Here is a 144,179-nt window from a genome sequence, read left to right as displayed (position 1 = left end):
AATGCTGTTGTTTTTGTTTGCTTCTGTTGGTTATATGATTTGCTGTTGCTTTCTCTTTTTCTCAGTGCATATTGGGGGTTGGCCTTTTTTCCCAATTGGGATCTTTCAGGTTTCTTGCTTTGTGACTGCCAGTAAGCAAACAAATCTCAAGATCATATAATTTATACAGTCTTGGATAATAAATGTTCTTGGAATCTTTGCAATAATCCATATTCATAAATGATAAAAGAATTCTGCACAAAAATTGTAGTTTTCTCTTCAGACTTCACAACAGTGTTGGTGACAGGGGCCACACTCTTTTCCTTGTGCACAAATACAATGAAAAGAATGTTTGAGTCTTAAGACTGTGTGTTTTAGGGCCCAGTTATTTTAGTTATTTTGTTATTTTATTATCAGCTATGACAGTGACTACAAAACTTGAACCTGGAGCAAGAAACGTCCTGTTGGAGAACTCAATGAGTCAAACAGCAGCCACATAGGAGAATGGAATGAGAGACATAGATTCAGATTAACTTATTTGCCATGTGTACACCAAGGCATACAGTGAAATGTGTTGTTTGGATTAACAACCAACACAACCTAACATTGTGACGGGAACAGCTCATAAGTGTCGTACTCATCCCGACGCCAACATAGCATGTTCACAATGCTCAACAGAGCAAAGCATAAGACAACAAGCAATAAAACAACAACAGTAAAACAAGCCCGTTCCTCCCTAACACCCACCTGCCCACACATATACAGAGTCCTCCAAACCCAGGGTAGGCTGTTTTCGGCCTCTAGTGGACTCAGGGATTTGCACTCATTGGGTCTTCCAGAGTTCAGGTCAACAATGGAGCTTCGATATTTTGTATCGACCTCAGGACTTGTCAAGAGCCATGAATGAGGACCCCGAATACTGGGCCTTGATTGCTGGACCCTCCAGTGAAGGAGAGATTGAGTAAAGGGAAAGAAATGTCAGAAACTGTCCACATGAATTTGAGAGAGTGAAAGCTAATAGTGGAAGTGATAAAATTGATGAGTTCTGTGTGGATGCAGAAAACAGCACCAGAGTAGTGATCAAATCTCAAACAAGAGAAAATCTGCCGTTGCTGGAAATCCCGGCAACACACACAAAATGCTGGAGGAGTCCAGTAGGCCAGGCAGCATCTAAGAAAAGAGTATAGTCAATGTTTCAGGCTGAAACCCTTTGGCAGTACTGTAGAAAAAAGCTGAGTAGATTTAAAAGGTGGGGGTTGGAGAGAGAAAAACACAAAGTGATAGGTGAAACCTGGAGGGGGAAGGATGAGGTAAAGAGCTGGAAAGTTGATGATGAAACAGGCAGAAACAGGCCATGGAAGAAAGAAAAGGGGAAGGAGCACCAGACGGAGGCGATGGGCGAGTAAGGAGATAAGGTGAGAGAGTGAGAAAGAGGATGGGAAATGGTGAAGGTGGGGTGGGGACATTACCTTAAGTTTGAGAAATCGATGTTCATGCCATCAGGTTGGAGGCTACACAAATGGAATATAAGGTGTTGCTCATCCAACCTAAGTGGGGCCTCATTACAACAGTGGAGGAGACCATGGATGGACATATCGGAATGGAAATGGGAAGTGGTCCTTAACAGTCCTTCCAGGTGAGGCAACATTTAACCTGCGAGTCTGTTGGGGTTATATACTGTGTTCAGTCCTCATGGTGTGGCCTCCTGTAAATCAGTGAGACCCAATGAAGATTCAAAGACCACTTCGCCGAGCACGTTCGCTGCATCAGCCAGAAAAAGCAGGATCACCCAATGACCACCCATTCTAATTCCACTTCCCATTCTCACTTCTCTTTGACTTCTCTTTCATCAAGTAGGAGACTACAATGCATAAAAACAACAATGGTCAGGATGAGAAGCAGCATCTTCCCACAGACCATTAGACTTCTGAACTCCGGGCTGTATTGTCTTCGAAGTGTCACTGGTTAATCTGTTCCTTGCCGTACAATATTAATGCACTTTAGTTTGTTCTTTATGTGTGATTCATCTGTAGATTTTATCCTTAATTTTATAAGTTATGAGTGTTATGTGTTTTACACCCTGGTTCAAAGAAACGTCTCGTTTTATATATGCTATTAACATGTATATAGTTAAACAACAATAAACGAGCTTTAGTTCAGTTCTGTTCAATCTAGCACAGTGTTGTACATTAACTCAAGATGACTTCACTCAGAATCTCACTGAATTCCCTTGGAGACGGTAGCGCCAGACTGCACAAGTGATTTGAAAATACGCCACCAAAATGTAGTCTACAGACTCTAACTGTAGCAGAATCATACTTGAAAGAAAAAGAAGATGTAAAAAAAACAAAATTATTTGTAATGTGAAACCGTCTGATGTCACCCTCGGTTAGGTTGTTTGCCTTTGTCACTGTTTTCTACTCAGAGATTCATTCTCCTGTGAGCATTCACAGTAGATACAAAGAAGCACAATAGAATCAATGAAAAACTGCAAATTCCAGAGACAGACAAACAACCAATGTGTGAAAGAAAAGAAATAGTGCAAATACAAAAAGAAAACAAAACAATAAGACATAAATAACCAAAAAAAATTGAGAACATGAGATGAAAAGTATAGGGTTGATATATGGGGTCGCTGTAAATTGACCTGTGATTAGACTTGGGGTTACTGGGCAGTACGTCTCGTTGGCCCAGAATAGCCTGTTCTGTGCTATATCTCTAAATAAATAAATAAATGTTTAGCTGGGCTCAGTAAATTATATCAAATAAGTTACTGTTCTGCTGGACATTTGAGTTTTCAATGTTTGCAATGAGCGGTTAACTTACAACGTTCTGCTCTTCCTGGTGAATATGACGATCAGTGCCAAATGAGAAGGAAAGCAGTTTTGTCAGAAAACTACTAAGTAAATGAAAATTAGTTTCCATCTGTCAGACTGACATTTCCGAGGCACACTCGGATAAGTTTGTGCTGGTGTTAAGTTATCCAGTGTTAAGTCATTTTAAATCATTCAAATCAAAGTTACCCCATCTGAAACACTTGATAGCGTACATTGCCAACATTGCTGTTTACTTTAAATCAGATGCACAATCACACCAGACATTAACGTTAAATGTATTGGGGCATACAGGAGTTAGATATATCAGCTAGTTGCGTGGTGTTGCAGTAACAACCTTGTCAGTAAGACCACAGAACTGATTGTGGAATTTGGAAGGGGTAAGATGATGGAGCACACATCGGTCCTCACAGAGGAATCAGAAGTGGAAAACGTGAATAATTTTAAGTTCCTGACGTATTTCTGAGGATCTAATCTGGACCCAAAATATGGATGCAGCTACAAAGAAGACACAACAGTAGCAATATGTTTTTAGGAGTTTGAGGAGATTTAGTATATCTCTAAAAACAATCGAGAATTTCTATAGATGTATCATGGAGAGGATTCTAACTGGTTGCATCACCATCTGATATGGGAGATCTACTGCGCAGGATCATAGTAAGCTGCAGAGAATTGTAAGCTTAGTCAGCTCTATCATGGGCACTAGCATCCTTAGTATTCATGACATCTTCAAGAAGCGATACCTCTAGAAGGATACATCCATCATTAAGGACCCCCATCACCCAGGACATGCCCACTTCTAATTGCTACCATCCGGGGAGGAGGTACAGGAGCTTGAAGACACGCACTCAATTGTTAGGGAACAGTTTCTCCCCCTCTGCCATCCAATTTTTGAACACTACTTCACTACTTTTTAAAATTCAATTTTTGCACTACTTATTTAACTATTAATATGTACTTATGTACTTACAGTAATTCACAGCTTTATGTTCCTTTTTTTTCTATTAATATGCATAGCATTGATTTGCTGCCACAAAGTTAACAAATTTCATGACATGTGCCAATGATAACAAACTTGATTCTGATTCTGATTCTGATTCTGTTTGATCAGGCAGTTGAGCAGACTGTGAGCATATTATGCTCCTTTCTTGCATTCCTTCTTTCTTCCCCCTTTTCCTCATTTCTTTCCTTTGTGCTGTTTTTTTCCTTCTTCCCTTCATACTTTCTTTCCTTTTCCCTTATATTCCTTCAGTCCTTCTTTCCTCTTTCCATTGGTTTGGTCCATTAACTTATTCAGCACAGACACAGGCCCTTTGGCTTAACTCTTCCATAATGACCGAGATGTGGTAGTAAGAGATTGGTGATTATCTTTATTAGTCACATGTACAGTACTGTGTAAAAGTCTTGGGCACATATATATACCTGGAGAGGGATGGGCTCCGCCAGGTTTCAGATGCCCAAGACACACCGTACAATGAGCAATCACCAAAAAGATCGGTGCAAAAAGCTTGTCATGACAGCACCCCGACGACTCCACCGGGGTTAAGGGCACACACACACACACACACACACACACACACACACACACACACACACACACACACACACACACACACACACACACACACACACACACACACACACACACACACCACCACCACCACCACCACTCCCCTTAGATGCATAAGACTTTTGCTCACTACTGTACGTCAAACCATACAGTGAAAGGTATCATATGCAGCACACTCTTAACTTATTAACCTGAACCCCTATGTCTTTTGAAATGTTGGGTGAAACTGGAGCACCGGAAGGAAAGCCACGAATTCAGAGGGAGACTGTGCAAACTCTTTACAGTTGGTGCAGGAATTGAAGCCCAATCTTATAGCTGGCACTGTAAACTGATGCGCTAACTACTACACTACCATGCCGCTGATATTGATATTGGAATTGGTATTGGTTTTGGCTTACTATTTAACATGCAGCAAGTTGCAGTGAAATGCTTGTCTGGCGTGCTGTTCATAAGTTTCAAATCATTACACAGTGCAATGAGGTAGAACAGGCAAAATAATAAAAATGCAGAATAAAATGTGAAAGTGAAAGAGAAAGTGCAGAACAGGTAAATGATAATGTGCAAGATCATAATGTAAGACCAAGAGTCCATTTTATTGTGCAAGAGGTCCACTGAAGAGCCTGATAACCTTGAGCCTGGTAGTATGTTCTTCCAAGCATCTGGGGGTTTGATGTGTGATGTTTTTTCTTTGAACAGGTTGGTTCCTTGGTTCTTCTTTGTTTCATGACTGGCTGTGGGGAAGACAAATTTCAGGGTTGTATACTGTACACATACATCAATAATAAATGTACTTTGTACTTGAACGTTTGAACTTTCATTAGAGACCAGATTTTACGAGGATAGGTTGAGCATGCTAGGGCTTTTCACTTTGGAGCGAAAGGCAATGAAAGATGAATTAATAGAGGTGTTCAAGATGATAAGAGGTATAGATCGCCAGGATTGCCAGAGGCTGGTTCCAGGACTTATATGAGGGAGTGTAATTTTAAGGTGATTGGAGGAGAACATAAGGGGGATGTCAGAGGTAAGTGTTTTTTTCACACAGAGCATATTAGGTGCATGAAATGCATTGCAAGAGTAGTTGCAAGAAACTCCTAAATAAGCATATGGATAATCAAAAAAATGAAGGGTTATGCAGGAGGGAAGGGTTATATTGATCTTAAGAGGCCTGTACTGTGCTGTAATGTTCTATGTTTTATGTCTGTGTCTCACACTTACATCATCCCAGTTCAAGATTGAATCTGGGTCACTGGTGTTCAAAGTTGAAAAAAATTATCAGCATATATCACCCTGAGATTCAATTCTGAGGTAGAAACTCCGTATCTAGGAACTGCCATTGTGCTCCCTGTGTGCAGAGGGATGTAAGAATTCTGAAGTCTTTTTTAAGTGTAGGTAAATTATGGATGTATCAAAGTAATAAACAGAAGGAAAACTACATTATCCTGAAATCTCTCAAATCTACATGTCAGTCAGAAATCCACTGAGCCTACATTGGTTTTCATGCCAGCTTCAAGTCTGATCCTGGCTCAGATATTGATATAAACAATAATAAGAATGAAGAGTATTGGAGTACAAACATACAGGCTTAAATGTTAGGTCTAACAAATCAACTCCTTTCAACCCAGTGTATGTAATTTGTATTTCTGTGAGCTTGTTCCATTTGCTTAATCCCTCCTAGGGCCCCTAGTAATCATGGGTAAATGTCTAAAAGCAGAGAGTTCTGAAGTTTCTCTTTGATCCCTTTAGGTAGAATAAAAGAAGCTCTTAAATATTAATCTTGCAACACAATCTACAACATTTAAACCTTTGCTGCAGAGAGCTGAATCATAAAACAACATTACACCCAACGATCACAAACTCCCAGATCAGTTACCCATGCAAAGTCCTCTTGCGGTACTGCATCAGTGAATCATAAAAAAACCGAGAATTTACCTCCCTCACAAGGGTTTTCACTCTAACTTGGCACGTGACTATAATAAACAAATTTACAAATTTTAATTTTCTGTTGTTGAGATACAGTGCAGAATAGGCCTTTCCAGCCCTTTGAGCCGCACCACCTGACAAAACCCGATTTAACACTAATCGAATCACGGGACAATTTACAATGACCAATTAACCTAACACTCGGTACATCTTTGGACTGTGGGAGGAAACCAGAGCACCCAAAGGAAACATGCATGCTCATGGGAAGAACGTACAAACTCCTTACAGGCAGCTGTGGGGATTGAACCCAGGTCACTGGTACAATAAAGCATTGCGCTAACCACTACACTAGAGTTAGTGTAGTGTAGTGTTAGTGACGGGGAGGTTGGCTATGAGAGCTGGATCGAATATATAACCCTGTTGTTAGAGGAGTGGCCAGGCTCGGATGAGGAGAAGAGACAGCGATTGGTGGGAAGCTTGAGGGGCGTGGCGGCCAAAGTAGTCAGGAAGTAGAAAGTTGAAATACCCGTGGCTTCATTGGAGGAGTATTTAGAAGTTTTGGAGGGAGCGTTTGGGTAGTCAGGGTCCCTGGCTGCTTTTAGCAGAGTTTCAACACATGGAGCAAGAGAGAGGGGAAAAGCTGTCCGAGTACATATTTCGGCTGGAGAGAATGCTTACGGGGTTACGGCGCCAGGGGGTAGTGAAGGCTCACGACTTGGCGAGAGTGAGGATGAGTCAGATATTCAGTGGTTCCCTGGAGGAGGACAAGGTGGCATGGAGTAATCGGCAGTCTTATAAAAAGGGCCCCCCTCCATCATTCGGGCAGCTGATTAGAGAGGTGCGGGAATAAGAGAGAGCGTTGGGCCGGAAAAGGGACTCAGGCCATTGGGAGTGATCCTCAGCGGTACAGGAAGTGGTGGCCGGGTGGAGGACCAAGAAACCCAAGGGGTCCCAGGGGAGTAGGGACCCCTCCGTTTGAGGGGAAGGACAGGGAGAGTATCCCCTCCCGGGGCCGACCCGTGCAGTAGGCTGGGAGTGGCGGGCGTCCCGGGAGAGGAGGGGCGGTGGGTAACGTGTGCTTTAACTGCGGGAAAGAGGGGCATTTCCAGCAGGAATGTGAGTGGCCAAGGGTGTGTTACAGCTGTGGGGAGGAGGGACACTTGCAGGGGGATTGTGAGAGACAAGGCAGTCCCTGGGCGACTAAGAAGGGAGAGGTGTTGGGAAACTTAGGAGAGACTCAGTGAGGGAACGGACTGGAGTCTCTGGAGGAACACATTCCCAGAAATCATCCAGTGGACCACCGAAAGCCCAAGCCTTTATTCTGGATGGGCTGGTAGGACCCCGTTCCAACGTGTGCCTACGGATAGAGAGAGTTTACGCAAAAGCCATTCTCAACACAGGATCGGAGGTTACTTTTTTGTACTGGTTGTTCCACAACAAATATCTAAAGCCCTTGCCAGTAACCCAATTTGACGCACTGGAGATTTGGGGTGTGAGCAAGGGTGATTACCCGTACGATGGGTACCTGTCAGTGAGATTGGAATTCTTGGAGGGCAATGTGGGAGTGTCTGAAGCTATTGAGACGTTGGTGTTGGTGTGTCCGGACCCGGTGGAAACCGGTGGTGCTGCCCTCCTGGTGGGGACTAACTCCCCCCTTGTGCGACGGCTCCTGGGAGACTGTAAGGAAAAGGCGGGGGAGAACTTTCTGGAGACCCTCTCGGTACACCCAGTGTTTTGCGCAGTGTCCCCCAAGGGATGGATCCAGAGTGCAAAGGTGGGATGGTGTGGTGTACGCAGGCGAGGCCTAAGGTGATACGACCAGGGGAGGTGGCACTCGTAGTGGAGACCCCCAGATTCCCTGGAGTGCCAGTGGGCGAAGCCCTGTTAGTAGACGCCCCGGACGATCTTGAAGGGGAGACACGATTTCCGGCGGGGGTGTTGGTGAGGCCTGAAGTGCGGAGGCCAGCGGTGGTACATGCGAGGTAGATAGCCGTGAGTGTCAGGAACACTATGGGGAGAGACATCACCTTTAAGAGAGGGCTGCCGCTGGCACATTTGTTCCCGGTGACGGTAATGTCTAGTGCACCGGTGAGGGCAACTAAAGGGGAAGGATTGGAATACCGAGTAAAGCTGACCGCTGAAGCTTTTAACTTTGGGGATTCTCCTGTGTCGCCGGAGTGGAAACGTAGGCTGGTGGAGAAGATGTTGAAGTTGGAAGATGTCTTTTCTCGTGGCGAGTTTGATGTGGGTTGCTCCAAGAGCACTCACCATACCATCCAAGTGACTGAGGATACCCCATTCATAGTAGTGACCCGGAAGCATGTGCGTGGACTATAGGACTTTGAACTGGTGCACTGTCCCTGACCAGTATACCGCCCCAAGGGTTGAAGATGTGCTGACCTGCCTGACTGGAGTGAAGTGTTTTAATGTGCTGGACTTGAGGAATGGATATTACCAGATCCCGATGAGTGAGGGTGATAAAGAGAAGACAGCCTTTATCTGCCCGCTGGGGTTCTTCCAGTTCGAACAAATACCCCAAGGCTTATCGGGAGCCCCAGTCACCTTCCAGAAGCTCATGGAGAGGATTGTGAGGGATATGAATCTGCTCGAGGTGATAGTGTCTCTGGACGATTTGATAGTGTTTGGATCTACTTTGGAGGAACATGAGGAGATGCTGTTGAAGGTGTTAAGCCAGCTTAAGAGGAAGGGATGAAACTTACCCTGGACAAATGCCAGTTCTGTAAGTCGTTGGCCAGCTATGTTGCCCACATCATTTCGCGAGAGGGAGTGGCTACTGATCCGACTAAGATAGACGCCATGACCACCTGGCCGAGACCCCAGAAGGTGAGTACCCTACGCTCATTTTTGGGGTTCTGTAGGTATTACCGGCGATTCCTGAAAGGATACGCTAAAATGTGTCACCCGTTGACTCAGCTATTGTGTGGCTATCCCCGGGGGCAAGATGCAGGAACCCGGTGGAGCCTTTTGGATCGAGAGGGGATGATCAATGTGAGGAGGCGTTCCAATCTCTGAAAAGGGCACTGACCCAGGCCCCGTTGTTGGCTTTTGCCGATCCCCAGAAGCCATATGTGTCGCACACTGATGCCAGCCGAGATGGTCTAGGGGTTGTCCTGTACCAGGAGCAGGGCAACACATTGAGACCGGTGGCGTTTGTCAGCCGAAGCTTGTCGCCATCTGAGAGAAACTATCCCACTCACAAGTTGGAGTTCCTGGTGCTGAAATGGGTGGTGGTGGCCAAGTTGAGCGGCTACCTATACGGAGCCAAGTTTGAGGTGAGAACGGATAACAATCCTCTGACTTATATCCTGACTTCGGCAAAACTGGATGCCACAGGACATTGGTGGCTGGCAGCTTTGTCGGTATATGATTTCAGCCCGAAGTACCGGCCGGGAAGCAAGAATGTCGATGCGGATGCTTTGTCACGTCGGGAGCCTGGAGAACCAGAGACGGACGAGGAGTGGGAGAGCATTCCTGCCACTGGAGTGAAAACCATGTGTCAGTTTGCTATCACCGTGAAGGCTGAGGGAAGGGGGAGGCCAGAGCGAGCAGTGGACCCCTTGGGGGCTTTTGATGACACCCTGCCCCAAGTTTACTGTGACCTGACTGCACTGAAGACTAAGCAGTTGGCGGAACTAACTCCGGGGGAAGTGGCAACTGCACAGCGAAATGACCCGGGCATTGGCACTGTGTGGAAGGTGGTGGAGAAGGGGGCAGTGGCATGGGCAGAGAAGGCGAAACACACTTCCGTGCCTCTGTTATTCAAGGAATGGCTTCGGTTAAAGTTGAAGGAACAAGTCTTGTACCGGGTCACAGTGTCTCCGGACCAACCCCAGCGTTGGCAGCTGGTCATGCCTGAGGAGTATCGGAAGACTGTACTCCAGGCACTGCATGATGATTCCGGGCACTTGGGGGTGGAAAAGACCTATGGATTGTTCAAGGATTGGTTCTACTGGCCCCGGATGAGGGGGGATGTTGAAGAATACTGTAAGAAGTGCAGTCGTTGCATCAGGAGGAAGACTCTGCCTGAGCCAGCAGCTCCTTTGTCACACTTGCAGAGTGCAGGACCCCTGGACCTGTTGTGTATGGATTTCCTGTTGATTGAGCCAGACACCAGCAACACCGTGAATGTCTTAGTCATCACGGATCACTACAGTCGATATACTGAGGCGTTTCCCACTAAGGATCAGAAAGCGACTACAGTGGCGAAGGTGTAATGGGAGAAGTACTTTGTTCATTATGGCCTTCCCAGGCAGATCCATAGTGATCAGGGACAGGACTTTGAGAGCCGGCTTATCCATGAATTACTGACTGTGCTTGGGGTTGAGAAATTCAGGACCACCCCCTATCACCTGCAGGGGGATCCTCAGCCCGAGAGGTTTAACCAGACTCTGTTGGATATGCTCGGGACTCTGGAGATTGGCCAGAAAAGTAAGTGGAGTCAGCACATTGGGCATTTGGTTCACTGTTACAATTGTACTCATAATGACGCTACAGGGTACTCGCCTTATTATCTGATGTTCAGGCGGGAAGCCAGGTTGCCCATTGACTTGTGTTTTGGGACTGAGGCGGGTGAATTACCTTCGAAGCCATATCTGAAGTATGTGTCCGATATGAGGGGAGAGTTGAAAAGGGCGTATGAGTTGGCCGAGGCGGCAGCCACCAAGCAAAATCAGAGGAATAAGAGGAGGTATGATCAGAAAGTGAAGTTCGCCCGACAATTGCCAGGAGACCGGGTCCTTATATGGAATTTAGAACTACCTGGTAAGTACAAGTTGGGAAATCGATGGGCGAGAGCCAGATGCCGAATCTACCTGTTAACCGGGTGAGGCCCGAGGATGGGAAGGGGCCTGTCAAGGTACTCTATCAGAACCATCTGTTGCCCCTGGGTCAAGAAGTGCAGGTGGATAAGGAGCCAGAGTGGGAGGTTACGCCTAGTACGAGGACTCTGCGAGGGCGCGGGTGGAGGGAAGAGCTCGCTGCGGAAGAGACGGGACCAGTCCTCACCCCTGTTGGGGTTAATTAGTATTGGGGTTAATTTGTGTCGGGGTTAATTCGTGTTGGGGTTAATTCGGGACCGCCATTACAGGTCAGGAGTGGCTCACGTAACGCACATCATGTTAGGAAGCTGGAATGCGAGGGAGGGGGGAGCGAAACTGGGGACCCCGCTACACCGATACTATTAGTGTCACGCGATTCAGTAAACAAAAGAAACAGGTAACTCGTGAGCATATGGCTGCGGGCCAATAAGATGGACACAAGTGCCCGATATTACCTAATATGTAGCGGGGTTGTGCTGGGGGGAAAAGGGGTATAAATAAGAGCAGATTGTAAGGGAAAAACAGAACGCCTTCTCCAGCGACTCCGTGGATTCGCTGTGCCAGTTACGAATTCTGCAATAAAGCCACGTTTTGCTATATTCCGGTGTTAGTTGTCTCTCTTCCTAAAAGAACACAGGGCAGAATTTCAAGCCCAACATTTGGTGACCCCGACGTGGGGAGGGAGAGACAACACAGGCTGGCGGGTCCGACAGCAGACAACTTGCGGCCGCAAGCTCGACTAAGGTCAGGAAGTGCCTGTTATATCTAAGACTTCCACTAGATAGTTAAATCACTGAGTTAGATCTTGTCTGCTGACGGACCCTCACCAACCCCAAATTACCCTGGGAGAGATCATTCCCGGTGCAGAATCGTGACTGGTAAGTACTAACTCTTAATCTGTTTTTAGGAAGATTCTCCGCCCGTGGAAAAGTCTTCTGAGTGAGGGTACCCGCCGCCCACGATGGGCATAAAAGTCTCAGGAGTGAGGAGAAAAGTGTCGCGGTACACCGTAGTACACAGGGATACTGACGGCGCCTACCTTAGACTGGTTGTTAAGAGGAGAAATCTCCCACGCGAAGGTCAGGTTTTGAAAGGCGACCGTCCCACATTTGATCCTCTCTGTGTACTAGGGAGCCATGGAGCACTTCAATTTCGAGTTACCGAAACTCAGACATTTGTGTGTTGAGTAACAGAGTATATGAGAGTTTTTAGAAATATGGTAAAATTGATAACTGTGCGAGTTCAATAAACTAACAGTGAGCAGCCGCAGGGGTCGGACACCATCAAGGTAGGAGTGGAAGTGTTCCTCCGAGGCCCGGGGAAGCTCACCTGGAACGGAAAACGGTGGCATGGTCCATACCCTGTCGCCGAGGTCTCCAACAGGGCATTAAAAGGTAAGAAGTGAGGAGGAGAAAGTGTTCCGTGGTACACCTTAGTGCACGGGGATTTTGACTGCGCCTACCTTAGACCGGTTGTTAAGAGGAGAAATCTCCCACGCGAAGGTCAGGTTTTGAAAGGCGACTGTCCCACATTTTGATCCTCTCTGTGCACTGGGGAGCCATGGAACACTTCAACTTTAAGTGACCAAAACTCAGACACCTGCGTGTTGAACAACCTGGTGTCCCGTGGTGGCGACTGAGCCTAAACCACGGCACTAATCTTACATCGCAGCTATTGTTAGATAATGCCATTATGGACCCCAACAATGTACTTAAGGTACTAGACCAGGCACCCCACCAGAAAGACCACCTTCTAAGTGAGGTTCGACGCACCCTTGTAGACCCCGTTCACATGGCTAAAATTTTGGATAACCTGGCAGCGAATCCCCAAACATCTGCCAGAACAGTGATAAAATTAGGTAATCCGCCCCCTGCCTGGGAGGGAATAAAGCAGGCCCCGCCACACAAATGGAAGACGGAGCTCACAATGAGTCTGACCCCAAAGTGGGAGTCTCGGGATTGGCCTGAGAAGGGATCAATGCAATCAAACTTTCCGCGTGGCATTGGACCTTTAACAACCGTGCCCCTATCGGGCACCGCCCATCCGGCAAGTACAACCGCGGAACTGGGGTTTGTGGCAGTCCATCTCACGTATCCCCCTGATTCAGACTTCACCCAAAAGGAGTCCGCGACTGTGGCCCCCGCCACTGTCGCTGCAAATAGACCACGCACTGGAGAGGTGCTCCAGAGCGTCAGACACTCGATCTCCCATAACAATACAGTAAAGGAAGGTGAAAAGAAATTACACATGTTAGAAAAAAGCCTTCAGGCGTGGAGAGACAAAGGATGGTTCCCAGCTGATGACCAACCATTTCTGATCCTCTCCTTACTGGCTGAATTTCAACTTCGTGTCCTCAATGATATGGAAAACAGACGAGGGGAGGCAAAACGAAAGTTTTTTGGGAAATCCAAGTCCGTAGCCAAATTAGAGGATGAGGATGTGTATCTCAAGGAATTCCTGTCCCGGTTCCAGGCGCATGCGGACAAACCGCCGGGGAACTCCGTGCTCCCGCGCCCCACACCAACGGAGTCAGCCACGTGTCCAGACCCCGAGACTGACCCCGCAGACCCAGAGTGGATCATAGACCACCAGCCTCTTTACCCACCATTTCCCTCCGGATGGTCTAACGCCGCTCATGCCCCGCATCACAATATCCCAGTAACGGCCCCTCCACCATATGCAGAGCCCCCCCAGCCACCCAAAGCAGATCTAGCACCATCAGTCCCGTCAGCCCCACAGGAGAATGTCCAAGCTCCTATGATGGAAATAAAAGGTGGTATTATTGACGTAGAGGACCCCATCCGAGAACATATGCTCACCCTGCTAACGCAGCACAGCCAGCAACTAAACGAACTCACTGCCCTGACAGAGGAGGAGGCGAGGGCACACAAAGCCCATGCCGCCCTCCCGAAGGTAGGGGAGGACTGGCCGGACTGGTGCCTGCCCTCCGAACCTCCCCACTCAGTCATTCCAGCATGCCGCCCTCACGATTCTAGGTGGCAAGAGAGACCCTGAGCTGAGGCGACAGACCGAGCCTCCTGAGGAGGACTCGGTAGTAATCACAGGGTCTGGACTGCGAGCCACACTGGTAAAAGGCAGCCCGTCCATAGGTCAGGCTAACGAACCCGACCCCTTGGAGGACGGGGATAGCACGCCGGGGGATGGTGTCTCCTGGCGGGGTCTACAGGGTCCCCTATTGGCCACACAGGGAGGGGGGGGTGAAGTATGTCCCCTGGGCCCGTACTGATCTGGACACGTTAATAAAAAAGCTGCCGCCACTAGCATTTGGTGACCGAGATCCCACAACCAGCCTCAGCCCAGCTGGCCGAGGTCTACGGCCTCCTGCGCGCCTTAGAGCTTAGTGAGGGTTTGCGAGTCAATATTTACACCGACTCTAACTACGCGTGGGGGGCTGTGCATATAGAGGGAGCAGCTTGGAACCGGCGGGGTTTCCGGACCGCGGCTGGTACCCCGGTGAAGCATGAGAGACCTCTCCGCAGGTTGTTAAGGGCAGTCCGCTTGCCGACTCAGGTCGCAGTGATAAAGGTGGCAGGCCACAGCTCCTCAAACACCCCCGAGGCTAGAGGTAATGATGCAGCCGACAGGGCGGCGAAAGCCGCAATTCAAATGCCCACCCTGAGGTCAGGGAGGGACACCTCAGACTGTGAACCTCCTGGCTCACCCCGCCCGCTGGCCCAGCCGGAATCCCAAGGTTTACAGGTCGCTCCGTTGCTCCAAGCGGATGCTCTGCTCCACCTTGCTGAGTTACAGGGGGCAGCATCGGAAGCAGAGCGTCAGGGGTGGATTAACAAGGGAGCTGCTCGACAACACTTCACTATGGGAGATACGGACCACCATATATGGCGGTCCGAGGGAGGGGAGATAGTAGCACCCAGGGCATTACTACCGTCACTATTTAAGGAGATCCATGGGCCCACCCACATAGGGATAGCCAAGGTAATAAAACATAAAGAATCACTGGTGGGCTCCAAAATTGAAGGAGCACATGGAAAATTTGAGAGCTGAATGTAAAATCTGTAATGAACACAATGCCCGGAAACCACTGCCTCATCCGATGCTCAAATTCCCCAACCCCACGGGACCATGGCAGGAAATTTGTATGGATTTCACGGACATGGGAGCAAGATTAAGGACCCCCAAGAACGACCGATACCTGTTAGTTGTAGTGGACCGATTCTCGAGATGGGTAGAAGCTTTCCCCACGAGGGCGGAGGATGGTGAGACGGTGGTCAACATCCTTACCCAGGAACTGATTCCCCGATACGGTGTCCCCACTAAAGTCTGTACAGACAATGGCACCCACTTTAAAAACGAACACTTGGCCAGAGTAGAGGGTGTTCTAGGGATAACCCATCGGTTCGGCAGTGTCTACCACCCAGAAAGCCAGGGCCTAGTGGAAAGAGCAAATCGAACCATAAAAGACAAAATTGCAAAGGTAATGGCAGGCACCCAGCTCACTTGGGTGGAGTCTCTCCCCCTGGCTCTGATGTCCATGCGGCAAGAAAAGAATGGGGAAACCTTTCTAACACCACACGAGATACTGACCATGCCCATGCTCCATGCCCGGACCGCGCACATCACCACGGTGGGAGGAAAACTGGGAGACAATGAATCAGGACATGACCCAATACATGAGAGTCCTGGGCCAGATGGTGAGGCTCATAGCTAAGCAAGTCAGGAATGCCCACCCTGAGGACGCACCCCCCGAGCTGCCGCTAAAAATAGGAGATGAGGTCTACCTGCGGCAGCCAGGGCGCTCCTCCTGGAGCGAGCAGCGATGGCATGGCCCGTACCCTGTTACAGAAATTTCAAACAATACACTCAAGGTAGGAAGGGAGGGGGACAATAACTGGCACCATTTCTCGCACTGCTCTAGGACAAAGAAAGGAAGACCGATTGATCCCGATTCCGACATAGAGGAGGAGGAAGCCGAGGAAGATGACGCCATGGAAAACCCTGATATGGGTAGGAGTAATGCTCCTAGGTAAGGCGCCGATGGCCGAAGCGGGAAGGGGAGGAGATGCGTGCGGAGCGAATATCATCCTTAATGCGGACCCTCATACGGGTAGGACATTCCAGTTCGACCTGTGCGATGTGATCAACTGTTGGGGCGACAAGAAAGCCTGGACTGGGTATAATGTCTACATGTGTCCATTCACCTTGGGATACCCGAACCCAGGGGTAAAGGAGTGTAGCGCATGGATAAATGTATGGTGGTGGACAGGCCCAGACCAGTCCTGGCTGGATAAGAGGCCAAACAATCGAGGGTCCTCCAAACCCTACTATGAGTTTAAGAGGAAGGTGAGCCTTTACAGGGGCTCTGTTTGGGGAAGAAAGCAGGGAGTGAATCCGTTAATCCTGACACTCAAGGAAGAAATACACAACCCTTTTAGTATGAAGGGATGGTCGTCACAGACCTGCTCCACTCATCGCGGGTCAAAGAACAGGGGGCAGGGGGCGTGCTCTACCTGATCATAAGGGTGGACGTGACAGGCCGAGACCCATGGGGAATTATCCGGATCAATCTGGGAACCCACACAGACCCAGGATTGGGTCCCACAGCCAGCCCTGTTCTGGTAAAGAGTTCGGACACGAATAAGATAACTCCCCGGGAGTATATTGCAATTGAGACAGGGTACGTGGAAGCAAACGCCTGGGTTGACCGAGTGGTCCAATACACCACCCAGGCAGCGATAGGGGACTGCTGGGTATGTGCTACGGGGAAACCCACACTCCTCATGAGTCCCAGCCCCTTCGAGGAAGGAAACGACACCTTCCGTTGTGCCCTCGAACTCATGTCACTAACCAACCCCTCTGCCGGGTGTAAGTCCTGGGAAACCTATTTCCCCATGGCCCCGGCCAATGTGACCCCACCAGCCTTTAGGGTGGACCCGATCAGGAACATCACTTGCGTTACTAATCTGTCCCCGTCGGATCAGCCCTACAGAGTGGGCAACCTACCTGACAGTGCGTGTTCTACCTGGATCAGTCTTACTGGCACCGAAAACGCCACCATGCTGACTGTCAGCAGAGCGGACCTCTGGTGGTACTGTGGGAAACGGGTCCTATATAATTGGCTACCTGTAAACTGGGAGGGGACTACACCCTGATCACTCTAAATGTACCTCTTTTCATTGCGGCAAAGAATCCAGGGGACTACACCCTCAACCCAATCCCTGATGAAATCGGGAGGTGGTATAGGAACAAGAGGGCGCTCACTGAAAGGGGGGAAAGGAACCCCAATGGGATATGGATTGATGCTATCGGTCAGGCTAGAAACATCCCGGACGAATATAAACTGGCAGACGAGGTAGCTGCAGGCTTTGAGAGCTTTCCACTTTTTTCAGCCATATTCCCAATCACCACCAATAAAAATGTCAACCGGATCAACCTGATCCACTATAACGTTCAGAGGCTGGCTAATCTAACCAGGGACATCACGGAAGCCGTCCACGAGCAGCTATCACAGACGTCCCTAATGACCCTGCAGAACAGAATTGCCATAGACATGATCTTAGCAGAGAAGGGCGGAGTGTGCGCCCTGTTTGGTGACATGTGCTGTATGTCCATAGCGAACAATACAGGCCCGGACGGATCACTAACCAAGGGCTTGACTAAATTGCGATCCCTGGCCAATGAGCTAAAGCAACACTCAGGAGTCAATAACCCAGTGCTGAATTGGTTGAACCGTACGTTTGGGAAATGGGGGGTCCTACTTGGACAGTTGGCCCTAGGACTGTCTATTTCAATTGCTATCTTTATCACGTGTGGTTGTTGTTGCATACCCTGCATCAGGACCCTAGTGGTCCGAACTATAGATCGAGCCTTGACTGGAAAGGATGGACCTCCACCGGCGTACCAGGCACCCTTGTTCCCGGTGGAAGGGGCGATCGAGGCCCTCCCGAAAGCAGACACACTATGGGAGAACACGGACTGGAATGGGCCATACCAAGGAGGAAATTGAGAGTTGTTTTTGAATAAGTTTTCTGAAATGTTGCATGCTACTTGTAAAAATTGCGAATGTTTAGGGAACCCCTACCCATATTTTGTGACCCTAGGTCGGACAAATCAGGATGTGCAAATAGGGAGGACACGTCAAAGAGTGCTGGGGGACACTCACCTCCCTGCCTGATCCCGGCAGCCTCGGAAAAGATTGTAAGGGATGTGGGGATGTGGCCTCTGGGAGGCCAAGGGAGGGAGTGTTGGGGTTAATTAGTATTGGGGTTAATTTGTGTCGGGGTTAATTCGTGTTGGGGTTAATTCGGGACCGCCATTACAGGTCAGGAGTGGCTCACGTAACGCACATCATGTTAGGAAGCTGGAATGCGAGGGAGGGGGGAGCGAAACTGGGGACCCCGCTACACCGATACTATTAGTGTCACGCGATTCAGTAAACAAAAGAAACAGGTAACTCGTGAGCATATGGCTGCGGGCCAATAAGATGGACACAAGTGCCCGATATTACCTAATATGTAGCGGGGTTGTGCTGGGGGGAAAAGGGGTATAAATAAGAGCAGATTGTAAGGGAAAAACAGAACGCCTTCTCCAGCGACTCCGTGGATTCGCTGTGCCAGTTACGAATTCTGCAATAAAGCCACGTTTTGCTATATTCCGGTGTTAGTTGTCTCTCTTCCTAAAAGAACACAGGGCAGAATTTCAAGCCCAACACCCCGGAAAGGAAAACTGCTTCGGAAGACGACGATTCAGATGTTTGGCCCCTGTTTCCATTCGCTAATTCCCCAGTACTGGGAGGCTCCTGGCTCTTCCCCCACTGAGTTAGGTGAGAGGAGGGAGGGTGTTGAGGGGCAGACTGAGATACAGCCAGCACTGGGTGGAGAGAGAGTGGAACCCGAACACGAGACAGAGGGTTCTCAGGTGAAGAGGGATCCCAGTGAGGGACAGGGTGACGGTCCGACAGGTCGATCTGGGGTGTCCCCCATGGTGTCTGAGGCGGAAGGGTCGGCAGAGAGGGTACGGAGGTCTCAGAGAAGTAGGCACCCCCTGGAGCGGTTGACATATGCAGTGCCAGGAGAGCCAATTGTGATCTCTACTGCCCTGGGCAGTTATGTCACTGCTTTCTGCACCTGGGTTGTGTTTTGTGTTTTGCTAGAAGCATTGGGGAACTCTGTTAATATCATGAAGGCATGACTTTTGTTGGTGGGGGGAGATTGTACTGCGTATGTTAATCAAAACGGCTTCTTTGTTAGAAGTAAAACTGCTTCTTTGTTATGCTAACTGGTGAGGGAGTGCTTTTCTTGCAGAGCACTCTCGAAGCTTCTTGAAGCTTGTTTGGGTTAAAGTTGCTGATAACAGGGATTGTATTCATTTGTTAACCAATTGGGTTGGATGTTATTTTCTCTTGTGGGTCTGAAAGCTGGGATTGTGCGGTCTTTTTGGGAGTCGGGAAGAAGACGGCGAGGAAGGTGGATGGGTGCAGCACTGCCGGTCGATCATCGAGGGTGGTTCCAGGTACACGGGTCGCGGAGTTTTGAGAAGAGCGAAGAGTGGTCGGAGGGTTCGATGATTGAGCTCCAACGATGTGCACTAATTGACTGAACTCTGATAAGTTTTGGTGCCTTTTCTTTATTTTCTTTTCCTTCATATATATTGTATCATTACTAATCACTTAGTTCTAGTAAGATTTATAAAGTGTATTCTGTAAACGTACCTGATGTGAGCTTGATATTGTGTGTGCGAGTTTGTATTAGCGTGTATTTCACAGCATCCACGTATACGGGAGGCAGGGTTTGGTGGGTGGACAAATTTTCCCCTAGACATACACCAGCCAGTCGCGTAAGCGTTACACTGGAGTATAGAGTATCGGTGGAATTTGTTGCCACAGATGGCTGTGGAGACAAGTCATAGGGTGTACATTGAGTGGCACAGTAGTGGTTAGCACAATGCTTTACAATACCAAAGACCTGGGTTCAATTCCTGCTGCTGTCTGTAACGAGTTTGTACGTTCTCCCCGTGACCACATGGGTTTCCTCTGGGTGGCCCGGTTTCCTCCCACAGTCCAAAGACGTACTGGTTGGTAGATTACTTGGTCATTGTAAATTGTCCCATAATTAGGCTAGGGTTAACTCTGGGGTTGCTGGGTGAAGTGGCTCGAAGGGTCAGAATGGCCTACTCTATGCTGTATCTCAATAAACACAAAAAGATAAAGATTAAAGGGGGAGTTTGATAGGTTCTTGATTAGTCAGTGTGTCAAAGTTTACGGGGAGAAGGCAGGAGAATAAGGTTGAGAGGGATAATAAATTAGCCACACGTACAAACAAGCTGGATAAACTCAGCAGGTCGGGCAGCATCCGTTGAAACGAGCAGTCAACGTTTCAGGGCGAGACCCTTCGTCAGGACTGAAGAAGGAGGGAGCAGGGGCCCTATAAAGAAGGTGGGGGAAGGGGGGAAGGTGCCAGGTGAAAAACCAATCAGAGGAAAGATCAAGGGGTGGGGGAGGGGAAGCAGGGAGAGGATAGGCAGGAGAGGTGAAGAAGGAATGAAAGGGGAAAGCACTATGGGTAGTAGAAGAAGGCAGAATCTGAGAGAGGCGATAGGCAGCTGGAAGAAGAGGCAGAGAGAAAGTGGGATGTGGGAAGGCACCTGGCACCTTCCCCCCTCCCCCCACCTTCTTATAGGTCTCCTGCCCCCTCCTCCTTCAGTCCTGATGAAGGGTCTCAGCCTGAAATGTTGACTGCTCATTTCAATGGATTCTGCTCGACCTGCTGAGTTCCTCCAGCTTGTTTGTACGTGTTGATTTGACCACAGCATCTGCAGTGTACTTTGTGTTTAATAAATTAGCCATGATGGAATAGCAGAGCAAAGCCTCTGAGCTGAATGACCTAATTATGCTCCTACACCTTATGGTCTAAAACTTCACAAGTTCAAAATTACAAAACTTTACCAAACTTTCTGTAGTTTTGTCAGCTCATCCCCAGCCATTTCGTTCATTCTCGAAGGCTAAAGTTGTGCTTTGAAGAAATGAAAAGCCTTGTCCTTCAGGTGAATGTTCAACCCATTCACTGAATGCTAACAAGCTCATCACAAGGCAACTTGAGGTACTTGTCGAGAAGAGCTGATGTAGACAGTTTCTTTGTACTCACCATCTCTTTATGGCTTTACTTTTGGTTATAAATAACAATCAATCATTTATTCATTTAGATACAGTGTGGAATAGGCCCTTCCAGCCCTTCAAACCACGCTGCCCAATAATCCCCCAATTTAACCCTAGCCTAATCATGGGACAATTTACAATGACCAATTAACCAACTAACCTGTATGTTTTTGGACTGTGGGAGGAAAGTGGAGCGGCTGAAGGACTGGTAGGGCATACAGCTCATATGGAGGATGTGAGAATTGAACTCCGAGGTCCTGAGCTGTGATAGTGTTGTGCTGATCACTATGCGACTAGATTCAGGAAGAATCAGAAGAGGGAAGTTCCTTTCATTTTCACCACCCTTACTCTAACTTCACATATCCCTTCCACTTTGGTCCTTACCCCCGTGTGGATACAGGGCTCCTTGAGCTTCAGTATACCACCTGACATCACTTCCTGCTCCTCCCTCAATAAATCTGCACTGGTGGCAATTCTTGCTGAGACTTTCTACAACCTTCCATTGGTTAGACATAGGAATAAACCTCTGTAAACCTTAACTTGGGCTGCACTCTGAGTAAGGTCTGAAGCTTTGATCGCCCCTTTATAGGAAGTGGAGGCTTTGGAGAGGGTGCAGAAGATGTTTAGGAGGATTAAAGAGCATGTCTTATGAAGAAAGGTTGAGCGAGCTATGGCTTTTCTCTTTGGAGTGAAGGAGGATGAGAGGGGGCATGATTGAGGTGCACAAGGTGATAAGAGGCATGGATCAAGTGGATAGCCAAAGACTTTTGCCGAGGGTGGAAGTCGCTAATTGAAAAAAGCATAATGTTAGGGTGATTGGCAGAATTTATAGTGGGAGGATGTCAGAGGTAAGTTTTTCTTTCACACAGAGAGTGGTGGGTGCGTGGAGCATGCTACCAGGGGTGGTTTTAGAGGATGGTACATTAGGAACATTTGAAGGATTTTAAGGCAGGCATAAGGATGGGCACCACAATGGTACAGCAGTTAGCTTTACACTGTTACAGCTCACAGCATTCTGGAGTTCAGAGTTCAATCCCATCACCATTCTGTAAGAAGTCTGTATGTCCTTGCTGTGGTTTTCCCTGAGTGCTCTGGTTTCCTCCCACAGTCCAAAGTCATACCGGGTAGCTTAACTGGTCATTGTAAATTGTCCCGTAATTAGGGTTAGGTTTAATCAGATTTTTTGGGGGTTGCTAGGGTGGCGTGGTTTGAAGGTTTGAAGGGTCAGAAAGGCCTACTCTGCACTGTATCACTAAAAAGTAATGGAGGACTATGTAGGAGAGAAGGGTTGGATTGATTTTAGAGTAGATAAAAGGTTGGCACAGCATCGTTGGCCGAAAAACCTCTACTGTGCAGTAATGTTCTCTAATCTATGTTGTACAAAAGGTCAGACAAACTAGGGTTGTTTTCTCTGGAGACTTTGTGTCCGAGGCACAAGCTTTGCTTTGGTTTCCTGCAAACAGTTGGCAGTTGACCATGAATGGCAGTATCACAGTAACCAGACTGAATCTGCACTCATTCCCCTGATGCTGTTTGCCGTCACAGTGATAAGGTTTGCCCTTCCCTTTTCCTGTGGACGTCTTTGTGTTGGGTACCAGCTCTGAGACCTCGTCGCTGGGTAATCATGCAGATCATATGTCTACTGGACCCCTGTTCCCATGGCCAGCAGAACGCAGTGTTGCAGTTACCATCATTCAATTAAGGATTATCATAAGTCCATTGAGACATTGAAAAATACAGTGAAATGTTTCGCTTGTGTTATTGTTTATGTGATGTTCTGGACAGATGAGGTTCGGCAGCCGTGGTTGGCAATTCATCTAGGAGAAGGAAAATTGATCTTAGACCTCTGCTGTCTTGCGGCTATACCCACTCACAGCGAAGGCTTTTGGAGTAAGCCCCGAGGACAAGGCCATAGCTGGAGTCTCTAAAACAGTCCTACGTTGAGTTTAATGATGACTGGGAACTCCTTCAATGCCGCTGGTGCCAAAATGTATCGGTTTCTGCAGTTCCTTTGGATTTATCAGCCTGCTGTGTGAGCAACAGCTTGCTCTCCATATTGTTCTGCCCTGACTTATACATATGTAGACAGCTTGGGCACAACGTCAATGGTTGGCCCACACCAAGCGAGGCCTCAAATTGTGTGATGTGCTGGGAGCAGCCCACATGTGTTCTCATACTTCCAATGTCAACATAGCAGCCCACAACATACCAATCCCAACCTGTAGAGTATGGGAGGAAACACAATTGAGCCCCATCATTGATCACTGGCACTGTAAATCAATGGCACCAACAACTGTGCTATTGCGCCGCAATAAGATGTATCTGCTTCTAACACCACTCCTGGGAGGGTGTTCCACGTATACTCCTCTCTCTATGTCATTTGTCTAAACATTGCAGGTTTTTCTCTTTGAAACAAAGGAGGATGAGAGGTGAATTTTAGAGGTGTGCAAGTTAATAAGGGATGTAGATTGAGTGGACAACCAGAGACTTTGCTCCAGGGTGGAAATGGCTAATACTGTTTTAAAGTAATTCATGGAAAATATAGGGAGAATGTCTGAGGCAACGCCATCAAAAAGAATGACGGGTGTGTGGAATGCCCTGCCAGAGATGGTAGTAGAGGCATATGCATTAGGGGCATTTAAGAAACTCTTCAATAGGAACATGGATGATAAAAAAATGTAGCAGGGAAGGGTTACATCGGTCTTAAAGGAGGTTAAGGATTGGCACAGCACCATGGGCTGAAAGGACTGTACTGTGCTGTAATGTTCTATATTCTTTGTTCTGTTGCAAAATCTCTAAGTGGTCATACAGTACTGTGCAAATTTGTTAGGTGTGTGTATATGTATATATAGTGTGTCCTGCGGCTATACCCACTCACAGGGAAGGCTTTTGGAGTAAGCCCCGAGGACAAGTATGTACTGTATATATATATACATATACAGTGGCTATAAAAATATTTACCCCCCCTTTGGAAGTTTTCATGTTTTTTTTTACAATACTGAATCAAGGTGGATTTAGTTTGTTTTTATTGACACTGATCAACAGACAAATATTCTTCTGTGTCAAAATGAAAACAGATCTCTGCAGAATTACAGTCAGAGTCCAGACCTCAATCCAAATGAGAATTTGTGGCTGGACTTGAAAACAGCTTTTCACTTATGATCCCCATGCAATCTGACAGAGCTTGAGCAGTTTTGTAAAGAAGAATAGGGAAAAATCACTATGTCCAGATGTACAAAGCTGTCAGAGATCTATCCCCAAGACTGTAATTGCTTCCAAAGGTGCATCTACTAAATACTGACTTGAAGTGCGTGAATACTTACACAATCAATTTTTGTGTTTTATATTTGTAAATAATTTAGATCACTGTGTAGAGATCTGTTGAAAAAGTGTCAAAAATGCCAAGTTAAATCCATTGCGATTCAGTGTTATAAAGCAATAAAACATGGAAACTTCCAAGAGGGGTGAATACTTTTTCTAGTCACTGTATATATAGCTAGGGTGACTAAGACTTTTGCACAGTACTGTATTTGTCAACATGGATTGGAGATGGAATTTGTAAATTTCATGGAAGCAATGGATGTTGGGAATGGTGAGGGACGAATGCTGCAGGGAGGATGTGGGACAGATTGCTGAGAAGGAGTGCTGGGGGCAGGAGGGGCAGGTGCAGGTGCAGACACACCCAGACCTGAGACACCAGGCAAGGTAATTTGATTCCAACTATTAATCATTATGGAATGTCTCTCTGGTGCTTCCTGCTCCCTCCCCTCTCCCTTACCCTTTCCCAACCATGATTCCCCTCTCCTTGCCCCCTTTCCACTCTCAGTCCACAATAGAGACCCAGGTTTATCATCACTTACATATGTCATAAAATGTGTTTTTTTGCAGCAGCACAGTTCAACACATATAATCACTATAGTACTGTGCTAGAGTTTTAGGCACCCTATCTACATATATGCCTGAAACTATTGCACGGTACTGTATGTATGTCTTTATTTATTTATTATATTGTATTTATTTATTCAGAATACAGGCTCTCATGACCCTTTGAGCCACCACTGATTTAACCCTACTCTGATCACGGGACACTTTAAAATGACCAATTAACCTACTAACCTGTACTTCTTTGGAGGAAACCAGAGTACCTGGATGAAACCCACATGTACATGAGAAGTAATGTGCAAGCTTGCTTGCTGAGGATGCCAGAATTGAGCTCCGAACTCCGCCTCTTCGAGCTGTAATAATGTCGCACCTACTGCTACACCACCATTAATGCTTGCATTAGTAAATATCAAAGTGTAGTTTGTGTAACAAGAATGCGAAACGAACTTCAGTGTTCAGGATGGGACCCTATGGCATTGTTTCTGTTGCTGCTAATCAATGATTTTATTTCTCGGTTTTCCTCATTGAAAAATGCCAAATTATACTTCTATCTTCTAGATTTTAAAAGGGATTTTGTGAACTGTGTAATGGACAATGTGTGGCCCATAGCAACCAGCGTCATTTTAGGAGTGGCTGTGGTGCCACCAAATGCAATTGTAACACTGAAAGGAATGGAACACAACTGCTATCACAGGAGCCCTTTGTTCCATTGCAGCCTGGTGATATGACACCACAGGGTTCAGGTGAAAACAGTCAACCTCTAGTGGCTCTGTTGCTGTAAACTCACATAGCTAATTATTCCACAACTTGAGTAACTGAGATAGAACAGCCATACCGAACAATGATGGTACAACCTAGAATGTACTCCAGTGGTTCAGTGGGTGAGTTCAAAGGAAGTGGAAGGGAAATTGGTGATTTTTTTTATTGATAGCCAAATTATTGCATTAGTTCAATCCTGTGAATATAACGTGATTGCTGTTTCAGATCACGCTCCTGTGTTTCTATCTTTAAATTTTCCTGGTCTTCTTCAAACAAATAGATTTTGGTAATTTAATCTAACTTTGTTATCTGATAAAGATTTTTTTTAAGTTTATGGAGAGACAAATTATCTTTTTTTGAAGAGAATACGTTGGAGGAAACTTCTAGTCTTATCAGATGGGATGCCTTTAAGGTGTATATTAGAGGACAAATTATTTCTTATACTGCAAGTATTAAGAGAAAAGCTGATAAAGAGAGAAGTGATTTAGCTTATCAGCTGAAACAGTTAGACCAAGAGTATGTCTTGGCTCCAGAACCTGCTTTATATAAAAGACGTGTTGAAATTAAAACTAAATTTGATCTTCTTTTAACTTATCCAATTGAAACCCAACTCCTAAAAGATTAAAGTCAATTTTATATCCATGGAGATAAAACAGGTAAACTATTGGCTGATTAAATTAAAACCTTTACAGCTAAACAACAGATTAAAGAAATATGCAAAGCTAATTGTGATAGGACAACTGATTATTTAGAAATAAATGGTACTTTCAGAGAATTTTACTCTAAACTTTATAGTTCTGAATCTTCCAAGGATGATACTGCAATGAACAAGTTTTTAGATCAAGTAAATTTTCCTACAATTTCTGCCGACAACAGAAAATTGTTGGAACGACCTATTTCTTTTGAGGAAATTATTGAGGCTGTGCATTCATTACGTTTGAGGAAAGCTCCGGGTGCAGATGGATTTTCTGGAGAATTTTACAAGACCTTTTCCTCAATGCTTATACCTCACTTACATTCAGTTTTTTCAGATTCATTTAAGTCAGGCAGACTTCCTCAATCTTTTTATGAGGCTTCCATTTCACTCATTCATAAAAAGAATAAGGATCTAACTGAATGCTCTTCTTATATACCAATTTCTTTACTTAATGTTGACGTTAAGATCTTATCTAAAGTTTTGGCCCATAGGATTGAAAATATTTTAACATCTTTGATTTCTGATAACCAAACCGGATTTATCAAAAATCGATATTCTCACTTTAATATTCACCAGTTATTAAATGTTATTTATTCTCCTTCTAACATGGTATTGGAATGTGTGGTATCCCTAGATGCTGAGAGAGCTTTCGACAGAGTTGAATGGAATTATTTACTTAAAACTTTAGAAAAATTCAATTTTGGACCTGTTTTCATTCAACAGATTAAATTACTTTATTTAGCCCCTTCACTAATTTTCATAACTCCAAATCATTTAAGCTTCAACGTGGCACCAGACAAGGTTGTCTGTTGAGCCCTTTGCATTTTGATCTGGCCTTAGAACTTTTAGCCATTGCTTTTCAAGAATCTAATAATATCACCGGTATTTTAAGGAGAGACACTATTCATAAAGTCTCGTTGTATGCTGATGATTTGTTGCTGTTTATTTCTAATGTTGAAACTTCATTACCCCATGTGCTTTCTTTACTCTCCTGTTTTAGCCAATTTTCAGGTTATAAATTAAACCTACATAAAAGTGAACTTTTCCCTTTGAACAATTTGATACCAATAAATTTTAACTTTCTTTTTAAAATTGTAAGAAACCAATTCACCTATTTAGGTGTAACAATATCTAAAAATTATAAATGTCTATTTAAAGAAAAATTTCCTACTCTATTTAATCATGTAAAAAGAATACTAACAAATTGGTCGCCTTTTTCGTTATCGTTAACTGGTCAAATTAACTCTATCAAAATAAACATATTACTTAAATTTATATATCTTTTTCAGGCATTGCCGGTTTTCATTCCTAAATCCTTTTTTGATTCTCTTGACTCTATTATATTTTCTTATATATGGAAGAATAAGCATTACAGATTAAATAAAATTTATCTTCAGAAAGATAAAAAGAATGGAGGATTAGCCTTACCAAACTTTTGATTTTATTATTGGGCAGTTAATATAACAAATCTTACATTTTGTTTATATTATATAAATGGTGAGGATTTCCCGATGTGGGTTTTTTTAGAAGCTAATTCTGTTAATAAATTCTCTATTATTTATCTTCTTGGATCCTCACTTCCTTTGTCTTTGAGAAAGTTAATTGATAATCTGGTAGTTAAAAACACTATGAGGATTTGGATACATTTCCGTAAATATTTTGGCGAATTGATATTTTCTCTTTCGAGTCCCATTTCTTCTAATTATTTTTTATACCCTCTATGATTGATGTGGCTTTTAAAGAATGGGATAGATTAGGTATTAAATGCTTTCTTGTTTGTAGAGGGAAGTCTTTTTTGTTTGAACAATTGTCAAATAAGTATACCCAAAATGCATTTTTTTCGATATCTACAAATAAGAGATTTTTTACAGTCTCAAATAAGTACATTTCCTAAAAGTCCTGATATGAATATACTAGATGTAATCTTTAATCTGAAACCTTTTTACTATGGATCTATATCTAATATTAATTATTAGAAGTCCATAGCGGGGGTATTCCCATCTGCCACCGGCATGGGATGGCGAGTCTGTCGGGACACTGGGGACTTATGGAAACTGCGTGGTGATTTCTTATGAACTTATAGTCCTTTAACATCTTTGGACTATTTTTACTGTGCTCATGGTCTGTTTTTTTTTTATCAATTATGCTATTGTTTGCACTGTTGTAACTATGTGGTTTTGTGCACGTCTTGTAGCTTTAGTTTTTGGTCTTGATTTTGTCTGGTGGATTTGGAGCTCCTTTCCGTGGAATGCACTAAGACGGTAGCACGATATTAATATGCAGCAGCCTCTCCGGACTCTGGATTGGGGATTGCCAAACGTTATTTGGATTTCCTGGTGTAGTCTGTTTTGTCAAATGCTTTTGTGATATCATTCTGGAGGAATGTTGTCTCATTTTTTAACTGCATTGCATTTGTGGTTTCTAAATGACAATAAACTGAATCCGAATCTGAATAATATGCTGTTGGAAATGAGAAGTGTTCCTTTAGATAAAATAAAAAATCTTTGGGAACAAGATTTACAGACTTCAATTTCTGAGGAAACTTGGAATCAAATTCTTAAATTGGTCAACACTTCATCGTTATGTGCCCATCACTCTCTACTTCAATTTAAAATGGTCCACAGGGCCCATATGACTAAGGATAAGTTGTCTTGTTTTTATTCCATATTGTGATAAATGTAATAATGGAGAAGGCTCACTCATTCATATGTTTTGGACATGTCTGAGTCTTGGAAAATATTGGAAAGAAGTATTTCAAACCTTTTCAATACTTATTGAAGTAAATTTCAAGCCTAATTCTTTGACTGCTTTATTTGGTATTGTTGGAGGAAAGGATATTATTTTGGAGCCATCTGATTTGCACATTTTGGCTTTTATGTCTCTTATGGCCAGAAGGATGCTTTTGCTTAAATGGAAAGAAGTGGCCCCTCCTATTTACACCCAATGGTTACATGAGGTGATGTCATGTTTAAATTTAGAGAAGATTCGATGTTCAATCTTTGAACCTAATCAAGACTTTCAAACATTGTGGGGACCTTTTCTGAATTATTTTCAAAACCTTTGATTTGCTGTTAAAGCACAGATGATGACTAACAATCTTTTTTTCTTGTTTTTACTAATCAGCTTTGGTTTTGGTAGTGGGTTAGATTTTTTTTATATAATAAAATCAATATTTTTCAATGTTACGAACTAATTGGAGAAAGACAGGACTGGACCTAGAGTTGAGATTTTTGATTGGAGAAAGGCTAACTTTGAGGAGATGCGAAGGGATTTAGAGAGAGTGGATTGGGTCAAGTTGTTTCATGGGAAGGATGTAATAGAGAAATGGAGGTCATTTAAGGGTGAAATTATGAGGGTACAGAATCTTTATGTTCCTGTTAGGTTGAAAGGAAAGGTTAAAGGTTTGAAAGCGCCATGGTTTTCAAGGGATATTAGAAACTTGGTTCGGAAAAAGAGGGATGTCTACAATAGATATAGGCAGCATAGAGTAAAGGAATTGCTCGAGGAATATAAAGAATGTAAAAGGAATCTTAAGAAAGAGATTAGAAAAGCTAAAAGAAGATACGAGTTTGGTTTGGCAAATAAGGTGGAAGTAAATCCGAAAGGTTTCTACAGTTATATTAAAAGCAAGAGGATAGTGAGGGATAAAATTGGTCCCTTAGAGAATCAGGGTGGTCAGTTATGTGTGGAGCCGAGGGAGATGGGAGAGATTTTGAACGATTTCTTCTCTTCGGTATTCACTAAGGAGAAGGATATTGAATTGTGTAAGGTATGGGAAACAAGTAAGGAAGTTATGGAACCTATGACAATTAAAGAGGTGGAAGTACTGGCGCTTTTAAGAAATTTAAAAGTGGATAAATCTCCGGATCCTGACAGGATATTCCCCAGGACCTTGAGGGAAGTTTGTGTAGAGATAGCAGGAGCTCTGACGGAGATCTTTCAGATGTCATTAGAAACGGGGATTGTGCCGGAGGATTGGCGTATTGCTCATGTGGTTCCATTGTTTAAAAAGGGTTCTAGAAGTAAGCCTAGCAATTATAGACCTGTCAGTTTGACATCAGTGGTGGGTAAATTAATGGAAAGTATTCTTAGAGATAGTATTTATAATTATCTGGATAGACAGGATCTGATTAGGAGTAGCCAGCATGGATTTGTGCGTGGAAGGTCATGTTTGACAAACCTTATTGAATTTTTTGAAGAAGTTACGAGGAATGTTGACGAGGGTAAGGTAGTGGATGTAGTCTATATGGACTTCAGCAAGGCCTTTGACAAAGTTCCACATGGAAGGTTAGTTAAGAAGGTTCAGTCGTTAGGTATTAATGCTGGAGTAATAAAATGGATTCAACAGTGGCTAGATGGGAGATGCTAGAGAGTAGTGGTGGATAATTGTTTATCGGGATGGAGGCCGGTGACTAGCGGGGTGCCTCAGGGATCTGTTTTGGGCCCAATGTTGTTTGTAATATACATAAATGATCTGGATGATGAGGTGGTAAATTGGATTAGTAAGTATGCCGATGATACTAAGGTAGGAGGTGTTGTGGATAATGAGGTGGGTTTTCAAAGCTTGCAGGGAGATTTATGTTGGTTAGAAGAATGGGCTGAATGTTGGCAGATGGATTTTAATGCTGAGAAGTGTGAGGTTCTACATTTTGGCAGGAATAATCCAAATAGAACATACAGGGTAAATGGTAGAGCATTGAGGAATGCAGTGGAACAGAGAGATCTAGGAATAACAGTGCATAGTTCCCTGAAGGTGGAGTCTCATGTAGATAGGGTGGTGAAGAAGGCTTTTGGAATGCTGGCCTTTATAAATCAGAGCATTGAGTACAGAAGTTGGGATGTAATGTTAAAATTGTACAAGGCATTGGTAAGGCCAAATTTGGAATATTGTGTACAGTTCTGGTCACCGAATTATAGGAAAGATATCAATAAATTAGAGAGAGTGCAGAGATGATTTACTAGGATGTTACCTGGGTTTCAGCACTTAAGTTACAGAGAAAGGTTGAACAAGTTAGGTCTCTATTCATTGGAGCGTAGAAGGTTGAGGGGGGATTTGATCGAGGTATTTAAAATTTTGAGAGGGATAGATAGAGTTGACGTGAATAGGCTGTTTCCATTGAGAGTAAGGGAGATTCAAACGAGAGGACATGATTTGAGAGTTAGGGGGCAAAAGTTTAAGGGAAACACGAGGGGGTATTTCTTTACTCAGAGAATGATAGCTGTGTGGAATGAGCTTCCTGTAGAAGTAGTAGAGGCCAGTTCAGTTGTGTCATTTAAAGTAAAATTGGATAGGTATATGGACAGGAAAGGAGTGGAGGGTTATGGGCTGAGTGCGGGTAGGTGGGACTAGGTGAGATTAAGAGTTCGGCACGGACTAGGAGGGCCGAGATGGCCTGTTTCCGTGCTGTGATTGTTATATGGTTGTATGGTTATAATTGACTTGTATGAATATAGGGTAAGGAGTCTTTATATGTGACATAGTTTAATGTATTGACATATATATATATATCTTTTTTTGCTGTACTCTGTATTCTTATATACATAAATTAATAAAAATATTGGAAAGATTTTCAATAACAAAGTTTCAATACTTGTGTTTCACAGGTGGCAAAAAAGGCACTTGGAGTCACAATGTTTTTATTCTTCTTTTTCTTTTATTCTTTTTAAAAACTTTTTCACTACCTTTTCTTTTTTGTTTCTTTTTTGCACTATAGTTTTTACAGTCTGTAATGCAATGTACTGCTGCCACAAAACAACAAATTTCACGACATATGCCAATGATATTAAACCTGATCCTGGTTCTGAAACTCAAGAGAACCTGCAGGTTCTGGAAATCTAGAACAACGCATATGAGGTACTGGAGAAACTCAGCAAGCCAGACAGCATTTGCGGAGGGAAATAAACAGATGACATTTCAGGCCGAGACCATTTGTTAAGACTGAAAAGGAAGGGGGCTGAAGCCATAATATGAAGGTTGTTGGAAGGGGAGCAAGGAGACTTGGGGTTATAGCTCCAGCCACAAACTTCCCCACATTCCTGCATCTCAGTATTCCCAAACTTGTCCATGGTTACAGCCATACTAATGGCTCCTTCTGACTGTGGACACAAAAATTGCAAATGCTGGAAATTAGGAACAACACACAGAGGAACTAGGTCCAACACGTACTCCACTGGTTGCAAACTCAGCCAAATCCATCAAAGACACTAACCTACCCAGCATCAAGGATGTCTTCATAAAGTGATGCCTCAAAAAGGAGGAATCCATCATAAAGGACCCCTATCACTCAGGACATGCCCCTTTAGCATTACAGTCATCAAAACAGCACCCTCAAGACACACTCTCAGGAACATCTTCTTCCCCTCTGTCATCAGGTTTCTAAATTAACCCATGAACTCTCCCTCACAATTTTTGCACTACTTACTTTATTTAATTTATCTATAATATATAATTATTTACTTTATATATATATATATATATATATATATATTTAATGTATATAGATATATTCTCATTGTAATTTATAGCTTTTTATTATTATGTATTGTAATGTAGTGCTGCTGCAAAACAACAAATTTCACATCCTATGCCAGTGATATTAAACTTGACTCAGAGTCTGATTCCAGTTCACTGCCCATTTCCTTCCATAGATATTGCCGAATCCACTGAATTACTTCAGTACCTATATGTGTTGCTTCTTTCGTGTAACTGGGATAACCAAACAACTGGGTATCAGGTTGTTCAAATGCATGGACTGTTACGTACCCGTGACACGTGACAGTGGTACCCTTGTCACGTGACTGGGGTTGAAGTTATACTGGACATGAGGTAATGGTCTTGTGATGGTGGAGTGATGTCATTTTCCCGCCAGTAGAGGTCATGTGACAGGTTTTTTCTACAGGGTATAAAAGGGAGACCCACCCTGTCAGGTGGGGCAGTTCGTGGCTGGATTTGCCAAGATGACTTCATATCACTGTGTGATTTAATGTGATGACGCAGTTTAGTTAAAAATGAAGTTTTATATAATGCCTAAAGTTTAAAAGGTCAGAGCCAACGGTTTCTTTGCTAATGGAGAGTGAAGAGAAGAATCGATTTTCGATGGATTGACTTCGACCTTGTGTGATCCTCATTCGGAAGGATTTCGTTTACTATTCTCATGATAGTCTCCGCTGGAAAAAGCGGGAGATTGAGAATATTGTGGAAGGAAGGTCAGTCACTTTAAGCTGTTATATTTAATAAAATTCGACGTGGGAGTTCGACGCTGGGAATCGAAGGACATCGACGTGGAAGAGAATTTACATCGCTTTAAAAAAGTCTCTCCTTTTAAAAGTACCGTGAGGTTTTGAACTGTCGGCATATCGCTTTAAAGAACTCTTTTTTTTTCAATACTGCTTTAAAGACTGTTTGGGACTGCAAAGCTATTAAGGACTGTTTGAGCAGCTGCCAGCAGCTGAGCTCGGATCATTGTTTGGGTTTGTTTACATTTGAAGGGGGTTTGTTATCAGTGTTTAATAAACGTGTTATTTGTTATAAAACCCTTCGTCTAACTCATCTATAATTATTGTTGCCTGAATACGTAACAGGACTCAATGTTCTTACTTCCGTCCTGACTGCTCTTTCTCCACTTAGAGCAACTCACGCCCAAAGGTTTCCAGGAGTCCCTGAGGAGCCAGCTTCGTGCCACTAGATTCTGTACTGGGTTGGAAGCCAGCCCCTGTCGTGAGTGATGCCCTGCAGTTCTCAATGGAAGACAAGATAGATTGCATTCATCTGTGGCTGCAATTGCTTGAAATGAGGAACTGCTACCGCTAGCCCTTGCAGAAATGTGGCTCCAGGACAAGATCCCATGCACCATCAGTCTATAGGCCACAGCATTCAGGGGCTTGAGTACATTATTATTGCTTCTCTTGTGACTGTTTTTCTGCTATCATGGTTATATGTGCTACATTTGCCTTTTGCTGTGTTTTACTGTGGAGGATCACTTGTTTTATTTGACTTTATTCCAGTGTATGGCAGAATGACAATTAAACTTGAACTTCATCTTGATGAATGCAACACTTCATCAACGAGGCTTTGAGAACTTCATATTTCCCAGGACCTAGCTCTGAACAGAGTGACTGTTGATTGCTAAATTGGTAAATTGTTTAATATTGTCACATGAACTAAGATCCAGTGAAAAACTTGACTTGTCCACCACCCATCCAGATCAATTAATTAAATATTAGTTTTATATGTCACATGTACATTGAAACATACATGCTTCCAGCGCCAACATAGCAAGTCCACAACCTACTAACCCTAACCCATACATCTTTGGAACAAGGAAGGAAACTGGAGCACCAGGGAGAACCCCACGTAGTCATGGGGAGAATGCACAAGCTCCTTGCAGACAGCAGAGGGAATCAAACTGGGATCGGTGATTGCCAACCACTACACTATCATGGCACTCTGCTCCACTTTCCCACTAAGCCCCAGTCTCCTGCCTTTCAGAGATGTTTAGATATATACATCATTGTGAGGGAAATAGAAGGATATGGACATTCTGGTTGCAGAGGAAATTAGTTTAGCTAGTCATTTGATTACAGCTTAACTAGTTCAGCACAACATTATGTGCCAAAGGACGTGCTCCTGTGGTCTACTGTTCGATGTTCTATACAGATTTATTACAGATGCAGCACAGTAAACGGCCTTCCAGGCTAACAAGCCACACTGCCCAGCTACACCCATGTGACCAATTAACCTACTAACCTTTTGGGATGTGTGAGGAAGCTGGAACACATGGAGAAAACGTACACAGTTACATGGAGAACGTACAAACCTTTGCACTCAGCAGTGGGAATTGAACGCATGATGCTGGAGCTATAACAGTGTTACACTACCGTGCCGCTGCATGAAAAGTTAAATGTAGGGTATCCAGAAGTGCACACAATTCTCTATGTGCAGTCTCGTCAATAACATATACAGTTGTAACATAATAAGACCAGAGATATAGGAGCAGAATTAGGATATTTGGCCGTCGAGTATGCTCCACCATTCAACCATGGCTGATCCTTTCTTTCTTGTCATCAGCCCCATTCCTCAGCTTTTTCCCCATAACGTTTGATGCCATGTCCAATCAAGAACCTATCCATCTCTGCCTTAAATATATCTAACGGTCTGGCCTCCACAGCTGCCTGTAGTAATAACTTCCACAAATACACCAGATAATGAGATTTCTCCTCATCTCTGTTTAAAATGGGGGCCCCTCTATCCTGAGGCTGTGCCCTCTTGTGTAAACTCCCCTACCATGGGAAATATCCTTTCCATATCTACTCTACATTTAGAAAATAGTCTGCACATTTATTTCTACTGCCAAAGTGCATGACCAGGCATTTTCCAACATTGTATTTCATTTGCCACTCCCTAGCCTATTCTCCTAATCTGTCTAAGACCTTCGGCAGGCTACCTATTTGCTCAACACTACCTGCTCCTCCACCAATTTTCGTATGATCTGCAAACTTGGCAACAAAGCCATCTATTCCATCATCTAAATCATTGATATACAGTATAAAAAAAAGCGGTCCCAACAGCGACCCTTGCAGAACACCACTAGTCACTGGCAGCCAACCAGAAAGGGATTCTTTTAGTCCCACTCGTTGCTTTCTACCAATCCGCCAATGCACTAACCATGCCAGTAACTTCCCAGCAATACCATGGGCTCTTAATATGGTAAGCAGCTTCAGAAGTGGCACCTTGTCAAATGGCCTTGTGAAAGCCCAAATATATAACATCCTCTACATTTCCTTTATCTATCCTACTTGTACTTTCCTCAAAGAATTCCAACAGGTTCATCAGGCAAGATTATCCCTCAACCTCCATAACCTCATCCTTAACAGTTGACTTCAACATCTTCCCAACCACTGAGGTCAGGCTAACTGGTCTATAATTTCTTTTCTGCTGCCTTACTCTTTTCTTAAAGAGTGGAGTAACATTAGCAATGTTGCAGTTCTCTGGCACCATGCCAGAGTCCAATGATTTTTGAAAGATCATTACTAATGCCACCACAATCTCTAACGCAACATCCTTCAGAACCCTGGGGTGCATCTGGTCTGGGTGACTGACAGACAGACAGACATGCTTTATTGATCCCGAGGGAAATTGGGTTTCGTTACAGCCGCGCCAACCAAGAATAGTGTAGAAATATAGCAATATAAAAACCATAAATAATTAAATAATAATAAGTAAATCATGCCAAGTGGAAATAAGTCCAGGACCAGCCTGTTGGCTCAGGGTGTCTGACCCTCCAAGGGAGGAGTTGTAAAGTTTGATGGCCACAGGCAGGAATGACTTCCTATGACGCTCAGTGTTGCATCTCGGTGGAATGAGTCTCTGGCTGAATGTACTCCTGTGCCTAACCAGTACATTATGGTGTGGATGGGAGACATTGTCCAAGATGGCATGCAACTTGGACAGCATCCTCTTTTCAGACACCACCGTCAGAGAGTCCAGTTCCACCCCCACAACATCACTGGCCTTACGAATGAGTTTGTTGATTCTGTTGGTGTCTGCTACCCTCAGCTTGCTGCCCCAGCACACCACAGCAAACATGATAGCACTGGCTACCACAGCCTCATAAAACATCCTCAGCATCGTTCAGCAGATGTTAAAGGACCTCAGTCTCCTCAGGAAATAGAGATGGCTCTGACCCTTCTTGTCGACAGCCTCAGTGTTCTTTGACCAGTCCAATTTATAGTCAATTTGTATCCCCAGGTATATGTAATCCTCCACCATGTCCACACAGACCCCTTGGATGGAAACAGGGGTCACCGGTGCCTTAGCCCTCCTCAAGTCCACCACTAGCTCCTTAGTCTTTTTCACATTAAGCTGCAGATGATTCTGCTCGCACCATGTGACAAAGTTTCCCACCGTAGCCCTGTACTCAGCCTCATCTCCCTTGCTGAAATGGCAGAGTCATCAGAAAACTTCTGAAGATGGCAAGACTCCATGCAGTAGTTGAAGTCCGAGGTGTAGATGGTGAAGAGAAAGAGAAACAGGACAGTCCACTGTGGAGCCCCAGTGCAGCTGACCACTCTGTCTGACACACAGTGTTGCAAGCACACGTACTGTGGTCTGCCAGTCAGGTAATCAATAATCCATGACACCAGGGAAGCATCCACCTGCATCACTGTCAGCTTCTCACCCAGCAGAGCAGGGCAGATGATGTTAAACACACTGGAGAAGTAAAAAATCATGACCCTCACAGTGCTCGCCGGCTTGTCCAGGTGGGCGTAGACACGGTTCAGCAGGTAGATGATGGCATCCTCAGCTCCTAGTCGGGGCTGATAGGTGAACTGGAGGGGGTCTAAGTGTGGCCTAACCGTAGGCCGGAGCTGCTCTAGAACAAGTCTCTCCAGGGTCTTCATGATGTGGGAGGTCAATGCCACCGGTCTGTAGTCATTGGAGCCACTGGGGCACGGCGTCTTTGGTACAGTGACGAGGCAGGATGTCTTCCACAGCACAGGAACCTTCTGGAGACTCCGGCTCAGTTTGAAGACATGGTGAAGTACTCCACATAGCTGGGGGGCACAGGCTTTGAGCACCCTGGGGCTGACACCATCCGGGCCTGCAGCCTTGCTTGGGTGGAGATGTTTCAGCTGCCTTCTCACCTGTTCAGCTGTGAAGCCCACCGAGGTGGTTTCAGGTGTGGGAGGGGTGTAGTCACAAGAGCAGGGTGGGGGGCTGTGAGGAGGGGTAGGAGGGGAGAGTGGAGTATGTGTTGGTTATGTACCTTTAGGTCTTCCAGCATTTTGAGCACTTTCTCCCTTGTAATAGTAACTGCACTCACTTCTCTTCCCTCACAGCCTTCAACATTTGGCGCATGGATAATGTCTTCTACTATAAAGGCTGATGCAAAATGCTCATTTAGTTCATCTGCCATCTCCTCGGCCCTTGTTATTATTTCTCCAGCTTCATTTGCCAGTGGTCCTATATCCAGTTTCACCTCTCTTTAATCTTTTACATACTTGAAAAATCTTTTACTATCCTCTTTGATGGTGTTTGCTAAATTGCCTTTATATTTCAGCTTTTACTTCCAAATGACTATTTTAGTTGCTCTCTGTAGGTACTTAAAAGCTTCCTGATCTTCAGTCTTCCCACTTATTTTTGCTTTGTTGTATGCCCTCTCTTTTGCTTTTACATTGACTTCCCTTGTCAGCCACAGTTGTAATACTTTGTTATTTGAGTATTTCTTCAGTTTTGGAATGTATCTACACTGCATCTTACTCATTTTTCTCAGAAACTTATGCCATTGTTGATCTGCTGACATCCCTGCCAAAGGTTCCTTCCAATTTACTTTGGCCAACACATACTACTGTAATTTCCCTTACTCCACTGAAATACTGCTACATCAGATTTTACTTTCTCCCTATCAAATTTCAAGTTGAACTCAGTCACATTGTGATCACTGCCTCCTCAGGGCTGGGACACGTGGAGGCCAGGGACCAATACATAAACATGACAATGGAAAAATAACACTAATAAATACCTATCAGTTTGTCCCTTCACCAAACAGGCAATTACTTTACCTATGGTTTATATTGCAATTACTTAGCATTGTGACATATTAATAAGCAACTATTTGGAACACAATCATTTTCAGTAAAATTCTTTACAGGGAGGTATCTCTACAATCTTGAATTGTCTGCAGTCTTTAGGTCCTTTGTCAGCTGTTGCTGAAGTGGGTTTTAGATGCCTGCTTTCCAGGATTTAAGATTTAAGATGCATCGAGGTTGAAAGAAAGCCACGATGGCTGCAGGGTCTGTCTTAGATGTTTCCCCTTCCTCAAATGATGGGAAAGCTTTATGACTGTTTGCAGAGGGTGTCGAGGGAGGGAGTTAATATTAAACAGTGTAAGGTGGTAGGTACTCTACGATAGGTTTTCTCGGCCCAGCAGGGAGCGGGGCAGAAACATCCTCACCCTCTGCATCTGACAGAGACTCAAGATCTATGAGGGGTGATTGATAAGTTTGTGGCCTAAGGTAGAAGGAGTCAATTTTAGAAAACCTAGCACATTGATTTTTCAACATAGTCCCCTCCTACATTTAAAAACTGTGGTGAACTACATATACCTGTCTGGACTGCTCCTGTGGCTCCTCCCACAGACCCCTGTATAAAGGTGATTGAGGCCTGATGCCCGGCCTCATTCTACAGGATGTAGTGTTGTTCATTCTTCCAGTCAATAAAAGCCGATACCTCGCTTCTTATGTCTCAGAGTGAATTATTGATGGTGCATCAAAAACTTAGTCCAGCGGTTGTGGAGCATACGGATCTTGGACTTCCAGAAAGTGTCCACAGCAGGGCTAATTGATAGGTTTGTGGCCTAAGGTAGAAGGAGATGAGTTATACAGCTCTCGTTACATGCACATGCAGTTCAGCTCTTTGAGTGATTATGCAGAAAGTTTGAAGTTAATAACTCATCAGGGGTGATTGATAAGTTTGTGTTCTAAGGTAGAAGGAGATGAGTTATTAACTTCAAACTTTCTGCATAATCAGTCAAAGAGTTGAACTGCATGTGAATGTAACCTCTGTCTACCTTAGGCCACAAAATTATCAGTCACCTCTGCTGTGGACACTTTCTGGAGGTCTAAGATCCGTATGCTCCACGACCGCTGGACTAAGTGTGTAAATGTAGGAGGGGCAACACACACAAAATGCTGGTGGAACACAGCAGGCCAGGCAGCATCGTCAGTCCTGACGAAGGGTCTCAGCCCAAAACGTCGACAGTGCTTCTTCCTATAGGTGCTGCCTGGTCTGCTGTGTTCCACCAGCATTTTGTGTGTGTATGTTGCTTGAATTTCCAGTACCTGCAGATTTCCTCATGCTTGAAATGCAGGAGGGGACTATGTTGAAAAATAAATGTGCTAGGTTTTCTAAAATTGACTCCTTTTACCTTAGGCCACGAACTTATCAATCACCCTCGTATACCAAGCCAGTGCTCTTCTGGGACAGGCTCTGAATCTCCATTAGGTAACACTGCCCTCAAAGTAAGTGACAGCAACTTGGTCAGTGCTGGCTACCATCTTCTTGTAACCCAAGTGTGGAGCTAGTAGTGAGACAATATTTTTCTCCTGGTTGCTGGGAAGTTTCCATCTTCTCGACGCCAAGCGCAAAATCATTGAATACCACAGTTTCCGCCTGTATCTCATGCTGGTTCTGCAGCCATCACCCTGATCCTTAAGCACTCACTCTGTCTCTGATCAGAGCCATAATTTGTTAATCTAATCTTAATCCCTAACCATTCCTGATCCATATCTGACCTGTGAAACTAACACATCTCTAACACTAAATCCTGATTCATGCCTCAATGTATAACACTAACCCACATCGCTTATCCAAATCCTATCCCTGATCCAACGCTCAGTCCTGACCCAATCCCTAACCTTAATGGTTGACTTGGATTTTCAGAAGACATTTGACAAGGTGCCACACATGAAGCTGCTAAATAAGTTAAGAGCCCGTGATATTACTAGAAAGATACTAGTGTGGAATGAGAATTGTCTGATTTGCAGGAGGCAAAAAGTGGGAATAAGAGGGGCATACTCCTTATATTTTCCTGCAATAACATTAAAATAATCCTCTCTCATATTAGCCATTTCTGACCTTGGAAAAAGTCATTGGCTGACCACACGATCTGTGCCTTTTATCATTGTGTACACCAATCTCAAATCACTTTTCATCTTCCTTTGCTCTAAAGTCCCAGTTTGCTCAACCTATCCTCATCTTCACCCTGTCTAAGCCCCTTATGATTTGTATAAATCATGGAGGTTTTATAAATCTCAATAAAGTCACCTCTGAGCCACCCATGCTCCAAGGTAAAATGCCCATAACTCTCTAGCATCTCCTTACACTTATTCCTTGCAGTTCCGGTAACATCAGATCAGAGACACAGATGTGGGACATCCGATGACCCCTATGGATTCGCAAATCAGTGAGAAAGTTTGAATCCTAGTGTTTGGGGTTCCGACATCCGTGTGTTCAGAGTCCTGGTCCTTGGTATTGATACAGACGATTGAGACCTGAGGGTCAAATCAGAAGTCCAGAAGTCAAGATCTGCTGCGTAGGGTCCTGAATCTCTGTGAGTCTGCCGGCGAAGTTTATTATGAAGGCAACACACACAAAATGCTGGAGGAACTCAGCAAGTCGGGCAGCTTCAATGGAAAGATCCTGAAGAAGGGTCTTGGCCCGAAGCATCGAGTGTTTACTCTTTTCCATAGCTGCTGCCTGATCTGTGAGTTCCTCTAGCATTTTGCGTGAATTGCTTTGGATTTCCAGCATCTGTAGGCTTTGCAGTTGAAGCCCAATTTCTACAAATCCAAGGCCAAGTCTGCTGGAGGTCGAAGACTGCCTATCATGGGATTAAAGGACTATGTATGTGCATGGGAGGGAGGGAGGAACGGGGTTTAATTTGCTGCTGCTTCTTGTTGTCTTCTGTGTTGTTTTGCTGAGCATTGTGGGCATGCTATGTTGGATCCAGAAAGTGTGGTGACTCTTGTGGGGGGCCCCCCAACATATTGTTTGGGTGTGTTAACACAAAGGATGCATTCACTGCATATTTCAATGCACAAGAGATAAATAAACTTAAACTTTGAATCAGTTATGGTGTTATTGAATGTCAGAGCAGGCCCTTGAGATCACAAAGCTTACATCAGCGCCTATTTCTTAATCTTCTGTTCTTCATATAGTACTTAGCTGATGTAAAGTCCTTTACAAAGCCTTGAAAAATGCAAAATAAATGCAAGTGGGTTCTCTCTTTAAGTGAAAATGTTAATCAAATTTATTTAAATTCATCGAAAAGTAAGCGTCGCAGACAGAGGAGCATCACGCAGAAGCATTAACACACTTCTTACCAAAGTCACAGAAGGCTTGTATTGCTCTTTTCATTTCTCTCCAGAATGTAATAGAATTAAAACATCTTCTGCAGCTACACACATATCTATCATCGTGTGCTGTGCACAGCAGTAACACCTTAGAAAGTAATTTTGTTATGCATCTGTCAAATAACAGAAAATGAGGTTATTTGGAGAATCGCAATATTTGGTACTCCAGAGGGTTATTTTAATGAGCTGCTTCATAATATTTTATGAGTTTCTTTTTAACAGTTGCAGTGAGTGTTATTGAACACTCTTGATAGAGTTAGATAAACCATTTCTCTTTGCAATGGGGTCGTTCTTCCAGTAAAGTGTATCTATGGAGCTCAGATAATCACTCGGGAAATTCCATTTGGAGATATCACTATGGATAGGTCATCTAACCAAAACACATTTGGTCTAGCGAGACTTTGCTGACATTCCGTGAGTACATAAGGATCTATCAGCGTTCTTTTACTGTAAATATTTCTTTGAAATAAACTATCTCACTTTTACTATTAACTCATGATGTAGGATTTATTTTTGCACATAGAACTGTTTCCTAAGTGATCATCTATCTGGTTGATATGGGCATCAGTAATATTTTGATTCATTTTAGTTTGTTGCTGGAGCCAAAGAGTCAATAACATTCTGAGGGTCTGCAATCTCACTTGAATCAGAATCACTTTATTACCAGTATGTGAAAAATACCAGAATTAAATGTGGTTTGGTGCACAGGACAATACCATACAGACAACACGATAGTAGCCAATGATTTACAAGACAATAGTGTAAACAACCATGAGTAATCAACAATTAGCAGAATGGTCACATGTGCAAACGTCAATATTCAAAGTAAAATAAATGTGAGCGTATGCACAGACTCAATAGTTATTAACAGGACAAGGAGATCAGCAAAGACCATTTAACGGATGTTGTGCAGACATTCAGGGTATTACATTTGAATGAGTTTAGGGCAGATCAGGTAAAGAGGAAGTGGGGTTGTATTAGGAGGCACAAATAACCATGCCTTTAACACTCCTGAATATTGAAAGCCGGTGCGGCTCCTTTAATGATGCAGGATTGTCCCGCTAATTAGAATCACGTTTTGGGTTCCAAGAATTGAATATTTAAAGAATTGAATGAAGCCTCAGTACTCCATCATTTGCCCTACTAAAGATATCGTCAAACAGTTCGTTTTAAGCTCAGTTCTCAATCCAGTTTTATTCCATGTCTCGATCCTAGCCTCCGATACTCCAGCATCTGTGTCTAAACCATTCTCCTCAAGGACTCTCGTCACAGGTAGTAGTGAAGGATGGCACCAATTTCCTTCCCTGAAGAGCCTTGGTGTGCCAGACAGATTTACATAGTCACTATGAATGGATTTTTATTTAACACGCACAAAATACCGGAGGAACTCAGTAGGTCAGGCAGCATCTATGAAAATGAATAAGCAGTTGACGTTTTGGGCCAAGCCCCTTCTTCTGGATTTTTATTCATTTATTTAGCAATACAGTGAGGAGTTGGTCCCTCAAGCCTTTCAAACCATGTCACCCCAGCAATCCTGATTGACCTTATCCTAATCATGGGACAATTTACAGTGACCAATAAACCGACCCGGTAAGTCTTTTGACATGGAAGGAAACAGAAGCACTCAAGAAAACCCATGCATTCCACAGGGAGGATGTACAGAAACTCCTTACAGACAGCACCAGAAATGAGCTTCGAACTCCACGCCCCATGCTGTAATAGTGTCCCACTAACTGCTATGCTACCATAGCACCCAAATTGTTCCATGGCTTCTTAAAAATTTTATTACATCATCTCGTCTCATGGCAGAAGACTCTAGAACAGGAGTTCCCAAACTTTTTTATGCCATGGATCCCTACCAGTAATCAAGGGGCCTGTGGACTCCAATTTGGAAACCCTTGCTCTGCATCAGTGGCTCCGGGCTCTGACAGACAGCTTAGTATTGCGACCAACTTACCACCACAGTGGCACCTTGTCCTGGCTCAGCCACATTGACACGATGGCCAAAAAAGCACGTCAACACCTCCACTTTCTCAGAAGGTGAAAGGAAATCTACATGTCTCCACTGAATTTTTCAGATTTTTACAGATGCACCACAGAAAACGTTCCTGTCCCGGGGCTCCACAGCTTGCTAAGGCAACTGTCCCAAGCCACAAAATTTGCAGAGAGTTGTGAATGCAGGCAGTTCATTAATCCTAACCACTCCTCCACATCTCTGGGAAATCAGATAACATAATCAAGGACCCCTCTCACCCCAATTGGTCTTATTTCTACCCGTCCCTCCTGTCAGGCAGAAGATACAAAAGCTTGGAAGCACGTACCACCAGACTTAAGGACAGGTTCTATCCTACTGTTGAATAGATCTCCCACGTACTAAAGCTGAATTTCTGTCTTCCATCTACATTATCGTGCCCTTGCTCTTTATTTGTTATTTGTCTGCACTTTCTCTGCAGTTGCTACACTATATTCTGATGTTTAGAAGAACGAAGGGTGTCTCATTGAAACCTATCAAATATTGAAAGGTCTGGATAGAGTGAGTATGCAGAGAATGTGTCCTGTAGTGGGAGAATCTAGCACCATATGGCACAACTTCAGATTAGGAAGATGTCCATTTAGAACAGAATTGAGGAGGAATTTCTTTAGCTAGAGGTTGGTGAATCTGTGGAATTCATTGCAACAGGCAGCTGTAGAGGCCAAATCACTGAATACATTTACAGTACAGGTTGATAGGCTCTTGATTAGTCAGGGTATCAAAGGTTATGGGAAGAAGGCCGGAAATGGGGTTGAGAGAGGTAATAGATCAGCTATGATAGAATGGTGGAGCAGACTCAATGGGCTAAATGGTTGAACTCTGCTCCTGTGACTTTTGGTCTTGTATTCCTCATTCTGCTTTCTTTTTACTAACTTGATTGGTGGTGTCTATAAGGCACGATCTGTCTGGAGGGAATGCAACAATAAAGTTTTGTACTATATCTCAATCCATGTGAAAATAATAAACCATATAATATTAATAATGAACTTCACTGCATGTAAAATGTTTGTGCATAACTGTACTGTCCATAAGTCTTAGGCTTATGCACAGTTAAGGAGCCTAAGACTTTTGCACAGTACTGTAATAATTTTATATATTGCTCCATACTGGTGCCGCAGAAAAGCAAATTTCATGACATATATGAGTGAGGATAAATCTGATTCTGATATAGGTCTCTGAGAGTGGGAAGGGGGTATCATAGTTGGGAAAGGGGGAAGGGAGCGGGAAGCTCCAGAGAGACATTCTGTAATAATCAATAAACCAATTGTTTGGAATTTAATGACCTTGCTTGGTGTCTCAGAGCTGGGTGTGTCTGCACCCACACCACTAATGCCAGTCCCAACATCCTTTGCTCCTGCAAAGGAGGAAATGGAATGACGAGGGTGGAGCAGTGTAGGAGGAGTGTGGAACATACGGCCCTATGCTGAAGTGGAAGGTGGCAAGGGGCAGTGAGTCTCTCTGATACTTCCCACTTCCTACCTTCTCCCTCACTCACTTAGGTATTTTTTGTTGCGGCAGCAGTACAGTGAAATACATAAAATTATGACAGTACTGTGCAGAAGTCTTAGGTATCCTAGATATATATATACAGTATGTGCACAAGACCTTTGCACGGTACTGTAACTCTGTTTTTGTAGTAAAACTCACCAGATCTCCAAACATGAATGATCCCACCTCCAAGCACATCTTTCCCTCCCCCACACTTTCTGCATTCTGCAGGGATCACTTCCTGTGTGTGACTCCCTTGCCCATTCTTCCCTCCCCACTGATCTCCCTCTTGGCATTTATCCTTGCAAACAGAACAACTGCTACACCTGCCCCTAAACCTCCACCCTCACTACCATTCATGGCCCCAAACAATCCTTCCAGGCGAGGTGAAACTTTACCTATGAGTCTGTTGGGGTCATCCACTGTATCCGGTGCTTTTGGTGTGGCCTCCTGGATGTCCATGAGACCTGACGTAGACTGACCACTTTGCTGAGCACCTATGCTCCATCTGCCAGGAAAAGCAGGAACTCCCAATGGCCACTCATTTTAATTCCACTTCCCATTCCCATTCAGCAATGTCCATCCATGCCCTTCTCCACTGTTGCGATGAGGCCACACTCAGGTTGGAGGAGCAACACCTTAATTCTATCTGGGTAGACTCCAACCTGATGGAATGAGCATTGATTTCTCAAACTTCCAGGAATGGCCCCGCTTCTTCTTTATTCTCCATCCCCCTTTCCCTCTCTCACCTTATCTTTTTGGCTACCTATCACCTCTCTCTGGTGCTTCACCCACTTCTTCTTTCTCCCATGGCCTTCTGTCCTCTCCTCTCAGACTTCCATTTCTCCTGCCCTGCACCTCTTTCACCAGTCAACTTCCCAGCTCTTTACTTCACCCCTCCCCCTCCCAGTTTCACCTATCACCTTGTGTTTCTTCCTCTCCTCCCTCTACCTTCTAATCCTGACCCCGCACCTTTTTCTCTGCAGTCCTGCTGAAGGGTCTCGGCCCAAAGCGTCAACAGTACTCTTTTCCATGGATGCTGCCTGGCCTGCTGAGTTCCTCCAGCATTTTGAGTGTGTTGCTTAGATTTCCAGCACCTGCAGATTTTTTCTTGTTTGTGTTGAGTGAATTTGATAATTAAGGTTAAGGTAATGATTATTTTTATTTACCATGTGTACCTCCAAAAGTACAGTGGAATGTGTTGCTTGCGTAAGTTAATAAAACAGACTGAGGATTGTGCGGGGGGGCAGCCAGCAAGTATCTCCACACTTCCGGCACCAACACAGCATGTCAAGACTTACTAACTCTAACGCATATGTCTTTTCAGAAGTGTGGGAGGAATCCCACATCTCACCAGTGTGAGAGGCTTCTGCATGGACTGTCTGGTGGAGGACATCAGATGCCATGCGTTGGTGGACATAGGGTCAAATATCATCATCATCCGTCTGGGTGTCCTGCCCAACACAGACCAGCCACCTTCACCTGGGCAGACAACAACGGTGGTCCAGCTGGCTATAGTCACTGCGACTGTTGGGCACAGTCAGAACCACCACTGCAGACTCTGCAGCAGTACAATGCAACACCGTGGAAACAGGGGGAAGCAGTGATGGCGGCGCTTCATGTGGAAGTTGGCAGCGAGGTAGACCTCCATATCCTGGACCACCAGCAGGCCTGGGTGAGAATCCCATGCTGAGCGTGGGACAGCGGCTCGTGTGCAGGGAGGTCTCCACGCAAGCTCCAGAATCCAAAGCCCTATACCCTCAGTCGGACACACTGGAGGACAGTGACCGGTTGCTGTTTCAGCGTTGGCAGTTGCCCAATGGTGACAGACGTTTCCTGCAGCTGGTGATGCCTCGGGGGCTCCGCACAACGGTGCTGTGGTTGGTGCTCAGGTTGGTGGGGGCTAGCCACAGCACCATAAAACCATAATATATAGAAGCAGAAATTAGGCCATTTAACCATCGAGTCTGCTCCGCCATTCAATCATGATTGATCTTTTTATTCCTCGTCCTCAACCCCATTCCCTGGACTTCTCCCTATAACCTTTGATGCTATGTCCAATCAAGAACGTATCAATCTCTGCTTTAAATACACCCAACAACCTAGCCTCCACAGCTGCATGTGGCAACAATTTCCACAAATTCACCATCCACTAGCTAAAGAAATTTCTCCACATCTCTAGTTTGAATGACGCCCCTCATTGCTGAGGCTGTGCCCTCTTGTCCTAGACTCCCCCACCATGGGAAATATCCTTTCCTCATCCACTCTGTCTAGGCCTTTCAACATTCAAAAGATTTCAATGAGATCCCCCTCATCCTTCTGTTCCAGTGAGTACAGACCCAGAGCCATCAAACATTCCTCATATGATAAACTTTTCATTCCTGGAATCATTCTTGTGAAACTTGAGATCTGTTATCAACCTGAATTTCCCAATCGAGCTGCATGTTAAAATCTCCCATGACTATCATAACATTGCCCTTTTGACACGCCTTTTCTACTTCCTGTTGTAATCTGTAGTCCACCTCCGAATCTCTGTTGGGAGGCCTGTATGTAACTGCCATTAGGATCCTTTTACCCTTGCAATTTCTCTACTTCCATGTAACTCTGATCAATTATCTGCTCACTCTCCCGTACAAGCTGAAGGTCATCCAGCTGCTGCTCCAGATCCCTAACACAGACTTCAAGGAGATGTAGCCGGATGCATTTTTGGGGTTGCAAAGACATTGGGCAAGCTGAGTGAACGCTTCTATTGGCCTGGGTGTGGTTCTCAGTCATCCAGGTCATTGTATATCAAGCAGTAATAAATGAAGGCAACTGGACTTGCTTTGTTGTCATGAAGACATTTCACCACTCATCCGAGAGGCTTCTTCAGTTCTGATCCATGGTGAGTAGCTTTCTGGTTTATAAACTCTATGAATTGTTTAAAGGTATAGCAATCACATGAGGGGCTTTAAGAGTCATTGAGGTAAAAAGAATGACATTAGCCTTGTCTTTGCATGAACTGTTGTGGAGACCCCACCGGTATAGGGGTGTTAGGACTGCCTTGTAAATTACTGATAGGTGATGTTATATTCCACCCCCTCAGTTCAGGGTTGAGTTTTCCAGTTTGATAAATATGGTTTCTTTAATCACGCTTTCAAACTACCTGTCCTCCCTGTCCAAAAGAGGGGGTGGTTGCCACACCACATATCAGCTACTTACAATGCAGTATCCACTACAGTTCACACCTCCATTCATGCAAAGATAAGACTAATGACTCTCTCATTACCACTACAACTCTCAATGAACCTCATGTAATTACTGTACCTTTAAACAACTCACAGAGTTTATAAACCAGAAAGCTACTCATCATGGATCAGAACCGAAGAAGCCTCTCGGATGAGTGGTGAAATGTCTTCTAGACAACACAGAAAGTACAATTGCTTTTTTAAAATAATTTTTTTAATTGAATTTTCTAATAGGTTACAGAAAGAAAAAAAATTATCAACCCTTCCCCCCTCCCCTTAACCCCTCCCCCCTAACATATCAATATAGAAAAAAAGAGAAGAAAAAAGAAAGAAAGAATGCCTGGATATCGGAAGATCCCCACATGCTCCATGGTGTTCATAATAGCTTTAATATGTGTATTTATTTATTTCCCCAGATAACCAATAATTTTATCTTCGGAGCACCTATATATTTAATCCTATCTTTTGTAAATAAGGGCGCCAAATTTTCAGAATTATTTCATATTTATCTCTTAAATTGTAAGTAATTTTTTCAAGTGGAATGCAGCTAAAAATTTCATTCTTCCAACGATCTATACTTAAGTATGAATCCGATTTCCAAGTAACTACAATAGCCTTTTTGGCTACTGCCAATGCAATTTTTATGAATTCTTTCTGATATTTATTCAATTTGGATTTCGATTTTATCCCTTCAATATTGCCTAGTAAAAATAATGTTGGATTATGTGGAAGTTGTATTCCAATAATTTGTTCCAGCAAAACTCTTAAATTTGTCCAAAAAGGTTGAATTTTAAAACAAGACCAAGTAGAGTGTAAAAAAGTACCAATTTCTTGATTACATCGGAAGCATTGATCAGCTAAATTTGGGTTTAATTTATTTATTTTTTGTGGTGTAATATATAATTGATGTAAAAAGTTATATTGCACTAGTCTTAGCCAGACATTTGTTGTATTTGTCATACTGTCAAGACATAGTCTTGATCAATTTGTTTCTTCAATTTTAATATTCAAATCAGTTTCTCATTTTTGTCTTGACTTATGAATTCCTTGTTTAATTGCCTGCTTTTGAATCAAACTATACATACAAGAAATAATTTTTTTAATTTTTCCTTTTTGAATTAAAATTTCTATTTCATTAGGTTTCGGCAATAACATTGTTTGACCCAGTTTATCTCTTAAATAAGCCCTTAATTGGAAATAACAAAAAAGAGTGTTGCTTGATATTTTATATTTATTCTTTAATTGATCAAATGACATTAATATACCTCCTTCAAAACAATCTCCTATATATCTAATCCCTTTTTGAAACCAGTTGTATAAAAGTTGGTTATCCATTGTAAAAGGAATGTTTATTTTGAATTAAAGGTCCCTTTGCGAATAAAGATTTCTTTATCTCATCATCAACATTTATCTTATTCCATAAATCAATCAGATGTTTTAATATAGGAGATTCTTTCTTTTCCCGTATCCATTTAGATTCCCCCTTATATATAAAATCTTCCGGTATACTTTCTCCTATTTTATCTAGTTCTATTCTAATCCATGCCGGTTTATCTTCATCTAAAAAAGATGCAATAAATCTAAGTTGATTTGATTTATAATAATTTTTAAAGTTTGGAAGTTGTAACCCTCCTAGGTCAAATTTCCATGTCAATTTTTCCAACGATATTCTTGACATCTTACTTTTCCAAAGAAACTTCCTCACACATTTATTTAACTCTTGAAAAAACTTCTGCGGTAATTGTATTGGTAGTGTTTGGAATAAGTATTGTAATCTAGGGAATACATTCATTTTTACAGCATTTACTCTGCCTACTAATGTTATTGGTAACATCATCCATTTATCAAGATCTTCTTGAATTTTTTTCAATAATGGTAAATAATTTAATTTATATAAATTCCTTATATCATTATCAACTCTTATACCTAAATATTCTATACCATTTATCAGCCATCTAAATTGAGTTATTAATTGACATTGACTATAATCTCCTTTAGTAAGGGGTAGAATTTTACTTTTATCCCAATTTATTTTGTAGCCTGATATTTTCCCATATTCTTCCAATCTAGAAGATAATTTACGCAGCGAATACAATGGGTTTGTTAAATAAAGCAAAACATTGTCAGCAAAAAAATTAATCTTATATTTCTCCTGGTTAACTCTGAAGCCCATAATATCTGGGTCTGTTCTAATTAATTCAGCTAATGGTTCTATCACCAACACAAATAAAGCAGGTGATAATGGACAACCTTGTCTAGTTGACCTTGTTAACTGAAATGATGTTGAAATTTGACCATTTGTCATTACTTTAGCTTTGGGATTAGTATTTAAGGTTTTAATCCATTTTATAAAAGATTTTCCTAACCCATACTTTTCCAATACCTTAAATAAAAAATCCCATTCCAATCTATCAAATGTTTTTTCTGCATCTAAAGCAACTGCCACACTCATTTCCTCCCTCTTTTGTGCCAGATGAATTATACTAAGTAACTGAGTTACATTATCTGCCGATTGTCTATTTTTGATAAATCCTGTTTGATCCATATGTATTAATTTTGGTAAGTATTTAGATAATCTATTAGATAAAATTTTTGCTATTATTTTATAGTCGGTGTTCAACAAAGAAATAGGTCTATATGATGTTGGCTTTAAAAGATCTCTATCTTTTTTTGGCAATACTATTAAAATAGCTGTCGAAAAAGATTCTGGAAGTTTATGCGTTCTTTCCGCTTGGTGTATTAACTCCATAAAAGGAGGAATTAGTAAATCTTTAAACTTTTTGTAAAATTTGGGCAGAAGACCATCTTCTCCTGGGGATTTATTACTCTGAAGTGATCCTAGAGCTTCTTCGACCTCTTTTAATGTAAAAGGCATATCTAATCCCTTCTGTTCTTCCAAATGCAATTTTGGAAGAGTTATTTGTGATAAAACCATTCTATCTCAACATTATCATTTTGTGATTCTGATTGATACAGTTCAGAAAATTCTTTAAAATTTCATTAATTTCTAAAGGTTTACAAGTAATTTTATTTACACTTGTTCTAATTGCATTTACCGTTTTGGAAGTCTGGTCTGTTTTTAACTGCCAAGCAAGAATCTTGTGTGATCATTCACCTAGTTCGTAATATCTCTGTTTAGTTCTCATAATTGCTTTTTCTGTTTGGTATGTCTGAAGTGTATTATATTGTAACTTCTTGTTAACAAGTTGTCTTCTTTTTTCTTCTGTCATATATCTTTGAGATTCTTTTTCTAATTTTGTAATCTCTTTCTCCAATTGATCTGTTCCTACCATATATTCCTTCTTAATTTTAGAAGTATAACTTATTATCTGACCTCTCAAATATGCCTTCATTGCTTCCCATACTATAAATTTATCATCAACTGAATGTAAATTTGTATCTAAAAAAACTGAATCTGCTTTTTCATGAAATCATAAAAATCTTGATGTTTTAATAATATTGAATTAAATCTCCATCTGTAAATCAATTCCTCTTTATACATCATTATCATTGTCATTATCAAGGGGGAATGATCAGACAATATTCTTGCTTTATATTCCATATTTTCCACTCTGTCTTGAATATTCGTTGATAATAGAAAACAATCTATCCTTGAATAAGTTTTATGTCTATTCAAATAAAATGAATAATCTCTTTCTTTTGGATTAATTCTTCTCCATATATTAATCAAATTTAAATCTTTCATCAATGATAAAGTTAATTTTGCTACTTTTAATTTTGTAACAACCTTTGTTGATCTATCTAAAACTGGGTCTAAACAAAAATTAAAATCTCCACCTATTAATATTTTGTTATATGCATTAGCCAAATTCAAAAAGGCCTCTTGTATAAATTTTACATCATTTTCATTTGGTGCATAAATATTCATAAGAGTCCATAGTTCTGAAAAAATTTGACGATGTATAATTACATATCTCCCCGCAGAATCAATTAATACATTTCGAATTTTAATTGGTAAAGTTTTATTAACCAAAATTGCAACTCCCCTCGCCTTTGAGTTAAATGAAACTGCGATAACATTTCCGACCCAATCTCTCTTTCATTTCTGATGTTCTATCTCTGTTAAATGTGTTTCTTATAAAAAAAGCTATATCTATTTTCATTTTCTTAATATATGTTAAAATTTGTTTTCTTTTCACTGGTCCATTAAGCCCATTAACATTAAAACTTTAAAAATTCAGTAAATTTGTAATTATTTTTAACAGGGTTACTCTGATCTATAATAATACCTAATCTTTCAACTTTCGTAGTACCTTGGGGGATCTTTTTAAAATTCTTCATGTTGCTATGTGTTTCCCCCCCCCCCCGATTGTCCAGGCAAAGAAAGAAAGATAAAAGAAAAATAGATTATAAAGAAAAAAATAACAAAATACCCCCCTACTAATGTTGTGAATGAAAAAAAAACACAACATTACCCCCCTCTGTTGTACGGGTCATGGCAATCACCATGATTACATACGTGAATCTTGTAGCAATCGATCCGAAGTTCCCCCAGCTCCCCCATAACATAAAAAAGTATATATAAGAGAAGAAAAAAGAATAATATCACTACTCTCCATTAAAATTTCTCAAGTTTTAACCTTTTTCCCCCTGTATCATATAATTAAGAATATATTTAAATATTGTTCTGTCCTTAAACATCCATCAGTTCCATTCACTGTCCCTATCTTCATCTTTAATCCGTTTCACTTTTAAATCTTTGACTGCGATCAGCGAATATTTGGGAGTTCTAGTGCGAATTCTTCTGCATCCCGATAATCAGTAAAAAAAAATCTTCTTTTTCCGTCATCCAAAAAAATTATCAGTGTTGCCGGGTGGCGCAATATAAATTTAAATATAAATTTACCATAAAACTTTTCTCGCTGGGTTAAATTCCTTCTTTCTCTTCAAAAGGTCATAACTTATATCAGGATAGAAAAGAACTGTTTTCCCTTCTATCATCAATGGCCCGTTTCTCTTTCTGGCACGTTGGGCAGCCGCCTCCAGGATCTTTTCTTTATCTTGATATCTTAAGGATTTTATCAAGGTTGATCATGGGTTTTGATCAGCTTGAGGCCTTGGTCTTAAGGCTGTGAGCCCTTTCAATTTCAATTAACTGGGTTCCTTCTTCCATTTCCAAAATTTCCGGGATCCATTTTTGAAAAAAAATTATTGGATCCTCTCCCTCTATACCTTCTTTAAGTCCAACAATCTTAATATTGTTTTGTCTGCTACAATTTTCAAGCACATCCACTTTTTCCAACAACTGTTTTCTTTCTGATGTCCAGGCAGAAATATTATCTTCCATTTTATTCATTCTATCAATGGTGTCTCCCATTGTTTCTTCCAAGTTTTAAATTTTCTTGTCCATTTTGTCCTGTCTTTTCATCATTTTATCAAACATAATCTTCATTTTTTTAATATCTTTTTATTACTTTTAATGCTTTTAATTCATGCATTATTTGCACCAAAATTTTTCTTATGTCTCCATCACCTCCAACCTCTTCCTGTTGCTCTTCTTTGTTTGTCTCTTCATCTTCATCTGATTTATCCAGAGAATCTGATTCCACCTCATCTTCACTTTCACTTTCAGTTCCGATCGTAGCTGGGATTTGTAGTTTGGGTTGCTCGTGTTTGCGCGTGCCCTTTCCTTCACGCATGAGCAATTCTTGTTGCTCTTTTTTTTGGGAAACGGTTGATGTTGCCGCAGTTTCCTGTTCTGTATCGCCAGAGGTAAAATGCAGTTGAGCCTGAGGCTCTTTCATAGTGACCGGCCTTGATTCTTTTCCAACTTGTGTTGTCTTCAAAGTAGTAGTTTTCTTCTGCTCCTGTTTAGGAGGCATATCTTAAGACAATCCTGAATAGTTTATAAGTAGTTTTTTAAAAGTATTTAATAACTTTTCTTCACTTAAACTTTATTTTACTGTTTTTTTACGGGAGAGCTGGATTTCCACATCTCGATCCTACGTCATCACATGATGTCCCCCCCAATTGCCTTGATTTACTGCTGCTTGATATAGTTATCCATTGATGTAAGATTTACCCAGTTAAGTTAACATTGACAGGCTATATTGGAGAGAACTTTCCAGTAAAAGGGGGTTATATAGTGATCTTCAAACATAAGGGGAAGTGCCTAAAGGCTCAATGACTGATTGTAGAAAAGAGACTACAGCCAATATTAGGTGTGACTGCATGAGAAAAGCAACAGACCAAAGCTGACCGCACAATACTCATGAAAGGGTCTGCAAGTGTTTTTGAGAGGCTTGGATGCTTACCTCATGAAACTAAAGAAACTCCTATCAGCATCCATGAGAACTCCAGAGAGGTTATACAAGAGTGACACAAGAACTCCATCTTTCATAGACATCTGTACCAGAGCTACACCAGGATGACAGTCAGGATGCCAGTGCTGAACAGAGTGATCATGATGGAAAAGCCGTCAGTCTTGATTCCACCTCATGCACCTTTGGTTCAGTTAAAGACTGAAAACCAAAAGTATCTCCACAATCCTCTCTGAAGTTGAAAAGGAAAAAAGATAAAAAGGGTGGTGGAGATACCACACTGTCCCTAAGGTCAGGACAACAGCACCAGTCCAACACAAACCAACGGAAAGAGTTGCTATCTATGACATGCAGCCAACAGAGGGAGCTCTGTGAATTGAGACAGAATCAGTTGGAACTTGTGCAAAGACTCACTGATCATATGGATGTAGTCCAGGAGTCCATTATAGAGCATGTGGAGTGAATAATAGTCACATAGCAGAACAAGAACGGAGATGAACTGACAGGATCTTGACAGAAGAATGTGAAAGAAATGAACATGTTGATCAAAGTTCTCAGGAAGACATAAATATGTATGCATCAAATGCAAGCAATACACTTGTGCAAACATATAGCAGACAAAAAAGAATCATTAAACCACCTCAGAGACTGATTGAAAGTAGTTGAGTGGATAGGGACTGCATTGTCTCTTACAATTGAAGTTAATGTAGAAATCTTTTATGGAAAGGATTATTGTTCCTTGCAGGTTTATGAGGACATGGTATTGTGCTTGTTTTTCTTTAAAGAGGGAAAATGTGTTATTATGTGTGTATGTAATAAAGAACTTCAGTTCCCATTGGGTAATACAGGTGGTTCACTGGGAACCAGAAGCTTCAACAGTGACCTGGTTGCATGCACTCAGTGCTGATCAGTGTTGAGTAATAAAATGTATTAGCGTTTATCCATGTCAAGTTTGTCTTTATTAAGAACAGCCATAACAGATCTGGCAGGCAATCAGAATATTTTTCCCAAGCCAGAGATAAATTATTTAATACTTGAGGGCTTAGCTTTAAGGGGAGAAGGGGAAAACTTAAGAAGTGTACAAGGCAAGTTTTTTTCACATGGAAAATGGTAGATGCTTGGAACTGGCTGCCAGAGTGGTAGTTGAAACTGATAGAATAGTGTTGTTCAAAAAGCCATTAGATAGGTCCAGGAATATACGGGGAATGCCGGGGTATGGATGAGTGGATTAGTTGAATTTGGCGTCATGCTTGGCACAGACATCGTGGACCAAAGAGCCTGTTCCTGTATGTACGATTCTATTCTATTTATTTATTTAGCTATACAGTGTGGAATAGGCTTTTCTGGCCCTTTGAGCCACATCATCCCAACAATCCCAATTAACTAACCTAATCATAGTCCCAGCAACGTCCTTGTTAATTTTCTCTTCACTCTTACAATCTTATTTACATCTTTCCTGTTGGTAGGTGACCAGAACTGCACATGGTACTCCAAATTTCAACATAATATCCAAACTTCTGCAATCAATGCTTCGAATTTAAATATACTGATCACAGAAGTTGGGATGTTATGTTGAAGTTGATCAAGACGTTGGTGAAGCCTAATTTGGAGTATTGTGTGCAGTTCTGGTCACTTACTTACAGGTGACCAGGACTGCACAGAATACATGAATTTGCATGAATTTAAATGCAGAGGTGTAATGTAAAACTTCAAAGGCACAAAGAATTTGCATGACTATAATGCGATAATGAACCTCTTGCCTTCTTGTCATGTGCAATGAAATGGCAGAATTAATTTATTTCTCTTTATTTCCTGAAAATCGGATCCAATACATTTAAAGCCTCATTCATCATTTGGACAGGTACATGGAGAGGAAAGGTAAAGAATGATATAGATTATATCTGGGCAAATGGGGATAATTAGACAAAAATATTTATTGTGGGCATGGAAGAATTGCCCAATTTCTTATTGTACATCATGGTAATTTTTTTGTCTTGCACTGTACTGCTGCCACCAAAAATACAAAAAGAAACATATTTCATGACATACTTTTGCAAATTTTATGTGGAAATGTCTTAAGCACACATATTGTACTTAGCTAGAATGGTTAAGACTTTGGTGCGGTACTGTATACTGTACTATGTTGTTCCAATTAACAACTAACACTTAATACAATTGAGCTAGTCCAAAGTTAAGTGTTTTTATTTCTGTTTCTCAGCTTTTTTAACCAACATGCAGTATTGTGCAGAAGTCTTAGGCAACCTAGCAATATAAATGTGTCTCATGCTTTTACACAGTAATGTAGTAATTTTAGGTATTGCACTGTACTGCTGCTGCAGATAAAAAAAGCAATTTTCATGATATATGTGAGTGATGATAAACCTATTTCTAATATGAATACAAGACGTAGGAGAAGAATTAGGCCATCTGGCACATCAAATCTGTTTCATGGCCAATCCCTTTTCCCCTCCTCAAGCCACTTTCACTTGTAACATTTGATGCCGTGGCCAATCAACAACATCAATTTTCTAATCCTCCAGAACCATGCCTGAGTCCAATGATTCTTGAAAGATCATTACTGATGCCTCCACAATCTCTACTACTACTTCTTTCAGAACCCAAGGGTGCAGTTCATCTGGTACGGGTAATTTATGAACCTTTAGGTCTTTCAACGTTTTGAGCACCTTCTCCCTTGTAATAGTACCTGCATTCACTTCTCTTCCCTCACAGTCTTCAACAACTGGCACACTGCTAGTATCTTCTACAGTGAAAACTGATGCAAAATACTCATTTAGTTCATCTGCCATCTTCTTGTCCCCTGTTATTATTTCTCCTGCCTCATTTTCTTGCAGTCCTATATCCACTCTCATTTCTCTTCTATTTTTAACATACTTGAAAAAGCTTTTACTATCCACTTTGATGTTGTTTACTAGCTTGCTTCCATATTTCATCTTTTTCCTCCTAATGATTATTTTAGTTGCTTTCTGTAGGTTTTTAAAAGCTTCCCAATCCTCTGTCTTCCCACCAATTTTTGCTTTGTTGTATGCCCTCTCTTTGGCTTTCATATTGACTTCCCTTGTCAGCCACAGTTGTAATATTTTGCTATTTGCATATTTCTTTGTGTTTGGAATACATCTATCCTGCACCTGCCTCATTTTTCCCAGAAACTCAAGCCATTTCTGCTCCACCAACAGCAAACATAGCTTATGGCAAGGTCTGCACACCATCACAGACTTCAAAGCTAAACATAGTGGAGTTTCCAACATCTCTGCTTATCTCCCAGATGAGCCAAATCTTTTTTGTGCTCGATGTGATGTTGCCAATACTGAGACCCTGAGGAGAGCCACAGAAGAGACCAGTGGCTTGGTCATCTCTGAGGCTGAAGTATGTAGGTGCCTTCCAATGAGCGGACAGTCACAAGGCTGAGGGACTGGACAACATCCCAGGGTGGGTGCTCAGAATGTGCGCCGCACAACTGGCAGGTGTGTTTACTGACATTTTTAATCTCTCCCTCTCCCAGTGTAGAGTGCCCTCCTGCTGCAAAACATTCACCATTGTCCCTGTACCTAAAAAGACCAAGGTAACATGTCTGAATGACTGGCGTCCTGTCGCACTCACCTCAATGATACGCAAATGCTTTGAGAGGCTGGTCAAGGATTACATCTGCGGCATGCTGCCCCCCACACTGGATCCGCTACAATTTGGCTACTGACACAGCCGATCGACAGATGACGTAATAGCCACAGCCCTACACACCACCTTACACATCTGGAGAAGAAGGATACTTATGTGAGAATGCTGTTCTTTGTCTACAGTTCAGCACTCAACACCGTAGTTCCTTCCAGGCTTGACAGAAAGCTCAGAGACCTCAGCTTTTACCCTGCCTTGTGTAGCTGGATCCTGGACTTTCTGGCAGATCACCGGCAGGTGGTAAGAGTGGGCTCCCTCACCTCTGCCCCTCTGACCCTCAATGCAGGAGCCCGTCAAGGCTGTGTACCAAGCCCTCTACTATAATCTCTGTATACCCGTGACTGTGTTGTCACCCACAGCCCCAATCTACTATTTAAATTTGCTGACAGCACTACACTGATTGGTCTAATCTCAAATAATAATGAAGCAGCCTACAGAGAAAGAGTCATCACCCTGACACAGTGATGTCAAGAAAACAACCTCTCCCTCAATGTCACCAAAACAAAGGAGCGGGTTGTAGACCACAGGAGGAATGGAGACCGGATAATCCCGCTAGACATCAGTGGACACAACAGCTCCTCTTTCACCTCAGGCAGTTGAAGAAGTTTGGTATGGGCCCCCAAATTCTAACAACTTTCTACAGAGCACAATTATAAGCTTCCTGACTGGCTGCATCACTGCCTGGTATGGGAACTGTACTTCCGTCAATCGCAGGACTCTGCAGAGAGTGGTGCAGACAGCCCAGTGCATCTGTAGATATGAACTTCCCACTATTCAGGACGTTTACAAGGACAGGTGTTTAAAAAGGGCCCAAAGGATCAATGGGAACCTGAGTCAGCTCAACCACAAACTGTTCCAGTTGCTACTATCCAGGAATTGGTCCCACAAAGGGCTCCGGGACAACTTCTTCCACCAGGCCATCAGACTGCTTAATTCATGTTGACACAACTGTATTTCTATGTTATATTGATTATCCTATTGTACATACTATTTATTATAACTTACTATAAATTGCACATCAGACTGATGAACTCACAGTGACTTGTGTGCACTCTATATTACATTGACTGTCCTATTTATTATAAATTACTATGATTGCACATTGCACATTTAGATGGAGACGTAACATAGAGATTTTTACTCCTCATGTATGTGGAGGATGTAATAAATAGAGTCAATTCAATCCAATTCAATTTAAATGGAGACATAACATAAAGATTTTTACTACTCATGTACCGTATATGAAGGATGTAAGTAACAAAGTCAATCCAATTAAGTTCTCTGCAATCATCATTGCCAGCAACTCCTGTCAATTTACAATCTGTAAAAGTGCAACAAGATCATCCACCTTATTTCATAAACTCCATATATTGAGATGTAACACCTCGAGTTCCGTATTTGCTGCACTTTTTGTTCCGCATCCCTAATGCACTGATACATGCATTGTTGACTGCAATTTTGTCCTGCCATCTGCCTCCTCTTTCTGACTGCACACTATCTTGGCTTTTTTTTTTTAGCCATCCATCCTAACCTGAGTCCCTATTAGTCTGGTTCTCATCACCCCTCCCCAGCAGCCCCAACAAACCTGCCCGCGAGAATATTAGCCCCCTCAGGGTCAGGTCCAACCCATTCCTTTTGTACAGATCATATCTCTGCCAAAAGAGATCCTAATGATCCAAGAACCTGAAGCCCTTCCCCTGACCCCATCTTCTCAAGATCTCTGTTGTGGACTGAGAGTGGGAAGGAGACAGGGAGAGGGAATCATACGTGGGATAAAGGTAGGGAGAATGCGTGGAGTTGAAAGCAGCAGAAAAACATTCTGTAATGTCAATGAACCAATTGTTTGGAATCAAATGACATTGTCTGTTCTCTCAGAGCAAGGTGTGTCTGCACCCATGTCACCCACTCCACGCCCCTGCTACTCCTTCTCTGCTACCTATTCCATATGCCTGCTGCAGTGCTCCACCATCACCATTCTCAACATAATTTCCTCCTCCCAGATAGATAAACTCACCCTCCACTCCATGTTGATAAATACAGTACTGTGCAAAAGTCTTAGGTACGCTAGCTATATCTACTGTATGTGCCTAAGACTTTTTTACTGTGCTCATTTTCAGTGATGAAAATCCTGATTCTGATTCTGACCTGTGAATGGTCAGCTGCTGGATTTTCAGAGATTTACCAAATATGGATTTACTACTCTCTTCCCTATCAACAACATACATTCAGCTGCCAACATACCATGTCCACAAAGCTCATCAGAACAATACAGAACTCATAAAAGTAGAGCACAATAATCAACAAAAGTTAAACATCCCTATTTCCTTTGACTCAACCACCTACACATCCACACAAATAGTCCTCCAAGGACTGGCCTCAGGCCTCCAGTGGACAACGAGCCACTGGCTTCCCCAGTGGACTTCAGAATCATAGGCCTATTGGGCTTTGACATCCAAATTCCTGATTGACCATTAGGCATCAAGCTTTTTTATCAACCCCAGGAATAGCCGATGGAGGGATCCTAAACTCTAGGTCTCGAACGCCAGAATCAGCTGAGCAACTGGAACTGAACGATCTTTTTTTAATAGGACTCAAAAAAAAGTTCAAAAATTCAATTTTGCTCTCAATCATTGTTATCATCTTTTCCTGGATGATCCAAGAATAGATTAAAATAGAAAATCATTTTATACTCTTAATCGCAACGTTGGTCGGAAAAGTATTCCACATACACTAAAGCCAATGGTAATTGTATATGCAGATCACATGCTTTATTATATTATTCAATCTGTGATAACCACTCACTGTCTCCATCCATTACTGTCTGGCTGGCCCATCAAGATAGCAATAAGTAAAATCTCAGTCACACTGATATCTCTCCTATTTGTGGAGTTTTGCTTCATGTCTAACTTGCTCTGGGAGCTTCTGTGCTTCATATCAGAGATTATTTCAGCCAAAGCTCATTTGGATTCCGACAGCAAAAATCACACATGAAGTTTTCTGCAATTGTTTCAATGAAGAAATGGAATTACTGTTGGAAGTGGCTTAATTGTATGAGCAGCTGAAATGACAATGTGCCCTTTAAGGGTTGAAGTGGTTCAAAAGACAAATAGAAAATCCTACAAAAAATAGTGGATATGGCCCAGCTCATCATAGGGAAAGCTCTCTCTCTGCCCCCACCACTTTGAGGACTTCTACACAAAATACTGTCTCAGGGAAACAGCAGCCATCATCAGGGATGCCCACCATTCAGCCCGTGCTCTCTTCTCACTGCTGCCATTGGGAAGGAGGTAAAGGAGCCTCAGAACCCACACCACCAGCTTCAGGAACAGCTATTACCCGTCAGCCATCAAGCTGCTGAACCAGAGGGGATAACTTCACTCAGCTTCACTCACCCCAACATTGAACTGTTCCCACAACCTATGGACTCACTTTCAAGGACACTTCATCTCATGTTCTCGATATTATTTATTTATTTGTTTGTATGTCTATTTATTTATTTATTATTACCTATTTCTTTCTGTGTTTGTACTGCTTGTCTTTTGCATGTTGGTTGTTTGTCCATCTTGTTGTGTGCAGTTTATCATCGATTCTGTTGTGTTTCTTTGTACTTACTGTGAATGCCTGCAAGAAAATTGATCTCAGGGTTGTATGTTGTAACATATATGTGCATTGATAATAACTTTTCTTTGATCTTTGAACTTAAAAGACTTAACCAATGTGTTCAATGAATTTTTGTTTTGAATCACTGAAGGAGGCTGTTCAGCCCATTTTGCCTGTACAAACTCTTGTTTTATAAAAATTTCTATTTGTTCACAGGGTGTGGTCAATGCTAATAATCCCAACATTTCTTGTAGCATGGTAGTGTAGCGGTTAGTGTAATGCTACAACAACACCAGCAACACAGTTCAATTCCCACTGCTCTCCCTGTGGTTGTGTATGTTGTCCCATTTTCCTCCTACATTCCAAAAAATGATGTACAAGTCAGGGTTAGTAAATTGTGGTTCTGCTACGTTGACACTGGAAGCATGATGATACTTACGGGTTGTCCCAGCATATCACAAATGATGTGACAACAGAAATGAGAGTATGCAGTTCAAGGTCTGGAGCTTGGGGTCCCTAGTTGTGGCATGGTGGCATAATGGTCAGCATAATGCTATTACAGTGCCAGTGATCTGCCACTGTCTATAAGAGTTTTTCCGTTCTCTCCATGACAACATTGGTTTCCTCCAAATGCTCCGATTTCCTCCCACTTTCCAAAAACACACAGGTTGGTAGGTTAATTGGTCACATGGATGTAATTGTGTGGCATGAGCACGTTGTGCCAAATAAAATTAAATAAATAAATAATTGCATCAGGACTGAGGAGTTAATTAAGCACCAACCACAATGAGAGGCATGGCAAGTTTTATTGGAACAAAAACAGCCCTAGATGGGCCAAAGGGCCTTGTTTCTGTGCCAGTCTCCTATAGCTCTAAAAGTTTGCAAATGGTGACCATGCATTGATTGTAATATAATTTAAAATCCCCGTGGTTTACCAGGAAAACTCCTTGGACAAGGAAGGTTAACAGATTTGGTGGGAGTGTGGGATTTAGTTCCTGTCCCAGGAGATGGAGATTTAAGATGTTGGATAAAAACCATAATGGAGTTTGTGAGGTGAAAAGAACAGCTGTTTTATGCAGTGTTGTCGTTTAGCATGATGGAAGCAGTCAGTCAAAGCTTTAAGAAGAAAATTAAGCTGTGCCTCGTTAAGTTGTATGGGTGTGCAACCGTACAGTGATTGAAATGCTCCCACGCTTCCAGGTACATAGCATCTATAGTAGTGCAGCTGGAATTTTCTTTTTGGAAAAGTGCCGTACAGTTTTCAGGCCGTGTATGAATTTCCTGCTCAGAGCAATGGTTGGTCTGCACAGCAGAAAAAAGCAGAGCGGGAACATTGAATAAGATTATCATCTTTTTAAGATTTGCATATTTTGTCACATATACACCAAATATACAGCGAATTGCATTGTTTATGTCAAATCAAATCAGTGAGGATTCTGCTGGGCAGCCCACAAGTGCCACTAGGCTTCTACTGCCAGCACAATTCGGTAATCCTAACCCGAACATCTTTGGAATGGAGGAAAAAAGTATTGCACCTGGAGAAAACCCACACAATCATGGGGTGAACATACACATTCCTTAAAGGCAGCTGCTAGAATAGAATCCCAATCGATGAAATCCTCCATTGTAAAGAGAAGCATTAATCACTAAGCTACCGTGTCCTCAAGCACTGCCCCATCACTCAAGGAGGACTTTTGAGGGAAAATAACATTCAGGAGGTAGAACACAATTGTTGAGGTGGCTCCACAAGGGTCTGGGCATTGTCCTATTGCACTGAATGGCCTCGTTCTTTGCGAAGGCTAAAGTGATGCTTTACAACACCGGCAATCGGAAGATCTGGATTCGATTCCTGTCACTGGTGTTTGGAGTATGTCCTCCCCATGACAGCATGGGTTTCCTCTGGGTGTTTTGCAGTTTTATCCCACATTCCAAAGAACGATGGACTGGTCAGATTTAGTGAGTTGTGGGCATGCTCTGTTGGTACTGGAAGCATGGTGACACTTGTGGCCTTCACTCAACACACCGCAATTGATGTGAAAACAGAAATGAGAGTCTGGAGTTTGAAGCCTGGAGAACTGAGTTCCGTCATCAACTGTTCCCATCCTGGGACTAATACCAAAAATCCAAGGTCAGCTATGAATCAGAAGTCCAGAAGTAGATGTCCAAAGACCTGGATCCGTGAGTCTGCGGATCTACTAGAGGCTGGAGGCCAGAGGCTGTCTATCCTGGATTTTGATGTACATGTGATAAACAAAGCTAATCTTTAATCATTCTTTAGTCTTAACAATTATAGAAAAGAAATGGTTGCTGCTTTAAGGAACAACTCGCAAGACATTATGTAAAATCTCTCATGAACTCATTGTACTCACCAACAATTATAAGTTCTTCCAAGTGCAATCCCTGTACTAATACTGGGAACAAATGTTTTGAAATCCTTCAGTTCAAAATATTTTGGTGTAATCAGCAATAATAAATGTAAAACAGTAATTAAACCATAATAATCATTATAATTTGAGCAGAACTATTATACCAAAGGAATGTTTCCCTTTTCTAAATTATAACTTAAAAATAGCCACTGTAATTACATTTTAGCAAATGCAAATTTCAAAACTGTGATATTAAATCCTGCAAATGATGAGCGTTTTATTTTACTGTGATGTGATGCTGTAAAACTCTGTGAAAGCGGAACAAACACTGAAGGCAAAACTTAGTTTTCCCTGATCTGAGTCACCCAGCTCCCCATCAAAGCACAACACCTCAAATAAAAATTAGTACCCTATCAGGTTGCTGAACCAGTGTGGATAATTTCATTCACATCAACTCTGAACTGATGCCACAACATATGGACTCATTTTCAAGGATTCTACACTTATGTTGTCAGTATTATTTATTTAGTTATCTATCTATCAATGTACAGTAATGTGCAAAAGTCTTTGGCACATATCTATAGATAGGGTGCCTTAGACTTTTGGACAGTACTGTAGTAATTTTATGTATTGCACTGTACTGCTGCCACAACAAAAACAAATTTCATGACATATATGATTGATGATAAACTTGATTTTGATGTGGGTCTCTGTTGGGGACCGAGAGTGGGAAGGATGTAAGGAGAGGAGTATCATGGTTGGGAAAAGGGGAAGAGTGAATGGAGGGAGCAGGAAGTACCAGAGAGACATTCTGTGATGACCAATGCACCAATTATTTGGAATCAAATGGCCTTGTCTGAAGACTGTGTGTGTCTGTCCTTGTACCACCCCTAGCCTCAGCACTTCTCTTGCACTTGTCCCACACCTCTCCCACAGGACTCCATCTTGCTATTCCCAACATCCTTTGCTACCACCACATTTACAAACTTGCTCTCCATTCCATGTTGACAAATACAGTACTGTGTAAACTCTTAGGCACCCTAGCTATATAAATAGTATTGCCTAAGATTTTTGCACAGTACTAAATTTATTTATTTATTGATTTAACATCTATCTATTTCTATTAAGGTGGTAGCGCTCTTGGTCACAGTGGGTTCAGCGCTCACTGCGCTCACTGGGTCCAGCAAACACTATTTTTTTTGCGACTGTACGTGCTACGTAACTATATGTGCTGTGTGTGACTGACTATGTGCCATGTTTTGCACCTTGGACTTGGAGGACGACTGTTCTGTTTAGCTGTATACATGTGTGTGATTGAATGACCATTAAAATTATACTTGGTCTTGGATTTTTTTTTGTTCATTTATTATTTGCACAGTTGCCCTCTTTTGCACATTATTTGCTTATCAGTCTTTGCTTACATATAGATTTTAATAAATTTTATTGTATTTCTTTATTTTCTTGTAAATGCTGCAAAAAATAATCTCAATGTAGTATATGGTGACATATAGTGTATTTTGCTAACAAATATACTTTGAATGTGACTTCAACCTCCATAGGTCATATCTTAGGGAACACCTGGTTGTCATGACTTTGGAAGACATCACTATTATATGATAGAGCCACAGCCTCTCAGCACCAGTGATCCAGTATCAGTCCTGACTTTGGATGCTGTCTGTGCGGAGTTTGCAAGCTCCCCCATCATTGTGCAGATTTCCTTCGGGGGCTCCAGCCCCATTCTACATCTGAATTATGTGTGGAATGGTATCTCTGTTTGACATTGTAAATTGCCCCTGGTGTGGAGTAGAGTATGGGGGATGGGTTGATGGAAGGATGGGAAGAACGAAATGGGACTGGCATGGGGTTCATGTAAAGTCATAGAGCACTACACCTTAGAACCAACCCCTTCAGCCTTCTAACTGTGCTAAAATGTAATTCTGTTTAGTCCCATTGACTCACACTGGGACCGTAGGCCTCCATATACCTGCCATCCATGTATTTATCTAAAGTTTTCTTAAATTTTGCATTTGAACCCATCCATATCCACTTCTTCCAGAATCTGAATCAGGTTTAATATCACTAGCATATGTCATGAAATTTATTGTTTTGCGACAGCAGTGTATTACAATCCATAATTTAAAAAACTATAAATTACGAAATGAAATATATTTTTCAAAATAAATTAAATAAGTAGTGCAAAAGAAAAATAAAATGGAAAAAATATTGAGGTACTCTTTATGGGTTAGTTAATTGTCTATTCAGAAATCTAATAGTGGATGGGAAGAAGCTGTTCTTAAAATGTTGAGTGTGTGTCTTCAGGCTCCTGTACTTCCTTCTTGACGATAGCAATGAGAAGACGGCATGTTGTGGGTCTTGGGCATTCTTCAAAATAGATGAGGCATTGTCTTTTGAAGTTGTCCTCGATGCTGAGGATGCCCATGTCCTGTCATGAGAGATGGAAATGGGTAGGCTGGCAAACAGGGCTCTGGTGAAGCTGTATAGGCCAATCCTCTGCACATTAAAATGCAATGGATTGTAGAAGCATTGATGAACTCCAACCATACCATCGACTTTGGAGGATGAAGGAGACAGGAGGTCATCAATGACCTCTGCTCCACTGGGAACTAAGGCCCCAATTCCAAGTCAGATTGTATTTGCACAGTTTGTTGTCTTTTGCACACTGTTTGAATACCCTGTTGGTGTGGTATTTCATTGATTCTATTATGGTTATTATTCTATTATGGATTTATTGACAAGCCCACCAGAAAATTAATCCCAGGGTTGAAGTTAAGATGGCGCTAAATGGCGACCTCTTTGCTTGCTTGCATTTTCAGAAACAGCTTTATTTCTATCTTTGATATCTCTTTTTTTCTTTTCTAGGGTGTAGGGGGAGGTTTCTTTGGAAGATCCTGACCTGGAGTTACACTCTGGCTTTGGTTCTTTGCGGGAATGGGACCCGCTCTCAGGGCCTCACGACGGGCCGCTTTTTGATATCGCAAGGACGCGGCCTGGAGGGCAAGTGCACCTGCAGGATTCAGGTTTTTTGTGGCTCTGGGGATATGCTGATTCTAGGCCAGTACCCCTGACTGAACTGGGAGAAAATGGAACATCGGGGGCAGTGTGTTAACTGCCGAGGGTTGTGTGCCGGGCGAGCTGTGCATTTTTGGTGCAAATTCTCCAAGCACAGAGCTTGGAAAAAGGGATGCAACAGACATCTAAAACCATAAATCAGCGAGTTGAATTGTTATGTCTCCCCTTGCACTGTGAAACAGGGACACCTCTTTTTCCATTATTAGGGAGAGAGAGAGCCTGTGGTATGTTAAATTATCAGGTGAACGAGTAGTCTTTGGGGTACTGCAAGTCTGTGTTTTATTGATGCTTTGCTGCAAGCTCGGTGGAAGGTGCTGAAGCTTTTTTGCTGGCGGGGTGGGGGTAGCTGCTGTTTGTGCTTGGAAAGGGGGAGTTGGGGGGCTTTGGGGTTCTAACATTTAACTGACATTCATTCTTTGGGGCACTCCTCTGTTTTTGTGGATGTCTGCGAAGAAAATGAATTTCAGGATGTATATTGTATACATTTCTCCAATATTAAATGCACCTATTTAACCTATTGAACCTGTATGGTGACATATATGTACTTACATAATAAATTAACATTGTACTTGGAACTTCAAACCTCAGTCATGAATTGATCTGTATGAACAGAATGCAAGACAAGCTTTTAATTGTTATATGTCACATGAGAAGAATAAACCAAATCAAATTCCAATTCCAATTCTAATAAGAAAACTTTTACAGAATTGTTACCAGACAAAAATAATAAAGTTTGATGCAGATGACACGTGGAGATGTTTGGACAGATGGTCAAAGACCTCTGCCAGGCTGGGATGAAGGAGGAAAAATTGAGGGAGAGAACTAGTCTGGGTCAGGTGAAGGTAGTGATGTTATGATAAAATCTGGAGATGAAGAAGAGGTTAGAATTAGAGAACAACAACATTATGATTAAGAGTTAGAGGACAACTTGTACTAACTAAAATTGATTCTGTTTTGAACTGATCAGAATGGGTGGCTTGGAAAACTAAATTTTTCACTGTATGTCAATGATTAATGCCTCTGTCAGTCAGTGTCAACCATAGATATTGTGTCCTAGCTGTCTAGATATGCAAGCCTGGGCAGTATGATATGGAGGGCAAGCTGTTGCCCATGTTGCAAGCTCCCCCTCTCCCTGCATCTGATGGACCCAAAGGAATGGCATAGACTGATAAGGTTTGGAACCAGTAGCATAACAGGAGTTGCCAGTCATCAATGCACTCATTGTAGGACTGCCTTAGGGACTCCAGCTCCAGATTTTTCCCTCAGGGTTTACTCCTGAAGCCTTCCCCATGAGTGGGTATAGCCACAAGGCAGCGGATGTTTCCTTCTCCTAGATGAGCTGTCAATGATGGCTGATGAGCCTCATCTGCCTGTATGTAGTTATCTCGATATATATGGCAATAATAAACCAATTCCAATAAGAGCTATGTTGGCTGGAGTTTGGGCTTTATGCTTTCGCTCTTATTAGAGTCACCCATACCAAACAAGTCAAAGGATATAGGCCACACTAAGACTGGTCCACAGTTCCTTCAGTTTCGGGAGTCCAGTGTAAGGATTATAGCCTGCCTGGTAAAACAAAACTGTTATGGAAACAGCAGTGAAGTATCCTTCTACATCTGAGTGCGATGGCAGTCCTGAGTCTCCCTGCAGTCCCAGGACTTGCATGACTGACAATAGTGAATACTTAGAGGATGCCATGCACACCACTAGAGATAGAGGACCTTCATTGCTGCCCAATGCCAACTGTGTAACAGGCAGAAAGTAATAAGAAAGATGGAATTAGAGAACATGGATTTGAAAACATGACCTTGAATTTTACTGATATATCTTTCCTATCTATGATGCGTAAGGAGTAACTGGATCTCAAAGTTCAAAATTTGGGTCAAAATGGTTCTAAACCATTGTCACAACTGAAGGCAGCGAACTTTGAGTCAAAACTTAGCTTCCTCTGATCTGAGGGATGTGTTACATACATATGGAGGAACCCTTCGGATCACAACACCTCAAATAACTTGTGATGGGACTCTAAATGAAAATAATGAAATCCTTAAACATTGCCACGAGGTTTTGGTTTCAGTTCCAACTTTAGGACTTGAAGACAAAAGGTTTCCTTTGTCTCTGGGGTTGTGCTCATTTAGAACAGAACACTAAATCAAGCGTCTGTCTGGCATTTCAGATGGATTTCAAAGGTTGTTAATCTATGAAGATTAGATTGTATAACACATCAATAAAAGAAAAATTCAAACAGAATGCCAAACTGAGGCTTTCTTTAATGAGTGGGTGGGTTGCTAATGGCAACTGCTTGGGTCCAATCACTCTTTATTGCAAACGAGAACCAGATGAAATACTGAAAAAGAAAATGCATATTCCTTCGCTTTCCTCCAATTTCCTTGAGGATGCTTGATATGTTTCAGAAAAAAAAAAGATAAGTGATTGAGACACTTAGTGTTTCAATAATTCAGTTGTGATAATTCAAAACAAGGAATTGTATTTTCAGAAGAGGTCAAACTCCATAAATGATTCCTGTGGTGGAGAATTCTTTTTCAGCCCAGATGCATTGCTTGTCAATGAGATAAGAATAAAATCATCTTAAACTCATTTCAACTATCAGCTTCAGATCAGTAATGACATTCGTGCTGATGAACCAGAAAGTTATGCATTGAAAAGCAAAACACTGAATCTGCTGGGGATGAGAAATCAGAAAATAGTTATGGCATGCAAGAATATTCTGCCCATCAGCTCTCTACCTGCCCTGTACATAATCCATCTAGCTAGTCACACTTCCAAACATCTTTCCATAGCCTTACAGATCTTTTTTAGATACATATCCTGAACCCTAATCAACACTCCATCAATCTGCCTGTCTATGGAGACCAAAAGTGTGCACATAACTCCAGGTGAGGCTTAATTTGAAGCATTGTGTACATGAACCATCTAACTAGTCATATTTCTAAACCAACATTCCATAGCCCTACAAATCCTTTTGGATACCTACCTAGCTCCCTTATGAACCCTCTGTTGATGGAGCCTCCAGATGGAGACCAAAAGTGTGCACATAACTCCATGTGAGGCATAATTTGGAGTATTGTGCGCAAGAACCAAATAGCTGGTCATACTTCCAAACTGTCTCTCCATAGCCCTAGAAATCTTTTCAGATAAATATTTATCTCCCTTATGAACCTTCAGTTGATTCTACCTCAGTATAAAGACCAAAAGTGTGCACAAAACACCATGTAAAGCCTAATTTGAAGTATTGTGGCAGCACCTCCACTTCCTTAGGAGTTGGCAGAGATTTGGCATGACATCTAAAACTTTGACAAACTCCTATAGATGTGTAGTGGAGAGTATACTGACTGGCTGCATCACAGCCCTGTATGGAAACACCAAAGACCTTGAAAAAAAAATCCAACAAGAAGAAGTGGATAGGGTCCACTCCATCCCATGATCTTTACCCATGATGTACCTGAGCACCGGAGGTATAGAGAAAGGTTGAATAGGTTTGGACTTTATTCCTTGGAGCACAGGTTCATGCTTCCTAAAAAAGCAACATCATCAACAATTCCCACCATCTGTGTCATGCCATCATCTTGTATCTACCATTGGTCAGCAGCTACAGAAGCTTGAACATCACAAAAAATCAGAATCACGTTTATTATCACTGACACATGTCGTGAAGTATCTCCGCTCCATCCGCCAAAAGTGGAATTTCTCAGTGGCCAATTATGTTAATTCCTATCCCCATTCCAATTCTGACATGTTGGTTCATGGCCTCCTCTTTTGCCATGAGGAGGTCACTATCAGGGTGGAGAAGGTAAACATCATATTCCGTCTATGTACCCTCCAACTTCAAGACATGAATTCTCCTTTTTGTAATTTTTGCCTTCCTCCATCCCTCCTATTCTATTCCCCACACTACCTTATACCCTTTCTTCTCATTTGTCTATCACTTCCCCCTGTGTCCCCACCTGATTCCATTTTTCCCATGATCCACTCTCTTCTCCTATCAGATTCTTTCTGCTCCAACATTTTACCTTTCCCACCTACCTGTCTTTACTCATCATCTTTTACCATCCTCCTTCCCCTCCGCCCACCTTTTATTCTGGTATCTTTCCCCATCCTTTCCAGTCCAGAAGAAGGGTCTCAGGCTGAAAATGCAACTTTTTTTAATCCTCTCCATAGATGCTGCCTGGCCTGCTGAGTTCCTCCTTTGTGTGTTTTGCTGTAGATTTCCAGCATCTGCAAAATATTTGTGTTTATAATGTGAAATTTGTTGTTTAGCAGCAGCATTTGAAGTTTTGGGATGCCGTCGTAGCATAGCATTTAGCACAAAGCTACTACAGCACAGGGATTTGGAGTTAGGAGTTCAACCCCAGCATCCTCTATAAGAAGTTGCTGTACATTTTACCCGTGGAATGCATGTGGCTTTTGCCCATGTTCTCAGGTTTCTTCCCGGTGTCCAGAGTCACACCAGGTTGCTTAACTGGTCATTGTAAATTGTCCCGTGAATAGGTTCGGGTCATATCAAGTTGTTGGGGGTTGCTTGGCAGTGTGACTCAAAGGTCAAAAGGGCTTATTCTGTATCTCTAAATAAATAAAAATAAACAAATTATTGTGCAAAATATTAAAATTCCATAGAATATAATAGAAACATAGAAAACCTACAACACAATACAGGCCCTTTGGCCCACAAAGCTGTGCCGAACATGTCCTTACCTTAGAAATTACCTAGGGTTACCCATAATCCTCTATTTTTCTAAGCTCCATGTTCCTATCCAGGAGTCTGTCAAAAGACCCTATCGTATTTGCTTCCACCACCGTCACCAGCAGCCTATTCCACGCACTCATCACTCTGCGTAAAAAACTTACCGCTGACATCTCCTCTATACCTACTTCCAAGCACCTTAAAACAGTGCCCTTTCATGATAGCCATTTCAGCTCTGGGAAAAAGCTTCTGACTATCCATACGATCAATGCCTCTCATCAAGTTATACACCTCTATCAGGTCACCTCTCATCCTCCATCGCTCCAAGGAGAAAAGGCCAAGTTCACTCAACCAATTCTCATAAGGCATGCTTGCCAATCCAGGCAACATCCTTGCAAGTCTCCTCTGCACTCTTTCTATGGTTTCCACATCATTCCTGTAGTCGTAGTCAGGTGACCAGAACTGAGCACAGTACTCCAAGTAGGGCCTGACCAGGGTCCTATATAGCTGCAACATTACCTCTCGGCTCCTAAACTCAATCCCACAATTGATGAAGGCCAATGCACCATTTGCCTTTTTAACCTCAGAGTCAACCTGCGCTGCAGCTTTGAGTGTGCTATGGACTCGGACCCCAAGATCCCTCTGATCCTCCACGCTGCCAAGAATTTTACCATTAATACTATATTCTGTCATCATATTTGACCTATCAAAATGAGCCACCTCACACTTATCTGGCTTGAACTCAATTTCCCCAGTTTTGCATCCTATCAATATCCCACTGTAACCTCTGACAGCCCTCCACATTATCCACAACATGCCCAAACGTTGTGTCATCAGCAAATTTACTAACCCATCCCTCCATTTCCTCATTCAGATCATTTATAAAATTCACGAAGATTAAGGGTCCCAGAAGAGATCCCTGAGGCACACCACTGGTCACCGACCTCCATTCAGAATATGACTCGTCTACAACCACTCTTTGCCTTTTGTGGGCAAGCCAGTTCTGGATCCACAAAGTAATGCTCCTTGGATCCCATGCCTCCTCATAAGGCATGACCTGCTTTTGACAAAGCCATGCTGACTATTCCTAATCATATTATGCCTCTCCAAATCTTCATAAATCCTGCCTCTCAGGATCTTCTCCATCAACATACCAACCACTGAAGTAAGACTCTCTGGTCTATAATTTCCTGGTCTATCTCTACATACTCTTTTGAATAAGGGAACAATATCCGCAGCCCTCCAAACCTCCAGAACCTCTCCCATCCCCATTGATGATGCAAAGATCATCATCAGAGGCTCAGCATTTTCCTCTTTCACCTCCCACAGTAGCCTGGGGTACATCTTATCTGGTCCCGGTGACTTATCCAATGTCATGCTTTCCAAAACCACAAGCTTTTCAGTCCGCTGCAAGTCATCCCTACAATCGCAAGATCCTTTTCCACAGTGAATACTGAAGCAAAGTATTAATTATGTATTTCTGCTATCTCCTACGGTGCCATGCACACTTTCCCTCTGTCACACTTAATTGATCCTATTCTCTCACATTTTATCCTCTTGCAATTCACATACTTGTAGAAATCCCTGGGGTTTTCCTGAAGTCTGTCCACCAATGCCTTCTAATGGTCCTTCCTGGCTCTCCGAATTTCATTCTTAAGCTCCTTCCTGCTAGCCTTATAATCTACTAGATCTCTATTATTACCTACTTTTTATACCTTTCATAAGCTCTTCTTTTCTTTGTGACTAGATTTATAACAGCCTTTGTACACCATGGTTCCTTTACCTTACCATCCTTTCCCGCACTGGAGTTCTCATTGGAACATACCTTTGCAGAACTCCATGCAAATATCCCCTGAACATTTGCCACATTTCTTCTGTACGTTTCCTTGAGAACATGTATTTCCAATTTATGCTTCCAACTTCCTGCCTGATAGCCTCATTTTCCCCTTACTCCAATTAAATGCTTTCCTAACTTGTCTGTTCCTATCCCTCTCCAAAGCTATGGTAAAGGAGAAAGAATTGTGATCACTATCTCCAAAATGCTCTCCCACTGAGAGATCTGACACCTGACCAGGTTCATTTCCCAGTACCAGATCAAGCACAGTCTCTCCTCTTGTAGGCTTATCTACATATTGTGTCAGGAAACCTTTTTAAACACACCTAACAAACTCCACCTCATCTAAACCCCTCACTCTAGGGACATGCCAATCGATATTTTGGAAATTAAAATCTCCTACAACAACAACCCTGTTATTATTACACCTTTTCAGAATCTGTCTCCCTTTCTGCTCCTCAGTGTCCCTGTTACTATTGGGTGGTCTATAAAAAACAGTTCATAACTTCCTGTTCCTAACTTCCACCCACAGAAACTCTGTAGACAATCCCTGCATGACTTCCTCCTTTTTTGAAGCCGTGACACTATTTCTGATCAACAATACCATGCCCCCACCTCTTTTGCCTCTCTCCCTGCCCTTTCTGAAGCATCCAAAGGCTGGCACTTGAAATAACCATTCCTGCCCCTGAGCCATCCAAGTCTCTGTAATGACCACCACATCATAGCTCCAAGTACTGATCCACACTCTAAGTTCATTCGCTTTGTTCATAATACTCCTTGCATTAAAATAGGCACATCTCAAACCATTGGACTGAGTGCGTCCCTTCGCTATCACCTGCCTATCCTCCCTCTTGCACTGTCTCCACGCTTTCTCTATTTGTGAGCAACTGCCTCTTCTTCTGTCTGTGCAGTTCAGTTCCCACTCCCCAGCAATTCTAGTATTAACTCTCCCCAGTAGCCTTTGCAAACCTCCCTGCCAGGATATTGGTCCCCTGGGATTCAAGTGCAATCCGTCCTTATTATACAGGTCATGCCTACACCAAAAGATGTCCCAATGATCCAGAAATCTGAATCCCAATAATATGAAATATATCTATATACATATATGATTGAACTATATGTAGTGCAAAAAGAGCAAACCGTGAGATAGTATCCCTGAGTTCGTTTATTGTCCATTTAGAAATCTGAAGGGTAGAAGCTGTTCCTAAACATTACGTGAGTGTCTTCATGTTCCTGTACCTCCCCCTGATGGTAATAATAAAGTGAGGACATGTTCTGGGTGATGAGGGTCCTTTATGATGAATGCACCCTTTCAGAAGCATTACCTTTAGAAGAAGTCCTCGATGCTGAGGAGGCTAGTGTCCATCAAGGCGGTGGCTGAGTTTACAACTTTCTGCAGCTCTTTCTGATCCTGTGTAGTGGTCCTTCCATATCAGGTGATGATGCAGCCAGCAAGAATGTTCTTCACAGTACACCTGTAGAAATTTCTAGAAATTGCAGAAGTATTTTGGATGGGTGAAAAAAGATCCATTCCTTTCATTCTGCTAGTAACCAAACTCCAAGCACCTGCTTTCTTACCAACTGAGGATTAAAGACATCAGAGGTCAGTGGACCACACAGCAATGAAAGATCAACAGAGTCTTATGTTGAATTCTGATATTTTTAATCCAAGGTTCTTTCAAGAATGGCACCAGTGTTCAATGGTCCTTCAGTCAACATCTTCTGGATACATCAGGAAACCATATATTTTGCTTCTGTTATGCCTTTTACATTTGTTTTTCATCTTGAATGTGATTCTGGAACTGTTTAAACGTGTGATTTATAGCTTGGGTGTTACAGTGCTCTGCAGTCTCTAAGAGGAAGTTCAACAGTTGACATTTCAAAGTTCGAAGTAAAATTTATTATCGGAGTACATACATATCACCACATACAACCCTGAGATTCTTTTTCTGTTGGCATACTTAGCAAATCTATAGAACAGAAACTGTAAACATCAGGAACTGTTAACAGTAAACAAACATTGCAAATGCAGATATAAATAAATAGCAATAATTAAAGAGCATGAAATAACAATATAACAGATTCCTTAAATAAGTGTAGCTCTCTCCTGTTGTTGAAGAACCTGATGGTTTGGGGTAGTAACTGTTCTGGTGTGAGTCCTGAGGCATCTGTACCTTCTACCTGATGACAGCAGTAAGAAAAGAGCATGGTGTGGGTGGTGTTGATCTTTGATCATTGATTCTGCTTTTCTATGGCAATGTTTCATTTGGTGTGTTCAATGTTTGGGTGGGATTTACCCATGATGCATTGGGCTGAAAACATGAACTTTTGTTGGATTTTCTGTTCAAAGGCATTGATGTTCCCATACCAGGCTGTAATGCAGCCGGTCAGCACATTTTCCACCACACATCTCTAGGAGTTTGCCAAGGTTTTTGATGACATGCTGAATCTTCGCAGACTCTTGAAGAAGTAGAGGCGCTATTGTGCTTTCTTCGTAATAATATTTATATGATGGATCCAGGACAGGTCTTCTGAGATAGTGACACCCAGGAATTTAAAGTTACCGATCTTCTGATGATTACTGGCTCATGGACCTCTGGTTTCCCTCTCCTGAAGTTTACAATCAGTTCCTCGGTCTTATTGACATTGAGTGAGAAGTTGTTATTACATCTCTCAGCCAAGTTTTCAAATTCCCTCCTGTATGCTAATTCATCACCCCCTTTGATACAGCCCACAACAATGGTGTTGTCAGCAAACTTGCCTGTGGTGTTGGTGCTGTACTTAGCCACACAGTCACAAGTGTAAAGCCAGTAGAGTAGGGGGCTAAGTACACATTCTTGCGGTACTCCTTTGTGTTTGGTGATTGTAGAGGAGATGTTTTTGCCAATTCAAATTAACTGGGTTCTACAAGTGAGGAAATCCAGGATCCAATTGCACAAGGGATGACTGAGGATCCGGTCTTGGAGTTTACTGTTTATTAGTTTTGATGGTATTAAATGCTGAGCTGTAACTCGCATTCTGGGAGACAGAGTCAGCATTCCTGAACCTCATAGTGAGAAGACTGTGGGACGGCTGCCAATATTCAACTCCATTTGGCTGATTAAAACTTCCATTGTTTGCTGATTAAAGTGACAAGGGAGATTAAAACATCGAGGTGAACACGGAAGGTGAGTGCTGGCTGCCTGCCTTTTGTTCACTGGTGGGATCACTCTACTCCCAGAGAGGGGAGACTGCCTTTCGATCACTGGGGGATCACTCTGTGACTGGAGAGGGAAAGGCTTCTTGCCCTGCCCAGAGAATGTTACCCAGGTTTTCTGCATTTTGGATATGGACTTGGACTATAGACTTTTCTCAGTCTTATATTTTTTATATATTCTGTGCTTTTTGCTGATCTTTCTCGTTTGTTTTGTGTGCTGGAGAAGGGGGGGATTTGGGTTCAATTTTTGTTTGTTTTTTGTGCAGTGGGGAGGGAATTGGGGGTTGATTATCGTGCTGCTGTTCTTTTCTTTCTTGGTTTTGTGGCTATCTGGAAAAGAAAAGTTCAGAGTTATATGATCTATAATAAATGAAACTTTGAACCTTGAATCTTTTCAGAACTCTGGAAAGAGGCACAAAACTTGTTGCTTCTTGATTGTTTTATTAAATGCTAATAGAAGAAAGAAAATTGGAAATGCAGAGCTGCAGAAGTCTAGTATTTAAAAACAAAGAACAGAAGACAATAGTGTGGGTACATGCTTTGCCCTTTTTATACCCCACAGATAAGAAACATTCCATTCAAATTTGTAGGTAAGGGTTAGCCAATCAGATAGCCCCTATTCAAATAATGTAATATCAGTGAATGATACCAAGTATTGTAACCACTAGAGGACAGACAGGTACCTACTGTGACCATTACATATACAGGTAACTACTGTGGCCACGAGGAAATATACTAAAAGTTACATGTTTATAAATAGTTATATAAAATACCAGCAGGTAATTAATTTTGAAGCTGCAATGAAAAGAACAATTAAACAGTCTAATCCAACACTCAGTGGGATAGAGAGTTCAATTCAACTTCAAGTTTACTGTCACCTGAGTGTACATGTACACAACCATTTGAAGCAATGCTCCTCTAGACCACTGTACATTCTCACAGCATATACCATTCACAGCACATAAACCAAAATATTATACCATAAATAAGTTAATAAAATGTAATTCAAAATGCTTGTAATAGAGCACAGCAGAGGAAAACAGTAAACAGATCGCTGTCCTAGTGATGAGACCTCAGTGGTGACAGAGAATCATTAGAAAGGACAGAGAGCATTAAGCATTTGGATAAAAGGAAGAGAATTTCCATATCCAAGTACTCCCAAAGCAGGAATCAGCTTGTATAGCAATGGCAGGTTAATTATAGTTTTTGTTATAATTTTCAGATGGGCTCAATTTCATGAGTAATGGAAGATGGGAGAGGAAGATTGGTGAAGTGTTGGTAACCTTGCAGGATGCACCATTGAATCTGTTCATTTTCTTGTGTTTGTAGAGTGGAAACTGGATGGAAAGAAAATCATGTAGATTATTAACAGAACAGCAGATGTTGGTGTTGGCAGTTCAGATCAACATTGAAAGAAGCATTGAGTTGGCAGGCATTGTGTAACAGCATTAACATACCCAGGATCTACTGATACCTCCACCATTTCTTCCTTTACCTGTATCCACTTGACAATCAACCCTTCCTCCTCCAGATCCAGCCCTTCCTCACCCAGATCAAAATCTTTCACATCCAGATCCAGCACTTCCTCACCTAGATTCAGCTCATCCTCATCTCGAACCAGCTTTTCCTCATTTATATCCAGCCCATCCTCACTTTGACCCAGTCCTCACTCACCTCCATCCTACCTTTCTTCATCCAGATCCAGTCTTCCTTACCCAGGTCCAACTCTTCCTCACCTAGATCCAGCCCTTCCTCACTTAGATCCAGTCCTCCCTCACCTCCATCCTACCTTTCTTTATCCAGTCTTCCTTACCCAGATCCAACTTTTCCACACCCAGATCCAGCTCTTCATCACCTAGATTCAACTCATCCTCACCTCGATCCACCTTTTCCTCACCTAGATTCAGCCCTTCCTCACTTTGATCCAGTCCTCCCTCACCTCCATCCAGCCCTTTTACATCCAGATCCAACCCTTCCTCCCCAGATCTAGCTCTTCATCTCCCAGATTCAGCTCTTCCTCACCTAAATCCAGCCCTTCCTCACTTAGATCCAGCCCTTCCACACCTCAATCCAGCCTTTGTTTACCCAGATCAAGCTCAGGGACAACTTCCATCATGCTGTTATAAGATATTTGAATTGATGTCTTATCCATTAAAGTTGAACCCTTGATCCCTCCCTGTACTTTTTTGTAGCCTTTACACTTTTTAAGAGTATAAGATTTCAAAGAATTAAGTCATTCAGCCAATCAAGTTTATTCCACAATTTGTCAAGGTTGATTGATATTTCCCTCTGAAACCTATCCATCTGCCTTTTCCTCATAACCTTTGACACCCCTACCAATAAAGAACAGATTTTATAAACATATTTTTAAACATTATTTGTCTACACAATCTCCAGGAGGAAGTACAAAACTCTTAGCCTGCAGAAAGAATTGAATGTGATCTTCCTATAGTTACATTGTGAAGTATTACACTAACCGCTATGCTACCATGCCACCTCTATATTTCTCTGCATTAGTATCTGTAGTTCATCCTACAAGGACACCAACCTGATGGGAAAAGGATGATTCTTTTTCCAGCAACAGGAACACAACGTCTCCTCCTCTGCTGTAATGTGAGGATACCAATTTCCATGTCTTTCATCCAGGCCATAACCAAGGGGTGCCACTGTAGCGTAGTGGTTATTGTGACGCTACTACAGCTTGGGACGTTGGAGTTCAATCTCATCATCTACAGTAAGGAATGTGTACTCCTCTGTAGAATGCATGGGTTTCCTCCTAGTGTTCTGGTTTCCTCCCACAGGCTAAAGATGTACCGATTAGTAGGTTAATTGGTCATTGTAAATTGTCCCATAATTAGGCATTCCATACTGTATCCCTGAATAAATAAAAATTATACTCTGCTTATTTTTCTGTGACAATAATCAGCTGACGTTGTTGAGCATTTAGTAGCTTCAAATCAACCAACACATTGTATTCTGGTGCAATGCATAATAAATTCTTTGAGATAATACAGAGGAGGCAGGGGAATGGTTACTAATCGCTCCATGCATCTATGACAACTCTATCTTTGGGGAATATTTTCTCTTCTTCAATTTATTGTGTAAAAGGACTGAGCACTAGAGAGATAAGAATAAGCAAAAGTGTGAGTTCAGAAAACCTAACTCAGTCAATGAGCTAAAAACACTAAAGAAATGTTTGTTGACTTCAGAAAGGGGAAGAAGGGCAAACATTGCATCGGGCTACATTAGGGGATCGAAGGTGGATAGGGACAGCAGCTTTAAATACCGGGCATTTTTGTATCAGGTGACGGGTCCTAGGCCTCATTGTCAGAAGCTGTAAAATGGTTAAGAAGGTTCAGCTTGTCACTGAATACTCTCAATTTCTATCAATGTACTGTTGGCAATATCCTGACTGGTTGCATTATATTCTGGTCAGGCCATGGGAGCAAACTGACTGGTCAAAAGATACAAAGTTAGTCCCTACAATCTTTATTCAGAAAAACTGTAACATATTCCAAATCTCAATTGTCACTCAAAATGATACAATGTGAACCACAGAAACAGCCCTTCTGCCCAGCACGTTAGGGCGGCATATTAACATAGTGGTTAGCACAATGCCTTACGGTTCCAGTGACTCGGGTTCAATTCCTACTGCTGCCTGTAAGGAGTTTGTGCGTTCTCCCATGAGCATACATGTTTCCCCCGGGTGCTCCAGATTCCTTCCACAGTCCAAAGACATATTGGGTGGTAGGTTAATTGGTCATGGGAAATTGTCCTGTGATTAGGCTAGGGTTAAATTGGAGGTTGCTGGTATTTCAATCAATCAATCAATCAATCAATCAATAAATAAATAAATACTTTGGCGAACTGGAGATGGAGAGGGTTAGCAGATTGAATTTGCTGGGCATTTACATATCAAGTGACCTGTCCCAGACCTGATGCATAGAAGCAATCACAGGGAAGGTGGGCCAGCAATGTCAGTGGATGAGGGGCAACTGGATCTAACTACAGAAATATCAGAGACATAGGTAGGTTAGACAGTCAGAACATGGTGGAAGTATCAAATATTAGAGGGCATATTTTTTGGATGAGAAGGGAGAGTATATCATTTACCAGGATGCCTGGATTAGAGGACAATGTGTTTTAGGAGAGGCTAGACAGACTTGAGTTGTTTTCTCTGGAGTGACAGAGGCTGAGGGGAGCCCAGACATTAGTTTGTAAGATTATGAGAGTCATAGATAGAGTAGACAGTTGGCATAATATCACCAGGATCAAAATGCCAGGTCCTGATGAAGGGTTTTGGACTGAAACGCTCACTGTTTACTAATTTCCATAGATGCTGTCTGGTCTGCTAACTTCCTCCAGCATTTTGTGTATTTTGCTTTGGATTTCCAACATCTGAAGATCTTCTCATGTTTGTAATTTTGAAATGATTGCAGAAAAGCATTGAGTTTATATCAGAGGTAAATTGTTTACACAGAGAATGGTATATATGGAATAAGCAGCCAGAGGTTGGGGCAGATGGTCACATAATATTGTGGGCTGAAAGGCCTCTACTGTGCTCTTATGGTCTATGTTCTATTAATCAGCATAGCAAAAGGATTTGCCTTTTCTGAAGCCAATAAACCATCATATAGTGAGTTCTATCAATTGAACATTGAACACAGAATATTACAGCACAGTACAAGTCCTTTAGCCCACAATGTTGTGCTAACTCTTACTCTTACCCTTACTCTTCTCCAATATAGATCTAACCTATCTTTTCCACATCATCCTCCATTTTTTTTTCATCCCTGTACTATCTAAGATTCTTTTAAATGCCCCTAATATACTACCACACTTGGCTTTACATTACATGAATCTATCACTGTCTGTGTAAAAACCTGCTTCTGATATCCACCTACTATACTTTCCTCCCAATACCTTAAAGATATACCTCTTATGTATTTCAGCCCTGGGAAAAAAAAGTCTTTGGCTAGCCATCCTATCTATGCCTCATATCATGTACACCTCTATCAAGGCACCTCTCATCCTTCTTTCCAAAGAGAAAAAGTCTAGCTTACTCAACCTATCCTCTTAATACATGCTTTCTAATCCAGCATCGTCCTGGCAAGTCTCCTCTGCACCCCCTCTAAAGCTTCCACATCCTTCCCATAAAAAGGTGAACACAATACAAAATACCAAGAGTGAAGAACAGCCTTCCACACAGAGACAAGCTGAGATTGACCTACCAATTGTCTTCTCAGAGTTTGGAGTTTTGAACCAGGTAACAAAGTTTGAGAGCAACTCATACAAGTCTGAAAAATATACACAAAATACGGGTGGAACACAACAGGTCAGGCAGCATCTATAGGAAGAAGCACTGATGACGTTTCGGGCTGAGACCCTTCATCAGGACTGTGTTGACAGTGCTTCTTCCTATAGATGCTGCCTGGCCTGCTGTGTTCCACCAGCATTTTGTGTGTGTTGTTTGAATTTCCAGCATCTGCAGATTTCCTCGTGTTTGCTCATACAAGTCTGAGATTTTTTTCTTCATATATTTCTGTTCTCTATTCACAGTAGAACAAAGAAATACAGTAGAATTAATGAAACACCATAAAGATTGACAAACCAATGTGCAAAAGACAAAATGTGATAATATAAAAATATAAGTAAATAAATAAATAGACAAATAAACAATACTGAGAACATGAGTTGTAGAGTCCTTGAAAGTGAGTCTGTAAGAAACAGTTCAGTGTTGAGGTGAGTGAAATTATCCATACTAGTTCAGGACCCTGATTGTTTGAAGGACAGTAGCATTATTAGTACAAACAAAAATCGATTCCAGTGAAAAATGGCCGAAGTGTTCATAGTGTTGCTAAACTATAGTATTTAGGGTTTTGTTCGTTATGAGCATTGAGTCAGAAAGTGGACTGTCTATGTGAATTGAGGCATCAAATCTCCATTAGAAATAAGAGCAGGAGTAGGGCATCTGGCCCATCGAACCTGCTCTGCCATTCAATAAGATCATGGCTAGTCTGGCCATGGATTCATATCCAGCTACCTGCCTTTTCCCCAGAACCTTTAATTCCCCTACTATGCAAAAATCTATTTAACCTTGACTTTAACATATTTACTGAGGTAGCCTCCACTGCCTCATTGGGCAGAGAATTCCACAGATTCACCACTCTCTTTGGAAAAGCAGTTCCTCCTCATCTCCATCCTAAATCTACTCCCCTGAATCTTGAGGCTATGTCCAATTACTTATTCCATCATGTCCAAACTTATAAAAAAGTAGGGTCTCTTTAAACCAAAATGTCAGCTGGAAAGGCAGATTTACGCAGGTGGACTTAATACTACATGCTCTTCCTGAGTTGTTGACAGCAACAGCTGAGCAGCCCCTAAAATAAAATTCTTGGCACAACACAACTATGGTAATTTTATTGGTAAATGCAGGACATAAAAATGTGTCGTGTCAGAATTAATAAACACTGCATCATTTTTTCTTTGCTGCTGCAGTCAGTGTTGAAATTGAACAGTAAGTGCGTTTGTGTTTCCATTAATACAAATGATGGAATGCTCCACCCAGAGCAGATAACACAAACAACTGGATTATGCAAATGACCTCCACTTGAAGTCAAGATCAAAGTTCAAAGTAAATTTATTGTCTGAGTATGTATATGTCATCATCTACTACCCTGAGATTCTTTTTTCCAGGCATTCACTGTAGAATAAAGAAATACAACAGAATCAATGAAAAACTACACATAAGGACCAACAAACAACCAATGTGCAAAAGAAGAAAAACTGCAAATGCAGAAAAAAAACAAATAATAAGCAAATAATAGATACAGTGGATAGGTAGGTAATACTGAGAACATGAGATGTTGAGTCCATGAAAATGAGTCTGTAGTTTGCAGAATCATTTGGAGTTGAGATGAGTCAAATTGTCCCCGTTGACTCAAGAACCTGATGGTTGAAGGGTAATAATTGATCCTGAACCTGGTGGTGTGGGATCTGAAGCTCCTGTGCCTCCTGCCCCAGGCAGTAGTGAGGATTGGTTGGTGCGGGTGCTTGATGATTGATGCAGCTTTCTCGTGGCAGTGCTCTTTGTAAATATTCTCAATGATGGGGAGAGCTTTTCCTGTGTTGGACTGGGTTGTATCCACCACTTATTGTACGTTCTTCATGGAATTAATAGATATATACAGGGAAATAGGTCCTTCAGCCCAACTAATTTGCACCAATAAAGATGTCACATCTAAGCTAGTACAATTTGCCAGCATTTGGTCCATAACCATCTAAACTTTTTCAATCCATGTATCTGTCCAATTGTTTTTTTAGAGGTTATCAAAGTACTGCTCAACTACTTCCTCTGGCTACATAGTTACCACACTTTGTGTTAAAAAAAATGCTTGCCAAGTTCCTATTAAATCTTACCACTCTTTCCTAAAACCTATGCCCTCTAGTTCTGGGTTCTTCAACCAGGAAATTACCAGGAAAATTGATTAAGGTAAGGTAATAGATGTTGTCTACATGGACTTTAGCAGGACAAGGTCCCACATGGAAGGTTCAATCATAGGGAGGCCTGTGACTAGTGGTGTGCCGTAGGGATCGGTGCTGGGTCCCTTGTCGTTTGTCATCTATATCAAAGATCTGGATGATAATGTGGTTAACTGGATCAGTAAATTTGTGGGTGACAACAAGATTGGGGCAGTAGTGGACAGTGAGGAAGACTCTCAGAGCTTGCAGAAGGATCTGGACCAGCTAGAAAATGAACTGCAAAAGGCAAGATAAAATTTAATGCAGACAAGTGTGAGGTATTGTTCTTCAGTAGGACTAACCAGAACAGGCCTTACACAATGAATGGTAGGGCACTGAGCAGTGCAGTATAACAAAGGGATCTTGGAATGCAGGTCCATAATTCATTGAAAGTGTTGGCACAGGTAGATAGGGTCATAAAGAATGCTCTTGGCACATGGCCCTTCATAAGTCAAAGTATAGAGTACAGGAAATGGGATGTTATATTGAAGTTGTATAAGTTAGGTTAAGTTGTATCCGACCCATTTGCAAACATTTTAATACCATACAAGGAGACATCATCAGTGCACTGTTCGGTTGTTGTGTGTCCTCCGAATGCTTGGCCTTTATACTTTGATGTTGTTTTTTTGCAGACGTGTGGTCACATATGGCACTTTGCAACCCATGAGTGAATGTTGTCTCTGTGCTTGCTGCCTGCTTCAATTTACAGAGGTGTTGAAATGAAAATTCAGGGGTGGTGAGGTGGAGTTACGTCTCTACCAAAGGAGGTGCAATGTGCTTCTTCCCTCCCCTAGTCTGCAGGTTACCCTTGGGCAAGGTGTAGCACCTGCTTAACCTCTCGTTCAGGGTTACATGAAGCCATTGGAGGTTGGACAGGTGGTGGATGGTCATATAAGCAGTTGATGCACATCACATGTCCTGGTAATGAGACCACTGATGCCAAGCAGTCAATCTCTGAAGAGGATTGATAATAGCTGGGGTCACCCATCTTGTAAAGACACTGCCCAGAAGGAGCCAATGGTAAACCACTTCTGTAGAAAAATTGCCAAGGACAATCATGGTCATGGAAAAGACCATGATCACCCATGTCACACAATATGGCAGATAATGATGGTGATGATGTTGAAATGGAATAGTGGGTGGAGACATCAAAAGTCTGCTGGTATCTAGCGCGACTCTATAATAGCTCGGGGCACCAGAGCTCAGAGTTCAATTCTGGAGCTGGCTGTCAGGAGATTGCATGCTCTCCCCATGGTCACATAGGTTACCTCCAGGTGCTCCAGATTCCTCCTACAGTCCAAAGTCACACCAGTTAGCAGGTTAATTTATCATTATAAATGATTGTGTGATTAGGCTAGTGTTAAATTAGTGGGATATTTTAAGCACCAGAAGGACCTGGCTATGCATTATCTCTAAATAAAAATAAAATCCGGGTCAACACACAACAAAATATATCAGTGGAGAACGGTGGGTAGAGTAGCATCTATGGGTGGGGGGGGGGGGGTGCGTGTAAGAGGTCAGCAAGGGAAATAGAAGAAGAGGGGACTGACTGTTAGGGATTTTTTTTAACCAGAAGTAGAAAATGATATTCATACCATCAAGTTGAAGACTACCCAAATGGAATATAAAGTTCCTCTACCTTGAAGAATGTCTCATCATGACACAAGAGGAGCCCAACATATCAGAATGGGAATGGGAGTTAGAATTAAAATCTTTAGCCACTGGGGAGTTCCACTTTTGGCAGATGGATCAGAGGTGATCCAATTTACGATGTATCTCACCAATGTAGAGGAGACTGCATTGGGAGCACCAGGTACAATAAATGACCCCAACAGATCTTCAGGTGAAATGTTGCATCACCTGGAAGGACTGTTGGGGTCTTGAGTGGAGGTGAGGGAGGAATGAATGGGCAGGTGTAACACTTTGGCTTCTTGCAGAGATCAGTGCCAGAAGGGAGATTAGTGGGGAAGGATGAATGGACATGGGAATCACAGAGGGAGTGATCCCCATGGAAAGCAGAAGGAGGAAAGGGGTTCTGGTTAGAAAGATATGTTTGGTGGTAAGATCACTTTAGAGATGGTGGAAGTTACAGATAATATGTTAGATGTGGAGGCTGATCGGGTAGTGGGTAAGGACAAGAGGAACTCTATCACTTTTAAGGGAATGGGAGAATAGGGTGAGCACTGATGAGTTTGTTTCACTGTATATGTGACAAATAAATCTAATCTTTAGCCTTTTCATTCGGATCTGATTTTGGAGTTGGTGGTAAAGGATGGGGTGGGGTGAAAGGAGTAGATCGATAGTGATGCTAGTGTCCAGCACCTCTCTGCTATGATATTAACAATGAACCATTCTTTTTTGAAAGACGAGGTACTCCCAGATCTCTTTATTCTCCCCTCACCTGGGCAATGTTTATTAACTTAACTATCCACTCAGTCTACCTTCATAAGATAGAACACCTACGCTCTGTCCGCCAGAGAAAGCAGGATCTCCCAGTGGCCATACGTTTTAATTCCACGTCCCATTCCCATTCTGATATGTCTATCCATGGCCTCCTCTACTGTCGAGATGAAGCCACACTCAGATTGGAGGAACAACACCTTATATACTGGCTGGGTAGCCTCCAACCTGATGGCATTAACATTGACTTCTCTAACTTCTGTTAATGCTCCTCCTCCCCTTCTTTCCCCATCCCTGATATATTTAGTTTTTTTCCCCCTCCATTTTTTTCTTTCTTTTTGCCCATCACTCTGCCTGTTCTCCATCTCCCTCTGGTGCTCCCCTCCCACTTTCTTTCTCCCTGGGCTTCCCGTCCCATGATCCTTTCTCTTCTCCAGCTCTGTATCCATTTTGCCAATCACCTTTCTGGCTCTCAGCTTCACCCCACCCCCTCCAGTCTTCTCCTATCATTTCACATTGTCCCCTCCCCCTCCTACTTTCAAATCTCTTGCTATCTTTCCTTTCAGTTAGTCCTGATGAAGGGTCTCAGCCTGAAACGTCGATAGTGCTTCTCCCTATAGATGCTGCCTGGCCTGCTGTGTTCCACCAGCATTTTGTGTGTGTTGTTGAATTTCCAGCATCTGCAGATCTCCTCGTGTTTACTGAAGTAAAGTATTCATAAAGTAGCTATTTTTATTTGAGTTACTGTGGCCTTCCTGTCAGCTTGAACCAGTCGGTCCATTCTCCTCTGACCTCACTCATTAACAAGACCCCCTTCACCCAGGACACGCCCTGTTCTCATTGTTACCTTTCGGAAAGGAGTACAGGAGCCTGAAGGCACCTACTTAATGATTCAGGAGCAGCTTCGTCCCCTTTGCCATCGGATTTCTGAAGGGACAATGTACACATGAACACTATCGCACCACATTTTTATTTCTATTTTTGCACTACTTATTTAACTATTTAATATATATACACCATAATTCACATTTTTCTCTATTATTATGTATTGTACTGTACTGCTGCCACAAAGACACAAGTTTCACAACATATGCTGGTGATATTAAACCTGACTCTGATTTTCACTCACAAAACTGCTGCTCTTTGGTTGTTTTTCTGTTTTGCGCCATTCTCTGTAAGAGACATCCCAAGAGATCACCAGTTTCTGAGATACTCAAACCACCCTGCCTGCTCAAAGCCACTTAGATCGCATTTATTCCCCATCCTGACATTTGGGCTGAACATCTTGACCATGTCTGCAAACTTCTATGCATTGAGTTGCTGCCACGTGATTGGCTGATTAGATATTGGCATTAACGAGCAGGTGTACCTAATAAAGTAGCCACTGAGTATACTTTGTAATTCCTAAATTCAAGGCTTTGGCTTTGCATGGGTGATATAACAAGCAGTAATAGCAGAGAAAGAACCTTGAAGTCAGCAGCAACCTTGGTAACATCAGCAACATTAATGTCTCTACATCTTCCTTAATAATTGCCTAATAAGCCTCTCTCCTGCTGTTATGATAGTTACAGGTTATACCCCCTTATGCTAATATTGATACACGAGAAAATTCAGCTCATTAAAAGGCAGAGCTGCTCCGATATTCAGAAAATGCAGGTTACATTTTTATGAAGTTTAAAAGGATGTATTAGCAAAGCTCGGTGTAAATTAATGAGGAGTTCTCCATTGTCGGAATCTCCTTTTAACTTTTTGTCTGCCTCCCTGATTCAATGGCTTATTAGTATTATAATTCAATTTGTTTTTAACCATTTTAACTCCCATTCCCATATCCATTCCAACATGATCTCTCCTGCCAGATGAGGCCACTTCCAGGTCAGGCTGGAAGAGCAGCACCTCATATTCTGTCTGGGTAGCGTCCAACCTAATGGCATGAATATCAATTTCTCCAACTTCTAGTAATATTTTCCCCTTCCCCTTTCTTCTCCTTCATTTCTGCACTCTGTCTTCTTACCTCATCTCCTCACCTACCTATCATCTTCCCTTGCTGCCCCTCCTCCTTTCCTTTCTGTCATGTCCCACTCTCCTCTCCTATCAGATTCCTTCCCCCATCCTTTCCATTCCCGATATTAGCCTGAAACGCTGACTGTTATTGATTTCCATAGATGCTGACTGACCTGCTGAGTTCCTCCAGAATTTTGTGTGTGTAGCTGAGGATTTCCAGCATCTGCAGAATCTCCTGGGTTTGTAATTGAAATTAAACCAAGATCATGCACAGATCACAAAGCAGTGACTATGAAGTGCGGAAGAGAGTTAGCATTCTGCTGAACTGTCCCCCACTTAATATTATTCTGCCTCTTCTCTCTCAGACCTCCATAGTGGTACAACCTACAGGTACAATCCTCCCCACCATTGAGAACATCTTTAAGACATGGTTCCTCCAGAAATGGCATCTATGACTAAGGACTGTCTCCATTCAGAACATGTCCCCTTCTTGTAATTAACATCAGGTTGGAGGTACAGACGCAGCTCCTTCTCCTCATCCATCAGGCTTCATAATGGTCCATGAACCCATGAACACTACCTTGTTATTCCATAAGTTCTCCCTGTAACCATGTGGGTTTCCTCTGGGTAATCTGGTTTCCTCCCACGTAAGACATAAATTATGGGTAATTGTTTGGCCTCCAAAGCATCGTGACACTTGCCCAACTCAATCCTTGCTGATATGATTTGTCACAAGTTATTCATCTCACAGTATGTTTCGATGTACAGGTGACAAATAAAGCTAATCTTTATCACTTTCTAAGCACTATTATTTTATTTTGTAATTGATAATATTTTCATGTCATTGAACTGTACTGCTGCAACATAACAACAAATTTCACAGCACGTAATAATAAATCTGATTCTGGTTGTATTTTTCTTGGCTACAAATAGGCCCTTCCGTTCCAGCCTCACCAGAGTTCTGAAACATGAGAAAATGCTGGAAATCCAAAGCAATTGGATTTGCTGGAGGAACTCAGCAAGCCAAGCCGCATCTATGGACAAAAGTAAACAGTCGATGTTTCACGCTGAGACCCTTCCTCAGGTACAGCATTTTACGTGTGTTGCTCTGTAGATGTTACTCTGCATTCTGCTATTGTCTTACCTTGTACTACCTCAAAGCACTGTTTAATGATCTAATCTGTATGAACAGTATGCACGACAAGCTGTTTGTGGTACCTCTGTACATCTGACAATAATAAACCAATCTTCAACACTACCTAACATGGAAGGTTTATGACTAATAATATTCTTTAATTCTTTTGTCTTCCATTACCAGAATATAATCACTTATTGCTCGCAAAGTTATATTTGACTGCAAAAACCAATAGTTTTTATTCTCACTGAGCTTCAAAGCCCTTTAAAATCCTTCATCATTTTCAATATCAATAAAACAAACTTTCTTAATTGATCCAATTCAGATGTCAAATACTTGTGGATCATTTTCAATGAAGGAAGCATTTCAAGTTCTTTCCATACAATGCAATGCTAGATTTCTGACCTTTGTCAGGAATCGCTGTCTTCTCCACCGTTTTTGCTTGTTTTCCAGTTTTCATCAGCTCAATATCAATTCCAATTTCGTTCTGAATCTCCAGCAGTTTTTCTTCTGCCTCCAATGAGAAATACATTCCAAGCAGTGAGAAAAGAACATCTCAAGTTTTTTAGAAGAGTACAAGCACAGTACCAGCCCTTCAGTCCATATGTGCCACATTTTAACCCTACACTAAGATCAATCCAACCCTTTCCTCCCACATAGCCCTCCAATTTTCTTTCATCCATGTCTTATTTAAGAGTCCCTTAAATGCCCCGTTGCCTTCCCAGATGTTCCTGTACTAATCGGATTGTATTTAGGTTTACTAAAGTTTGTTCTGTGGGAAAGGCAGAACAGGTTGGACATACTCACTTGTGTTTAGGAGAACGGAAGATATTGAAAGGTCTGAGGGGTCTTGATTGGATAGATGTCAAGAGGATCCCCTCTTCAGGAGAATCTAGAACTATAGGTCCCAATTTCCAAATAAGAGGTTGCCAATAGAGGTAAAAATGATTCTGAATTTCTTCTCTCAAGATGTCTTGCATTTTTGAAAATATCTACCCCAGAATTGGCATGGAGTCAATGAATATATATATACATATATAGGTAAGTTCTTAGGTCAATAACGGATTGTGGACTTCAAGAAAGTTCAGGTTAACCACCCTCCATTGCATATCAATGGCTCGGCTGCGGAGAGAGTAAGAAGTTCCTTGAGTGCACATAGTGGACAATCCAACCAGGATCCACAATACCTCCTCATTAGTGAAGAAGGCACGGCAGTATCTACACATTCCAAGGGGGTTCAGGTGTGAAAGGCTCCCTGCCTCTATTCTACAGAAGCACCTTCAAGGGTGTCCTGTCTGGCTGCATCATTGTGTGGTACGGAAGCAGCTGGGCATCGGACCACAAGACCCTAAAGAGGATAATAAAGGCCACCAAGAGGATCAATGAAGTCTCCCTCCCCCCTATTTGTGACATTTATCAAAGCGTTGTAGACAAAGGGCCTGAAATACAGTTGAGGAACCCTACCACCCATCCTACAATCTCTTTGATCCACTACCATCAGGAAGAAGGCACAGGACTAGGACTGCAAGACTGGTTAACTGCTTCTTCCCGCAGGCTGTGAGATGACTCTGCCAGCACTAAGGTCTCATTATTAGCACAGTAAACAGTTTCGGATCTACTGTTTACCTCCTGTGCTACACACTACTTGCATTTTTGAATTAGATATTATTAACTAATTTATGGTAATATCTTGTTTTATGTGCAGTGTATGATATATGTTTTGTAGGTATATCATGGTCTGGATGAACATTGTTTTGTGTGGTTGCATATATGTACAGCCAGATGGTAATAAACTTGAACTTGAACTTGAAAGGTGGATAGGTACTTATGGGGAGAAAGCAGGAGAATACGATTGAGAGGGAAAATAAAACAGCCATGTTTGAATGGTGGAATAGACTCGATGAGCCAAAAGACCTCATTCTGGTCCTGTGCCTAATGGTCACATGGAAAACAAGACCAACACTTGGGATCAGAGACGAGGTGAGGGCTCGTTCTGCCCGATTCTGCTTGCTGCTCCTCGATGTGTACTCAGCTCTGCACCGAACTGAGACTGTGGCCTGCTCCAGCATCTGCAGATTTTCTCTTGCCTGTGGCCTATTCTGGCTGCATTGGCACCTAACTTCACATCTGTGATCTCACAATGTTTACTTGGCATTGTGATGAGCTGAGGCTGTGGCCTGCTCTTGCTACAGAGATGCCTGGCTTTGTGTCCTTTGTAAAACTTCAGTTCCGAATCAATTTGCTTACTTTTATTGTTTGCGATTTGTTTGTTTTTTTCCCTCTCTCTGTGCTTCAGGTGCTTGACAGTCTTTTTAATGGGTTCTTTTGAGGACTCTTTGTTTTGTAGCTGCCTGTAAGGAGATGAATCTCAATGTTGTATAATGTATACATACTTTGATAAGTACTTCAAACTTTGAACTTTGACATTAGTTATCAGGTAACTGAATGACCAAACAGGCTCAAGAACTGGTACGGCCACTTCCTCTCCACTCTTTCATGTTCTTACCTGGAATGTGAGGAGAGATGTAATTGGCAAAGGTATTTATATTAGATCGATTGATTCCATGCTGTGCTTTCCATTCCATTCTATATATAGTACTGTGCAAAAGTCTTAGTCACATATATATATAGCTAGGGGACCTACATCTTTTGGCTTCTCCGTGGATTGTCACCTTGTCGTGGTGGAGAAGCTTGTGTGGTCCTGAGATCCCGAGAGCGATGCCGTCTGGAGCTATGCTCCTGGTTAGGGTCACCCATGGCGGTAAGGTCGAGGGTGAGTTCCCTGACAAAGAACAATCCACCCAAGACCTCAATGGTGGAACAGGCTGACAAAGTTACTTTGAACTCAATGGCTGTGAAAGCGGATGAAGGGTGCAACAAATCCACCAGCTTCAATCGTCATGGTTTCTATGCCAATGTAATCAGTTGGTTGATTTCTGAAGTACCGTGTGCTTCTTGGAGTGCAACATCAAGTACACGTTAAACAAATACACACAGAGGCATCTTCGCTCTGTGGAAATGGAACGAAGACCATCATCCTCGACCTCGAGGGTTAGCCACGACGACAATATCTTTTGTACAGTACTGTATTTGTCAACTTGGAACAGAGAGCTAGATTATAAATCTGATGGGAACAAAGGATGTTGGGAATGGTGAGAGTGGATCTTCATGGGAAGGTTGTGGTACAGGTAGCAGAGAAGGAGTGCCAGGGATGAGGGGTGGTGCAGATGCAGATACACCCAGCCCTGACACACCAGACAAAGTCATTTGATTCCAAACAATTGATTTATTGATCATCACAGAATGTCTCTCTGGTGCTTCCTGCTTCCCCCCTCCTCTCCCTGCGCCCTTCCCACTCTCAGTCCACAATGGAGACCCATATCAGAATCAGATTTATCATCGCTCACGTGTGTCATGAAATTTTATTTTTTTTGTGGTAGCAGTACAGTGCAATACCTAAAATTACTACAATACTGTGCAAATGTCTTAGGAATCCCAGGTGTGTGTGTGTGTGTGTGTGTGTGTGTGTGTGTGTGTGTGTGTGTGTGTGTGTGTGTGTGTGTGTGTGTGTGTGTGTGTGTGTGTGTGTGTGTGTGTGTGTGTGTGTGTGTGTGTGTGTGTGTGTGTGTGTGTGTGTACCACAGTTTGCCTAAGACTTTTGTACAACACTGCACTTTTGATGTAGAAGATAAAATACTGAAAAGTACATACAACCAGGTTCAAGGACAGCTTCTATTCTGCTATTATATGACTCTTGAATGGACCTTTTAGAATCATGGAGTCAGAGAAAAAGACAGCACAGAAACAAGCCCTTTGGCCCATCTAGTCCATGCCAAAACCACTTAAACTGCCTATTCCATCGACCTGCACTTGGATCATAACCCTCCATACCCTGACCATCCATGTACCGATCCAAACCTGTCTTACACATTGAAATTGAGCTTGCATGCATCACTTGTACTGGCAGCTCATTCCACACTCTCTGAATGAAGAAATTTTCCTTCTATTTTCCCATTAAACTTCTTACCTTTCACCCTTAACCTGTGACCTCTGGTTTTAGCCCCACCCATCAGTTGAAAAATCATTTATCCTATCTATACCACTCATAATTTTGTATACCACTATCAAATCTCCTCCTAAACTTTTGTGCTCTAAGGAATACAATCCTATTCAATCATTCCTTGTAACTCAGTTCCTCCAAACCTGGTAATATCCTTGTAAATTTTCTCTGTACTCTTTCAAACTTGTTCACAACTTTCCTGTAGGTAGGTGACTAAAACTGCCCTCAATATTCCAGACTAGACCTTACCACGTCTTATACAGCTTCAATATAATATCCCACCTCTTGTACTTAATACATTAAATTATGAAGGCCTATGTGGCAATAGCTTTCTTTATGACCCTTTCTACTTGTTACACCATTTTCAATGAATTATGGACTTGCATTCCCAGATCCCTTAGTCTACCAAACTTCTCAGTGTTCTACATTTCACTGTGTATTACCCACCCTATCAGTAACTGCAAACTGATGTTTACAGTTACTGTTCTATAGATATCCTAAGTATGCCCGCAGAAAAAGAATTTCAGGGTTGTATGTGGTGACATGTACGTACTCTGATAATAAATTTTACTTTGAACTCTGAACTTTGAACCCTTGACGGATCTACTGAAGTGTGAAACCTCGCATGTGTCTAGACTAAATTTCATTTGTCATTTTTCAGCCCATTTTTCCAGCTGATGCAAATCCCTATGCAAGCCACGATAGCTTTCATCGCTGTCCACTACACCCCTAACCTTGCTGATCCAGTTAACCACATTATCGTCCAGATCACTGATACAGATGACAAACAACAATGGATGTAGCACCGATCCCTGTGGCACACTTCTACTCACAGGCCTCCAGTCAGAGAGACAACCATCTGCTACCCCTCTCTGGCTTCTCCACAAAGCCAATTTGTAATCCAATTTACTACCTCATCCTGATTGTCAAGCAACTGAACCTTCTTGACCAACCTCCGAAGCAGGACCTTGTCAGGTGTCTTGCTAAAGTCCATGCTAAGCATCCATTGCCTAGCCTTAGTCCACTTTCCTGGTAAGTTCCTCAAAAAAATCTATAAGAAGAGTTAGACATGATCTACAATGCACAATGCCATGCTGAACATCCTTAATCTGTCAATGTCTATCCAAATACTTGTATATCTGGTCCATTTGAATATATTCCAATAACTTTCCCACTACTGATATCAGACTGACGAGCCTTTAATGTCCTGGTTTATGTTTAAAGTTTTTTTTAAACAGTGGAACAACACTGGCTATCCTGCAAACCTCTGTCATCTCTCTTGTCGCTAAGGATGATTTAAATATCACTGCCAGGGCCCTGGATATTTCTGCACTTGACTCCCATAGGGTCCGAGGGAACACCTTGTCAAGCTGTGGGGGATTTGTTATTAAAGTATCTGTAGAATCACTTAAGATTCTCCTTCACCTTGCCTGTGAGAGCAACTTCATGCTTTCTTTTAGCCTTCCTGATTTCTTTCCTAAGTGTTCTGTTGCATTTTTGTACTCCATATGCACCTCATTTCATCCTACTTGTCTAGACCTGCTATGCATCTCCTTTTTTCTCTAAACCAGGGCTTCAATATCTCTTGAAAAACAAAGGTTCCCAATGCTTGTTATCTTTACCTTTTATACTTGCAGGCTTTGTACTCTCACAATTTTATTTTTGAAGGCAATCCACTTACCAAGTATACCTTGCCAGAAAACAGCTTGTCCCAGTCCACACTTGCCTGATCATTTCTGATACCATCAAAAAAAGGCTTTTTCCAATTTAGAATCTCCACTGCGGACCAGACCTATCTTTTTGCATATTTACATTGAAACTAAGGGCATTGTGTTCACTAGATGCAAAGTGTTCCCCTACACAAACTTTTGTCATCTGCCCTGTCTCATTCCCTAACAGCAGACCCAGTATCACACGCTCTCTCATTGGGATTCTATGTACTGACAAAGGAAACTTTCCTGAACACATCTGACAAACTCTATCCCATCTAGTCCTTTTATAGTATGGGATTCCCAGTCAATATGTAGAAAGTTAAAACCACTTATGTTTCTACAAATTTGTTCTTCTAAATCCCTCGGACTGTTAAGCGGTCTGTAATATAACCCCATTAATGATCCCATGATCCTTTCCCTTCTCCAGCTCTGTATCCCTTTTGCCAATCACCTTTCCAGCTCTTAGCTTCACCCCACCCCTTCATGTCTTCTCCTATCATTTCGGATTTCCCTCTCCCCCTCCTACTTTCAGATCTCTATCTTTTCTTTCAGTTAGTCCTGATGAAGGGTCTCGGCCCGAAACGTCGACAGTGCTTCTCCTTATAGATGCTGCCTGGCCTGCTGTGTTCCACCAGCATTTTGTGTGTGTTGTTCCCATTAATGTGGTCATACCTTTCTTATTTCTCAGTTCCAACCATGATGCCTCACTAGATGAGTTTTCCAGTCTGTCTTGGTGGAGCACTTCCATGACATTTTCCTTGACTATTAATGCCAGCCCTCGTCCTTTAATCCCTCCCACTCTGTCACGTCTAAAACAACAGAACCCCGGAATATTGAGCTTCCAGTCCTGCTACAATGTCATAATTCTAGGTGTTGATCCATGCCCTGAGCTTATCTGCCTTTTCTATGATACTTCTTGCATTGAAATATACACTAGTTAGGACATTAGTCACACCTTTTGATTCCTGACATGGTCTAAGATCTTACCAACATATGTCTCCACAACCTCTCCACTAACTGTTCTGGCACTATGGCTCTCATCTCCCTGTAACTCTAGTTTAACCTCCACTGTGCAGCATTAGGATATTAGTTCTACCAAACCTCCTCCCACCCATTTCAGGTACAAACTGTCTCTTCTGTACAGGCCTCACCTTTCCTGGAAGAGAGCCCAATGATCCAAAAATCTTATGCCCTCTCTCCTACACCAACTGCTTAATCATGTGTTAAACTGTATAATCCTCCTAGTTCTGGCCTCACTGTCACATGGTTTAGATAGCAATCCTGAGATTACAAGCCTGGAAGTCCTGCTCCTTAAGTTAGCATCAAACTCCCTGAACTACCTATGTAAAACCTTGCCACTTGTCCTATCCATGTCATTGGTACCTGCATGGACCATGACCTCTGGCTGTTCACCCTCCTACTTAAGAATACTGAGGTCTTGATCCGAGATGACTTAGACCCTGGTACCTAGGAGATAACATAACATATGGGAATCTTGTTATTGCCATCAGAACTTCCTTTCTCTTCCCCTAACTAATGAATTCCCTACCACCACAGCTCACCTCTTCTCCCCCCTTTTCCTTCTGAGTCACAGAGCCACACTGAGTGCCAGAGACCTGACTGCTGTGACTTTCTTCTGTTAGGTCATTCCCCCTAACAGTATCCAAAGTGATACATCTGTTGTTTCGGGGTTTGGCCACAGGGGTACTCTGCACTTACTCCTGGATGTTACCCAGTTTCCTGTGTCCTGCACTTGGGTGTAACTACCTCTCTATATGTCCCATCTATCACCCACTTAGCCCCAGTTTCAGTTTCAGCTCCAGCTCCTTAACATTGTTTACTAGAAGCGGCAGCTAGATGCCCTTCTTGTAGTTGTAACTCTCCCTGCCTTCCCACATTCTACAAGAGGAGCATTCCACAATCCTGCCTGGCATCTCTACTTGTCCAACGGATCAAATGTAAAGAAGGGAGGGAGTAGAACTCTACCTACTGCTTTTCTTTTTTGCCTTCTCTGACTGAAACTTCTCTTCACTGAAGCCTTGAAAAGCAAAAGCCTCAAAATCACCACTCTAACTTTCTCCACTGTGGCAGTGGCCACTCCGCTGCCCCTACCTTTCTTTAAGCTATTCTTGCTAATTAATCCCAAATGCCGACTGCTCGCTGGTTAGAGCTCCAAAAAAGTGTGAACTGCTGCCTTTGCCTGGAATTGCTGTGAATCTGTCAGCAAACCTGAGTGAAATTCCATCGTCTCAAGCATCTGATCTCCAGATTAGTTGCTAGTCAAAGCTCCAAAATAAACAGCTGTGAGTTGCTGCCTCTTGTACAATAAACCCTTGATCTTTCTATCTACATCATCATGTTCCTTCCACCTGGCAGGATGATTGGCGCGGTCCTCTGTCTGTAACTGTAACACTGTCATGTTTCCATCTGTACTACAAAGATGCCCAAGGGGACCACAACCTTGTCATGGTTTGAAGGCTTGCATGCCTCATTGACCCATTGGCTGGCTGGAGTCAGGGCTTTATACTTTGGCCCTTGGTAGGGTCACCCATGCCAAACAAGACAAGAGCTAGAGGCCAGTCTAAGAGTGGTCCACCGGTCCTCCAGGCTCAGCGGTTCAGTTCAGGACTAACAACCCTGATTGGTCAAACCAAACTGTTATGGAAACAGCAATGAAGAATTCTTCTACATCTGTATGCAACAGTATTTTACCCAGGACTTGCATGATTGACATTAAACCGAGAGAAAGCAGCTGACGTGATGATGAAAGCTGTGAACACCTCCAGAGATGGAGGACCTTCATTGTTGCCCCAAATACCAGCAGCATAATGGGAAAAAGAAGGACTACTTAGAGGTACTCACTATTGAAATTTCTGTCTGGAAGACATGCAAAGTATTTCACTGTATGTGAAAATCTTTGCATGGGAGGGAGACAGTAAAAATGAAATTGTAGCCAGTTAACCTGACTTCAGTGGTTGGGAAGATGGGCATCACATTAGCATAGTGGTTAGCACAATGCTTTACAGTGCCAGCGACCTGGGTTCAATTCCCATCACTGCCTGTAAGGAGTATGTATGTTCTTCTTGTGACTGTGTGGATTTCCCCACAGCCCCAAAGGACGTATCGGTTGGTAGGTTAATAGTCATTGTAAATGGTCTATAGTTAATCCTGGGGTTGCTGGGCAGCTTGCCTCAAAGGGGAGTCCAGAGGATGTTCTCAAGAATAATCCCAGGAATCAGAGGGTAAGCACATGAGGAGCGTTTGATGGCCCTGGGCCTATACTCACCAGAACTTAGAGGAAAGAGGGAGATCTCATTGAAAACTATCAAAGATTGAAATGCTTGGATAGACTGGATGTAGGTATGAAGTTTCCTCTGATGTGTGAGTCTAGGACCAGGGGGTACAGCCTCAGATAGATGTCCATTTAGAACAGAGATAAGAAAGAATTTCTTTAGCCAAAGGGTAGTGAAACTGTAGAATTAATTGCCACAGGTGGCTGTGAAGGCCAAATCATTAACTATATTTGAAGCAGAGGGTGATAAGTTCTTTATTAAATGTTATGGGAGAAGACAGGAGAATGGTGTTGAGAGGGATAATAAATCAGGCATGATGGAATGGTGCAGCAGACTCAATGGACTGAATGGCCCAATTCTGCTCCTCCAGTAAGGTTACTAAATGACACTTAATACTACCGAGCTAATACAAAGCTAAGTACTCTCATTTCTGTTTCCCAGCCACCTTCGTATTTTAACCAATATCCAGTACTGTGCAAAAGTCTTACACACTAGTTATATACTTTTGCATAGGTCCGTATATCTAATGGTCTTATGGCCTGTAAAATTACCTGTACACTTGACAATAATGAGCCAATTACCAATTATATTTCAGTTTTGAATTAACCAGCCTGCCTTACAAGGTAAGTGGGAGGAGAATTTACTTTTAGATCCTTGTGGCCCAACAAGCCTGCATTGATCAATAAACCCACGTGACCAATTAACCTACTAAGCCGTATGTTTTTGGAATGTGGGAGGAAATTGGATGACCCGGAGGAAGGCAACACGGTCACAGGGAGAATGTACGATCGCCTCACAGGTAGTGCCAGAATTGAAAATGGGTCACTGGCACTGTAACAGCATTGTGTTAAATGCTATGCTGCCATGGCGTCCCTTTATAAGGAACTGACGCTGATTCACCAGTTCTGATATGATGTGAGATCTGTAACAGCTGGGTCTTTTCACTTGAATCTAGCAGTCACCACCATTTACAAATTCTTCTTCCGTTACCTCAAATATTCGAGTTGCTTTCATAAAGAGTTGCCTTCTGATAGGAAGACATTACCATTAAACTGTTCATCATTACCGTTAAAGAGATTCTGCAGAGGGTGGAAACCCAGAGTGGCACACACAAAATGCTGGAGGAACTCCGCAGGTCAGATCGCATCCATGGAGAGGAATAATCCATTGGCATTTCAGGCTGAGACCCTTCATCAAGTTTGGAAAGAAAGGAGGGGGAGGGGGGAATAAGCCTGAATAAGATGGTGGGGGAAACAGGAGGAGTGCAAAATCTAGGTGATAGGTGAAGCCTGGTGAGTGGGATGGTAGGTGGGTGGGGAGGGAGGTATGAAGTAAGAAGCTGAGAGGTGATAGGTGGGAGAAGAAAAGGACTGAAGTAGAAGGAATCTGATAGGAGAGGAGAGTGGACCATGGGGGAAAACTCTATTCTTTCCTCACAGGTGCTGAGCATTTCCATTTCTTTCAATTTCAATTTCCAGCAGCTTTCTTTCTGTGTCCCTGAGGTGATCCATTTGAGGACTGAAGGAAGAACATCTCGAGAACATTACTACACAGTACAGGATGTCCGGCCCATGATGTTGTGCTGACCTTGAAACCTACTCCAAGATCCACAACCCTTCCTCACACGTAGCCCTCTGTTGAGTTTTCATCCATCCATGTGCCTATCTAAGAATCTCTTAAATGTCCCCAATGTGTTTGCCTCTGAAAACACCCCGTGCACCCTCAACTAAAACTTAGCTCTGCTATCCTCTATTGTTGTTGAGTGTGTCTACCCTCTGGATAGTGTAGATGTCCATAGAGTTTTCAAAGCAGGATACGGAAATAGATTGCCAGGCCTTTCTTCCACGCAGATACCGCTGCCCAGTTTAGGACCCAGCTGGATTCGAACTCAGGACCATTTGCCTAGAAGTCCAGAAGTCCAGTGCTGATGCCACCAGACCACCGGCAGGCCCATCCCCCCCCACACCGACTTACCTCCACTCACTTTAAAATTACGCCCCCTTATTTTAGCTGCTGGGATAAATGCTATTCCTATCCAGTCTGCCATCCTTGTTGTTAGTTCTTTTTTTTTCATTTTCCCAGTTGAAAGCTTCTTGCCACTCAAAGAATTCACAACAAAAGTGAGATTATGGATTTAATATTTCCACATTAGTAACTGTGATATAAGCTCAATAATAGTAGCTCTGAAGATATTTTCTTTCAAAACTGAGGAGGCCAGTATAAGACCATAAGACCAATAGACATAGGAGCAGAATTAGGCCACTTGGCCCATCACGTCTGTTACACCATTCTATCATGTCTGATTTACTATCCCTCTCAAACCCATTGTCCTGCCTTTTCACTGTAATGTTTCACACCTTTCATATTGTAGTGCTCCAGGGACATTTTGCCAGCCCACCTGCTGTTTATCATTCTTGTTTTAAAATGTATTTGTCAGATTATTGTTACATTTTAGCCTGGGTTATACAGATATTCGCATGTGTGTTTGTGGGTTACCCTGACTGTAATCAGGGTGTGGAATAATCACCTCCCCATCTGTATGTGACTGAGTGATTCTCTTGCTGGTTCATAGTCCCTGGTTTGTTTTTGTGCTTGTCACAATAAAACCGACATCTGAACTAAACCAGCTTCTCTCATCTGTTATGATGGACCAAACGCTCACCGCATTGGTGTCAGGAGCGGGATTAGAAATGGACAGCAAGATTGAAGAGCTACGATGGTGGATGAAGCACCTTAAGACCCAGGGAATAAGCAGAGGGACTGAGTGGTACGCCTTCCCCGCACCACTGGGCCAGGTTCCTAAAAATGGGACCCCGACCTGGAGAGGGGATCTGGGAACTGAGCATCTTGCCTTCACAGAGAACCCCGATGGGGTGAGTGTCCCAGGTTCCCAAATATGGGGTACACAGTGGAGCACAGTACAGGCTTCCCTCGTGGCCCAAGAGGGCTCAACCATGGGAAGATGGGCAACGCGGCAGGCCCTACTGATGTCGCTGGAGAAAGAGGAGAAGCTACAGGCCCCAGCCATTAAAATGGCACCAGGTCCACCCTGATGCTCCCCAGATATAATGGTAATGGCTGCCTGGAGCGTTCCCTGGCGCAAGTCAAACACGCTGCATGGCAGAATGGGTGGAACCCCACTGACATGTCGGGGCACCTTGCCCTGGTGCTGCAGGGGGATGCCCTGCCGGCCCTCCTTGACCTAACGCTGGCTAATCAGCATAGCTACAGATCCTTTGTAGAGGCACAGGAGAGGCATTTCCAGCAGAGGCCATTGGAGGAAGCAATGAAGGAAGACGGCACGTGTGAGAGAAAGCCTGGAGCCATTTGCGAAAGATCTCCACCAATGTGCTTGGCACGGCTACCACCCCCCACCCCCCCCCCCCCCCCCGGGGCCGAGGAAGAGCTTGCCCTGCACGCCTCTGAAAAAGTGCTGACACAGGGGCGTCTTTGGCAGCACATTCGCCTGACATCACCGTCATCGATAGATGAGGTACTGGCTGAGGTGGAGAGGCAATTTTAGCCCCTCAAGAAATTCCAGCTTCAGCCTACATGCCATGAGCCTGGGCTTGTGTTACTAAATTCTAGGGAATTCAGGCCCAGATCCATACTTCCAATAATGGGAGGTTTTCCTCCAATCAATCCTTGTAGTTAATTGCATCCTCTGTACAGCTGTGAATTCAGCTCCCATGCATTGTCAGACTTAAGTCTACATATCCAGCTCCATGATTAGAAAAACAGAGCAATGTAGAGAGAAGGAAGGAAACGGTGAACACGGACCAAACAGAACTTCATGATACATTGATTTTAAATTGTGCCACATATCCACAGAAACTTACAGACTGACATACTTTATTGATCCCGAGGGAAATTGGGTTTCGTTACAGTCACACCAACCAAGAATAGTGTAGAAATATAGCAATATAAAACCATAAATAATTAAATAATAATAAGTTAATCATGCCAAGTGGAAATAAGTCCAGGACCAGCCTATTGAGGGAGGAGTTGTAAAGTTTGATGGCCACAGGCAGGAATGACTTCCTATGATGTTCAGTGTTGCATCTCGGTGGAATGAGTCTCTGGCTGAATGTACTCCTGTGCCTAACCAGTACATTATGGAGTGGATGGGAGACATTGTCCAAGATGGCATGCAACTTGGACAGCATCCTCTTTTCAGACACCACCGTCAGAGAGTCCAGTTCCACTCCCACAACATCACTGGCCTTACAAATGAGTTTGTTGATTCTGTTGGTGTCTGCTACCCTCAGCCTGCTGCCCCAGCACACAACAGCAAACATGATAGCACTGGCCACCACAGACTCGCAGAACATCCTCAGCATCATCCCACAAATATTAAAGGACCTCAGTCTTCTCAGGAAGTAGAGATGGCTCTGACCCTTCTTGTTGACAGCCTCAGTGTTCTTTGACCAGTCCAGTTTATTGTCAATTCATATCCTCAGGTATTTGTAATCCTCCACCATGTCCACACTGACCCATTGGATGGAAACAGGGGTCACCTGTGCCTTAGCCCTCCTCAGGTCCACCACCAGCTCCTTAGTCTTTTTCACATTAAGCTGCAGATGATTCTGCTCACACCATGTGACAAAGTTTCCCACCGTAGCCCTGTACTCAGCCTCATCTCCCTTGCTGATGCATCCAACTATGGCAGAGTCATCAGAAAACTTCTGAAGATGGCAAGACTCTGTGCTGTAGTTGATGTCTGAGGTGTAGATGGTGAAGAGAAAGGGAGACAGGACAGTCCCCTGTGGAGCCCCAGTGCAGCTGACCACTCTCTGACACGCAGTGTTGCAAGCGTACGTACTGTGGTCTGCCAGTCAGGTAATCAATAATCCATGACACCAGGGAAGCATCCACCTGCATCACTGTCAGCTTCTCACCCAGCAGAGCACAGTGGATGGTGTTGAACACAGTGGAGAAGTCAAAAAACATGACCCTCACAGTGCTCGCCGGCTTGTCCAGGTGGGCGTAGACAAGGTTCAGCAGGTAGATGATGGCATCCTCAACTGCTAGTCGGGGCTGATAGGTGAACTGGAGGGGGTCTAAATGTGGCCTAACCATAGGCCGGAGCTGCTCTAGAACAAGTCTCTCCAGGGTCTTCATGATGTGGGAGGTCAGTGCCACCGGTCTGTAGACATTGGAGCCACTGGGGTGCGGCATCTTCGGTACAGGAACGAGGCAGGACGTCTTCCACAGCACAGGAACCCTCTGGACACTCAGGCTCAGGTTGAAGACATGGTGAAGTACTCCACATAGCTGGGGGGCACAGGCTTTGAGCACCCTGGGGCTGACACCATCCGGGTCTGCAGCCTTGCTTGGGTGGAGATGTTTCAGCTGTCTTCTCACCTGTTCAGCTGTGAAGCCCACCGTGGTGGTTTCAGGTGGGGGAGGGGTGTAGTCACAAGAGCAGGGTGGGGGGCTGTGAGGAGGGGTAGGAGGGGAGAGTGGAGTATGTGTTGGTTGGGGGCGGACAACAGATGAATCATGTGGGGGATGTACATCCCTTACAGTTCAGGTAGTAAGCTTGTATTCATAAATCCCAGATACTTCGGCTTCAGCGCAGTAAAATCTAATATTAAACAACGGGACTTGGGAGTCCTCGAGCAGGATTTCCCTAAAGGTTAACTTGCAGGTTCATTTTGTAGTAAGGATGGCCAATTCAATATTTGCATTTATTTTTATTGGACTAGAAATGTTAAAAAAAACAGGATGCAATGCTGAGGATTTGTAAGGCATTTCCTAGACTGCATTTGAAGTATTGTGGGCAGTTTTGGGCCCTATATTTAAGAAAGGATATTCTGGGATTGGAGAGGGTCCAGAAAAAGTTCACAAGAGTAATCCCTGGAATGAAAGGGTTAACATATAAGCAGCATATGTTACTGGAGTACTCACTGGAGTTTAGAAGAACAACCTGCACTGCTGGATAGGCGGGCAACACGGGGAAACCCAAGAAAAGATACAGCCACCATTCAAAATAGCCCACAAACACCACAGGCTGCAATTGCTGTAGGTGTTTCTCAGGGGAGTAGTCCATTAACAACCGAAACCACTCAAGCAGTTAAGAGAAGAACAACATGCATGAAAAGGTCATTAGAAGTAAATACATTCATAATGCATGAACATTATTGAGTAACAGAACTTAAGACTGACATGACAGCATAGAGGAACAAACTTTATCAACAGTTTATAGCACAATATCCCTTCATGCAAGTAAATGCACAATGAATAGCAGATCAATGTAGAGTGATAGTAAAAAATAACTTAATCCCTATAGACATGTTAAACCAAATAAAACATGAAGTTGCACAAGAGCTAGCAAAAAAAAAACAACCTAAAGTTTACTACAATGATATACAAGAAAATAATGAAGATGCCACCCCCCGAAGCACTGATGAAAATAGAACTACTTCAACAACTGCTCCACAACCTGACAGTGATAGCAGCAACACAGATGTAGAGTCTTCATAGGATGCTAATGATGAAGAGGAGCTTACAGACAAAATTATCCTAACATTTAACATCACATTAGCAGAAGACTTGGGCACTGACCCAACAAAAAGACTCTACATACCAAAACAAAACACATCATTAAAATTTGCAAAAATTGTTAATACTCTCAATAATATTATATTACCACAATATTTAGGAAAACTTGAAACATTTGAAGAACTACACACAATGTAGTGTAACATGGATATCCCAAGCAAGAGAGTTAAGAGAAAAGCTAAGGAAATACTAAAGGTATGATCAACCTAACAAGAGCATTGTAGAATTTAGAGATACACTAAAACGGAAGCTTGCTGCATACCGTACAAAACCAGACTAAATAGATGCATGAAATGCACCAGATGAAGAAAACAAAATTATAAGTTCAGGAACAATGAAAAAGCATTATACAGGACTTTGAATCTAAATTCGACATATCAAGTGTCACCAGCCCTAGCACAGATTTACCATCAAACACGGAGATAATAAAATGTTGGTCTAACATGATCAAACAATGCAACACACAATCAAGAAGCACGCTGTATTAGGGGAAGAAAAATAATGTACTCACACAATTGCAGACATGTTACAATGGATTTGCTAAAATCAGGTATAAAAAATACCCACAACTAGAAAAGTACTGCCTTAATACCTATTAATACATAGCAATAATATTCTTAAAAATCATGAAAAGTGCCTGAATTTTTGACAGAAGGTAAAATATATCTCTTACCTAAAGGAGAAATCACATATGACCCATCAAAATATCATCCTAATACTTGTTTCCAAACTATATATAAAATTGTAACATCATGCATTTCGCAACTAATCACCACACACTTCGATATCCACAATGTACTTACAGAAGAGCAGAAAAAATGCTGTGAAGGTATGAAAGGATGTAAAGAACAATTGATAATAGATTCTGTAAATCTAAATCATGACCAGCAGGGAGAGTAGAAATCTTACATGTTGTTATGTTGACTACCAAAAAGAATTTGATTCCATCCACACTCATGGTTAATACAAGCTCTTATATATAAACTCCACCCAATACTTCCTACAACACCTGGTGAAGCATTGGCATACTATAATCACTCTAACTATTAACAGCCAAAAAAGAACAAGCACAGTTATCAAAATAAACCAAAGCGTTTTCCAAGGCAACTCTCTAAGCTCACTATGTTTTTGTCCAGCTTTAAACCTATTCTCTAATTTACTGAATTGGATAAAAAATAGTGTATCAAATCAGAGACAAGCAAAAGAATTATACCTTGACACACCTCTATACATGGACAATTTGAAATTGTACATTCCATCAGAAAAGCTAAAGCAATTAATTCAATTAGTGGAACTATTTTCAAAAGATATAAACATGACATGGAGGGGAATGACAGTCCCATGTTGGTTCCTTCATTAACCTTGAACAGGTTGTGAACATACTAATACTCTCCATAGTTTACCAGCACTTCACTGAGTATATCACACATTGGATCAAACTAAGGATGTGAAAGTGGGCAATGGAAATGCAAATCACCCTTTCAAAACTTCAGAACCGCACAGGCTGTAGTGTAGAATGATGAACTGGAGGAAGACAGGATTGCAATGGAAAAATAAAGTGTGGAAACAGTCAGGATGGCAGGCAAATTTTATTTATATTTTATTCAAAGCAAGATGTCTGAAAGCAAATTCCTGGCAACGATTTCAAATAAACAAACCAAAGCCAAACTCCAACTTGTTCCAGGTTTGAGCCTCCAATCCAATTTCTTTTGTGCTTCACAGGAAAGGTTGCCAAACATAATTTGCATTCCACTTTCAAGCATAATTAGAATGTGATGTTTACATTATTATTTTCTTACAGAAAAATGGTGGTGATTCTGATCAGTGAGGTTCTCTTTAAATGCATTCAAATAAATTTCCTTTAACTCTTTGGAGCTGGACAGGTGGAAGACCAGAAGGCCATAAGACCTAGGAACAAAATCTGGCCATTCAGACTTGCTAATCAAGAACCTATCACCCTCCATTTTAAATATGCCCAATGGTTTGGCTTCCACAGATTCACCATCCTCTGGTTAAGGAAATTCCTCCTCATCTCTGTTCTGAAGCGATGTCCCTTTGTTCTGAGGCTGTGCCCTCTGGCCCTAGACTCCTCAACTGTAGGAAACATCTTCTCTACGTACACCCTATCTAGGCCTTTCAATATACAATAGGTTTCAATCAGATTTCCCCCCCTTAATCTTCTAAACTCCAGCAGGTACAGACCCAGTGTCATCAAACACTCATCATACATTAACCATTCCATTCCTGGCATAATTTTTGTGAACCTCATCTGGACCCTCTCCAATGCCAGCATATAGTTCTTACACTTCAAGTGCAGTATGACCTTTGCCTTATAAAGCCTCAGCATTACATGCTTGCTTTTATATTCTAGCCCTCTTGAAATGAATGCTAACATTGCATTTTCTGCAGAAGTCACTGAAGTGTGAAGCACTTCCAAATGAAATGAAGGATTGTGGAATTGTTAGGAAGCGAAACCATTCAGCCCATCAAGTCTATGCTGATTCCAAATAGTATGGCCGTTCTACTTATTTCCTGTCCATTTCCCATTGGCATGCTTGTGCACTCAGTGAGCACTTTATTAGATACACCTGTATCATCATCATCATTATGTGCCGTATCGAATGACATGGGTGATCATGGTCTTCCCTGTGTCTTTAATCTGCTGTTATGCTCTTCTTAATCTTTTCTCTATCCATGACCATGATTGTTCTTGGCAATTTTTTCCACAAAAGTTGTTTGTCATTGCCTTCTTCTAGGCAGTGTCTATTCAAACTGAGCAACCCCAGCCATTTTCAACACTCATCAGAGATTGTCTGCTTGTCATAAGTGGTTGCATAACCAGGACTTAAGATACCTGTACACCTGGTTGTTAATGCAAATATCAAATCTGCCAATCATATGGCAGTAACTCAACACATGAAGGCATGGCTGGGAGGTTCATTTGTTGTTCAGACCAAACATCAGTACGAGGAAGAAATGCAATCTAAGTGACATTTACTGTGAAGAAATTGTTGGTGACAGGTAGGGTGGTTCGAGTAACTCAGAAACTGCTGGTCCCCTGGGATTTTCACACACAATAGTCTCCAGAGCCAGGATTCCCTGCCCTTTTTATGTCATGAACCAATATTAATAGGAAAGTCACCCGTTTACCTTAGGTTGGAAACCTCTGCTCGATAGTTTACAGAGAATGGTGCAAAAAAACAAAAGAAAAAAACATCCAGTGAACAGCATTTCTGTGGGTGAAACCATCTTGTTAGTGAACAAGGTGATCTGAGAATGGCCGATTGGTTTAAGCTGACAGTAAGGCAACAGTAACTCAAATGACCATGTGTTCAAAAAACTAGGTAATGAAAGAGATCCAGAAAATTAGAAGGTGAGAAAGAAGGAGCTTAAGAATGAAATTAGGAGAGCCAGAAGTAGCCATGAGAAGGCCTTGGCAAGCAGGATTAAGGAAAACCCCAAGGTATTCTATAAGTATGTGAAGAGTAAGAGGATAGGTTCTGAAGTGTGAGTTTTGGGAACTAGGCAGAAGGCTGAAGAACAGGACCTCAAGGGTGACATTCTCAGGATTGCTGCCAGTACTACGTGACAGTGATGGTAAGAATGGGAGGAGATGGCAGTTGAATGCGTGGCTGAGGAATTGGTGCGGGGGGCAGGGTTTTAGATTTGTGGACCATTGGGATCTCTTCTGGGGAAGGTGGGACCTGTACAGATTGGATGGGTTACACCTGAACTTGAGGGGGAGCAATATCCTTGCTGGTAGGTTTGCTAGCATGGTTCGGGAGGGTTTAAAGTAATTTGAAAGGGGGATGGGACCCGGAGCGATAGAGCAGTGAAAGAAGTGCATGGAGTAAAGCCAGATCTAACATATAGAGAGGCTTTGAGGAAAGAACAGCAGAATAAAGGGTATAAAGTTAGTAAGGTAGAAGGGCTAAAGTGTGTGTACTTCAATGCAAGAAGCATCAGGAACAAAGGTGATGAACTGAGAGCTTGGATACATACATGGAATTATGATGTAGTGGCCATTACAGAGACTTGGCTGGCACCAGGGCAGGAATGGATTCTCAATATTCCTGGATTTCAGTGCTTTAAAAGGGATAGAGGGGGGGGGGGAAGGGGAGGAGGGGTGGCATTACTGGTCATGGATACTATTACAGCTGCAGAAAGGGTGAGTAATGTAGCAGGATCCTCTTTTGAGTCAGTATGGGTGGAAGTCAGGAACAGGAAGGGAGCAGTTACTCTACTGGGGGTATTCTAGAGGCCCCCTGATAGCAGCAGAGATACCGAGGAGCAGATTGGGAGGCAGATTTTGGAAAGGTGCAAAAATAACAGGGTTGTTATCATGGGTGACTTTAACTTCCCTAATATTGATTGGCACTTGATTAGTTCCAAGGGTTTAAATGGGGCAGAGTTTGTTAAGTGTGTCCAGGATGGATTCCTGTCACAGTATGTTGACAGGCCGACTAAGGGGAATGCCATACTAGATCTAGTATTAGGTAACAAACCGGTCAGGTCACAGATCTGTCAGTGGGTGAGCATCTGGGGGACTGTGATCACCGCTCCCTGACCTTTAGCATTATCATGGAAAAGGGTAGAATCAGAGAGGACAGGAAAATTTTTAATTGGGGAAGGGCAAATTATGAGGCTATAAGGCTGGAACTTGCAGATGTGAATTGGGATGATGTTTTTGCCGGGAAATGTACTATGGACATGTGGTCGATGTTTAAGGATATCTTGCAGGATGTTAGGGATAAATTTGTCCCGGTGAGGAAGATAAAGAATGGTAGGGTGAAGGAACCATGGGTGACAAGTGAAGTGGAAAATCTGGTCAGGTGGAAGAAGGCAGCATACATGAGGTTTAGGAAGCAAGGATCAGATGGGTCTATTGAGGAATATAGGGTAGCAAGAAAAGAACTTAAGAAGGGGCTGAGAAGAGCAGGAAGGGGGCATGAGAAGGCCTTGGCGAGTAGGGTAAAGGAAAACCCCAAGGCATTCTTCAATTATGTGAAGAACAAAAGGTTGACAGGAGTGAAGATAGGACCAATTAGAGTTAAAAGTGGGAAGATGTGCCTGGAGGCTGTGGAAGTGAGCGAGGTCCTCAATGAATACTTCTCTCCAGTATTCACCACTGACAGGGAACTTGATGATAATGAGGACAATATGAGTGAGGTTGATGTTCTGGAGCATGTTGATATTAAGGGAGAGGAGGTGTTGGAGTTGTTAAAATACATTAGGATGGATAAGTCCCCGGGGCCTGATGGAATATTCCCCAGGCTGCTCCACGAGGCAAGGGAAGAAATTGCTGAACCTCTGGCTAGGATCTTTATGTCTTCATTGTCCACGGGAATGGTACCGGAGAATTGGAGGGAGGTGAATGTTGTCCCCTTGTTCAAAAAAGGTAGTAGGGATAGTCCAGGTAATTATAAACCAGTGAGCCTTACGTCTGTGGTGGGAAAGCTGCTGGAAAAGATTCTTAGAGATAGGATCTATGGGCATTTAGAGAATCATGCTCTGATCAGGGACAGTTAGCATGGCTTTGTGAAGGGCAGATCGTGCCTAACAAGCCGGATAGAGTTCTTTGAGGAGGTGACCAGGCATCTAGATGAGGGTAGTGCAGTGGATGTGATCTAAATGGATTTTAGTAAGGCATTTAACAAGGTTCCACATGGTAGGCTTATTCAGAAAGTCAGAAGGCATGGGATCCAGGGAAGTTTGGCCAGGTGGATTCAGAATTGGCTTGCTTGCAGAATGCAGATGGCTGTGGTGTAGGAGTACATTCAGATTGGAGGATTGTGACTAGTGGTGTCCCACAAGGATCTGTTCTGGGACCTCTACTTTTTTGTGATTTTTATTAACGAACTGAATGTGGGGGTAGAAGGGTGGGTTGGCAAGTTTGCAGACGACACAAAAGTTGGTGGTGTTGTAGATAGTGTAGAGGATTGTCGAAGATTGCAGAGAGACATTGATAGGATGCAGAAGTGGGCTGAGAAGTGGCAGATGGAGTTCAACCCGGAGAAGTGTGAGGTGGTACACTTTGGAAGGACAAACTCCAAGGCTGAGTACAAAGTAAATGGCAGGATACTTGGTGGTGTGGAGGAGCAGAGGGCTCCGGGGGTACATGTCCACAGATCCCTGAAAGTTGCCTCACAGGTAGATAGGGTAGTTAAGAAAGCTTATGGGGTGTTAGCTTTCATAAGTCGAGGGATAGAGTTTAAGAAACACGATGTAACGATGCAGCTCTATAAAACTCTAGTTAGGCCACACTTGGAGTACTGTGTCCAGACGTGATAGAGGTATACAAGATATTAAGAGGAATAGACAGAGTGGACAGCCAATGCCTCTTCCCCAGGGCACCACTGCTCAGTACAAGAGGACATGGCTTTAAGTTAAGGAGAGGGAAGTTCAAGGGGGATATTAGAGGAAGGTTTTTCACTCAGAGAGTGGTTGGAGCGTGGAATGCATTGCCTGAATCATTTGTGGAGGCAGATACACTAGTGAAGTTTAAGAGATTACTAGACAGGTATATGGAGGAATTTAAGGTGGGTGGTTATATGGGAAGCAGGGTTTGAGGGTCGGCACAACATTGTGGACTGAAGGGCCTGTAATGTCCTGTACTATTCTATGTTCTATGTTCTATAGGGTGTGAGAGAATAGGCCCAATCAAGTATGACAGTGGAAAAGTGTGCATGGAACCGGAAGAGATAGAAGGGGTACTTAATGAATACTTTGCTTCAGTATTCACTACGGAAAAGGACCTTGGCGATTGTAGGGATGACTTATGGTGGATTGAAAAGCTTGAGCATATAGATATTAAGAAAAAGGATGTACTGGAGCTTTTGGAAAGCAAAAAGTTGCATGTGTCACTGGGACCAGACGAGATATACCCCAGGGAGGAGAGGGAGGGAGGAGATTGCTGAGCCTCTGGCAATGATCTTTGCATCATCAATGGGGAAGGGAGAAGTTCCAGAGGACTGGAGGGTTGCAGATGTTCCATTATTCAAGAAAGGGAGCAGAGATAGCCCAGGAATTTATAGACCAGTGAGTCTTACTTCAGCGGTTGATAAGTTGATGGAGAAGATCCTGAGAGGCAGGATTTATGAACATTTGTAGAGGCATAATATGTTTAGGAATAGTCAGCATGGCTTTGTGAAAGGCAAGTCGTGCCTTACGAGCCTGATTGAATTTTTTGAGGATGTGACTATGCACATTGATAAAGGTAGAGCAGCAGATGTAGTGTATATGGATTTCAGCAAGGCATTTGATAAGGCATCCATGCAAGGCTTATTGAGAAAGTAAGGAGGCATGGGATCCAAGGGGACATTACTTTGTGGATCCAGAACTGGCTTGCCCAAAGGAGGCAAAGTGTGTTTGCAGATGGGTCATATTCTGCATGGAGGAATCACCAGTGGTATGCCTCAGGGATCTGTTCTGGGACCCCTTTTCTTTGTGCTGTTTATAAATGACCTGGAAGAGGAAGTGGAGGGATGGGTTAGTAAATTTGCTGATGACACAAAGGTTGAATGTGTTGTGGATAGTGTGGAGGACTGTCAGAGGTTACAGCGTGACATTGATAGGATGCAAAACTGGGCTGAGAAGTGGCAGATGGAGTTCAACCCAGATAAGTGTGAGGTGGTTCATTTTGGTAGGTCAACTATGATGGCAGACTATAGCATTAATGATAAGACTTTTGGCAGTGTGGAGGATCAGAATGATCTTGGCGTCCGAGTCCATAGGACACTCAAAGCTGCGCATAGGTTTACTGCAACACACACAAAATGCTGGTGAAACGCAGCAGGCCAGGCAGCATCTATAGGGAGAAGCACTGTCGACATTTTGGGCTGAGACCCTGCGTCAGGCCCGAAACATCGATAGTGCTTCTCCCTATAGATGCAGCCTGGCCTGCTGCGTCCCACCAGCATTTTGTGTGTGTTGCTTGAATTTCCAGCATCTGCAGATTTCCTCGTGTTGTAAAGGTTTACTGTGTGGTTATGATGGCATACGGTGTTTTGGCCTTCATCAAGCATGGGAATGAGTTCAAGAGCTGAGAGGTAATGTTACAGCCATGTAGAACCTTGGTCAGACCCCACTTGGAGTACTGTGCTCAGTTCTGGCCACCTCACTACTACAGAAACGTGCAGAGGAGATTTAAAAGGATGTTGCCTGGATTGGGAAGTATGCCTTATGAGAAAAGGTTGAGGGAACTTGGCCTTTTCTCTTTGGAGCGACGGAGGATGAGAGGCATTGATTGTGTGGATAGTCAGAAGCTTCTTCCCAAGGTTGAAATGGGTAACACGAGAGGGCACAGTTTTTAGATGCTTGGAAGTAGGTACAGAGGAAATGTCAGGGGTAAGTTTTTTACACAGAGAGTGGTGCGTGCATGGAATGGGCTCCTGGTGACGGCAATAGAGCCTGATCCAATAGGGTCTTTTAAGAGACTCTTGGATAGGTACTTGGAAATTAGAAAAATCGAGGGCTATGAGTAACCCTAGATAATTTCTAAAGTAAGTACATGTTCGGCACAACATTGTGGGCCGAAGGGCCTGTATTATGCTGTAGGTTTTCCATGCTTCTGTGTTTCTGGGTGTTACAACTGTGGTGTGCAGAAAAACATTTCCAAACGGACAACATGTTGAACCTTGATGTGGATGGGCTACAACAGCAGATGACCATAAATGTACACTCAGTGGCCACTTTATTAGGCACAGAAGGTAGTCATGTGTATTTTTTGGTACAGAAGATCATTGAATATATTTTTGGTATGATCATGAGTTGTGCACTTATGGAAAATTGGCATAGAAGAGGAGCTGAGGCCAATGCAGATCAGTCATGATCATATTGAAGGCTTAAGAACCCGGTGACCTAATCCTTCTCCTTTCTTGTGTCATGTTCAGACAGAATCAAAAACAGGCTTATTATCATTGATTTATATGACATGATAGCAGCCAAGGCTGATGTGATCTACAATGAGATCCAACAACCAGGAAGGTGGTTCTGCAATGGTGCATGGAGAGCAAAGTACCTGATAAAGGTACAGAAGTCATGGTCATCCACTGCAAACAAGACCCCCGTTGTGACACTGGACCTGGACTTGCATTGTCCAGAGAGTGTGAAACTGCCTTAGTGCAATGGCTTTTCCACTTTAAAAACTCTCACTTCATCGTCGGGTACAACGGGCAAGCTTCACGTGACCTGAGATTTGTTGGCTTGCAGCAGCAAAGATATAAAAACTACTATAAATTACAAATTAAGTAAATAGTGAAAAACAACAGAACAACTTTGTTATTGGAAGAAAATGTGGCAGCACGTTAGCATACTTGCTAGCACATCGCTTTACAGCACCAGTGACCCAAGTTCAGTTCCTTCTCTGTCCCTAAAGTGCTTGGACATTCTCCCGTAACTGCATGCACTTCATCCCACATTGCAAAATGTATGGTTAGTAGGTTAATTGGCCACATGAGTGAAATTAGGCACGTGGCTTGTTGGGCTGGAAGAGCCTCTTACTGTACTGCACCTCGAGATAAAATAAAAATAAGATTAATGAGATAATTCATGGGTTCATAGACTGTCAGGAAAAAAAAGAACCTAACAGCATAAGGGAATAAGCTGCCTCAGAGTCACCGAGTGTGGGTCTTTAGGTTGCTGTACCTCATCCCTGATGGTGGTAAGGAGAAAAGGACATGTCCCAGATGGTGAGGATCCTTGCTGTTGGATGCTGCATTCTTGAAGCACCACCTCTAGAAGTTGTCCTTGATGATCAGGAGCATTGTTCCCATGGTGGGGTCCTCTGAGTCTACAGCAGAGTTTCCAACCTGGGGTAAATGGTCCCCTTGGTTAATAGTAAGGCTCCATGGCATAACAATGGTTGGGAACCCCTGCTCTACAGTCTCTTGCAATCCTATGCATTTGATACTGCGATGATGATTGTTATGTTGAAGCACTTGGGTGTGCAAATTTCCCAGTCAATTTCAGTGTTCCAGTGACTGGACTTCAAAATAATTTAACTGCACTCAGAGGAGATGCATTTTGACAAGGGTGTTCGATAATTCTGAAGGGTTGTGTAAAGTGAGACAGCTCCCATTGAGACAGAGGTCTCCGATCAGATTTAAGGTTAAAACACTAGAGGCCAGGCAAGAAAACATTTTACGCCCTGAGTTGTTGTAATGTGCTCTACGTTCCAGTTTATTGTTGGAGGCATACATAAATTACCATGAAAATCAGCATTTTGCAGGAACAGTACAATATTTTACAAGCATGGCTTGAAAGCATATGTTAAGGTAAGTTAACATAAACTTAAATTCATATAAATTATACATAACTCAAATGACAAAACAAAAATAAACATTTCAATATTAATGTAAGTGGGAAGTATTGTTTGAAGTAAATTAGTGTTTTTCAGGTTGGTACAAGAATCTGATGGCAAATGGAAGAAGTTGGTGTGGAACACTGAGACGTGTGTCTTCAGGCTCCTGTAGCTGCTGCCTGATGGAAGCATTGAGAACAGGGCATGATCTAGATGACAGGGGTTCCTGATAATGGATGTTGCTTTCCTGAGATACTGCCTCTTGTAGATGTCCTTGATGCTCAGAATCACAATCACAATCAGGTTTATTATTACTGACACATGATGTACAGGTTGTTGTTCTGCAGCAGCAGCCAGTGCCAAGACATAAAACTACCATTAACTACAAAATAAATAAATATTGCAAAGAGGAAATAATAATGTAGTGTTCCTTTTACTCTTTATGTAACTGAGAAAAACTTCTAGTATCCTGCTTTATATTACTGGCTAGTTTGCCTTCATATTTCATCTCTTCCTTCTTACATCTTTTTTAGTTAACTATCTTCATATCATCTGCAAACTTGGCCACAAAGCCATCAATTCCATCATCCAAGTCATTGACATATAATGTAAAAGGAAACATGCCCCAACACAGACCCCTGTGAAGCGCCACTAGTCGTCAGCGGCCAAACATAAAAAGCTCCCACACTTTGCCTCCTGCCAATCAGCCAATCTTCGATCCATGCTAGTATCTTTTCTGTAATACCTTGGGCTCCTATCCTGTTAAGCAGCCTTATGTGGCACCTTGTCAAAGGCCTTCTGAAAATCCAAGTACACAACATCCAACAATTCTTCTTTGTCTATCCCAGTTATTTCCTCAAAGAATTCCAACAGATTTGCCAGGCACGATCTTCTCTTAAAGAAACCATGCTAACTTTAGCCTATATCATGAAACTAGACTCATACATAGAACATCCAAAAATTCAATTCAACATGACTAAGTAAATTTTTAAAATATGCAAGAAGATTATTATTATGTAAGCATTCCTTATATTACCAAGGCCGGTCAAACACTGTACTGATAATTTGGAATAAACTTCAACACAATATTAACAAGTTATTCCTCAGGTCGTGTTCTCCTTTGTGAACTAAAGCAATGCTTACAAATGATGATTTAGGTGGTACAAATGAAAGAAAGGTGGCACAGGATTGTGTACACCTGCTTTAGTCTGACTGAAAAACACTACTGAAAACAAAGATGGCTGCTTTTCTGTTGTGATCCAACTGAATTTCAAAATAAAAGTCACCAGGGCTATTAGTTAACAAGCAATATCATAAATAATAATATGAGTATGCTTACTGAGACTTTAATCTCAAATGTGATCCTTATGTAAAGCATACATAGTTGTACTGCTGTGACATAAGGAGCTTTGTAAAGAATATGGTTTATTCAAGACTTTGCAGATTGTCTCTTGCATTGCTGAAACTCTGAGAGTAGTTAATGACAGGACATAATCACAAGGAGGAAAGCTGTTTTATTCTCTTTTCTGCAGAGTCTAGAAAAAAGGGCTAATAGTCTCAGAATTAAAGATAGGCCACTGAGGAGAAAGACGAGGAGAAATGTCTTCATAGCTTCATAGTGTGATCACTAGAGTCGAGTATGATGTTCTCCTAAGGGGCTGTCTATTAATGGCTCTAGAAGTTGATCTGAAATGAACATACAGTATTCTGGGGAGGTGTGGACATGAGAAAGTGGTGGCTGTGTCTTGTGGTTTGGGTTTTATTTGTCCTTTGTAGCTGCCGCTTGTTCACTGCAGCATATCTAAGGCCATTCTCCTGCAGCGCAGCTCCCTCTTGAACAAATTTTCTCCATGTGCATCTATTGAATGTAATGTCTTCCCAATTTTTTAGGTTTAATATTGAATTTTTCAGGCTGATCTTCCAAGTGAAATGTAGTGCTCTATGACTCTATGCATTACATACAGAAACAGGCCATTTGGCCCATCTAGTCCATGCTAAACTGTTATTCTGCTCAGTTCTATTGATCAACACCTGGACCATAACCCTCAATACCTTCTCATATATTTACTTAACCAAAATTCTCTTAAATGCTGTGATCGTACCCACAACTACCACTTCTACCGACAGTTTGTTCTCCACCCACTGAATGAAGTAGTTCCCCCTCAGGTTTCCCTTAAATATTTCACTTTTCACCTTTAACTTACATCATCTAGTTCCAGTCTCACCCAACTTCAGTGGAAAAAGTCTGTATACATTTATCCAATCTATACCCCTTATTATGTTGTACATATTTTTTAATCAAATCTCTCTTCATTCCCTTACACTTCACCTGGAGAATGTTGAATCTTTTGAAGTCTGTAAGTGGCTTGCTATTGTCACATGTACCAAATTACAATGAGAATCCCTTGTCGCCATCTTCTCCAGCCCTTTACCTACCCCACCTATCACCTCCCAGCTTCTTACATCATCCCTCCTCTCCCAACCACCTGGCTTCACCTATCATCTTCTAGCCTGTACTCTTCCCACTCCCCCAACCTTCTTTTTCTTGCTTTCTTCCATTCCCTTCCAGTCCTGATGAAGGGTTTCAGCTCAAATGTTGACTGTTTATTCATTACCATAGATGGTCTCTGACCTGTTGATTTCCTCCAGCATTTTCTGTGTGTTACATTGAGAATCTATTGCTTAATGCAAACCAAACAGGTCATTCCATACGTGACTGCATTGAAGTAGTATAAATGTAAAACACAACAGAATACAGAATATAATTTTAAAGTTTCAAAAGAATACAGACAATTAGAGATTAGGGCCAGAATGTGGTAGACTGAGAGATCGAGAGCTTTCTATGTAACATTTCAGAGGTCCATTCAAGAATTTGATAACCGATGGGGTAGAAGGTGTCTTTGAGCCAAAGAATTGTCTAGGACCAGAAGACATACAGTACTGTGCAAAAGCTGTAGGCACATACAGTGCGTATAAAATAGTATTCACACCACCCTCCCCGGTGGAAGTTTTCATGTTTTATTGTTTTACAACATTAAATCAAAGATAATTTAATTTGGTTTTTTTTGACACTCATCCTACTTTTGTGTCAAAGCAAGAACAGATCTCTTCAAAGTAATCTAATTTCATTACAAATATAAAACACAAAATAATTAATTGCATAATTATTCACCTCTTTCAAATCAGTTTTTAGTGGATGCACTTTTGGCAACAATTACATCCTTGAGTCTGTGTGGATAGATCTCTATCAGCTTTACACATCTGTACACAGTGATTTTTCCACATTCACCTTTACAAAACTGTTCAAGCTGTCTCATACTGCATGGGGATCATGAGTGAACAGTCTTTTCAAGTCCAGCACAAATTCTTAATTGGACCAAGGTCTTTGGACTTGGCCACTCCAGGACATTAACTTAGTTGTTTTTAAGCCTATGCCTGTGTAACTTTGGTTTTATGCTGGAGTCAATGTCTTGTTGGAAAACAAATCTTCTCCCAAGTTGCAATTCTCTTACAGACTGCATCAGGTTTTCCCTCAGGATTTCCTGTATTTTACTGCATTCATTTTACTCTCTACCTTCACAAGCCACCCAGGGCCAGTTGCAGCGAAGCATCCCCACAGCATGATGTAACCATCACCATCCTTCATGGTAAGGACAGTGTGTTTTTGATAATGTGCAGTGTTTGGATCACGCCAAACATAGCATTTGGTCTGATGGCCAAGAAGCTTGATTTTGGTTTCATCAGACCATAGAGCCTTCTTCTGGCTGACTTCAGAGTATCCCACATGCCTTCTGGCAAACTCTAGCTGAAGTTTCATGTGAGTTTTTTTCAACAGTGGTGTTCTCTTTGCCACTCTCCCATAAAGCTGTGACTGGTGAAGCACCTGGGAAACAGTTGTTGTATGTGCAGTCTCTCCCATCTCAGCCAATGAAGCTTGTAACTCCTCCAGAGGTCTCTTGGTGGCTTTCTTCACTAATCCCCTTCTTGCTCTAGGCAGGTTTACAGCTGTGCCATATTCTTTCCATTTCTTGATGATTGACTTAACTGTACTCTAAGGAATATTCAGTGACTTGGAAATTTTCTTGTATCCATCTCCTAACTTGTGCTTTTCAATAACCTTTTCACAGAGTTGCTTGAAGCCTTCTTTTTGTCTTCATGTGTAGTTTTTGCCAGGATACTGACTCACCAGTAGTTGGACCTTTCAGATACAAGTGTACTTTTACTACAATCCACTGAAATACCTTGACTTCACACAGGTCTCCAAAACCAGATTTCCATTTTACATAGTTACGCAACTCCTGAAACCAATTGGCTGCATCAGTAATGATTTGGTCTGTCATATTAAAGGAGGTGACTACTAAAGCAATCAATAATTTTGTGTTTTGTATTTGTAATTAGTTTAGATCGTTTTGAGGAGATCTGTTTTCACTGACACAGAAGAGAGTGTGAGCAAGTTTGGAATCCTGGCAGGAGTAAAAGCTTTTGGGAATGGTGAGGATGGAGCACTGCGGGAAAGGTGTGGGGCAGGTGGCAGAGAAGGGGTGCCGGGGGAGGTATGACGTGGTGCAGATACATCCAACCCTGAGAAAAGGGCAATGTTACTTGATTCTGAAGAATTGGCTATTGATCATTACAGAATGTCTCTTTGGTTTTTCCCTCTCCCTCCCCTCTTCCTACCTTCTCCCTTCCCTTTTTCCCCACCATGATTTCCCACTCTTGCACCTTTCCCACTTTCTGTCCACAATAGAAACCATATCAGAATTAGGTTTATCATCATTTACATCTGTCATGAAATAGTTTTTTTTTCTGGCAGCGATACAGTGCATTATACAAAATTACTATAGTACTGTGCAGATGTCTTGGGCATCTTATTTATATACTGTATTTGTGCCTAAGACTTTTGCACAGAACTGCAGGAGGAGAATTAAGTCATTCAGCCCATCAGGTCTGCTCTGCCATTCTGTCATAGCTGATTTATTGTCCCTTCAAACCCATTCTTCTGCCATCCTCTTGTACCCTTTGACACTCTTACTACTCAAGAACCTATCAATCTGCTTTAAAAATACCAAACGACTTGGCCTCCACAGCAATGAATTCCAAAGTTTCAACACCCACTAGCTAAAGAAATTCCTCTTCATCTCAGTTCTAAAAGATCATCCTTGTATTCTGAGGCTGTGCCCTTCGGTCCTCGACTCCCTCACTATTGGAAACATCGTCTCATTGTTCACTCTCTCAAGGCCTTTTAGTATTTTATAGGTCTCTGTGAGATTCCCTCTCATTCTTCTGAACACCAGCCAGTACAGGTCCAGAACCATCAAAAGCTTCTCAAACATTAACCCTTTCATTTCTGGGAGCCTCCTCTTGATCCCTTCAAACGTCAGCACATCTTTTCTCAGATAAGGGGCCCAGAACTGCTCACATTACTGCATGCAGATTGTCTGTGCCTTATAAGCCCTCAGCATTACATCCTTGCTTTATTTTCAAGTCCTCTCGAAATGAATGCCTGCATTGCATTTGTCTTCCTTACCACTGACTCAAGCTGCAAGTTAACCTGCAGGGAAGCCAGCATGAGGCTTCCCAATTCCCTTTGCAACTTTGATTTCAGAATTTGCTCTTCTTTTAAAAAATGGTCAACATCTTTATTCCTTCTATAGAAGTGTATGACCATACATGTCCTTACATTGAATTCCATCTGCCACTTCTTTGGCCATTCTTCTAATCTGCGTAAGTCCTCCTGCAGACTTCCTGCTTCCTCAACACTGCCTATCCCTCCAACTTCCTTACAAAGCAATGCGTCAAAAAGGTGGCATCCATCATTGAGGACTCACCATCACCATGGATATGGCCTCTTCTTAATGCTGTCATCAAAGAGGAGGAACAGGAATCTGAAGACACGCACTCAATGTTTTAAGAGCAGCTTCTTCCCCTCTGCTATCAGATTTATGGATGGATAATGAACCCATGTAAACTACCTCAATATTTTTTCTCTCCTTTTGCACTACTTATTTTTTAAAATAAAATCCTATTTCATTTTATAATATCTTATTATTACGTATTGCAATGTACTGCTGCCACAAAGCAACAAATTTTACGACATATGCCATTGATATAAAACCTGATTCTGATTCTGGTTTTATCTGGATATCATCCACAAACTTGACCACATTTCCAACATCCAGATCATCGATGTGTCATGACATTCATTGACATATAAGGACTCTGAAATATTTTTCTTTGTCTTCCGAAAAGTAACTGAAGCAAACTCGAGAACTGTGTTCAAACTTCTGCATTCCCCCATTATTTATTTATGAGTGTTTGTCATTCTTGCGATGACATTTTCATACTCCCTTTTGCTTAGGCAGATCAATTGATCTTATCTCAATATCCAAAGGGAATGTTGATATTTTGCACTCATTCATCTTTTGGTGGCTGCTGCTTAATAATATCCATAATGAAAAGAAATACTGATTTACCAATGTCAAATAAAGCCACTGACTGCTCCACAGAGACAGACCTGATTGATCGGTTCTCCAACTGTGGGCCATGGGCATCTTGCTTTAATATCAATAGAGCTCTGAAAAAAATACATATACTGTATGTTCCTCACTGTGGCATTTAAGCATGCCAATTGCTTTGTCAGCATTTATAGGCTCTTGACACCTCTCTTCATCTCTACCCTATCAACATTATTCTGCAGCCCACCACCCCTCATGCATTTATCTGCCATTTCTCTGTGTTCTGTCTATTACTCCATGGGGTTCTACAATCTTTTCAACCTATTTATAAAATGTCTCCTGTAGCTCCCAACAGATTTATTGGAGTGAATAATTATACTTAACTCAGTCTTTTCTTTCAAACAAAGCAAAGTAAAGCTGAGGATAGAATCACTTATGCTGAGCCAGTTAGTGCAGTTCCTAATGCCAGATCATTTCATTCCAACCATGATAAATTCTTCCTCTGCGTTCAGACAAATAATCAATTCAGGGGACCTTAACTGGGTTAAAAAAAAAGATCAGAAACTATATTTTGCTGCAAGCTATCAGAATAAAAACTACACATTTGCACAGTACAGCACTGCATTAATCAATGTGGAGCGGAGAATAAGTTTGTAATTCTGGTGGAAGTAAAGGATGTTGGGAATGGCAAGGGTAGAGTGCCACGAGAAGGGAGTGAGACAGGTGACAGAGAAGGAGTGCCAGAGGAAGAGGGTACAGACACATCCAGTCCTGAGAGACCAGGCAAGGTCATCTGATTCCAGACAACTGGTTTATTGATCATTACAGAATGACTCTCTAGTGCTTCCCACTCCCTCCCCTCTTCCCTTCCCCTTTCCTCAACCAAGATTTCCCCATTTTGTATGTTTACTTTAAAAGTGTAAAATACTTGGTTTATCAAGGTTTTCTGTTGATAATTCGTTGCTTGGCAGGAGGAGGGAGAATTGTATCTGCTCATCTCCAAAGGCCTAGTGCATCTCAAATGTTTCAGTGATGAAAATGAAATGTAACATTCAAGGTCTGATTCCATTAGTTCATCATGGAAACTTTATTCTCAGCAAGGAAGACCTCAAGGCAAATCAATGCAGTTCACATGACCGTAAGACCATAAGACATAGGAGCAGAATTAGGCCATCTGGCCTATCGAGTCTGCTCTGACATTCAATCATGACTGATTGTTTCTTTCTATCTCCTCATCCCCATTTCCCAGCCTTCTCCCTGTTACCTTTAATGCTATGTCCAATCAAGTACTTATCAATCTCACCCTTAAATACACCCAAAAACGTGGCCTCCACGGCTGCATGTGGCAACAAATTCCACAAATTCACCACCCTTTGGCTAAAGAAATTTTCCTGCATCCCTGTTTTGAAAGGGCACCCTTCTATCCTGTAGCCATGCCCTCTTGTCCTAGATTCTCTCACCATGGGAAACATCCTTTCCACATCTACTCTGTCTAGGCCTTTCAACATTCAAAAGGTTTCAATGAGATCCCCCTCCCATCCTTCTGAATTCCAGCGAGTACAGACCCAGAGCCATCAAACGTTCCTCATGTGATAACCTTTTCATTCCTGGAATCATACTTCTGAACCCTCTCCAATGCCAGCACATCTTTTCTTAGATGAGGGGCCAAAACTATTCACAACACTCAAGGTGAAGCCTCACCAGTGCCTTATAAAGCCTCAGCATCACATCCTTGCTCTTGTATTCGAGAATGCTAACGTGGAATTTGCCTTCCTCACCACCCATGCAAACGGCAAGCTAGCCTTCAGGGTGTTCTAAACAAGGACTCCCAAGTCCCTTTGCATCTCAGATTCCTGAATTTTCTCCCTTTTTGGAAAATATTCTGCACATTCATTTCTACCACCAAAGTGCATGACCATCTAAATCATTGATATACAGCATAAAAAGAAGCAATCCCAACACCGACCCCTGCGGAACACCACTAGTCACTGGCAGGCATCCAGAAAAGTATCCTTTTATTCACTGCCTCCTACCAATCAGCCAATGCTATAACTATGTTGGTAACTTTCCTGTAGTACCATGGGCTCTTAACTTGGTAAGTAGCATCATGTGTGGCACCTTGTCAAAGGCCTTCTGAAAGTCCAAATATACAACATCCAATACATCCCCTTTATCTATCCTACTTGTAATATCCTCAAAGAATTCCAACAGGTTCGTCAGGCAGGATTTTCCCTGAAGGAAGCATGCTGACTTTGTACTAACTTGTCCTGTGTTACCAAGTACTTAGCAATTGACTCTAATATCTTCCTAACCTCTGAAGTCAGGCTAACTGGTCTATAATTTCCTTTCTGCTACATTCCTCCTTTCTTAAAGAGTGGAGTAATATTTGCAATTTTCCAGTCCTCTGGCACAATGCCAGAGTTCATATGCATTGTTGGGGTATTAGATATATTACTGTACTAGAACATTGAACAGGAACAGTTACAACATTGAACAGGCTCTTTGTTCCATGATAGCATCGTGGTCAGCGTGACGCTATTATATCTCAGACGCTTCAGAATTCAGAGTTCAATTCTGACACCGTCTGTAAGGAGTTTGTACATTCTCCCTATGACTGCATGGGCTTCCTCTGGGTGGTCTGGTTTCCTGCCACAGTTCAAAGAAATACCAGTTAGTAGGTTAATTGGTCAAAGTAAATTGTCCTTTGATTAGGCTAGGTTTAAGTCATTGGGGTGTTGGGTGGTGTGGCTTGTTGGACTGGAAGGGTCACTTCCACACTGTCTCTCTAAATGAAATATAAACAATAATCAATAAGTGTCTGTGCTGATCATGGTGTCAATCTGAATCCATCCCCTGAATGTCTAAACACCTCTTAAATATTGCCATTGTTAAGTAGTAATCTCACCAATTAGTCCAAACACAGGAAAATCCAACAGTCGGAAACAAAGGGTTAATTAGCTAACCTGAATAATAAATCAAAGATTGAGACCTCCTATGTTGTTCTTTAAAATGATGTTATGGCATACTGGCTCTTAGAATCAGAATCACAGAATCTGAATCAGGTTTAATATCACTAACATATGTCGTGAAATTTGTTGTAACACAGCATTGGTCACATGTATATGTGTGTGTAAAAGTTAAATTATATAAGCAGTGCAAAAAATAGTGAGGTAGTGTTCATGGATTCAATGTCCATTCAGAAATCAGATGGTGGCTGGGAAGAAGCTATTCCTGAATCGTGGAGACTGTGCCTTCAGGCTCCTGTACCTCCTCCCTGATGGCAGCAATGAGAAGAGGGCATCTCCTGGCTGATGCGGCTCCTTAATGATGGATGCTGCTTTTTTGAGGCATCAGACTTTGAAGGTGTCCCGGATGCTATGGAGCCAGGTTCTCATGATGGAGCTGACTGAGTTCACAGCTTTCTGCAGCTTCTTTCAAACGACCATTAAGGAATCTCATCACCCAGGGCACGCCCTCTTCTCATTGCTATAATCAAGGAAGAGGTATAAGAGCCTGAAGACAGAATCTCAATGATTCAGGAACAGCTTCTTCCTCTCTCTCATCAGTTTTCTGAATGGACAATGAACCCATCTGCACCACCTCACTACTTTTATCTTTTTTGCTCTCGTTTTGCAGTACTTGATTAATTCATTTTTATATATATTTCAAATTGCACATTATAGTTTTTTATTCATCTTCATCTGTAGAAATTTCTATATTTGTAGAAATTTGCAAGAGCCTTTGATGACATACCAAGCCTCCTCAAAATTCTAATGAAATATGGGCTCTGTCAATCCTTCTTTGTAATTGTATAAATATGTCGGGTCCAGGTTAGATCTTCATAAATCTAGTGAGATTGAGGAGGTTGGACCTTTATTGATTAGAGTTTAGAAAATGTATGACATCATGAGTGGCATAGATAAGGTGAATGAGCACAATATTTTTCCCTGGGTGGGGGAATCAAGTACTTGAGAGTATGTTAAAGTGAAGGTGGAAAGATTTATAAAAAGCCCGAGGTGGAACCATTTCACCCAGGGGGTAGAGTAATCTACAAAAGGCAGTGCCTAAGGCAGGTATAGCAATCAGTATCAGAATTGGAATCAGAATCAGGTTTAATATCATCTGCATAGTCCTGAAATTCATGGTCTTTACAGCAGCAGTACAATTTAATGCATAATAATAGTAAAAAAAATCTGTGAATTATAGTAGGCTTTTATATATAAAATAGTTAAATTAAATAAGTAATCCAAAAATATATATAAAAAAAGTAGTGAGGTAGTGTTCATAGGTTCAATGTCCATTCAGAAATCAGGCAGCAGAGTGGAAGAAGCTCACCACAGAACTCCACACCAGGCTTACTTCCCTCACAGGAAAATAGCCACTCACAGGAGACCTTGCCCACGCCCAGGATTACGGCTGCACAGGTGGAAGGTCAACTGAGGAAGATCTGTACCAGCAAGGCGGCTGGACCGGATGGAGTTTCCCCACGATTACTGAGGGCCTGTGCGACTGAGCTGGGAGAACCACTACAGCGCATCTTCAACATGAGCCTGGAGCAGAGAAGAGTACCCAGACAGTGGAAAACATCCTGTATTGTCCCGGTACCGAAGAAACCACAACCAAAGGAGTTGAATGACTTCAGACCTGTTGCCTTGACGTCGCACGTGATGAAGACCATGGAGCGGCTGATAATACAGAATCTGAGGCCACAAACCAGGCACACCCGGGATCCTCTTCAGTTTGCGTATAAGGAGAAGGTGGGAGTGGAGGATGCTATCACGTATTTGCTGCACAAATCCCTCTCTCACCTAGATGGGGTCAGTGGTGCTGTGAGTATAAGGAGAAGGTGGGAGTGGAGGATGCTATCACGTATTTGCTGCACAAATCCCTCTCTCACCTAGATGGGGTCAGTGGTGCTGTGAGGATTACATTCCTGGACTTCTCTAGTGCCTTTAACACCATCCAGCCCAAGATCTTAAGGCACAAACTAACGGAGATGGGAGTAGACTCTCACATGGTGGATTGGATAGTGGACTACTTGACAGAGAGACCTCAGTATGTGCGGTTGGGAGACTGTAGGTCTGACACGGTGGTCAGCAGCACAGGAGCGCCGCAGGGGACCGTGCTCTCTCCGGTCCTGTTCACCCTGTACACATCAGACTTCCAATATAACTCGGAGTCCTGCCATGTGCAGAAGTTCGCTGACGACACGGCCATAGTGGGGTGTGTCAGGAATGGACAGGAGGAGGAGTATAGGAAACTGATACAGGACTTTGTGATATGGTGCAACTCAAACTACCTGCGTCTCAATATCACCAAGACCAAGGAGATGGTGGTGGACTTTAGGAGACCTAGGCCTCATATGGAGCCAGTGATCATTAATGGAGAATGTGTGGAGCAGGTTAAGACCTACAAGTATCTGGGAGTACAGTTAGACGAGAAGCTAGACTGGACTGCCAACACAGATGCCTTGTGCAGGAAGGCACAGAGTCGACTGTACTTCCTTAGAAGGTTGGCGTCATTCAATGTCTGTAGTGAGATGCTGAAGATGTTCTATAGGTCAGTTGTGGAGAGCGCCCTCTTCTTTGTGGTGGCGTGTTGGGGAGGCAGCATTAAGAAGAGGGACGCCTCACGTCTTAATAAGCTGGTAAGGAAGGCGGGCTCTGTTGTGGGCAAAGTACTGGAGAGTATAACATCGGTAGCTGAGCGAAGGGCGCTAAGTAGGCTACGGTCAATTATGGAAAACCCTGAACATCCTCTACATAGCACCATCCAGAGACAGAGAAGCAGTTTCAGCGACAGGTTGCTATCGATGCAATGCTCCTCAGACAGGATGAAGAGGTCAATACTCCCCAATGCCATTAGGCTTTACAATTCAACCGCCAGGAGTAAGATGTGTTAAAGTGCCGGGGTTGATTGTATTTAATGTATCTAAGTAAACTACTTAAGAACTTTTTAAAAGCTATTATTAATGCTTTTTGAGAGAGTGATTTAGATGCATATCATATTTTTACTGAGTAATTTATGTAATTAGTTTTGCTAAAACAAGTGTATGGGACATTGGAAAAAATGTTGAATTTCCCCATGGGGATGAATAAAGTATCTATCTATCTATCTATCTTCCTGAATTGTCGAGTGTGTGCTTTCAGTCTTCTGTACCTCCTTCCTGATGGTATCAATGAGAACAAAACATTACCTCGGTGATAGGTGTCATGAATGATAGATGTGCCTTTTTTGAGGCATCACTCCTTAAAGAACACCAACATTTAAAAGACACATGGACAGTTACATGGATAGAACAATTTAGATGTATATGGGCGAGGTGCAGGCAAGTAGGACTAGATTAGATGGACATATTGGTCATCAGATCCATAAGGTCTATTTCAATTTCAAGTTTAATTGTCATTCAACCATACACATGCATATAGTTAAATAAAACAGTGTTCCTCTGGGGACAAAGTACAAAACACAATATCTACAGTCACACACAACACATAGCATCTATAGTTACGATAGCACAAACAGCCTTCTAATAATATAAGCACAAATCCCTGAGTGGTATGGCCTGAAGATTGATAGTGCCTGGAATGTTGTCCTGGAGCCACATTTATTCAAGAACAAGCAAGCAACAGTTCCTCATCTTGCACTGGGTGAACTGCAGATGCAAGCAATTGAGTTTGTCTTTCAGGGAGTGAACACTAGAGGGCAGTACTGGCAGAAGAGCAGGCCTGTAGGGCTAGCCTTCAATGTATCATGGACTCCAGTGCACCCACAGCACCTCTGTATTGTCCAATTCTGCCTCCACAGTGCTGGCGTGTAGCCAAGTGGTTAAGGCGTTCATCTAGTGATCTGAAGGTCGCTAGTTCGAGCCTTGGCTGAAGCTGCATGTGTGTCTTTGAGCAAGGCACTTAACCACAATTGCTCTGCGACAACAACAGTCCTAATGCCCTTCCCTTGGACAACATCGGTGGCGTGGAGAGGGGAGACTTGCAGCTTGGGCAACTGCTGGTTTTCCATACAACCTTGCCCAGGCTTGTGCCCTGGATCTTTCCAAGGCACAAATCCATGGTCTCACGAGATTAACGGAGGTGTAATGTCTCACAGGTGACTCAGTGGCAAGAAGGCCTGGTCTGTGAAACAACTGAGGCCACACAGCTCCTCTGCCATAGGTCTTACCAATGAACTAATGAACTAGACTTCTGTATTTTGTATTACTAATGTCTAACATGGTCTTGTGATCACAGGAAAATTGTTTAAGACAAACGCTTGCACTATTTGTTGGACCCAGAGAACAAGCATGCCACTATTTTACCAGAAAGCCATGTTGTACAATTCTTCTATTCTACCTTCTCATTTCTGAGAGCATCAAAATTAGAATTATTTTCTCAGTCACACTGAATTCTTATTGTTCAAAGACTTGGGACACATTAAACCCTTGGAGATGAGATAATTTTCTGTTCTCCAGATGATGCGATGACAATTCTCCCTTTTCCTGTCCTGAAGGCAAGTGAATCAAATTTTGGAGATTCAAACACCTCCAAGGTGGACTTCTATTCCCAAACTTATCTTCATAACTATGGAATTTCTGTAGTTCAAGTTCAGTTTCAAGTTTATTGTTGTCTGAGTGCATATATATTTATATACAACCAAGTGAAACAACATTCCTCCAGACCATGGTGCACCCACAAAACATATATCACAAACAGCACATAAGACAAAGTATGCCCAGAAATAAGTTAATAAAATGCAATTCAAAATTGATGTAGTGTGCAACATGGGTAAACAGTAAACAGTAAGCAGTAAACAAGGGACAAGATTGGTGCTCTGGAAGATCAGAATGGGTAGTCCATGTGTGGTTGCCGATATAGATGAGGGAAATTTTAAACAACTATTTTGCTTCTGTGTTTCCTCAGAAAATGGATACAGAGTCTATAGAAGTGAGGCAAAATGGCATCAACTTAATGGACTCTGTACAGAATACAGAAAAGAAGGTGTTTGCTATCCTGAGGCAATTTGGGGTGGATAAATCCCCAGGCTTGACAAGGTGTTCCCTCGGACTGTACAGGAGACAAGTGCAGAAATTGCCAGGGCCCTAGCAGAGATATTTAAATTACCCTTAGCGACAGGTGAAGTACCAGAGGATTGGAGGATAACTAATGCTGTTCCGCTGCTTGAAAAAGGCTCTAAACATTAGCCAGGAAATTAAAAACAAGAGAAAATCTGCAGCTGCTGAAAATCTGAGCAACACACACAAAATGTTGGAGCGACATTGACTGTATTTTTTTCCATAGATGCTGCCTGGCAAGCTGAGTTCCTCCAGATTTTGTGTGTGTTACCAGGAAATTATAGTCCAGTGAGTCTGGCATCTTTTGTGGGAAAGTTATTGGAAGGGATCCTAAGGGACCGGATATATAAGTATTTGGACAGACATGGACTAATTAGGGATAGTCAACATGGCTTTGTGCATGGTAGGTCATGTCTAACTAATCTTCTAGAGTTTTTCAAGGAAGTTACCAGGAAAGTAGATGAAGACAAGGCAGTGGATGTTGTCTATGTGGACTTCAGCAAAGTTTTTGACAAGGGGGTGCATGGGAGGTTGGTCAAGAAGGTTCAATCACTCGGTATTCAAAATGAGGTAGTAAATTGGATTAGACATTGGCTTTGCGGGAGGAGGCAGACAGAGTAATAGTAGATGGTTGCCTCTCTGACTGTAGGTCTGTGAATGTGTGCCACAAGGATCTGTGCTGGGTCCATTGTTATTTGTCATCTATATCAATGATCTGGATCAGCAAATTAGCAGATGACATCAAGATCGGGGATGTAGTGGACAGCAAGGAAGGCTATCATGACTTGCAGAGGGACCTGCACCAGCTGGAAAAATGGGCTGAAAATGGCAGACAGAATTCAATGCAGACAAGTGCAATGCACTGCACTTCTGTAGGACCAGACAGGGTACGACTTACACAGTGAATGGAAGGACACTGAGGAGTGTTGTAGAACAAAGGGATCTAGGAATACGGGCAAATAGTATTGTAAAGAAAGCTTTTGGCACATTCTGTTATTGGGTACAGGAGCTAGGATGTTATGTCTAAGTTTCATAAGATGCTGGTGAAACCTAATTTAGAGTCTAGTGTGCAGTTTTGTTCACCTACCATCGGACAATGTAAATAAGGTTGGAAAAATACGGAGAAAATTTACATGGATGTTGCCAGATCTCGAGGACCTGAGTTATAAGGAAAGATTGAATAGGTTAGAACTATTCCTTAGAATGCAGAAGATTGAGAAGAGATTTGATAGAGATACATAAAATTATGAGGGATATAGATAAGGTAAATGCAAGCAGGCTTTTTCCACTGAAGTTGGGTGGGTCTATGATCAGGGGTCATGGGGTAAGGGTGAAAAGTGAAAAGTTTAAGAGGAATATTAGGGGAATCTCCTTCAGTCATAGGGTCGTGAGAGTGTAAAGTGAGCTGGCAGCTCAAGCAGTGCATGCAAGCTTGATTTCAATGGACAGTAAGTGTACGGAGTGTGATGGTCTTGGTGCAGGTCAATGAGAGTAGTCAGTTTAAATGGTTTTGACATGGACCAGATGGGCCGAAGTGCCTGCTACTGTGTGGTACTTCTCTATGGCCCTATGACTCTATGATTCTAAACAGCTCTCTGTCCTACTGATGAGACCACATTGGAGGCAGGGTATTCATTAGTCTCACAGCCTGAGCAAAGAAGCCGTTACCCAGTCTAGCGGTCCTAGTCCTGATGCTTCTGTACTTCCTTCCTGATGGCAGTGGGTCAAACAGATAGTGGGATCAGTGGTAGGGATTGTCAATTTGGGCCTTTCATCTTCAAAACTTCTGAGAAATGTCAGGAAGAGGGGGGGAAGGAGACCCCAATGATGCACTCACTTGTTTTTACAGTAGTGCAGTCAACCTTCAGTCTCACACAATGATATTTGAGATTTTGTTTCTTGTACCTCTGACACAGTATCTGGGTTATGTCTGGCACCTCAAGTTCTGTTTCACCAAATCTTCATTAAAATAGACACGTATTGCATGAAAGTTGCTCAGGCATTTATTCCAGAATGCAATTTAGCTACATTTCTATGTGTTCTTTTACATTAAACTGGGTGCTATTGATTTAATGGGACAATAGTGCTCATAAGCTTGTCAATCTTTGCACTATTTTCATGAGATAGAGGTGAGCCCTTGGACAGAAACATCACTAAGAAAATAACAAGAGGAAAACAGATATACAAAGGATCGTTCGATCAGAATTTGTGGTCAGTAGGACTTTTTGATGATCCAGGGTTGAGAGAAAAGATAATCATTTCTAATGATGTTCTTTTGAAAATATCAAATCTATTGGTGTACATAATTGGTCTCATTAAAGACTGAATCCAATGTGTTTTAATCTGTCCTTTTCACTAAGTGCGCTGTCATGGCCACTGATGCCAAATATGGCAATTAGACACTATCATCTCACATTATGTCATACAATAGCTTTCCCCTCACAAAAGGCTGTGCACCCAGACATATAATACAGTAAACAACTTAATGAAGCAATTTGAACGCTTTCTAAAAGACATAAGCAGCAGGAGAGCATTTGAAGTAACCAACCTTTTCCCTCTGGGTGTTGGTTACAGAAACCCCTGTGATATTATTGGCTTGTGTCAAAGACAACAAAGAGGATTCAACTCCGCTATACAGTACTTGTGCTGTGAGTGAGTCTCTGAAGTATCTGTAGAACCACTAGGAGGGAGACAACTAAAAGAAAGATTTAGACTCAAATCTGTAGCCTTGAATGTACAGTACTCTGCAAAAATCTTATATTTATATATATAGCTAGGGTTTGGAAGCAGAAGCTCAGTAGTATTGAGTGTTATTTGGTAACTGGTACAATATAATATACAGTACTGTGCAAAAGTCTTATGCACTCGAGCTATATATATGCACCTAAGACTTTTGCACTGTACAGTAGCTGGAAAATATCAGGAAATTCAAACTTCAAAGAAATGTTATTATCAAAGTGGATACATGTACAACCTTGAGATTCATTTTCTTGCAGGCATTTACAGGCAAAATAAAGAAATGTAAGAGAATCTATGAAAAATCACACATAAGATTGACAAACTGTGCAAATAAAAAATACTGAGAAACAAGAAAATCTGCAACATGCACAAAATGCTGGAGGAACTCTTTTCAATGGAAAAGAGGACAGTCGACATTTGGGGCCGAGACCCTACATTAAGACACATGCTGAGAACTTGAGTTGTAAAAGAGACATAAAAAATGAGTCTGTAGGTTGTAGAATCAGTTTTGAGTTGTGGTGAGTGAACTTACCCATGCTGGTTCAGGAGTCTGATGGCTGAAGTGTAATATTTGTTCCTGAACCAAGTACTGTGGGACCTAATGTTCCTGTACCTCCTGCCCAATGGTAGTAGGGAAAAGGGAGCATGGTCAGGATGGTGGGGGGGGGGGGGGGGGGTATCGTTGATGTTGGATGCTGCTTTGTTGTGGCAGCAATCCTTGTATATGTTTCCTTTCCTTTTTCTATATTATTAGATGCTTGTAAGATTATGAGAGGCATAGGTAGAGTAGACAGTCAGTATCTTTCCATTTCTTTGTGGACTGAGAGGGGGAAGGGGCAAGGGAGAGGAAAATCATGGTTGGGAAAAGGGGAGGTGGGGGTGAACAGGAAGCACCAGAGAGACATTCTGTAATGATCAATGAACCAATTGTCCGGAATCAAATGACTTTGCCTCGTGTCTCAGGGTTGGGTGTTTCTGCACCCATGCCATCCTCCACCCCAGGCTCTCCTTCTCTGTCACCTGTTATACACCCCTCCACAGTGCTGCGCCATCACTGTTCCCAACATTTTTTGCTCCTGTCAGATTTACAAACTCACTCTCTGCTCCACATTGACAAATACAGTATCATGCCAAAGTCTTAGGCTGCCTAAATATATATTATATGTGTGTGCCTAAGACTGTTGCACAGAACTGTATGCTGTCATCGGAAACAGCCAATATTAGAAAAGATGCCTTCCATTCATTGAGTAAAAGATAAAAGCAAGCCTGAGAGCATAGATCGTACCGTCAGCTTTTATCTTGCAACACAACTGGAAACTGGCAGAGATGGCATTGTGGGCATCTCGGAGTCGTTAATATCTAAAAGAAGATCATAGCTGTGAAGTTAACACCTAACAAAACGCATTGTATCAAAAGAACAGGCAGGTAGGCAGAGAGGGTGGTGTGGCTCTGTTTTGTAAAAAAAATGAAATCAAATCATTAGAAAGAAGTGACATAGGATTGGAAGATGTAGAATCCTTGTGCATATAGTTAAGAAACTGCAAGGGTGAAGATACCCTGATGGATGTTATATACAGGCTTCCAAACAGTAGCCAGGATGTGGGCCACGAATTACAATAGGAGATTTTTAAAAAAGGCATGTGAAGAAGGCAATATTTCAACAGTCTTGGGGGATTTTCATATGTAGGCAGAATGGGGAAATCAGGTTGCTGCTGAATTCCAGGTGAAGTAATTGTACAAAACAGCTTTTTTAGAGCAGCTTGTGGTTGAGCACACTAGGGAAAAAGCAACTCTGGATTGAGTGTTGTGTAATGAACCTGATTTGATTAGGGAGCTTAAGGTAAAGAAACCCTTATGAGGCGGTAATCACAATATGATAGAATTCACCCTGCACTTTGAGACGGAAAAGCTAAAATCAGAAGTATCAATGTTATAATGCATTAAAAGGAATTACAGAGGCATGAGAAAGGAGCTAGCCAAAGTTGGTTAGAAGGAGACACCAGCAGGGATGACGGCAGAACAGCAATGGCTGGTGCTTCTGGGAGAAATTTGGAAGGTGCAGGAGAGATCCATCCTAACCAAGAAGTATTCTAGAAGGAAGATGACACACACTGGCTGGCAGGGGAAGTTAGTGGGAAGCTAGAGGACTTAGAGACTTTTAAAAACTAACAGAGGCATCTAAAAAAGTTGAAATACAAAGGTAAGCTTGCCAATAATATGATGGAGGATATAAAAAAGGTTTTTTAGATATATAAAGAGTAAAATAGGGGCAAACGTGGTTATCGGACCACAGTAAAATGATTCTGGAGAGATAGTAATTGGAGACAAAGAAATGGCAGATGAACTGAACAAGCATTTTGCATCAGTCGTCACTGTGGTAGACACCTGAAGTATGTCAGAAATTTGAGAATGTTGAGGGCAGTACCACAAGGTCAAGGGCAGCTTCTATTTAACATTATTGGTGCACCTCTTGTACAATAAGGTTCGACTCTTGGCATCACCGTCTACCTCATTACAGCCTCATACCTTATTTTGTGCCAGTACCACACTTCCTCTATAACTGTAACACCTTTTCCTGCAACTGAGACCAGGTGAGGGGGAAGGTGGGTGGGTGTGGGAGGAGGGATGAAGTGAGAAGCTGGGAGGTGATAGGTTGTTGAGTTGGAGGGCTTTAGATGTTCTGCACTCTGTTATTGTCCTTTTTACTACCTCAGTGCACTGTTGTAATGAAGTGATCTGTTTGGATGAGATGCAAGACAAAGATCTTCACTGTATATGTGACAGTAATAATTCAGTTTACCAATTCGATAAAAATAGTGGTTAACACAAAGCTTTACAATACCAGTAAACTGGATTCAATTGCCACCATTGCCTATAGGGAGTTTGTACATTCTCCCTGTGACTGCATGGGTTTCCTCTCACAGTCCAAAGACATACTAGTTTGTAGGTTATTTGGGCATTGTAAATTGCCCTGTCAGTAGGCTAAGATTAAAATGGGAGATTGCTGGCCAGCGTAGCTTGAAGGACTGGAAGGGCTTAGTCAATGCTGTATCTCAATGACTAAATAAATAAACAAACAAACAAATAGATAGGTATATAGAAAGATCAATAGGTAGATCCAGTGGATAGATAAATAAATGATGAAAGATATATATAGGCATCCATTAGTCTCGTGAGACTATGGATTTGCACCTTGGAAGGTTTCCAGGGCACAGGCCTGGGCAGAGTTGTATGGGAGAATGGCAGCTGCCCAAGCTGCAAGCCTTCCTCTCTCCACGTCACCGATGTTGTCCAAGGGAAGGGCACTAGGACCCAAGCAGCTTGGCACCGGTGTCGTCACAGAGCAATGTGTTGTTAAGTACCTTGCTCAAGGACACAACATGCTGACTCAGCTGAGGCTTGAACCAGTGACCTTCAGATCACTAGACTGATGCCTTATCCACTAGGCCACGCACCAACACAATGAAAGATGAAAGATAAAAGAACACACAAAAAAACCTTCTGAACTCAATGTGATTTACTTAGCTCAAAGTCCTCAAGGTCACTGGTTGGTTGATGATCCTCCTAAATCCTCCTGCGAACAAAAGCCCCTTCTGACGGTTCGGCTACCCCACCCAACAATCACCCTATTTATTCAGTTTGCAATGACTAATTAACTAACCGGTACATCTTTGGAATGTGGGAGGAAACCAGAGCACCTGGAGGAAAGAAACCCATGCAGACACAGGGAGAATGTACAGGCAGCAGTGGGAATTGCATCCGGGTCACCAGTACTGTAAAGAGATGTGCTCACCACTACGCTACAGTGCCATTACAGTACAATGCAAAAGTTGCGAAATTTGTTGTTGTGGCAGCAGTACATTGTAATGCATAATCATGAAAAATATAAATTACAATAATAAATATGTATAAAATATTAACCAGAATAGGTGGTGCAAAAACAGAGCAAAAGGAGAGAAAAACACAGTTAGGTGTGTAATAAACAGAAGAGATTGTGCAGATGGTGGAAATGTGCGTGTTGATCTAGTGAGGTAGAGTACAGCTCAGCTCAGTGTTCAGCATCAGCATATGCTCAGTACTAATCAATAAGCTCCAAAACCTGGCCCTCTGTATCTTCCTCTGCAACTTGATCCTTGGCTTCCTTATCGGGAGACCACAGGGAGTGTGGATCAGAAATAACATCTCCTCATTGACAAGCAACACTGATACACCTCAAGGATGTGTGCTTAGACCCTTGCTCTACTCTCTCTACACTTTCGGCTGTCTTGCCTTCCCATTGTCATACATTTTTTTGCTTGTCTAATGCCACATTGTTATACAGGGAGATTTAAGTGAGATCAGTTCTGCTGGATTTAATTAAAAATCAAAGAAATAATTATATTGATAACAATTTATGATGATCTATATTTCCATAGGGATTTTCTTTCCTGTATTTATATGCCTTTTCTAATTGTTCAAACAGCACTACATAGCTCCTCATTATTTAAATTCAATACGTTTTTAATTCAATAGGAAATCCCAGCCGGCAAAGAGTTTATCCCTGGTACATGAAGAATAATCCACAGCTTTGTGGATTTTAAGCAAGAAGAGTTTTTAATATTGCTGGTCTACTAGCATCAACCAAAAACATCAAAAGGACTGTCAACCTGGCACTCCGTGTTAGTAAGGCCAAGGAATTGATTGTAGACTTCAGGAAGAGGAAGTCAAGGAAACACACACCAGACATCAGCGAGGAATGAACAGTGGAAAGAGTGAACAGTTTCAAGTTCCAAGGCGTCAATATCTCTGAAGATCTATCTTGCAACAAACATATTGATGCAATTACAAGGAAGGCATGTGAGTAGCCATATTCCATAAGGAATTTGAGGAAATATATGTTATGTTATTAAAAGAATTATGTTGCCAGTTGCTCTACAGAATCTCTATAGAATCAGAATCGCAATCAGGTTTAATATCATTGGCATATGTTGTGAAATTTGTTAACTTTGCAACAACAGTTCAATATAATATATAATAAAATAGAGAAAAGATCTGTCATTCACATGTATAAAATAGTTATATTAAATATGGAGTGCAAAAATAGAAATAAAAAAGTAGTGAGATAGTGTTCATGGGTTCAACGCCTATTCGGAAATCAGATGGCAGACAGGAAGAAACTTTTCCTGAATATTTGAGTGTGTGCCTTGTACCTCCTTCCTGATGGTCGCACTGTTGATCAGGCAGGAGTTGATTCTAGCCATAACCAACTTCTCAAACCATTCATCATCATAGGTGTGAGTGCTGCTGGAAAATAGTCATTAAGGCAGCCCACCCTGCTCTTCTTGGGCTTGGGCACTGTGGAATTCATTGCCACAGTTGGCAGTGGAGGCCAAGTCACTGGGTTTATTTAAGGCAGGTGTTTATAGATTCTTGATGCTCAGGGCATGAAGGGATAAGGAGAGAAGGCAGGAGATCATGGCTGAGAGGGAAGTTAGAGCAGCCATGATGAAATGCGAGCAACTTTGATGGGCCAAATGGCTTAATTTTGCTTCTATATCTTGTGATCTAAAAAGCTTGAAAGTACATATCAACAGGCTTAAGGACATCTTCTATCCTACTCTTATCAAACCCCTTGAATGTACTTCTTGTGTCTTAAGATGGACTTTTGATCTCACGATCGAGCTCATTCTGATCTTATACTTTATCATTTACCTGTACTGCACATTTTTGGTCATTTTTACATGCTATTCTGCACTGTTATTGTTTTACCTTATTCTGTCTCAGGGCACTGTGTAATAATTTGATCTGCATGAACAGTATGTAAGACAAACTTTTCTGTCATGAGCCCTGTAGTCCTTTGCGGCTTGCCGTAGAGCTTTGGGTGTCAATGTTTCTCAAGCACCTATATTTACTAATTGTTGTCTTAAGCCCTGGTGCTTTCTGTTTAATCTTGTCAACTGTCTAGCACAGGTTTTCTGCATTCTATAATTATTTAAACCGGACTCTCACTTAGTGCTGTTAGCAGAGTAGTTGTATTTGTGTAGAATAATTTGTTTTGCGTTGTCATATGCTCTGTTGGTATTCCTAAGTATAACCTCTTGTTTCATTCTCTACATGGGAGTCTGCTGTTCCTCCACTCCTGGGTTGAATCATTGTCAGCGTACACCGTGACAAAATCTGCAGTTCCCTCACACCTGGGTTCAGTCCTGCCACTCTTCACTATACTTTGGTACATGTGACAGTAATAAACAAATAACAATACCAATACTAATAAAGAGGTTTGTTCACAAGACAGTGTACAATGATATACTTGTTGAAGCTGTTGTTGCCAATATGAATGGTTGTGACGATATTACATTGTTCCAAGGCAGACACACCAGCTAACTCTCTTGTCTAATGGAATCGGAATATGAACTTATCGGCCATCGTCAGGTTAAGAACGCCCCACTTAAGGACACATCTATATACAAATGCTCCCCATAATATTATTCAATTCATCAGTCCCACGTACAGTCTTACATTTGTTCCTATCAATTGCAAAACTAATTTCCTCTCTCTCACTACTTTTGCTAATTATTCATTCTTATCAGCTTTATGTTTATTTTATTTATTTTATTTTACTTTATTTAAAGATACATCACGGAATAGGCTCTTCCGGCCTTTCGAGGTGCACTACCAGCAACCCACCGATTTAACCCTAGCCTAATCATGCGGCAATTTGCAATGACTAATTAACCTACCAACTGGTATGTCTTTGCACTGTGGTAGGGAACGTACAGACTCCTTACAGAGGACACAAGAATGAACTCCAAATTCCAGTGTTTTGAGCTATAATAGAGTCACACCAACTGCTACGCTATCATAGTGCCCTGATGCTATTGTTTACAATACAAGGAAAGCAAGACAGCAGATATATTTCATTTGCAGCTTGAAGAGATTTAGTTTCTTGTCTAAAACACTCAAAAACTTCTATAGATGTACCATGGAGAGCATTCTGACAGGCAGCATTACTGTCTGGTATGGAGGGTGCAGTCACTGCACAGAACCAAAAGAATCTGCAGAAAATTGTAAAATTAGTCAGCTCCATCTTGGGTACTGCTCTCTGCAGTATCCGAGACATCTTCAAGGAACGGTGCTTCAGAAAGATTATGACCATCATTAAGGACCCCCATCACCCAGGACCTGCCCTCTTCTCATTGTTATCATCAGGAAGGAGGTACAGAAGCCTGAAGGCACACACTCAGCGTTTCAGCGATAGCTTTCCTTCTGTCATACAATTTGTAAGTGGACATTGAATCCATGAACACTACCTCATTGCTTTTTTAATATATATTATTTCTATCTTTAATACTAACTTTAATCTATTTACATATATATACTTGCTCTATTGATCTACTTATTTTTCTTTCTGCACTTTCATGTATTGCATTGTACTGCTGCTGCTAAGTTAACAAATCTCACGACACATGCCTGATTCCGATTCTGACTACGGAGATCCAGTTATCATTTTGAATGACTTTGTGCATTTCTTACAGACTTCTAGACAAAATCGGCATTTGGATGTCTGTAAAAACATAACCCGTTTGTTTCCAGTGGTCAGCCTGTATACGTAAACACAAACAGGGAGTCATTTTCACTCAAGAATCATTATTCTGTAATTGTCACTTGAGCATTTCTTTCTCCATTACTTCAGTTTGCAGACCAATCTGTTATTTTGCCCTCAGTGTTGTATTCACCATGTATGCTACTTACAATGTAAGTTTCATCAAATGGGTCTGATGCACCATCAATAACTCACTCTGAGACGTAAAAGCGAGGTATCGGCTTTTATTGACTGGAAGAAGGAACGAGCAGTGAGTGACCACCATACTACATCCTGGAGACTGAGAGGCCGGGCTCAGACCTCCATCACCTTTATACAGGGGTCTGTGGGAGGAGCCACAGGAGCAGTCATCAGGGGGCGTGTCCAGACAGGTATATGTAGTTCACCACAGGGTCTTAACCCAAAATGTCAACAATTCCTTCTTCCCCACATAGAACGTAGAACAGACTAGTACAGGCCTGATCTTTTAACCTTACCACAACATCAATCTAGCCTTTTCCTCCTACATAGACCTCCATTTTTCTGTCATCCATCTGCTAGTTTAAGGGTCTCTTAAATGTCCCTCATGTATCTGGCTCCACCACTACCCCTGGCAGTGCAGCCCACACACCTTCCAGTCTCTGTCTAAAAAAGAACCTTTGATATCCCCCACCGCACTATCCTCCAAACACTTTAAAGTTAAAAACAAAATCAGGTTTAATATCAGCAGAATATGTCGTGAAATGTGTTGTCTTTGTAGCAGCTGTACAATACAATACATATTAATAAAAATGTGAATTACAGTTGGTGTGTATATATGTAAAATAATTAAATTAAATAAGTAGCGCCAAAAATGAAATAAAAAAGTATTGAGGTAGTGTCCATGGGTTCAACGTCCATTCAGAAATCTGATGGCAAAGGGGAAGAAGCTGTTCCTGATTTGTGCCTTCAGGTTTCTGTTCCTCCTCTCCAACCGATGAGAACAAGGCCTAACCAAATTATGTCCCCATTTCCACTCTAGGAAATAAGTCTCTAGCTGTCCAACCTATCTATACCTCCTATCACCTATACACTTCTATCCAGTTATCTCTCTTCCTCCTTCACTCCAAAGGAAAATTCTTAGCTCGCTCAACCTCATAAGGCCTGCTCTCTGATCCAAAAGTTTAAAGATACAACTTTTCCCACAGAAGATACATTTTCTCTCCTCACTCTCCATGTAAATTATGGTTCAAAATATCTTTCCTTTTTATTTTTGGATAGTCATTGGCCCCCAATATATTCTATGGCTTAATAAAGTTTGGGGGTCAAAGTCAGGGTGTCAAAGGTTACAGGTAGAAGTGCAGGAGAATGGGGTTGACAAGAATAATATACAGTACCAGCCATGACGGAATGACAGAGCAGACCCAATCGGCTGAATGGCCTAATTCTGTTCTCTATCTTATGTCTCATTAGAATTACTTCCCCATATGATTGTATATTTTATCAGTGGAAGATTTTTACTTAATTATTGCGATAAAGCGCAGAATAGACCCTTCCAGCCCTTTGAACCACACTGCCCAGCAAGCCCCTATTTAACCCTAGCATAATCACAGACAATTTACAATAACCAATTAACCTACCAACCAGTACATCTTTGGATTATGGGAGGAAACCACAGCACCCAGATGAAAATCACGTGTTTACAAGGAGAACGTGAAACTCTTTACAGACAGCGGCAGGAACTGAGCCCGTATCCCTGGCACTGTAAAGCACTGTGATAGCCACTAGGTTACTGTACTGCCCTATTAACACAGCTTTGTATTGTCTTTTACCTGTCATTCCAGCTGAAACACTGACCCATTTTAAGTAATGAATTGCCTGCTCTGAAATAATAGACAGATTGTCATTAAGCATTAATTTGTTAATAAAAGCATTAGTGTTAAGTGAGTCACTTTCTATCTCCCAAGCGTCTTTCCACTATCTACAAGGCACGGGCCAGGATAAAATGCTTTCCACTTGCTTGGATGAGTATAGCTTCAATATCTATCAAGAATATCAACACCTCCCAGGGCAAAGCAGCCAGCTTGATTAGCACAACATCTACCTTCCTAAACCTTCTCAGCTGAGTTTTCTTTTTCAATGCCTGCATATTATCTAACATAATAATGCACTGCAGTAATCTAACAAAGTTTCTTTGCGTGAGTATTCTGTGCATGGCACTGCCGAATATCAAGCTGCTACCTCACAGTTCCAATGACACAGGTTCAATAGGGTGACCTGGTAGAGTAGTGGTTCACACAACACTTTACAGTCCCAGTGATCTGGGTTCAATTCCCATCATTGTCTGTAAGGAGTTTGTACTTCA

Source organism: Hemitrygon akajei, chromosome 15 (assembly GCF_048418815.1).
Source record: "Hemitrygon akajei chromosome 15, sHemAka1.3, whole genome shotgun sequence".
NCBI classification, from domain to species: domain Eukaryota; kingdom Metazoa; phylum Chordata; class Chondrichthyes; order Myliobatiformes; family Dasyatidae; genus Hemitrygon; species Hemitrygon akajei.
This window is presented reverse-complemented; position numbering follows the sequence as displayed.